Here is a 144179-nt window from a genome sequence, read left to right as displayed (position 1 = left end):
TGCATATAGCCTTGGAAAACGATTAGGGATAGAAATTGGATGAATACAAACCTCTTCATGGATCTTCTTGAGGAATGCAATCTCTTCATGAAGACCCTCAATACGTCTTTCCAGGTCCAGCCTGGCCAGAGTGGCAGCATCGACATCCTACAGAGAGAACATTACCATTTTAAGTTAATTTAATTGGCTTGTATTTATATGAATGTATGCAGAGCCTAAAATTAACAAAAACAACAACAAAAAATCTGTTTTTGCTTATTCTTGTTATGCCTGAGAACATGGTTTTATCAATGCAATCTCAAGAAAATGTGTAACTTTTCATTAAATGGCTAAGTCATATAATCTCATTTACACATTTTAGTACTATTTGCTCATCATCCAATGAGTGTTAGGTGTAGGTGTAGTGTAGTGTAGTGTGATTTATCAGGGTCACTACAGTGGAATGAACCACCAATCACTAATAATAATTCTGACTTCAACTGTATGTCATTTACAGAATCAAATCAAAGCATTGATCTTTTCACATGAGCAGCCTATGTTAACCGTGTTTTCAGTTTCTCAGAGCTCGGATCGCTAGTGCTGTGAGTTTTTGTGAATTTGTTAATGGAGCATTTGTCAATCATCTTCCCAAGTTAGTAATAAGAATAATTTACCAATCTGTGATCAAGATAAATAAAACTTCAATAATTTTACATATGAACTCAAAGAAATACAGACTTAATTCCATCTTACTTTAATGTGATTTACATAAAATAACAAACTGATAAAAAAAAATAAAAATAAAATAACAATAAAAATATCCTCATCATCTTTAATAATAATTATTATCTTCATCATCATGTAAAAAAAAAGTGTTTTTAGCCCTGTGTATTTATATCATGTTAATCCTTTAATTTAAACAAAATATAGAACGCTTACATTTTGGCCATATTCTATGTGTCATTCAAGGTAACTTTCTTAGAAATAATTTCTTAATATTTGACTGAAAAGTAAAGATTATATAAAATACACACAGCTCTGAAAGCAGAAAGGTTGTTTTCAGCTTCTTCTTTCTGGTGGATCTCCTCTTGAAGTCTATGGAAGAAAGAGACATTAGAGCCTTCATAGAATTTAGATGTAGTCATATTGTTTTTATAGAACACACATTATACTATATATAGAATAAATGCCTACAAGTTTTGTACATTTAAAGAGATAGTTCACCTGAAAAAGAAAATTTTGTCGCTATTTACACACCCTTTACTAGTTTTTAAAACCTATTTAAGTTGCTTTCTTCTGTTGAACACAAACAAAGACTATAGAAAACACAAGTCGTGTTACTCGTGTAGTTTTGAATGGGGAAAAGTGTAACGGTCAACATGATGAATGAAGCCCCACCTTCTAGTACAGGAGCCAATCAGCGATCACTATAGACTGACGATCCTCTGTGGGAGGGGCTCGGACCAGCCATGAGTTTCTGCAGATTTTGTGTGATTAGAACGTTTAGAAATGAAACTAAAGACACAGCTGTTGTTCAATTTTATTGGTGATTCCTAATATGAAATTTAATCATTAGCTTGGCAAGCAATTGTGGAGAATTTGATGTTTCCTCATTCAGACAGAATGCCCGAGCATACTGCCCGAGAGGCATTTTAAAGATGGCCGCTGAGTGAAACGACTTGACTTAAAGGGACTTTGACACAAAAATAAGATATTTTTAAAAATGCTGGTACAGTTGCTGTGATACATTGACTTCCAGTAATACCATACTGGGGAGAGTAAATGATGAGAAGATTTTTTGTTATCTACAGAATGACTTAATGGCCAGAAATAGAGCCTCTTCTAATGTCCAAAGTGTCATTGAGATACTCTGACAGCAGCTTACAAGTTGTTATTTCTTCATGCACACATCATTATATTCTCGTATATACAGACTGGAATCACACATAGCTCCGGTTTAATGTAAACGTCCATGGGTCAGCTATGCTGTTAATGTGCCACATATCCAGTTTCATGAATGTAATTGTTGGCAGTCAGATGGTATCTGATATTTTCATCAGAGAGATGAAAGGTATCGTGACATAAATAACACCATGTCGAAATGTTGGCTCTGTGGACTCAAGTAATGGAAAGCTTTAATGCACACTAAAAAATACTGCTGCTTGTTCATACTTAAAATGAGCTGAAAAAAATACAATTCCTCAGTTTTTTGTGTATGTTTTATGTTTAATCAACTTAAACTTGTAAAAACTGTTAAGTTAACTTAATCGATTAGCGTTAGGATGACATGAAGGGATTACATTTTTTACAGAGCACTCTGAAAAGTAGCAGTTCTTCAAACCTGTCTGACTTTCTTTTGTTGAACACAAAATAAGAAATTTTGAAGAATGTTGGAAACTTCCAGCATCATTCAATATAAATAGTTTTTTTGCACTGTAATAAATGCTGGGTTCCACTTAATTCAATTCCTGTTGTCCCAAAACAAATCCTTTAAGTTAAACTGTAATTGAATTGCACAAAAAACAATTAAGACTTTTGCTGATTCTGCTCATCTTAAATAAGTAGTTTGAACAAGCACCAAAAATCAGTTTGAGTGTGGTTAACAGAAAAATTATCCTTGCAAAGTTTAATTGGGCCAATTTAAGTGTGAGTAAATGTGAGTACTTAAATTGTTTTAAGTGAACTATCCATTTAAAGCTCCGAATACCCTCTATTTCAAAGCCACTTTGAATGATGTATCTGCCTAGCAATTGCTTTTTGTGGGATATGAGCAGTTATCTTTATTTAGAGCTGATAATGTGAGGATGTGGTCTCTGTGGGTCCTTTAAGTGCAGTGCACTCATAGAGATAGACACACACTATGTGCGGGTGTTATTTTTAGGGAGCATTCATTCTCTGCAGTGCTGGGGGGTTTACTGAAGATCCTAATATAGCAGTCTAATCTGGGCGTAATGTGACTCGGTTCCTTTTTTGCAAATTGCAACAACACTTGCGGTTACCATATACACCGTGACACAAGCATCCCTTCATTCATGTTGTCTTTAAGTCTCAGGTGGTCCTGACCCCTGTCATTCCTGTGTGGTCTAGAGTTTTTTCTTCTTCAGTGCATATCAATCATACTGTTGTGGGGAGAGGTTAGGAATAGTAAGTAAATATCTAATAAATGTCCTTTACCTCGTTCTCATCAAAATGAAATGCATGAGTTACGAGCACCATCATGACTCTCTGTCTGGAGCTGTGACTTCCTCCAGGCTCCGTGTGTTATATAATAAATGTCACTATAGGACTCCATGAAGTGTACAGTTATGTACTCTCAGAGAAATAAAGCAAATCACTTCAGCACAACAGCTCCACACATACTGTAGCATGCCAGTGGGAAAAAGGTTATTATGAACACAAATAAACATATTCATATCTAACTATGCTATAGCTAACTAACTATACTAATTATACTAAAATAACTAACTAGACTAATTTACAGTTTTTTTTTCACTTAACATTTTTTCACACTCATTTTAAAAGGATAGTGAATACTCCTGAATATTCTGTCATCAGTTATTTATCCCCCACTTGTCTGAGTTCTTTCTTTCTACAGTTGGAGACAAAAGAAGGTACTTTGATAGTTGAAAATGAATAATTCTTGACTTTCATTGTATTTATTTATTTATTTTTTGGAAGTCAATTTTTTTTTTAATTTTCAAATTCAAAATGCTTTAGAACCAATTGAGTGTGACTAAATGGAGAATACATTTGGAGTGAACTCTTTAAGTAGGCCTAAAGCATGCACACAATTTAATCATTTGTTTCCTCATTTCCCCAAATCATGGCCAAACTGTAATAATTCCCTCCCTTGTTGCAATTAAGTAAGTTCGACAGGGCCATGATTTACTAAAATGGTGGAGTACAAAATTCATTTGAGTTCACCCAAAAATAAAAATCATTTATTATTCAAATTAATTATTTATGTGGTTTTAAAGCTTTTTAAAGCTTCTTTCTTTTGTTGAACAAAAAAAAGAAGATATTTTTGAAAAATGTTGTTTGCTGAGACCTAATGTTTTCCAATATAGGAAAAAAAAATACTATAGAGGTCAATTGATTACCAGCATTTTCTAAAATATCTTCTTTTGTGTTCAACAAAGACACTCAAATATGTTTTGAAGTCCAGGGTGAGTGAATTATGGCATAATTAAATGTTTTATATTCCTTCCATTCCTTTAAGTTCTACAGGCATTTGTGGAAAATATTAAATTATGGATACAAAAGAGTAAAATCAAATAACCTCTTATGTTTGTGTTCAGTTATTTCATTTTTAATGAAATGAATATATATATATTTATATATATATATATATATATATATATATATATATATATATATATATATATATATACACACACATACACACACAAAGTGTATACACTGTAACAGAAAATCTGGCTTTCGCACGACTCCTTCATGTTGTCATAACACAAATTAAGTTAACCTAATTATTTTTACAAAACTGAGTAAATTGAACATAAAACAATTAAGTTTTTTCCAAAAAAAGCCACAAGAATTGTGACAATTCAGCTCAGTTCAATTAAGTAGTTTGAACAAGCAGCAACAATATTTTTGTTATGTATAATATTGTATGTTTTTTTAACTTTACACTTTAAAATAGTCCTTAACTCAACTAGTCATGGAACGATAACTGGTTTCAAGGTATACCACGGTTTGGAAAAATCAAGGTTTTAAAAACGTTAAAACTTTCTGTTATACCGTTCCTAAAGTATTTGTACATTTTTTATTTTTTTTACATGTTTTTTACAATTATTTTAGAGCAACAGTAGGAAAGGACCCTTCACATCACAAGCTACTGGTCAGTTCATGATTCAGGAAACATCTGAAAAACAAATCTCTTGAAAAACCAACATCCAGCATGCTGTGAGCTGAACAGTGCAATGGCTTTGCTTTATATCCAATGAAAAGAAATATATCCAAAGACGCCTTTTCAAGTTTAAAAGAAATCTGTGTTTTTAAGACAGCAGAAGTCAATGATTTATTTAAATTATTTAGCCTGACATTTATTGTTTCAAAATATTTTAAATGTTAAAAAATATATACCATGTTCAATGGGGGAAAAGTTGTTTTTTACCAAGACATTTAAAAAGAACATATTTTAGAGCAGTAATTACAATACAGTGATACGTGAAACCGTGATATTTTTCATCCAAGGTTATCATACCATCAGAATCTTATACCGACCCATGCCTAAACTCATTGTTATTTGTCATTTCTTAGTAATTAATTGTGAAATTTAGTACCAACAGAGCCCCTTTTCAAAGCTATCAATCTATTAAAATACCTCTTGAAGTTCTCACCTGAGCTTCAGTTTCTGTAGGTCATCGGCCAGGTTGTCCCTCTCGATCTCCACACGAGATCTCTGATTGGTCAGTGCTTCCACCTGTCTGCGCAACTCTCTCATCTCCTCCTCGTACATCTCTGCGATACGGGTGGGCTCGCGACCCCGCAGACGCTCGATCTCCACTGACAGGGCAGAGTTCTGCTGCTCCAGGAAGCGCACCTTCTCGATGTAGCTGGCGAAGCGGTCATTAAGGTGCTGCAGTTCGGCCTTCTCATTAGTGCGTGTGTTGAGGAAGTCCTGGTTTATGGCATCGGCCAGATTGAAGTCCAGCTTCTCACCAAGGCCAGCGTAGGAACGGACCACCGAGCCCCCTCCGAAAGAGCCGGATGCACGGTGGCTGGAATAATGGGGAGAAGAGGAGCTCTTGGTCACCTCGTAAACTCTAGAGGTCAGTCTTGAGGAGCCAGAGGAACCTGAGGAACCGTGGCCAGCAAAAATGGAGGAGCCCAAACCAGAGCCAAAGGTACGGCGGTAAGAGGACGCCGACTCTGCGGAGGCTGAATATTTCGTGCTCATGATTGTGCCTGTTGGGTTTGTATGCTGTGTGAATGCTGGGTCTTTGAGGGCTGTGTGTAAGAATGAGGGTCAAGCAGAGCAGAAGAGGGGTAATATATATAGAGGGGTAGAGACCACTCCTGTTTGCCCCCACCCACATTTTTTTAATCACTGTTCTCAACACACACACATTGGCACCCACTTCTATCTCTCCCTCTCGCTTTTCTAAACCTTTCTTCCTCAGCTGTCATGAGTTCTGGTTTCCAGCAGCTGGGTGAAGCAACTGGATGAGGCGTGAGGTGGCATAGGTCACGTCATGCCAAACCATGCTGTCACTTCTGCTTACCAGAAAGAGTGCTTGTGGCCCAATAAACACCATATTAGACTGATGAGTTTGTGTGAGTGTTTTAAAATACACAGTATAAGGGTTATATAAATATAAATGTAAATATAAATTATTCGTTTAAAAGTCATTACTTAAGTATTAATTATTAAGTAATTAGTAATTATTGTAATTAAAGCCACTTAATATTTTTAAGTGCATTGTACCAGCTTATGGTTTACTGACAGACTGCGAACATCATCTGCTTTGACCCTCAAAGACTATAATAGTTGTGCCCTTAGATGAGATTGGTTAGGGTTGTCAACATGTCAAGAAAGTACTGCTTTCTATGCTGTGAAAGCAAACCTACTCTGAATGCAGTTGATGAAATAAGACTTATTTTATTAATATTCTTTGCATCCCTTTGTTTATTAGTGCTGGGGAAGCCTTCGGATTTGAAACTGGTGATATGGTAGAACAATCACAACAGACTGGGCAATCTGATTATTCAGACTAGACTTTCAGAAAGGAGGAATTCAGAGAGGATCTTTGAATGTACCATTTGTTGGTACCATTTTGTTGGTACCATTCTGTGGAAAAAAACTGTTGCTGCAATATATATTCTCATCTCATTTAATTTTCGTCTGCTTATCTGGGGCTGGGTCGCGAGGTCAGCAGTCTTAGGAAAGAATCTCAGACTTCCCTCTCCCCAGACACTTCCTCCAGCTCCTACAGGAGTTCCCGAGGCGTTCCCAGGCCAGCCGAGAGACATAGTACCTCCAGAGTGTCCTGGGACTTCCCCAAGGCCTCCTCCCGGTGGGACATACCTGGAACAACTCCCTAGGATGGCGTCCAGGAGGCATCTGAAACAGATGTCCGAGCCACCTTAGCTGACTTCTCTCGATGTGGAGCAGTGGCTCTACTCTGAGCTCCTCCTTGGTATCAGAGCCTCACCCTGCGAAGGAAACTCATTTCAGCCACTTGTATCAGAGATCTTGTCCTTTTAGTCATGACCCAAAACTCATGACCATAGGTGAGAGTAGGAATGTAGATTGACCAGTAAATCAAGACCTTTGCCTTTCGACTCAGCTCCTTATTTACCACACCAGTCCGGTACATCGATCGCATTACTGCTGCCGCTGCACCAATCCGCCTGTCAATCTCACGTTCCATCCTTCCCTCACTCATGAACAAAACCCCAAGATACCTGAACTCCTCCACCTGGGGTAAGGACTTTCCTCCAACCTGGAGATGGCAAACCACCTTTTTCCAAACCATGACCACGGACTTGGAGATGCTGATTCTCATCCCAGCTGTGTCACACTCGGCAGCAAACCACCCCAGAGGATGCTGAAGGTCCATATTTTTATGAAGCCAACAGAACAACATTGTCTGCGAATAACAGAGATGAAATCCTGTGGTCCCTCAACCGGACCCCCTCCAGCCCAAGGCTGTGCTTTGAAATTCCGTCCATAAAAATTCTGAACAGAATTGGTAACAAAGGGCAGACCTGCCAGAGTCCAACATGCACTGGAAACAAGTCTGACTTATTGCCGGCAATGTGAAACAAACTCCTAGTCTGTTCATACAGGGACGAGACAGCCCTTAATAGAGTGCCTCTGACCCCATACTCCCAGAGCACCCTCCACAGAATGCCACGAGGGACACAGTCGAATGCCTTCTCCAAGTCCACAAAACACATGTGGACTGGTTGGACATACTCCTATGTACCCTCAAGCACAATGATGAGGGTATAGAGCTGGTCCACTGTACCATGGCCTCGATGAAAACCAATATATATATTGCGAAACAAAATTAAAAATCATAATAAGAAGAAGAAGAGGAAGCAGATGAAAAATTGCAATCATATAGCATTTATGAGGGAACACAAAGTGCTTTACAGAGACCAATGGACAAGTTGGGTCAGGATGCCATGAGGACACCCCTACTCTTTTCGTATAGGACATCTTGGAATTTCTAATGAGCACAGAGAGTCTGGACCTCGGTTTAATATCTTATCTGAAGGATGGTGCTCTCTGGCAGTATATGGTCCCCACATTAGAGCCCACACAGACCACAGGTTAACTACCCCTAGATGGCCTCAGTTGCACCACTTCAAGCAGCAACCTAGTTTTCCTTGTGGTTTCCCATCCATATATTAACCAGACACAGCCATACTTAACTTAAGTGAGTGACCATGTGAAAGTTGCAGAGAGCTAGCTGCTAACAAATGAATGAAAAAACAAAACAAAACAAACAAAAAAAAACAAAAACAATAATGATATCAACGTGTTTTTAACCTTGTGTGGACGTATTCTATTATTAATTACCCTAATCCTCTAAGACCCTTCTTAATCTATGAAACTGTAAGGTGTGTTTGGTGTGTACTGTTGTCTTGTCTTTTTATTTAGTATTTTAGCCTTGTCTTCCTATTTCCTGTTTTTTCCCATGTGTCATGTTCTCATTGGATGTCTTACAGTCAAGAGAATAGTTCCCATTGGTTGTTTCATGTCATGTGATCCTGATTGATATAAATAACCCTTGTGTTCTCACTGTTCCTGGTCTAGCTTTGTTTTGGTAACCCTGCAGAGGCGAGTTTAGTTGATGTCCATGGTTTGTTTATGGTTTTTGTTTATGCCAAGTCAAGTGTAGTTTAGTTATTGATAGATTGTTAGATTGTGCAAGTATTTTTATCTGAAAAGGTGTGAACCAAATGGTTTATAGCAACTCAAGAGCTTTGACCCAGCCAAAACAATTTGGTAATCTCCAGGTAAACTACTTTGTTATAAAGTATTGCCTCACAGACAGTACTTTGGGTTTAGTTACTTGAAGACTGACAGGTTAACATCACTTCTGAGGAACTGCACAATTCCCTGTCTTCAAAAAAGTCTTCTCCCCATTAGAACATTGGTCAGCTGACTTATTTTATTTTTCATTAGAGCAGGGATGTCCAAACTTTTTTCAAGGTAAATATACCAAACTATATTACATAAAAGTTTCCAAGGGTAATTAGCTTATTTATTTCATAATATTAAAATTAATAAATAAATAAATTTAAAAAACAATACTTTAAATTGTATTAACTAATGCAGTATAACTTTTAAATTATAACTTAATGCAATAAAAACATAAGAGTGAACAATGGAGTTCAATGCTGTATACAAAAGTCAAGCAGAATCTGCCCTTGCCTTGATTTGCTCACCAAACTCTCTGCATTGTCCTCTATCCATCAGGTGACAGTATGTACATTTTTACTAAATCTGATTAATTTACAATATTTATAACTGAAACATTTAATTTTCACATTCAAAACATTCAGCTTTTAACAATAAAACAAACAAACAAAAGATTACATTAGATTTGAAATGACAATATCTAAACCATTCCCATCATTTTTCTCTCTTCTCAGATGGAATGGCAGGCCAAATCAAAGGTCCTAATTTGGGCATCTATTAGACCAATCTAATACCTCTACATTGGAGAGCTACCCAAGAATGGTTTAGCCAAATACAGCAAAATCTAAGTTTGTTTTGTTCACTTTGTATTAAACAAAACTGCACCTGAGTTCTAATGCCTGCTATTAGTTGGACATCTATATACAAGAACGAAAAAAAAGAGTTAATATCCTTACCCTTTACTCACACTTCTGGTTCTAAACTTTTATGAACTTCTTTCTTCTCACAAAACAAGATATTCTGAAGAACGTTTCAATGAAAATACTATGAAAGTCAATGGCTGCTGCTTTCCAACCTTCTTCAGTTAAGTATATCTTCCTTTGTGTTCAATAGAAGAAGAAAAAACTCAAACAGGTTTGGAACAAGTGGAGGGTGAGTAAATGATGACAGAATTTTCATTTTAGAGTGAACTATCATTTTAACAGTAAAGCTAGAACTCAAGAAAGGGACTTTAATTTATAATAAGCTCAATAGATGGTTACATTGAGCACAAACATCAGAAGCTCTAGATTGGTACAGTAATTGTGTCTTATCATGAAGTCTGACCTCTCTTCAATGATGAAAAGAGAGTTTGTCTGAGACTCTGTAATGGCTGGGATGGAATAACATAAACTCTATCTAGAATGTTATATGACAGTGAGTTTATTTCTTTATGTATTTGTATTATGTGACTGTATATGTGACACATAATGTTCACCCCAAAATGAAAATTCAATTGGCATCAGGGTTGCCAAGTCTAAAAGCCTATTGTGCTACTAAGCCGCAGTTTGTTTGTTTTTTTGGCATATCACATCAGTAATATTTATATGGATGCATTAAAATATTTTACTCTACAAAATATATATTTGACTAATGATAAAAAGCGTATTAGGATGTTGAAACAGAAACCAAGCACTGTTGTGTGCTCTAACTCTTGCATCTCCTCCCATACAAAATATTGTACCAATATTTTAGTCATACCACAATATCTTTTCAGACATGGAATATTCTTAATTACCTTGTCTCTTATATTGCACCTGGGAAATCAGATTAATGTAAGTGTGTCATCAGATAAATGCGATCCCAAATAAGATCACTGTCACTCAACCCCCTTCACTCTGGCCCATTCCTCAGGCTGACCATAGTGACCGAGAAGCTGCGATGTTGCTCCACAGCTGCTGCTGTCATGGCTATTAATAATCTTCCCATCTGAACCCCGTCACCAGACTGCTGTCCTGAAGGCCTCCTGGAAAAATAATGGAGACTTCATTGGGCTATCACAAAAAAAAGTTCATTAAGAAGTGTTTATACACAAAACAAAATGGTAAGGATTACATGAGTTAAATCTTTTGTATATCTGTGAATGTAATGTATGAGATCTGTGTTGAAGAGGACACTTTAAATTTCTCAAGGAACTTAAAGAATGCAATTGCTAACATACTAACATGCCCTTATGAGTTCACACCATATTTCTGTGGAGTTTGTAGTTTGCTCTGCAGCACAGAATTTGTGTGCAATGTTATGTTTAGTTTGGTTTCTGGATACAATACGCTAACAATTTGGAAAATTTGATGTTAATCAGGAGCACATCTTCAAATTTGAGATTTTTTTATTTCCTTTGACATTTTGTGCTCACAAATTAGTTGTAAACATTTTTTATACAGTATATGGAATTGTGAAATTACTGGTGAGTTTCACAGACATGTTTTTAAAGAAACTAAATAAAGACATTTTAAAGCAGTAGAAAATAAATTCTGTAAATACCGAAGAAAAATAAGCTTTTAGTTCAGTCAAAAATAAAAATGTAAAAAACAGACATTGACAGACATGGCAAGGAGACAAACATTAACTTTTTTTAGTAGTTTTTGTTCAGCTATAAATGTCAATGACTGCTTTTTTCCCACAACATTCTTCAAAATAAAGAAATTCAAAAAATTTTGAATCACTTGTGTGTTATTTAATAGTGAGGACATTTTGATTTTCTTGAGGGAACCATCCCTTTAAATTAATAGACTTTATTGATAAGCATGTACATTAGTAATGTTCAGGCACATGATGTATAACTAAACAAAACTAAAAATAATAAATTGTTCATGTTCAATCTACTTAAATTAGTTAGATTAACTTAATGGATTTGTGTTGGGACAACACGAATGAATTGTATAGGAACCCCTGATTTTTTACAGTATATATATAATGTTTCATTGTGTAGTTTCAAGAAAATTGCATTTATTTGTTTTTGAGACTTTGAGGTTTTGTAAACTTAAAAATATGTAACCGCTTTTACACTTTTACAGCGTATTAAAGTACAAACTGTCACCACCCTGCTGAAAAAAACAGCTTAAACAGGTTAGTTGGTTTTAGTTGGTCGAGCAGCCTGGTTTTAGAGGGGTTTTGGCCATTTCCAGTCATTTCCAGCCTGGTCTTATCTGCTCAGGCAAGGAGATGACCAGCTAATACCAGCTTGATCAGCCTAGCCAGGCCATGTCCAGCTCTAACAAGGCTGGTCAAGCTGGTTTTAGCTGGTCACCTCCCAGCCCGACCAGCTAGGACCAGGCTGGAAATGGCTGAAAACCAGCCTGAAAAAAAAAAAACAGGCTGGTCAACCAGCTAAAACCAGCCAGCTTATGAGCTGGTTGAAGTTGTTTTTTTTAGCAGGGCAGGAAACTAAATTGGTTAATTTGAGTGGAGTTCTCAAACAGAAATAAAACCGACAGTACACCACAGTATTGTGTCCATCAGAAACTGACTGGCTGACGTGTCTGACCTTTGTCCTGTTCTGTCTTGTAGACCACACCTGTAGATTGAAAATAGAAATAAAGGAATACATGACTATAGAACACATTTGATAGGCCTATAACACACACACTCATGACGTAATATTTGAACAGTTTCACACTTGAGGCTATAACAGTGTAGTCGCTTGAAAAGTCTGCAATTCCCCAACGCCCCTGAATCCTGACATTAATACATTTAACATTAGGGGGGAAATACGTCTCCTAGTGTTGGTCACTTTCAGACCACTTTGAATATATTTTCTTTCATGTACAATTTAAACTTTTTTAAAATCTTGAGTGTTCATTTGACGGATCAAAAACACCAACGATGTCATCTAAGAACCAATTCAAATGATCTTAATTTAACCTGGCTGTTTAGATGCTCCCACAATGCTTCATCAAGAATCTGATAATATAATCTATTTTTGCACTGCAGGCTCAGAAAACTAACCCAATGCGTCAGGTGGAAGACGACGGTTTAAAAATGAAATCTGACAAGGTCAACATTACACGGAGTTTATGTTGCTAGGTAACAACAACAGAAATCCAGCAGTGCGTCACTAATAGCCGTCAAATCAGTTTATTCAAAGGAAATGAATGATATAACATCATACATTACACTTATCAGTTAAGTAACCAAGTTATCTTGGTGACATTGCTTATAATACTGATATTTGTTTTATTCTATAAACATCTATAAACATCTGATGACAAAAAAAAGTCAATTTGTCGGAATACATTTTTTTATTTGTTCAGAAAGAAAGAAAGAAAGAAAGAAAGAAAGAAAGAAAGAAAGAAAGCAAAAGGAAAGTCTTCTAGTTGTCTTGTTATTTTTGTCAATAGCTACTGTATATAATCAAAATTACTATTAAAATAATTGTGAATAAATTTTAAGTATTCATTTGTTTGTATAAAATTAATTTACTGAATCTATTTTGTCTGTTGTATTTTAGATGACGTGCCACAAACACTCTACTCATAGTGTGTAAAGAATATACGCTAGTGTTTAATACAAGAATTGTGAATAATTTCTAATCTTACATTTTGAACTGAACTAAACGGAACACATCTGAACTGATCCGGCATCAGTACAGCCTTACTTGACAAGATGGGGGACTGTTAGTGTAGACAGGGGAATGTGGTGTCTAAATGCCAGGAGATGTGAAACCACAGATGGGCAGGGGGTTGTGGGCAGCGGTGGGAGTTGCCCAGTAGGTCGTCTTTCAAAAACACCCTCTGGACACCATAGCAACCCACCAAACAGACATACACAGATTCCAACAAGGGGAAATGTCATGTAAAGGCAGTAAAGACAGACAGTCTGGAAGATGTAAAGTACGCAAGGGCTCCTGTGTAAAAATGTGCCTAAATTTAGACAAATTCTTACACAGGGACCATTGCGTTTATGTAGAAAACATAAATTTTACTCTATTTAATATACTTAATAAAATTAACTTGAAATATAATTCTTTTTGTAAGGATCATTCCAAAAAATTTTGTAAATTGAATGATTTTTAAATGAATATAGCAGGACTGGGTGTTGTCTTTGTTAGACATTCAATTCACAATTAGAACAAAATCAAATTTCAAACAAATCATTTACTAGAAGAAAAAAAGAAAATAAATATTTTGGAGAGTGAGAAAAATACATTTAAAAAGTGTTGTGGAATGATTCTTACAAAAATAATTATATTTCAAGTTAATTTTTAAGGTATAAAAAAAGTTATAATTCATCACCTTAGAATTATAAGGTTCTATCTGACATTTTTGTCAAAATTTAGTTTTTCAATTTTTCAATTTAATTCAATTCAGTTCAATTCAATTCACCTTTATTTGTATAGCGCTTTTACAATGTAGATTGTGTCAAAGCAGCTTCACATAAGATCATAGTGAATTCAAACAGAGTTATTCACATATTCGTATTAAATGACAACCTATTTACATTATGGGATGTTTTTTTATAAGTTGTTTACATTTTAAGACTTTTTATTTAAAAAAAAACAAATGTTACACACATACTGTTTGCCATGGAATGCAAAAACTTTTAAGCTCAATATCTCAAAATCATTCAGAACGCAGATAGAACCTTATAATTCCAAGGTGAAAAATTATGCAGAAGGTATAATTTATGCAGAACGTGTTCTACTGAAAAAAATTCTACTGCAAACAATTTATATGGGCTGAATTTAAACAAACAATTTAAATTTAGTAATGTTCAAATTAATTTGCTTGTTTAAATTCAGCCCAAATAAATTGCTTCCAACCACTTACCTACGAAAATTAAATGAATCATCTTTGATTTTTTTTTTCAATGTAAGTACATGTTGAATATCTGTGCACTTAAAAATAAAGGTTTCAAAACAATTTTTCTGAGTGAAGATATAAGAACGATTAAGTTTCCGCAAGGAATATTTCAACAAACAGTTCTCACAAAAACATTCCTGTCACAATCATTTTTATGAAGAACCCTTTGTGCATTTGAAATGTTCCACAGGATCTTCATTGAACCATTTAAATGCCAATAATAAGCTAATATTTTAATTATAAGTGAGTTTTTTAAATTCCGAATAAATTAACCACTTAGAAAGATAAATGCATAAAATCAATAGGTACAGTATATTTTAAGCGTAATAGTTGTAAACTTTGACTGATACTGATCCTTATGGAGGGACATTTTGAAGTCTCAGCATACTAATTGTGTAATTTTTATACTTGTAAGTTTTCTACTTATAGTTTACTATTTTTGGACTATAATATGTTCACCCAAGGGACAGTTCACCCAAAACTGAAAATTCTGTCATCATTTGCACATTTGCACACTTGTCACAAACCTGATTGAGTTTCTTTCCTCTGTTGAACACACAATAAGATATTTAGGGAAAGAAAATGCTGAAAACCTGAAGCTATCGACTTCCATGATGTTTGTTTTTATGGTTGACTACTATGGAAGTTAATGGTTACAGGCTTCTAACATTTTTCAAAATATGTGCTCAACAGAAATAAGAAACTCCACACTTCATCCATATTGTCCCAAGACAAATCAATTAAGTTAATTGGTTTTGATCAAGTTAAGTGGAGTGAGCATAAAACAATTAAGTTATTCCAAAAAATGGTTTCAACTCATTCTAAATAAGTAGTCTGAACAAGCAGCAAATATGTATATATATCTATCTATCTATATATATGTACAATGTAACGTTGCCAAAGATTGACTATGTGTTGATGTTAGTATATATACAGTTGAAGTCAGAATTATTAACCCCTCTGAATTATTAGCCCCCCTGTTTATTTTTTTTCCACAATTTCTGTTTAACGGAGAGAAGATTCTTCCAACACATTTCTAAACATAATAGTTTTAATAACTCATTTCTAATCACTGATTTATTTTATCTTTGCCATGATGACAGTAAATAATATTTGACTAGATATTTTTCAAGACACTTCTATACAGCTTAAAGTGACATTTAAAGGCTTAACTAGGTTAATTAGGTTAACTTGGCAGGTTAGGGTAATTAGGCAAGTTATTGTATAATGATGGTTTATTCTGTCGACAGTCGGAAAAATATATAGCTTAAAGGGGCTAATAATTTTGACCTTAAAATGATTTTTAAAAAATTAAAAACTGCTTTTATTCTAGCTGAAATAAAACAAATAAGACTTTCTCCAGAAGAAAAAATATTATCAGACATAGTGTGAAAATGTTCTTGCTCTATTAAACATCATTTGGGAAAAAAGAAGACAAAATTCAAAGGAGGGCTAATAATTCTGACTTCAACTGTATATGGTTAGTATTTATAAGTGTATAGATTTATACTTATTTTTAGCTTTTAACTTCTTTGCACTACTGGTGGACTACACACACTTGAAATTAATAAATACAGAGTTGTCAAACAAATCTATTGTACTTGATCACAAAAAAAATTTACAAAACAAAGTACTTTCTTATTTTATATTAGCACTTCAACTTAATCTTCTTTTCACATAAAGGTAAATATTTAGAAATTATGCAAAAAAATCGTTATAGTTTGATCACTATTTTGTATTGCTGTCTAGTTGCAAAGCCACATTCATAAATTAAGTATTACACTGTGTAGCCTAGCTCCTGCAGGGTGTATGGGAGTAATCCTGCACTGTCAATACCAGTACAGCAGGTGGCCCCACAGATCAATTTAATAGTCATAAGAACCTCCTTGCAAAATGTGACGTGTTTTTGTTTCTGTCTCAAATGGAGGCAGATTATGGTGACGTATAAATGATGACTGTCTCTGACATTGTTTTGTTTTCCATCACAGTGGTTTCCTCTGCCCTACATGAGGTGACATAAAGAAAATTCATGAAGAACACGAAGGAAATTCTCATATGGTCAACTGTCTAAAAGACGTATAAGCTATTTCACATTTAAAAACTACAACAAGCGCCATATAAAGCAACTAGTCATTTCTACTGCACAACATTATCACTATTTGAGAAAAAATAAGTTATACAGTCTATGCAGGTAGGAGTTTTGACATTATATTGTTTGAGGCCTGAAAAGGCTTGCAAACCAGGGGACAGGGTTCGATTATATATAAAACTGAAAATTGCGGCTGAAGTTATGACTCACAATAACTATGGAAGGCCATTAGGGCCAAAACGTTTGCAACAAACGCGTTTACACGTTATTACGTGTTAACACGTAATTTACGCGTTAACACGCAATTACGCGTTAACACGTAGGTATGTGTTAACACGTGATTTACGTGTTAACACGCAATTTACGTGTTAACACGTTTTTTTTAAAACTAATGTCATTTTTAAAGCATTGTCATTTAATAATTTCTCCAACCTGCTCATTTTAAAATGTATAATGTCATTTCACTTACATCACAATAAATGTTTTGCAGTCAATGATCTGTGGTAGATATTTTGTATTATGAAAGGCCAGACATCTTCTGCAATGTTATGTTTGATGGCCGGGGACATTTTAATTCTTGTCATTCAGCTGCTGAGATTTCTTTAAAAAACATGTCCAGTGAAATCAGTATGAGCTTTATTTGACAAGTGTGGGCAAACACAAGAAACGTTTTGTGGTTGTTGTTTTATTCAGGAGCACAGCATACATACAAATTAACACAAAAACACAGAATGACATAAGTGGATATAAAATAAACAATAAAACATTTTGGTTACAAAAATCATAAACAGTAAGGGTTGTGTATATGTATGACCATAAAAATAAACAGGTAACAACTGATCTAATAATAAAGATCTATAGAGATAATGATGTGTAGAGATCTGAAGGTTGGGCAGGTGCACAGCAATAATCCTCTTCGCTGTCCTGACAGTCCGCTGCAGTCTTATGTCTGATTTGGTGGCTGATCCAAACCAGACAGTAATTGAAGTTTTGTCAGATGAAGTGGCGGCAGATTGTGCATTCTCGTACTACATGTAACAGGTCAATAATTACTAAACACATAAATGATTTAATGCAGAGTAACCTATCTTGGTGAGGTTTATGTCTGCAAATAATGCACATATTGTAGAACAAACATTTTATAAAAATACAGTTTTTCTTTATAATTTTGTGTTATACATTTATGCTTGTAATATATATTTATTGTTTACAGAACTTTGGCTTATGTACTTTTGTCTCTGTACTGGAAGCTCCAAATCACCAAGACAAAATATTCTTGTGTGAAAACAATTGAGGTAAGAAAAACCCAAATTATGATTAACTAAATCAAAATGACAAGATAAAAAGCAGAAATTATGATTTAAGAACTCAAAATTATGACTGAATAAATCTGTAAAAATTACATTACAACAATGGGTGGCCACAAAGCACCATCTAAATGTGGAACTTAATTCTCTAAAGAGGATTTTATAAAAAGTAAAAAAAAAAAAAAAAAGGCTCGTTATTTAATCTTTAACTGAGAATTGTGTGAAAATATAGATTTATTTTACATAAAACATGTTATTCAAAAACATTATATTTGAACATGTACATATTTGTAATAGTTATATATAGGCTAAGGGGCAATTTTTTCGATATTAATTTTCTTTTCGGCTTAGTCCCTTTAGTAATTTGGGTTCAAAACAGGTGAATGAACCGCCAACTCATCCAGAACGTTTTCAGTTGTAGTCCAGCACTGGGAAACGTGTACACACACACACACACACACACACACACACACACACGACAATTTAGCCTACCTAATTCATCTGTACGGCATGTCTTTGGACTTGTGGGGGAAACCGGAGCACCCAGAGGAAACCCACACAAACGAGGGGAGAACATGCAAACTCCACACAGAAATACCAACTGACTCAGCCGAGGCTCGAACCAGCAACCTTCTTGCTGTGAGGCGACAGCATACTGCGCCACCGCATCACATTGAAATGCATTTTAAAATACTAACTACATCCATTTTACATGTATCGAAAAACTACAAAATACAGCAGCCACAAATATATCTAAATAAAACACTTTTACAAGAGAGCATTGCATAGTCGGTCAATCTCTTTATCATTAAACTGACTAAGTTAAGTAAACAATGTTTGACAGCAACAGCATTTGAGCAAGTTTAATTCAGCTTCTGTCAACTTATTCACCTCTACATGAGGAGGTATTCATAAACTAGTTTCTTTCAAATATAAATTTCATACAGAAAGTACTGTTTTGAGGAGGTTCGCTGTTAAAGAAAAAAAAAATAGATAAAGAGTTAGACTATATTGCTTCATTGTGTTGTCATCCATTGAGTGGCCAGTAAAATGGACAATCTCTTAACAGTCTTAAATTTTAAAAGTTATATAAATAGGTTACTTAAATGTTTTTATTAATAAATCTAAACTCAAATGTAAATACCATTTTCTGAAAACTACTAAAATATCCAGTTTTAATAATTTCCATAAATCATGTTTTCAAGTGTACTCTTTAAAAGGTTATATATATATATATATATATATATATATATTTTTTTTTTTTTTTTTTTTTTTTTTTGTAAATCAAGGAGCTCGTTTGAAATAAGATGTAACAGACTAAAATTTGGTACAAATATTGAATTAGAATTAAAGAAATGTGGAGAACACACTTCAATCCTCAGCCCAAGAGTGAGGAGTCAGCACAAGGTTAGAGGAGAGAAAAAAAAACAAAAAAAAAAAACTGGAATTTATTTTATGAAATAAGATGTTTATTAGAAATATAGGAACTTTAATAGAAACAAGTTGTCAAGCTGAGGGAGTATAGCCTAACCACAAAGAGAAAGCAGCTAAATTTAGAGGACTAGCAATGCAAAAAATAATAATAAATAAAACAAACAAAACTCAAAGATAGAGGGGAAAAAAAAGAAGAAAAAAACCCCGAACAGGTGAAAAGATATACAAAATAAAAGGCACTTATCCTTTAGTCACACTTGGAAGTAAATCTCAAATCAAGTACACAAAATAATAAATAGTAATGGACATGCAGGCGCAATAATATTAATTTGGCTTTAAGGCTTAATCCAACTACCACAACCACTAGTGACCACAATCACAAATACCAACTAAGAAGTGTTCCTCAACTCACTATAGCTTCAGAAGCCAGTATTTATAGCCAAACCACTCTGACTCAGGCAGGTTCAGCTGGGCAGAGCACAAGGGTGACATTTTTGGAAAAGGTCAAAGGTGGAAAATCAGAGTGGAGCACAATACAATATTCAAGGCTTACACATAAAATTATGTTTTGGCTGTAACAAATACAAAACATAAAACATGACAACCGTAAAAATGGACTCATCCTGTTGTATAGACTGGAGTAGTATTAAATATTTGTGCATTATATATACTGTTTTATGCCACTTTAACATCTTTAGACAGAATTGTAATATATATATATATATATATATATATATATATATATATATATATATATATATATATATATATATATATATATGATTAATTGGTATATGTGTATGTCTTGATATTTATTTGAAATGATATGTTTTATACTATATAATAGAAATTAACAATTTAACAATTTAAATTTCAGTTAAAGATTCAATTTACTATAAAGATTTCATGTTTCATTAGATTAATCATTCACCTCCACCTTGGACCTCCAATTTTGATTTTTATCCAATAATTTCGACTTTTCTAAATCATAATCTTTATTTCTAAAGCATGATTTCCTGGCAGAAACTGGCTTCGATAAATAACTGAACCAGACATTAAACAGCAGCGATACTTGCTGCTTTCGGTTTGTATTTCTTAACGCACTTCCGCGTGCGTTACTCTCCCGTCATGATCTTGGTTGATGAGGTAAGGCCACCGTAAGTGCAGCGTAGTGCTTCGGTCACTGCATCATGAATAATTCAAGTAAAACGTAGCTGTGGTGTCCCGATGACTGTGTCTGTCGTAACAGCTCGTAATCCTTCTCCTAAATATTAATGTGGTGATGCGCGCAATCGTTTTGTTACACAATGGCTACGTCGAGCCTACGCCATCTGGTCCACTTCCTTAAAAGGAGCTCAACATATTTGGCAGCGAGGAATAAGGCAGAGATTGCGCTGAGACAGTTTTTTATTTCAATTTCCGATAGCCTAGCTCTTTACCAGTCATCTAACTGTAAAATAACGTTGGGCTGTATTCATACGAGGATAAAAAAAATCGAGAGAGAAAGAGAGAGAGAGACTAGCGAAAATAATTTAAATGAAATAGTCTACAATAACAAACCGTATGCCTTTTCGGGGGTTGCTGAATAAACTTATAGACCGTCCTTTTTAGTACGAGCTCTTTTAAACCGTCATGAAATGCACATACTGTTCTCTCATCATTTCTTTTTAGCTCTGAAAAACGGATTTCTTGTCAAAATAAAAGTCCCGCATAAACAATAGAAGTAAAGTGATCCTTAAACATAAAGAAATGTAAGATAACTCTTATTAACGCCTGTTACAGTGTTAATTAACACATTAGTGGTAACAAGAACAAACAATGAACAAATGTAACATTAGATAATGCTGGAGTGTACACTACAATAAGGTTCATAATTACACTCACAAATGCTTTGTTAATGGTAATAGTAAATCATATTAATAAATGGTTAACAAGCATGAAAAACATGCAGGTTGAAGCTGAGAATTCCAATACTCTAAAACCTGCATGTTATTCATGCTTGTTCACTACACAAAGACATTTATTTCAGACAGATTCCTCTGGCATCCACAGTTCCTCCTGATGGATGTGGCTCTTCTTCATTTGGTGATTTACCCTGGATAACGTGGCTCTTGATCATCTCAAACAAATACGTTCTGTCTTGGTCACAGATGCACCAGCGAGACGCACACCAACAGTTTATCCTCTTTTTAATTCTGATATGTCACTCATTATGTTGTGTGCATTGCGATATTTTAAGAAAAACTCTGTTACTAAACCTTCACAGTCTGCTCTTACTGCTGGAATCCGCAATCAATAAAGATTGGTCACCAAGGAGATATGAGTCCTCTCGCGCGCGCACACGGTCTCTCTCCTTTCGCTTAAATTACAGTTAGCTTAGTCCATAAACAATCCTTGTATAAAATACATAATTTATCCAGGCCTAAACCGAATATGCAATATTATCCTTGCATAATTATCAAAGCGAAATAAGCTAGGGCTCATTTTATATATAAACTATACATATACATTTTAATGAAATTTTAAGTAATGGAACATTATACGTAAAAAAAAAATTTTATACAGTAGGGTAGGTTACAGGCTAAATAAATGCGCCTCATCAGCTGAACATCGCTGCGGTCACCGCACGCGCTTCTGTGTAATGCTTCATAAAGAACTGATGACAGACACAATCTCAATAAACACTTGACGCTTGCTGTCAACTAGGTAGGTAATTAAGGACATTTGTTGTGACAATAATAGGATCTGTTGTTGTCAAATATGTTTCCTCATATGTTATAATATTTTTGTTGAAAATCTGTAATAGTGTGCCTCAATGCCAGTAAAATAATCAGCCTTGGTATTTAATGTATATTTCCTGCCAGTTTATCGCAGGCAAACTAAATTGTGGTCAGTTTTACTTATTATACTGTGCCTTGACTGGCTATATAGCTCAAAAGCAAAATTGTTGGCTATGTGGAAAAATATAATTCACAATGCAAAACCCTGGCCCTGCAGTTATCTCTCTCTGAAAAAAAAAATCTTATAGCCTATAGCCTACTCTTTTCGGTTTAGAATATGGGACTATGGGATTTTTTTAATACATTATACTATTCTACTCCCTATACTGAACCAACATAACATATATATATATATATATATATATATATATATATATATATATATATATATATATATATATATATATATATATATATATATATATATATATATAGTTTTATAGTTTTAAGGACATTTTAATATTTAAGCATTTTGATTTATTGGCTGCACATTGGGCTCATGAATACCGCACAAACTTGTGGGTAAAAAAATTATAATTTAAGCTTATTATAAATTAGCAGTTGGTCAAATATTACCATAATGACAATAAGTAATTATTAGGCTATTAATACAGCCAGTTATTCCGTTCATGGCTGTGACAACGTCCTGAAAAAATAGCTGGCGAGAATCACATTGGTTTTAACACTGAATAAATTAATAAGCTAATTTATAATAAGCTTAAATAAATTTTTTTTTCATTAGCCACACTTTATTATGTGTGTGTGGTATTTATGACCCAGATGTGTAGCCAATGAAACAAAATGCTTAAACATTAAAATGTAAGGTTTAGAAAATTAAAGTATAGAAAAGTGCAACACCAACAGGTAACAATTTTTCTTTTGAAATAGATAGCCAGTCGAAGCACAGCACATCCCAGTATTATGGAGATATTATTAGCTTATAATAATAATTGTCAGGAATCCTTCTGGACTGTCAGATTTATTCACTGCACCTGCACAGCCCCAATCACCAGAATACTAAATCACCTTCACCTGTTGCTCATCACCCTGCTCGCACTACATAAGCCTGGAACATTCACTCATTCTCTGTCTGATCTATTTGTTAGTACCCAGACTCAGTTCTCTTTGACTTGATAGCTTCTGCCTGCCTGCCTGCCTGCCTGCCTGCCTGCCTGCCTGCCTGCCTGCCCACCAGTTTGCCTGTCATCCCGTCTGTTATTTCGTGCTGTGAATCCTGTACTGTGTTTAACTCCACCGGCATCATCTTGTTTTCAGTTACCACCCAAAGTTAAGTTCTGTTTGTTTTGCTTTCTTTTACGCTGGTGTTGATGATATTTCTGTTCTAAACAACCTCAACATTGTTTAAAGTATCATTAAATATCCATTCTTTGTTAATCTGCCTTTTTGTCTTCTTTCTGAATTGAATTGAATTGAATTGAATTGAAATTGTTTGGACCTAATGTGCATTTTTTTTTTTTTTCCCCCAACAAGCACCATTTTTCATTCTGCAGGCTGTTCGCTCAGGCAGATGGTCAAATATTTGTAACCTAGCCTATTATAAATAAAAAGCAGAGTTATTCTTCAATTAGGTGCTCTATTAGGCACAATCTTAAGAGTATCTTGTAGTGTGCTGTGCCGCAGTTTTCATATCTTCTAGTGTGCGTACGTTTAAGATTTGGGATAATGAAATCGCAGAAGATTCGCCTCGTGTGCGCTGCAACCAGATTTTATTATCGGTTAGGATTTTAAAACTCCTGCAGCAAGTGAGGAGAAAATGAAAGCACCATAATCTTTAAAATAATGAAAAATTAAAAATGTAGCAGACATATGACAGGGGTTTGAGACACAACAATTACAGTAGATTACTAATCAAACCCTTTTCCACACAACAAAAGAAATCATTTCTTGGAAAATTATCTTTTTGAAACATTTGATTTAATATAATTTATATCTTAATTGTAATGTGTGGGTGTTTTTTTTTATTATTATTATTTTTTTTTTGTGTGTGTGTCCGTTATCTACACAATAAACGAGAGAATACCATCTGAAGTGCACAAGTCCGTTATATGCTTCAGCGCCAAAACACTATTTGTTACATTTTATGTGCAATATTTACTGTTTTAGAGAAGTCTGATTTATACTGTTGTGATTATTAATGACATTATCATTCATTGCGCAGGTCTCTTTGAATGAGCCAGGCTTTACAAGCTATTTGCAGCACTGACCTTGTTCCCAGATTACTTCGGAAGAACAAACTTGGTTGGACGATAGAACTCAGAAACTCATTGTGAGAACGGAGATGCTCTGTGCATGCCTATGCAATGCGTTATTTATATTTAATTTGAGAGTCTACATGCTGAATTGTGCCAGTCTGTCAAGATAAAATTACCAACAACATCTTAATATTTTAAAGTAAGTATTAAAGTTTGCATAATAATTGATATATATATATATATATATATATATATATATATATAATATAATATAATATAATATAATATAATATACACACACTATAAGACTTATTATGACTCCAGAAGAATTATTTTTGTTGTATAGGACACTGCGACATAGATAATACTGTGAATTTCCTTTGTTCGTTAAAGATAATGTGGGAAATATTTTTTTAACTTAATTTTGCATTGACTTCAACTGCATGTGTTACCCACTAAAATGCAAAGTTACTTGTCAAATAAATTACCATGGAACATTAATTTGAGTTTAGGTTATTTCATTAGCTTGTTTAAGAAAACTGTGTGCTTGAAAAAATGACATTTTCAGTTAAAGATTTAATAACTCTCTAAAAAAACTTTGTTTTATTAGATTAAACATCTTTAGAGAATTAAGTTCCACATTTAGATGGTTGTTTGACGCCACCTATTGTCATGTCATTTCTACAGATTTATTCAGTCATAATTTTGAGTTATTAAATCATTATTTCGACTTTTTATCTTGTAATTTTGATTTAGTTAATCATAATTTAGTTTTTTCTTAAGGCAGAAAGGAGCTTTGTTATTACATAGTTTTATCGAAACTTGTCAATTATTTATTGTCAATTGTTTTCACACAAGAATATTTTGTCTTGGTGATTTGGAGCTTCCAGTACAGAGACAAAAGTGCATAGTCCAAAGTTCTGTAAACAATAAATATATATTACAAGCATAAATGTATAACACAATTATAAAGAAAAACAGTATTTTTATAAAATGTTTGTTCTACAATATGTGCATTATTTGCAGACATAAACCTCACCAAGATAGGTTACTCTGCATTAAATCATTTGTGTTTAGTAATTATTGACCTGTTACATGTAGTATGAGAATGCACAATCTGCCGCCACTTCATCTGACAAAACTCCAATTACTGTCTGGTTTGGATCAGCCACCAAATCAGACATAAGACTGCAGCGGACTGTCAGGACAGCGGCGAGGATTATTGCTGTGCACCTGCCCAACCTTCAGATCTTTACACATCTTTATCTCTATACATCTTTATTATTAGATCAGTTGTTAACTGTTTATTTTTATGGTCATGCATATACACAACCATTAGTGTTTATGATTTTTGTAACCAAAATGTTTTATTGTTTATTTTATATCCACTTATGTCATTCTGTGTTCTTGTGTTGATTTGTATGTATCCTGTGCTCCAGAAAAAAAAAATACAAAACATTTCTTGTGTTTGCCCACACTTGTCAAATAAAGCTCATACGGATTTCTCTGGACCCATTTTCAAAGAAATCTCAGCAGCTGAATGACAAGAATTAAAATGTCCCCGGCCATCAAACATAACATTGCAGAAGATCTCTGGTCTTTCATAATACAAAATATCTACTACAGATCATTGACTGCAAAACATTTATTGTGATTTAAGTGAAATGACATTATACATTTTAAAATGAGCAGGCTGGAGAAATTATTAAATAATAGTGCTTTAAAAATGACATTAGTTTAAAAAAAACGTGTTAACACGTAAATTGCGTGTTAACACGTAAATCACGTGTTAACACGTACCTACGTGTTAACGCGTAATTGCGTGTTAACGCGTAAATTACGTGTTAACACGTAATAACGTGTAAACGCGTTTGTTGCAGACGTTTTGGCCCTAATGGCCTTCCATAAATAACTGTAAACGTAGGGGTTGTTGTTGTACACTGAAAACAATACAATACAGTTGTTTTTCCTACACTCTCAGAAATAAAGGTAGGCCTACAGGAGCTGTCACTGGGGCAGTACCTTTTCTAAAGATACGTATTTGTCCCTGAAGGGTCCATAATAGTACCCCAAAGGTACTTTTGGGGTACATTTGGGCACTAAAATGCACCTTTGAGGTACAAATATGTATCTTTAGAAAAGGAACTGCCCCAGTGACAGCGCCTGTACCTTTATTTCTGAGTGTATTAAAATTGGGTGCATAATTAACTTTTAAAAAATAAATAAATAAATAATTAAATAATTAAAATATTTTTTTAAAGGCAACCTTAAGTATTCAGTAAAAGGACACAGAAAAATTCATGAAAAATACACAAATTTATAGTAAATACTTTATGTTTTTGAATCATAGTAAGGAATATTAAACTGTATATCATAGTATTTACAACTGCTAGAACATATATATTAACAACAGTGAACTGATCGATTGAAATAAATACTGTAGTCGGTCTAAACTTTACTTTTGAATACTGTAAACTGTGGTATTTTGTAGTATAGTATACAATATATGAAATCGAACCACAAAACCAGTCAGAAGTTGTTGTTTTTTGGCTATTGCTAAAAACACAGGACTGCATGGTTTTGTGGTCCAGGGACACATATACAGTTTATATTAATATAATTGTTTTATTACCTCGACAACTACAGTATACACTGTTAACAATTTCCTGTAGAATCTAGTACTGTCAGCAATTTGCCGGTAAGTTACTGTAAATCAATTACAGCAAAAATATATATATTTACAATATTAGTATATTTACAATATTGTATATCTTTACTATATAATATACAGTAATTTTCATAATGCAATTTTAAAATACATTACTGCATAAATGTCCTACAGTTAAATACAGTTCATATTAATGTTCACTTCGCCAGTAACTTAATGTAACTCCATTACAGCAAAAATAATGTATTTACATTTACAGCACCATTTACCTTGCTATGTGTGTATTTACAATATTGTATATCTTTACTGTAAAATATAAAGTAACTTACACAATTTAATTTTAAAATACATTACTGCATAACTGTCCAATAGTTAAATACAGTTCATATTAAAGTTCACGTTGCCGGTAAATCAATTGCAGTAAAAATGCTGTATTTACATTTTCAACACCATTTACCTTGCTGTGTATGTATTTGAATGTAAAGTTCACAATGCAACTTTAAATACACAGTAATACTGCATAACTGTTCTACAGTAAAATAAAATAGTTCATATTACAGTTAAATACTGTGTAATTTACAATAATAATTAACAGTGTAGAATTACCACAACTGACTAATTTAAACAGGCTACTTTACATGCTTCAAAATTACTGTAGTATAAATTACTATTTGTTCATATAGGCTTCACAGCACATTATATGGTTGCAAATAAATGAACATTTATTTGACATGGATTTGCCTTTCAAGAAAAAGCGTTACCCATCCTTTCCTCAGTGATATGTGATGTCATTTTCTTCCCAGTCTCTTTGTGGAAGGAGGAAATGATGGATAAGAGAAGGATTTCATCAACATCTGCAGTTGCCGAAAATAACAGACACGCACACATTCTTTCATCTCACAGGCAAATAAAGCAGCAGTTTTATGAATAGCATCTAAACCCCTTTTAAATCCTGATGCATGCAAGAAAGTCTCTTCACAAATCCCCTGCCTGGTCCCTCTATGACGTAATTGCGGGTCTCCGTCACATCGGTGAGGGGAAGATCGTGATTCCCGCTCCAGATCCGCACCGGAAATTCTGTCCATTCGTTCACGTCTCCCAGTGTGTGTGTGTGTTTGTGTGTTTATGACTGCCTAAAACGAAAGCCCACAGTTAATTTGTCTTACCTGACGTGTCCATCACTTGTGCTACACGAGCCTTTAGCACAAGCCTGCGGCACCGACAGACAAAATGTGGATTTAAGTTGTTGACGGAGGGCGATAAAACAACGCGCGCCGACTTCACTCCCGTGGAGAGTTAATATGATGCATCCACGAGTATGGAGAGCCCTGTTTTTGATCTCTGTCTTCTGTCAGCTTGGGATGGCAGGCAAATACGGTAGGTGTTAATGTGGAGAGAAGGAAAAAGTCTTATTATCAATGGAATCTGTTGCATTGTGCACGGACTCGGTGTGTTTTTAGGCCTATTACAACGACGGAAGCACATTTACTAGCTATAATATTGCAATGCCTCTAGTCAAAGCAAATGTAAAGCATTATGTGGTGAAAATCTCATTTACTTATATAGTAGGCTAATCATACTGTATATGTAATTCTTTTAAAATCACTTTTTGAGTATATTTTCATATTGTTTTTGGCACATATTGGCTATAATATTCTGAACACTTCATCCTCAAAGCATGCATAAAAAGAGTGTTTTATGCTTCAACTGAGCTGTTTTCATCTGTGTCACGCAACTGGTGGAAATGGACAGCATGTAAACGAGGAGTCGTTGAGTGAAGAGCAGCATTTCAGCACCATGGAGAGGGTCAATGCTCATTTAGTTTATTTTGGAAGCGTCAAGACACTTTATCTTATCGTTACCTGTGTATGAATCACACAATGTATATCATCCAAGCATTATTTGGTTAATAAAAATACTCTACTCTCTCACGTCTCTGCTCCCGACCAATCAAAACGACTCTTCTCAGTATCCTTGGCGACACTGAAGGAGTGACCCATTTGCAAATGTTTCTTGGAATATGTTGTCGTCTGTTAGTCTTAAATATACCGACTATATCATCTTTAGTTTTCAAATAACTGAGTCTGTGGTGCATTTGCACGGTTTGTGGTAGATTTGTTTGTTTATGGGTTTTAGCTATCTTATTTATTCGTGCGTTGTTCACGTTCAGTGTTTACAATGGACATTTATGAATGGTGGAATTCAGCGGTTAGCTGCCCTTAAAATCTGCCATCAAAAAACTGCTTAGTTTTGTGCTGTTTGCTTTTAAATTTTTACACCATAAAAATAAGACATATAGTTATATATGGTTATTTAATTTTATTGTAGTTTTGGTATGTATTTATTCATATTTTGCTTGAGTAGACATTTATTTCACTATAAATTCACATAAGGTCTACAGTCTTTGCACGTAGGAATTTTGTCATTCATTTAAAATAACAATGACAATCTCACATCCCCCACCTTTCAGTTTTTTCCCCTTTAAATCCAATCATATCAGAATTGATATTAATTATTATATTACTATGTTTTGTTTAGGACCTGCAAAGGTTTGCAAATCAGGGGAAAGGGTGTTCGAATATGTATATAATAATATATCTGAATATTGCGGCTGATGTTATGACTCATAATAACTCTAAACCGAGGGGTTGTTGTACACTGAAAAGTAAGCAATATGGTGTTTTTTTCCTTTTAAAATTATGTCTAGCCTATGATTAACTTTACATTTGACTATTTTTCTGTAATTTATGCAGACCCTCAGAATTTTGTGCAAACATTGCTTATGAAGAGCGGCACGGTGGCATTGGTTAGTACAGTCGCCTCACAGCAAGAAGGTCGCTATTTCGAGTCCTGGCTGGGCCAGTTGGCATTTCTGTGTCGAGTTTGCATGTTCTCCCCATGTTCACGTGTGTTTCAAATCATGCGCTATAGGTGAATTGAATAAACTAAATTGGCTGTGGTGTGTTTGTGTATGAATCAAAGTGTATGGATGATTCCCAGTACTGGGTTGCAGCTGGAAGGGCATCCGCTGGATAAGTTGGCAGTTCATTCCACTGTGGTGACCCCTGATGAATAAAGGGGCTAAGCCGAAGGAAAATTAATGAATGAATATTGCTCATGAAACCATGAGTCCAGTTCGAGTGTAATTGCTCTGCATGTGTTAGAGCCTATAATCTCCATCAGTGGTTGTGGTTGTTAATTATGTTTTACATTCAGAGCACTTTTAATCATTAATCCAGTGTGAACAAAACACTCGGAGTGATGATTTTAGTCATTAGTGGAAATGAGAGGATGACATCACATCCTGCTCCATGTATGCACCCAGACTACTGAAAAATAGATGTTACATGCCTGTGGCGACGTTTTTATTTATATAATTTTTTTTTAAATTAGGCTAAATTACTTCTTGCAGGTTTCATGTGATTTTTAATGTGAACTGTCCAGTGAGTTTTGCTATTTATTTTCATAAATTTAATTGAAACTGATAAATGTAACTTTACACTTTAGATTTTTGGGGAAACTTTATTGCTTTATGTTCTATCTACTTAAATTATTTACTTTAACTTAATGGATTTGTGTTGGGACAACACCTATTAATTGTGTGTAACCCTGCATTTTTTACAATGTACAGTAAAATTGCAATATTATTATTAATTATTGTGGCTTAAAGCCGAAGTTTAAGCTTCATTAGCCTTCAGTATAATTCTTCAAATATTCTAGTAGTGTGGTCACAATACTGGAATTTCCAGCTTTGATACAATACCTTGAAACATATCGATATTCAAGAACATTTTTGAGACCATGGGGAACAAATTCCATACCTTTAAAAGTTTGAAAATTAGGGTGGCACTCAATGTTAAAGGGATAGTCCACACAAAGATTAAATAATTACACAATATTTACTCACCATCAGGAGGTTCCAAACCTTAATGAATTAATTTTTTTCATCCATAGCATAGGAACAACAAATACTATGGAAATCAATGGTTACAGGTTTCTAGCTTTCCCAAGAAACCCAAATAAATGACGACAGAATGTTCAGTTTTGAGTGAACTATTCCTTTAACATTATGCTTAATTGCAGTTGAAATACAACCTGCACCTAAATCTTACCGATAGATTTAAAGGAAAAAAAATGTATTTGAAGGTTATTAATAGGGCAGAAGTTTAATAATGTGTCCAAAATGTGTGTAAAAAGAATATCAGTAATCATGTTCAGCATATTTGCAAGTATGTTGGTCAAATCACATATTTCAAAGAGAGGTTTAACATCTGAGCCCATTTTCTTCCACTTAAAGGGGTAGTTTACCCAGAAAGGAAAATGTCTGTAGTATTTCTTTATCTCACTATGAAAGTCAGTGGTTACAGTTGAGCAAATGACAGAATGTTCATGTTTGGGTGAACTCTCCGTTTAACATAATGCTTTATCACTACTGAAATATAACCTACACCTAAATCTCACTGATACATTTAAAGGGAAAACATGTATACATGACATAAGATTGATAATGTGCCCATAATTTGTGTAGAACAAAATGAATGTCAGTGTTCATGTTTAGCATTTTTGCAAGAATGTTTGTCAAATTGCATATTTCAAAGAGAGGTTTAACACACCTGAGCCCATTTTCTTTCCACTTAAATGGGTAGTTCATCCAGAAATGAAAACTTCCATAGTATTTGTTTTTCCCACTATAGAAGCCAGGTTTTCAGCTTTCTTCAAAGTATCTTCTTTTGTGTTTGACAGAAAAAAGAAAGTCAAACAGGTTTAGAACAAGTGAGCAAATCATGCCTAAATTTTCAGTTTTAGATTAACTATCTCTTTAAACCATGATTTATTTTAGTAAAGTGTAATAACCCATGTTTTTATTTTACTTACAGTATTACTTTATTCTTTATAACCAAACATTTACCTTGAATATGTTTTTTTTGTATCTATTTATGTTTGTAGTTAAAAAAGGTCAATTAACAAGAGTGTAAAACATAGTGACCAATCTGTACACATCTCAATTTTGATAAACTTGAGTATGTTGTTTCAAAAATAATGCGTCTAGTAAACTTTGCTCTTGTTTTGCAACTCATTTTCTTGTCACATTCCCACATACAATCCTATTTAGAATGATTTCAACCAAAAAAAAAGAAGAAAAACTCTTTTTAAACAGTCTACATCTGTTTTTAGGCCACTTTACTTCATTCTCTTCAGTTTTATCAGCTTGACGCTTTATCTTTGTTTGTCCTGCTCGGTTCCCCTGACAGCAGTGCTGTTGGCCAGCCTGATGATTCCCACACACACGCACACACACGCACGCTCTCTGGCGGTTATGTTGCTGTTTTATTTGATCAGCTGTGTTCAGCACATGCCCAGAGCTCTCCTGCTCTTTCTATCAGCCCACACAGCAGTTCCGCATCTTAGGGGAAACAAGCTTCTGCAATCATAGGCCATCGCGGATGAATGATTCACGTCATTGATTCACCCTGATTCAATATTGTTCATATGCTCTCGGATTGTGTTTTCAAGCTGTAACTCTTGTACAGGAGTCAAAAAAGTAGGAGAGACAGATTCGTTCATATGCTGAGATGAATGTGCTGGAGAAGGAAAGGTCACGTCGGTTTCTCACATTACAGTAGCTATGTTTATTAAGCATGATTTATATTTGTTTTATGGACATGATTTTTATATGTTCAAGCTACATAATTGAATTTTTGATTAAAGAGCATGATGTTCAAACTACATACACTGTAAAAAGTTATTAGTTACTTAATAAAGCGAGTAAAACAATTGCCTTAAAAGCAACAAGTTGACTTTTTTAATCAAATTTTTATACATATGCTAGTTGTACTCACCTTTTAAAAGTCAACTGATCCCTTTTTACAGTGTCAGACTATTTTAGCATGTCTGTTTTCAAATTATTACTTTAATTATCACAAATTTTACATATTTGGTGCTTTATTAAGTCTATAAAATCTACACTTATAGTCTATATTTAATTTTATTAGACACTAGAATCTGGAAGAGCAGATTTATTTTAGGTATTGTCTTTTTGCTAGATACAGAAAAGCTGGAAAAAACACAAATATAAAGGTGTAAAAAAGTGATTAGTTTACTTTTATTTAAAAAAAGGTGAGTACAATTAGCATAATTAAAAAAATGAAGTCAACTTAACAGTTCCAAGTTACAATGGGTTTACTTACATTATCTTTGTGAAGCCAACGTGTTGCTTTTGAGGCAATTGGTTTACTCGCTGAAGTAACTAATCACTTTTGCAGTGTTAAATTCTTATTTAAATTGAGTTAACAACACAATTCTTACATTTTTTGGAGGGGACTACTTAATTGTTTTATGTTTTTGTAATTTGTAAAAAAAATCATAAATTAACCTAATTCCTTAATGTTGTCCCAACACAAATCAATTGTGTGGAACCCAGCATTTTGCACTGTGCATGAAAAAACTTTTGGGTTCCATGCAGTTCCTTCATATTCTCCCAACACAAGCTGATTAAGTAATTTAATTGTTTTTACAAATTTACTGTAAGTGGACTGAACATAAAACAATTAAGTTTGAAAAAACTCCAGAATTGTGACATTAGCAGCCAAATGTTTAGAATAAGTAAGATGTTTTAATGTTTTATAATGAGCTTATTCTGCATTTATCTAAAAAATACACTCAAAAATGTTTTTTTCTGTTTGTTCAAACTACTTATTTACAATCAGTTGAAACAACTGGAGACTTTTACGTAATGTTAATTGCTTTTTGTTCTATCTTCTTAAATTATTACTTTAACTTAATGGATGTTAGCACGATCGCCTCACAGCAAGAAGGTCCCTAGTTCGAGCCCAGCTGGGTCAGTTGGCATTTTTGTGTGGAGTTTGCATTTTCTCCCCGTGATGGCGTAGGTTTCCTCCGGGTGCTCCGGTTTCCCCCACAGTCCAAAGACATATGGCTTAGGTGAATTGAATAAGCTAAATTGTCCGTAGTGTGTGTGTGTGAACGAGAGTGTTGAGAGTGTATGGGCGTTTCCCAGTAAAAGGTTGTAGCTGGAAGTGCATCCACTGCGTAAAAACATGTGCTGGATAAGTTGGTTCCAACTTTGATATGATACCTTTAAAAATATCGATATTCGATACCAGTTTTAAATACCATGGGAAACTAATTCTACAACATTAAAAGTTTTTAAGTTGAGTAAAAGGCGTAAAAAAATAGCAAAACTATATAATGGTTATACCAGGTACTGTTTGTTAGCAGTCCTTAAGTCCAAAATGCAACAAGTTATAAACAACAACAACAATAAAAACGAAATTTGGAAAATTTCTCATCTTATTTTCTGGTTAAAGCAAAACTGTTCAAATCTTAAAATCATTATTAATTATTTCCTGCTGGTGAGAAGAGAGAGTCCGAAAGCAAAGGCAGTATCGATACTAGCCAAAGGCAATATTGTATCATTGAATTTATTTGAGTATCGATATTTATTGATATCAATATTTTTGATAACACTATGTTCTAATATCATGATCTGCACTCTCAGAAATAAAGGTACGAGAGCTGTCACTGGGGCAGTACCTTTTTAAAAAGTACATATTTGTACCTAAAGAGTCTTTAGTGGGACCTCAAAGGTACATATCAGTACCCAATTGCACCTAAAATGTACCTTTGAGGGACCAATAAGGACTCTTGAGGTACAAATATGTACCTTTTGAAAAGGTACTGCCCCCGTGACAGCACTTGTACCTTAATTTCTGAGAGTGTGCTCAAGAATAAACTTTATTATTATTATTATTATTATTATTATTATTATTATTATTATTATTATTATTGTTGTTGTTGTTGTTGTTGTTGTTGTTGTTGTTGTTGTTGTTATTGTTGTTGTTTTCAGTTATCAGGAAATGTGAAACTGCAGTTGAACAGGTTCTGTTGTATTTTTGATCAAATAAATGCAGCCTTGGTGAGCAGAATTAGCTTATTTTTTAAAACATTGAAAAATCTTACTTATTTCAAACTTTTTATTGGTAGAATAATGTTATTTGTAAGCTTCATTCATAGACAGTACGTGCAGAACAGACAGAACTGAATTTTTGTTTTTCCACAGTTGTCAATGAATGGTATTTTTTCCGGTTATCACCTGCTGTCTTATATGTTCTCTTCTGTTTCTCTTTCTCACAGGCTGTTTGTTTGAGAAGAGATTGTGCTCCAGAGAGCAGTTCTGCTCTGATGGTGAGTGTCACACAGTTCATAGATAAACCAAACCTCGGAAGCTCGAAAAAAAAAAGGCTTTCATCTGTATTTCTTTGCTCTTTATGTGAGTTCCGGATCATTTGCTCAACTCCTCAGCTTTGCTACATCCTGCTAGCGCTACGACACAACAAGGGACACGAAACACAGAGCTAAATAATTTACAAGGCAGGAACTTTCGCTTCGCTCATTTCACATTATTCAACAGATTGTGTCGGTTATGTCGGAGGCGGTTGTTTATGGTTTTTGCAGTAGATCATATATATATATATATATATATATAATATTCAGTTGAAATCAGAATTATTAGCCCCCCTGAACTATTAGCCACCGTGTTTATTTTTTTCCCAATTTCTGTTTAACAGAGAGAAGGTTTTTTTCAGCACATTTCTAAACATAATAGTTTTAATAACTCATTTCTAATCACTGATTTATTTTATCTTTGCCATGATGACAGTAAATAATATTTGACTAGATATTTTTCTAGACACTTCTATACAGCTTAAAGTGACAGTTAAAGGCTTAACTAGGTTAATTAAGTTAACTAGGCAGGTTAGGGGAATTAGGCAAGTTATTGTATAAAGATGGTTTGTTCTGTAGACTGTTGAAAAAATATATAGCTTAAAGTGGCTAATAATTTTGACCTTAAAATGGTGTTTAAAAAATTAAAAACTGCTTTTATTCCAGCTGTAATAAAACTAATAAATCTTTCTCCAGAAGAAAAAAATATTATCAGACATACTGTGAAAATGTCCTTGCTCTGTAAAACATCATTTGAGAAATATTTGAAAAAGAAATGGAAATTCAAAGGAAAGCTAATAATTCTGACTTCAACTGTATTTAGTTTCAAATGAAAGTATTACTTCAGTAATTTTTGCTTGTATTACTATTATAATAATATTAATAATAATAATAATAATAAAAATAAATATTAGAGTGATTTCTGAAGGGTCAAGTGAATCTGAAAACTGGAGTAATGAAGCTGAAAATTCTGGAATTAATGATTAAATTAAATAATAAACTACATTTGAAAAGTTATTTTATAGTGCAAAAACATTTCACAATTGTGCAATTTGTACTGTGTCTATGATGAAATAAATGCAGCCTTGGAGAGCAGGAGAAGCTTATTTTAAAACATTTAAAAATCCTACTGACCCCAAACTTTTGACCGGTAGTATGTATGTATATATATATATATATATATATATATATATATATATATATATATATATATATATATATATATATATATATATATATATATGTATATATATATATACAGTTAAAGTCAGAATTATTAGCCCCCCCTTGAATTTTTTATATTTTTTTAATATTTCTAAAAATGATGTTTCTAGTAATTCCGGGGGGCTTCAACTGTACTTCAACTACTTCAATTCTGACTTCAACTGTATATATACTAACATCAACACATAGTCAATCTTTGGCAACGTTAGTTATGTTAACTCACAGTGCATTAACTAATGTTATCAACATGTTGTCCCAACACAAATTAAGTTAGCTTAATCGTCTTTGCAATTTTAAGCAGATCGAACATAAAATAAATAAGTTGTCCCCAAAAAAAGTAGCTAAATTTAAATAAGTAATTTGAAAAAGCAGCAGTTTTTTGAGTTAAGCACAACTTTGGATTTTAATAATGCATTAGTAAACACTATTTAATTATTACATGATTTACTAGATTATTCACACTTAGTTAATGTTAGTAAATAAATACATTAACTTATGGGCTATTATTCTAAAATGTTACCTAAATGATATTAAAAATGATTATCATACAATTTACCATGATCTACAGACAACATCTGCTAAAATATCATTAAGTCTAGCAGTAGTTAATGATATAGCAGTATATCATTAAAAATGATATAATATATAAATATTGTCATAGATTAAAAATGATTTGATGGCATATTAAGAAAAAACACAGACACAGTGAAGCTCCAATATATGAATTATTTGTGATACTAGTTTATTAGTAATAAACAAACAATCTAGTTAGCATGATCTCTTTTTAATAACAGGTCAGAATAAATACCTAAATTTCATTTTTACATTAACATTTCTGTTACATTATTTTCCTATAATTTGACATTTTAGTTTCACAACAGACATTTTAATAGTGATGAAAATGCTTTCTAAATATAAAAGTGCTCTATACAGTAAAATATCTCATTTAAATGATGTATATACCTATATATAGCCTCTTTTGCTTTAATAAAAGCAGCATATTCTCAATAGTTTCATGGAACCAACAGTCACAAAGCATTGCATGTTAGATTAACCACACAGAAATAGTTAGGAATCCTATTAATAATTATTTTTTAAAAATAATATTTCATTACTAAAGCTCAAAATATAAGAGGTCTTAGACTTGTAAATCCCAAAGTATCTAGCGATTAGAAAATATGAATGTTAATTTTTATATTTTACTGTATAAATGTGTCATGGTGCCACATTTCTTGTTGTATTTCATCTCAATTATCTTAAAATTTTACTTTGGCATCATTTACCTGTCCCATCTGTTATTTAGTACTCCTATCAGGGATTCACCAGTGTGTGTTTGTGTGTGTATCGCCACATCCACAAACCACTATTACTCTGTCACCTGCTCTTCCCTCTCTCCCTCAAGCCCCTCCCACCCCTGCTCCGTGTCCCTATGGTAACAATGACATCATCAAGCCCATGGAAGCGGGTGACGCCCCCACAATCACTGATGAGTCACTGCCGCTGCTTACGCACAAGATCACGTCCAAACACACACTTGCGCACACACACACACACACACTCAAATACCTGCCAATTCAATAGAGCTTCAGAAATACTCTTTAAATTGTGCTCGCAGTGACGGTTATCTGGGTCTCGGTCAAGGCTTTTGAGTATCCTGTTGCATACATTGAGGTGTATAAATAAGCGGTGTGTGTGTGTTTTCAGTGAAAATCAGTTTGCTTGTTGTATAATTTATTTTTCTCTTACATCCTGATACACACAAATGTTGAATACATATGACTGAATGCTGATTATGTACAGAGACATGCTCATGAAACAAAGGAAGAAGGGAAAAAACTGTGCTTCATCTCTGGTGGTGTTCTCTAGAAAAATGGATATACAGTGCTCAGTGTATATAAGTACACCCCTCACAAATCTCTCTTTGAAATTCATATTTTTAATAGGAAGCTATACAAAATTATATTTGTTCATATACAGTTGAATTCAGTATTATAAGCCTCCCTTTGAATTTTTTTTCGCCAATTTATTCAGCATATGTTTTACGCAGCAGATGCCCTTCCAGCTGCAACCCATCACTAGGAAACACCCATACACTCTTGCATTCACATTCACACTCACACATACACTATGGCCAATTTATAAATAAAAAGATGAACACGGGAGGTAGAGAAAGTGTTTTCATCCGTATAAAGATCGGCTATGAAGTTCGTTTCTATCATCAATATTTAAGAGGGCTGGTAAAACGGATATAAAAATCACGACACGGAGAGGTAATTTGATAAAAAAAATAAAAACAATATTATTATGTTAGAGCTTAAATAAACTTTATAACGCAAAAACAACATTACGTACACATAATACAGCTGTTCTGTGTCAGTTATATCAGTTGACTGTTAAAATTCAAAATTTTTAACCCAACTGGTTGAGTTATTAAATAAATAACCCAATAAAGGTTAAAAATAACCCAACAAAGCACCAAATATTTTTTAACTCAACCATTGGGTTAAATAAACAACCCAATATTTTTTAGAGTGTATTATTTTCTATTACTAGTGTTGGAGTTATTTATTTATTTAGGCCTATTTATTCATTTATTTATTTATTTATTTATTTATTCATTTATTTATTTACTTATTAATCTTTTCTCTCTTTCTGATGTATAACATACCATTGAGATCATACATATATATATATATATATATATATATATATATATATATATTCCAGTATATATTCATTCATTCACATCTTGTCGGATTAGTCCCTTTATTATTCCGGGGTTAGCCACAGCGGAATGAACCGCCAACTTATCCAGCACATGTTTTACGCAGCGGATGCCCTTCCAGCTGCAACCCATCTTTAAGAAACATCCATGCACACTCATTCACACTCATACACTACGGACAATTTAGCCTACCCAATTCACCTGTACCGCATGTTTTTAGACTGTGGGGGCACCTGGAGGTAACCCACGCGAATGCAGGGAGAACATGCAAACTCCACACAGAAACGCCAACTTACCGAAGGCTTCTTGCTGTGAGGCGACAGCACTACCTACTGCGCCACTGCGTTGCCCATATATATATTTATGTGTATATGGCAGCACGGTGGCACAGTAGGTAGCACGTTCGCCTCACAGCAAGAAGGTCACTGATTCGAGCCTTGGCTGGGGCGATTCTGTGTGGAGAATGAATATATAAGAATTAATAAATATATGTATACAGTTGAAGTCAGAATTATTAGACCTCTTTTGAATTTTTTTCTCTTTTAAATATTTCCCAAATGATTTTTAACAGAGCAAGGAAATTTTCACAGTATGTCTGATAATACTTTATTTTCCGGAGAAGAAAGTCTTATTTGTTTTATTTTGGCTAGTATAAAAGCAGCTTTTAATTTTTTGAAAACCAAGGTCAAAATTATTAGCTCCCTTAAGCTATATTTTTCCGATAGTCTACAGAACAAACCATCATTATACAATAACTTGCCTAACCCTAACCTGCCTAGTTAACCTAATTAACCTAGTTAAGCCTTTAAATGTCACTTTAAGCTGTATAGAAGTGTCTTGAAAAATATCTAGTGAAATTGTCACCTTGGAATTATAAGGTTCTACCTGCGTTCTGAATGATTTTGAGATATTGAGCTTCAAAGTTTTTGCATTCCATATAGCAAACAGTATGTGTGTAACATTTGTTTTTTTTAAATAAAAAGTCTTAAAATGTACACAACATAAAAAAAAACATCCCATAATGTAAATAAGTTGTCATTTAATAAGAATATGTCAATAACTCAATTTTGACAAAAGTGTTAGATAGAACCTTATAATTTCTATGGTGACGAAATATTATTTACTGTCATCATGACAAAGATAAAATAAATCAGTGAATACAAATGAGTTATTAAAACTATTATATTTAGAAATGTGTTGGAAATAATCTTCTGTCTGCTAAACAGAAATTGGGGGAAAAAATAAACAGAGGGACCAATAATTCAGGGGGCTAATAATTTTGACTTCAACTATATATATATATATATATATATATATATATATATATATATATATATATATATATATATATATATATATATATATATATATATATATATATATGTATATATATAAATGATATTGCAATATTTTATTTTTCTGTGATAAATATTGTGGTATAAATACAGTTTCACAAGATGAATAGCACTATTTGATTCAAGAAAATTCACTATTTGTATTCAGGAAAATAATTGAATAATCACAATGCAAAAAAAGCTTTTCATTTCTAGTCCAAATATCTAAAACAAATAACATCAAGTAAAAATCAAGTTTTTTTGTTAATGCAGATGAAATAAGGCAAAATTAATAGTTTTTCCTTAAAACCAGCTAAATTATCTGCCAGTTTGTAAGTAAGATGGTCTTGTTTTTGCTTTGAAATGTAAATATTTGGACTAGAAACAAAGACAAAAAACTTTCTTTGTAGCATACATTGTATACAGTGATTAATACATGTATATATATATATATATATATATATATATATATATATATGTGTGTGTGTGTGTGTGTATAAGTACTAAGAGTTAACGAATCATTGCACTTACTAAGTCTCACGGTCGAAACTTTTTTTTTTCTCTTGTAATTGATTTCATAAATGATTGAGTGCAGTCCTTCTTTGGTGCTAGTTGTAGTTGTGTTGCGTTTGTTACTGCTATGCGATTCTCTTCCTGAAGTGGTGGCATGGCGTGAGTTTGTCAGTTCTCCTGGGTCACTTCTATTTCATGTATGAAATAATATAGTGTGTATTTCCAATGCCCAGGGCAACTGATCCTTCTCCCCCATAGTCCTCTCACATCTCCATCTGCACTATAAATAGCCGTGAGTCATGTTGGTGAACAGACCTGCTCGGAGATATAGAAAATGGCCGGGTTTACGTTCAGCGCTCATCTGCGTTAAGGGATGGAGGTGTTTTTTTTAAAGCACACAACTGGAGGTTTAGTCAGGGATGAGTCAGTGGGAGATGTGTGGGATGAGAGTCTATAACAGCGTGCGTTGGGTGGGCTGAAGATAAAATGAGTGTTTGTTAGTGTTATGATTGTTAGTGTTTGCTCATCTTTCACTTATGGGATATTTTGTCTGCTTCCTCCTAGTCACACCATATTTTTGCACACGCGGTTCATATTTTTAACATGGTTTGACGTTGATTAGACTGATATTCGTAACTGTTTTCAATGCAAGTTAGCAGAAGATTTGCATTTACTTTTTAATTGATTTATTTCAACAGAGTGCTATGGAAGTATTCTTTTAGAAGAGGTTTCTTTTATATATATTTTATTGTCAGTCTTCTGAATCTGTGTGGTTTGTGTTTTTGTTTGTGTGTGTTATAGACAAGATCTTTGGACAGTGCCGTAGCTCCAGACATGATCAGGTTCAGTATCAGGTCTCTGTTCCTGTTCTTCAGAGACTGCAGCAAGTGCTCAAAGAGTTGATGCTTCAGGGTAAGTGCAAACAAACACACACATGCACGCACACATACACACACATACACGGGGGCAGATTTAGTGATTTTGAGGGCCTAAGAAATTCCCGGCATGAGGCCCAACAGTCCTAATATACAACCTTTTTATTTTTATTTATTTATTTATTTATTTATTTATTTATTTATTTATTTATTTATTTATTTATTTATTTATTTATTTATTTATTTATTATATTTTTATTTTGCCGTCTTTTTCTTATATTTAATTATCTTAATGTAATCTCTATATTTTAAATGATTTGTTTTCTTAAAATGGAATCACAACAAAAATATTAAATAAACTATTTTATTTTTAAGACTACACTACCTGACAAAAGGCTTGTCGTCGATCCCAGTTGTAAGAGCAACAAATAATAACTTGACTTCTAGTTGATCATTTGGAAAAGTGGCAGAAGGTAGATTTAAAACTGCATCTCAATTATCACAAATACAGCAGAAGACCTACTGGAACCCACATGGAGCTAAGATTCTCACAGTGATCAGTCAAGGTTGGTGAAGGAAAATCATGGTTTGGGTTACATTCAGTATGGGGGTGTGCGAGAGATCTGCAGAGTGTATGGCAACATCAACAGCCTGAGGTATCAAGACATTTGTACTGCCCATTACATTACAAACCACAAGAGAGGACGAATTCTTCAGCAGGATAGCGCTCCTTCTCATACTTCAGCCTTCATATCAAAGTTCCTGAAAGCAAAGAAGGTCAAGGTGCTCCAGGATTGGCCAGCGCAGTCAACAGTCATGAACATTATTGAGCATGTCTGGGGTAAGATGAAGGAGGAGGCATTGAAGATGAATCCAAAGACTTTTGTCAGGTATTGTACATCATCTGATTTGACTGCTGGACCGCTCCATGACTGGGATGGGGGACACATTTGCATGAAAAAATATATTTGTTAAACCCTTATAATACAAAATATGATAGAAAACTATGGTGTTTATAATTTATAGAAATGTAAAGGTATTTATTGGGGGCTCCCAGATTTCCTGGGGCCCGCGGTCCCTTACCCTGCTTATTGGTTAAATCCACCCCTGCACAAACACACAAACACACTGTATATTAATTTCCACTACCCTTAAACCCAACCCTTACAGGAAATAATATGCACTTTTACACTTTCAAAATACTTCATTCTGTGTGATTTTTATTAACATTTTCACTCATGGGGACCTTGGTTTTGGTGCCAAAGGTCCAAATGAGACTACTGTATGTGCATTCAGGTTAAGTCCTCACTGGGATATAAAAACTAGTGCACAAACACACACTTGGCCCCACAGCATAGGGAATACCCACGAAATTACATTTTACTCTCCCAGCTGACGTCATGCATCCTGTGACAGTAAATAGTTTGCTTTCTTTTCTATTAACTCACTGGTGATTATATTCATTGGCTTGAGTAAGTGTTTAAATGTAGACGTAAGCTGTATTTATAGAGTTGTGCTTTTTGTCTAGTTCTAAATTGTTATATTTGACTAGTTTCAAACACTTTATGGATTTTTTGGTACATTAAAGAAGAGATTTTGCACTAAAATAAATAAACAAGCAACTAAATAAATAAAGAACTTCAGTTTTAACTTAAAGAATAAAGAATTATGAAAAACAATTCATGCTCTGAATCTTTATATTACTAGTTTTTAGGGTAAATGTACTGTTCTCTGCTTTTATAATTTAGCAGAACGTGTTATGTGCTGTGCAATCTATGTCAAAAGTGATCATTAAGTCTAATATCAAAAGATCATTAAGTGTAATATCAAAATATATTTACATCTAAAATCTTATATATATATTTTTTGCAGAAATAGAATATATATACAGTTGAAGTCAGAATTATTAGCCTGAAAATCATTAGAAATTTTCTTTTCTTTGTTAAATATTTTCTTTTCTTTGTTAAATTAAGCTTCTGATGTTTTAGACATTAAAAAAAATAAATAATAATAATAATAAATCACAGCGACTCATTAAATAAGTCAAAGCTGAATTTATGCACTATATGTGAAGTTCTGATGTGTGAAATCAAAGTAAATTTTATTGACAGTCAGAACTCCGAACAACAAAAAAAAATTGCAAATATAAGTTTAACACACAACATATCACAAAGTAGTGCACACATATCAACAATAAACTAATAAAACACACAGATAGACTGTTGTAGTATACATAATTTGTGTGTGTGTGTGTGTGTGTGTGTGTGTGTGTGTGTGTGTGTGTGTGTGTGTGTGTGTGTGTGTGTGTGTGTGTGTGTGTGTGTGTGTGTTTGTTTTTGTGTGTGAACAGGATTTTCATGGCAGGATGAAATCACGCAGCAGATCATTGCTAAAGAGCTGAGTCGTATTCCTCACACTCGCACACAGAAGAGCCAGAATGCACAGTAAGTACCACAAACACCGCTTTCTGTTTCTCACTCCTCATGCAATTTTAAATACACAACTTCTTTTTTTAAGTGACACTTTTTATTGTTCTAGTCATTTAATTTCTTTGCAATTACAATTATTGGATTCTGGAGTAAAAAAGTGCTCTATATTCAAGTTTTTGTGAGTTGTAAATTGTTATTCATTCAAATGAGCAGGCAGTGGATTGATGAGTCAGGTTTAGCTTGACGGACAGGTCCGATTATTAAGTATTTATTTTTTGAGGTTTGAACATTACTAATCAGTTAATTTCAGCAGAATATTTCATTCATTAATGACTTCCTCAGTCGTACATTCAGTTAAAATGATTACAGTAGCCCTCCTGTAAAATTGTAATTGTTTTTTTCCCCCAAATTATGTTTATCAAAGAGAAGATTTAATGACTGATTTCTTATATCTTTGCCATGATGACAGTAAATACTATTTTACTAGATATTTTTCAAGATACTAGTATTCAGCTTAAAGTGACATTTAGAGGCTTATCTAGGTTAACTAGGTTAATTGGGGAAGTTAGGGTAATTAGGGAAGTTATTGTATATCGATGGTTTGTTCTGTAAACAAGTGAAAAAAAATAGCTTAAGGGGTTAATAATTTTGACCTTAAAATGGTGTTTAAAATATGAAAAGCTGCTTTTATTCTAGCCTAAATAAAACAAATAAGACTTTCTCCAGAAGAAAAAATATTATCAGACATACTGTGAAAAATTCCTTGCTCTGTTAAACATCATCTGGGAAATATTTAAAAAAGAAAAATATACTTCACAGGAATGTTAATAATGACAGATTTCAACAGTAGATATAAATATAGAATTTTTTGCATTTATTGTATAGGAAAGTAACACTTAGAAAGAAGCAAAGTGAGAGAGAGATAGTCAGACGATCCAGGATTTGGTTATTATAATTAGACAAAAATTAAACTGAAATTAGCTTTGTTCTTTTAAATTAATGCGATTTGGGGAAAACAATTGTTACCAAGGAATTCTTTCTCATTGTAATTGCATTTAAAAATGGTTTTAAAAATGATTAATTTACTGAGGATGCACTGACGAAGGCTCTGTGCTGAAACGTCTGTGTTTTGTATCTCCTAAGAATGTGTAATAAAGCTATTTAAAGTATTTATTTAACGAGTGCGGATCATCACCTTCTGAATGATATTACTTTTTGTTTATGATTTATTTAACATTTTTGCATTTTACATTTTACAAACATATCAAACAACTCTTATATAAATAATAATAGACACAATTATAAATACAAAACAAGAATAATAAATAAATACAAATAATAATAAAACAAAACCCAATTACACAAATGCAGGGCAGATGTATTCATTTATGTAACAGTCTCAATTTTATAATTCGAGTAATGAACTGAATGATATTATTATTATTATAATAATAACGCACCAAGATCTAAAAAAACACCAGAGCACAGTGCAGACTTCATTTCTGAAAAAGGATACATTTAAAAATAAATGAGAAACTAAAAAATTATTTCACACATTTGTTCATTTTTGTGAAACATTCTTCAGAATTTCTCTTTTATACAAGGAAAAATAATTAACTTTTTTATACAAATAGAAAGAAAGAAATAAAGAAAGAAAGAAAGAAAGAAAGAAAGAAAGAAAGAAAGAAAGAAAGAAAGAAAGAAAGAAAGAAAGCCGTACAGCTCGGGAACAGCATGAGGATAAGAAAGTGATTTTTTATTTTTCCGAGTGAGTGTTATTGCTTCTGGAAAACTTGATTTCAGGGTTCTGCTCAGACCTTAGATGTTTGATCTCTTCTATTAGATTTAATGTAATTGACTGAATTTTTTAGGCCGCCGCTGCCTGCAGCTAAGAAAGTTTATTCCAGCCCGAACTCTGAATCTGGTCCAGCTCAGAGCTACGTGGATTACATGGTTTTAGACCCGCACCAGTCCTCCCCACTCAGGATGCAAACCCTACCGGTGGACCCATACTCATACCTACAAGTAAAACATTTTATTTTATTATTTTATTATGTTCAGTTATTTTATTTAATTGTGTTTTTGAATGTAAAATAGATTTATGATAAAAATCTTTTTAAACTGTTGCAATTATTTTATAATCTAATCATTTTGTTTTGTTATTTTTCTTGGAAAGTTGCATTAACAAAAATGATAGTGATGATCTTTTCAGACCTTTTTATTTATTTATTATTATAATAATAATAATAATAATAATAATAATAATAATAATAGTATTATTATTATTATTATTATTATTATTATTATTATTATGGGGGAATAACATGAACAAATACTGATTTATGATTAAAAAAATCTTATTGCTTTTTTATTTTATTTGATAATTATTTTATTTTTCTCATGTTGTTTTTTGATAGTAGCATAAAAATGGATATATGATAAAATACAATCTTCTTATTTCATCTCTTTTATTTAATCGATTTCTTTGGAAAGTAGCACAAAAACAGATTTATTATTAAAACATATTTTAGACTATCTAATTATTATTATTATGTTATTTAAAAATTTGTTTGTATTTTTGTAATTTTGGAAAGTTGTAAGAAAAAACAGATTTATGGCTAAGACTAATATTTTATCTAATTCAATAATTGTATTAATTCTTAAATAAATTAATGCAATTTTGTTTGGAAAGTAGCATGAAAACAGATTCATGATTAAAGAAATATTATAGTTTAGACTATTTTATCACTGTTTTATTCAAAAAAGGAATATATATATATATTAAAGTAGCATGAAAGACAGATTTTTGTTACAAAAAAGAACATTCTAAGACTTAGATTTAGAATATTTTATATTAATAATTGAATTTTGTTTTTAAAGATTTTAAGTATTTATTTTTTTGGAAAGTGGCATGATAATCTATCCTTTTTTCTCTCAAAAACACAGTGATTTTAGACTAATATTCCTCATTGTTGTCTACCAGGAGGGCATGACCCACTCTCTCCATCCGCACGCCAGCATGGGATACCAGCGGCCCTCCTCTCGATCTGGATCCCAGCAAAGAGAGCGCGACCGTCAGCTTCTGCAGGACGCCGTCTCCCTCTACCTGTCCTCCGCGCAGCCCTCTTTCCGCCACCGGGGGGCAGCAGCGCTCCCCGCCGCCCCGTACTATGAGGACCTGGATTTCCCTCTGGAGTATGGAGAGGACTACACCCTACAGGAGCAGCGCACCAACAAAAAACCCCCTCAGGACTACAGCTCGCTCGCCGGACTCGATGGTGAGTGGGTCGCTTGAGAAGTCTGTGAGGTTTTCACAGTAAAGAACACTGATATCTACGTGTGCTCTTTTTTGCTTCAAAATTGAATAATAGGTTGCTAATCTTAAGGAAACGCAGGTGTATTTTGAACAGAGATTTCATTACATAGGTTTATCAAGGCAATTTTTTTGTGAAACACTCATACTAGATAAAATCGTAACATTAGAGTTGGTGCTTGTATGGAAATGTGATATATATGATCATGTGTGAACATATGTGTGAAATTATAGCTAATATATATGTACATCTAGTTCCAATGACTAAAAACATACACCTAAACTGGCATTTCTGCAATATTTTTAAATATATGCTGCATATATTTGACAATTTTTATAAGTAAAATCCAAGCATGACATGCCATATATCAGATTCCTTTATGGAGACAACCACAGTCATGGTTAAAATGTCATTTAATTCCATGAAATTCACATTTTCTTAGGTTTGCTTTGTGTAAAAAAAAGTATTTGCTGCATTAAAAATTAAAATCAGATGAACTTTTCATGGAAACAGGCTGGAAATTTCAATCGTGTGTAACTCAAAATATCAATTTCAAACATTGTTAACTAATTTGAACAAGTTTAAGTAACAAAAATGTGTCATCATGTGTTATTGATGATGTGTTTTTGATCAGTTTTTTAAATATATTTACAACATTTCTGACTTGATTTATTTATATATATATATATATATATATATATATATATATATATATATATATATAGTATTTTTATAACCTCTGTTTTTGCTATAACAGTATACTTTGTGTAAAGTGCTTTGAGAATTAATTTTAAAAGCACTATATAAAATAAGTTATAATAATAGTAATAATAAAAATATTAAGAGTTATTTTTGTGTGTTTTATGAACCTGTTTGCTTTTAGATATAATTACCTAATTATTATACCTCAAGATATTTTTATTTGTGAAGTCCAGGCTAATATTACTGTAGCTAAAAAAATAGAGCTTGGTGTTTGTAAAACTACAGTCATGGTTTAAATCTCCTGTAAAAGTGCATTTATTTTACTCTAATTGTTTATTTTAGTTGGTAGTGAGGTGAATGCTGATGTTTTGGCTTTATAAACATTTATATTTTTGTGTCTGTTTGTGTGTTGTAGATGACACTCTTACACAGCTGGGCAGTCTTTTGAAGGGTTTCGGGGTGGATCCACGAGACCTGAGTCCTCAGCAGATAAAAAGACTGACTCTGGTGTTACAGCTGCTACAGAACATGGAGAATGCAGGTATACAGTGGCATTACAAAACACCAGGGTCAGAAATTATGATTATTATTTCTTTATTTATTTTCCATTGAAGGAGCAATGTGTGATTGCTTTTTTGTTTTATTTGCATTACAAACCACCAGCATCAACCTTTTTGAGCTCAGTGTGATTTTTTTTTCCTTATCTTCGTGTTCCTCAGATCAATCCCCAGGGACAGTCTCTGTAAAAGAGGTAGGCACAGTTTGCCATCTAATTATTCAACGAAATGCTAAACGAAACTAAACTATTGCTTTTAAACAGTTATTTTAAATGCACAGTTGAATGAGTCATCTAATTATTTAAATAACACCTGCACTTATCAAAAAGCAGGAACAAATTGTTGTAAAATGGAGTAATTAATTAGCTATACATTATGTTGATGCCTTTTTGTTTTTGCACTTAATGGTTTGTGTTTTCTCTCAACAGACAATTGTTGCAGGCAGTGATAAAGTGACAGAAAATGGAGGCAAATCTCCTTCAACTATTTCGGCTCTGCCCTCTGCACCAACCCACCAGCGGGCCTCGACTCAGCCCCTGTCCACGTCCACACCAGCCCCTGTGACTGTACCCGCGGAGCCCACCCTGTCAGCTAAAGACTTGGATTTAAAAGAGAAAACCGCCAACATCTTAAAAACTGCGAAGGATGGGACGAACACCAGAGAGGAGTATGGCTACATTGTCACTAATCAGAGGTAAAAGTTACAGTCAAGCTCCTCATTTTTATTTATTTTTTTAACATTGATATAACATAATGACATACAATTACATACATACATTTAGAAGATACAAGTACACAAAATCCATTTTTTTCAATTTTTTTACTTTATCATTTTAAAATTTATTTTAATTAAAGACTAAAAAAGCCAAAAACCATTTTTGCACACAAGTATGGTACTTTATTTATTTTAATTATATATATATATATATATATATATATATATATATATATATATATATATATATATATACAGTTGAAGTCTCAATTATTAGCCCCCTTTTTTTCTTTTTAAATATTTCCCAAATTATGTTTAACAGAGCAAGGACATTTTCACAGTATATCTGATAATATTTTTTCTTCTAGTGAAAGTATTATTTGTTTTATTTTGGCTAGAATAAAAGCAAGTTTTAATTTTTTAAAAACCATTTTAAGGTCAAAATTATTAGCCCGCTTTAAACTATTTTTTTTTCGATAGTCTACAGAACAAACCATCATTAAACAATAACTTGCCTAATTACCCTAACCTGCCTAGTTAACCTAATTAACCTAATTAAGCCTTTAAATGTCGTTTTAAGCTGTATAGAAGTGTCTTGAAAAATATCTAGTCAATATATTATATATAATATATATATATAGACCATTTCAATGTGGTCATGTCATTGGCCCATGAACATTTCCTGCTTGTTATCAAACTATTTCATAACCGTATCAAGAGCCTTTTCAATCATACCTAATGTTAAAACAGCTATCATAACATTATTTATCAACTTTTGGCTCTTGTTAGATTCTCGGAAGCTATAGAAATGAAAAATGTAAAACAGGAAATATGTTAGGACCAGTTTTGTTTACATCCCTCAAAATGGTCTAATAGTAATAATAATAATAATAATAATAATAATAATAATAATAATAATAATAATAATAATAATAATAATAATAATAATAACAATAACAACAACAACAATAATAATAATAATAATAATAATAATAATAATAATAATAAATATATATAAAATAATAATAGCTCATAAGTTCCTAAAATATTAAAAAATTTCGATGTTGGACCGTTAAAGAAATAATTAAATAGTTCACCAAAAAATAAAGCATTATTGACCATTTACTCAATCTTGACCAGTCCCAAACCTTCATGAGTTTATTTTTTGTATTGAACACAAAAAAAATAATTTGATAAATGATGGAAACCGGTAGCCATTGATAATCATAGGAAAAAAATATATACTATGGAAGTCAGTGGCTTTTGGTTTCAAACATTCTTTCAAATATCTTCTTTTGTGTTCAACATAAGAAAGTCAAACAGGTTTTGAACATGTGGAGGGGCAGTAAATGATATCAGAATTGTATAAATCTTTTTTTTTTTTGCCTAAAATTTACTGTGTTGGAGTTATAGAAATATGCCCTGATCATTTAGATATATTTGCCCATACTCCACTTTGTAAAATGAACAAGTAAGATAAACACTATTTTGGGTAAGACTTTATTTTGGTGATCCCTATTTCACATTTTGTTGACTAAAAGTTGCATTGCAACTACATGTCAATTAATTATCATTTATTAATATTGGCATTAGTAGATTAGTTATTAGTACATTAGTATTAGTAGACTGTCTGCTTAATATCTGCTCCTTCAATAGACATTTAACTGACTATAAGAAACTTTGCAAGTACATGTCAACTTACACTAACCCTAACCTGACAGTCTACTTATATTCTAATCATAATTATTTAGCATGTAGATACAATGAAACTGAAATTTATCAAAATGCCTTAAAGAGACCATAAAAATAAAGTGATACCCTATTTAGTTGATATGTAAAACAACTTACTTTTTAATAGTAGAAATTTATTTTGCATTGTTATCATTTCCTTCAAAAGTAATAAATCACAACTGTGGGCATGTGTATAGCACAGTGCCATCATGATTATGGAAAACATGATTAAAAATACTTATTAAAAGCAATAGTTTTTCAAATTGTCATTATGAAATCATGGACATTTCTATAGTCACTATACATTGTCTTGTTCTACTTTTTAAAAAAACAAATCAGCAAATTAATGTATAAGCAAGTTTAAGTATAAGCTGCATATTATGGTTTTTATGAAATCATATTATTTTATTTCAAGTTACAACAAAGCAGTAATTTTGTACTAAAATTTATAACAGGAATAAAAAATTTAAAAATAAGAGACCACCCAAGAAGTCTCGTTTTCTTTGGATTTACTGGATTTATTAAGTCAAGATTTGAGTAAAATATTAATATTTGTTTTACTGTATAAAGTTCTGGTGACAGAAATATTTACAGTTGGAACATTTTGTTTTAGTGAATGAAAATTGGGCAGATAAAATTTTTTTTTTCATCAAATATTGATTTCTTAACTCTTCAGAAGCTATTGAAAATCATGTTTTCTAATCATGAGTATAAATACAGTGCTCAGCATAATTGAGTACGCCTCAATTTGAATATGTGTATCCATTTTTCAGTGAATATAGGCAATGTATTTTGTTGCATTTAAACAACACATATTTATTAAACAGATATATTTATTAAAATTATATTTTAGTCACCAAACATATTTAGAAATTGAAAGATAATACAATTAAATTCAAGCAAAATATTAAAAATATATTGTAAAATATACAATATATATATATTTTTTTGCTTCTCTTGATTTTTCATCTTTTTTAAATATGTCTTTAATATTTTTCTATAACATACATTTGGGTGTACTAGTTTTTGGACCGTTATCATACGTTATTTTGTTAGATAAGCTCCAGATTTGGCTTCAGTTCTGACTAATCTAATGCATATGCACAAATATAATATTGTACAGCTTCCTATTAAAAATATGAATTTAAAAGAGAGATTTGTGGTGTACTCGTATATCCTTAAACTATAAATGAGCATTTTCAAGTGGTCTCTTGTAGTCTCTAGAATATCTTGAGAAGTGACATTAAACTTATTCAAGATCATTTTCCCCTTGAGAAGAAAACAGCCTTGTGTGTGCCTAAGATGTGTTTCTGTTAATATGGCTGAATGTTGCTTTTTCATTTAATTTATTTGTGCATCTAAACACTCGTGTGCATTGTACGTCTTTCTGTGTTTTCCCTGCAGTCATTTAAGTCTGTATGACGGGGTGAAACTCTTGGAAACCCTGGCAGAGAAAATCCATCTCTCCACGAGCAGCTTCATCAACATAAGGTAAATTGTGTGTGTGTGTGTGTGTGTGTGTGTTTGCATCTCTGAACGAAGAGACTGATAGATTGGGAAATAACGGCTGAAAATAAAAGCTCTATTGGGCCCCTTTTTATTGTGTGTGTGTGTGTGTGCGTGTGTGTGTGTGTGTGTGTGTTTCTGCGTGCAGTGTGGTGGGTTCGGCCCTGACGTTCAGGATCAGACAAAATGCTCTGAATCTCAGTGCTGAGGATGTGGCCAATAAAGCCGGTGAGTGACATCTCATCTCATTTGGAGGGTTATTTTACATTCAGCTGGATAAGAAAAGACAAACGTACGTGATTAATTGGCTTTACATTTACAGTGGCAGAGAAGAATTTCCTGGAGGGTGAGACAGGATTAAAAATCATCCAGACTGGAGTAGGAGAGGTAAGCTTTCCCTCCTCTCTCAAATTCAAATGAGCTTTATTAGCATGACTTGCTCAGTACTGCCAAAGCATTGTCCAGTACGTGAATAATGATCAGTTATATAATACATATAACAAAGAAAACAAAAACATAGCTATCTGTAAAACATTTAAGTAAACAGATGCATGTATACTTCATACAAAATAAATAAATAAGTAAATACATTTTTCATTAAATAAAATTATAAAATCAACAAATAATTATACAAATAATAAATAAAATAAATTCATACTTAAGATATATTATAATACATATAATAAATAATATATATATATATATATATATAAATGCATGTAATTGACTGTTTATTATAGTAACAAATCATTTTTTATGTTGAATATACTGTATGCTGAATATAAATAAAAAAATAAAAAAATAAAAAAATATAATATAAGTGGGCGATGCAGTGGCACAGTAGGTAGTGCTGTCGCCTCACAGCAAGAAGGTCGCTGGTTCGAGTCTCGGCTGGTTCGAGCATCCGGGTGCTCCGGTTTCCCCCACAGTCCAAAGACATGTGGTACAGGTGAATTGGGTAGGCTAAATTGTCCGTAGTGTATAAGTGTAAATGAGTGTGTATGGATGTTTTCCAGAGATGGGTTGCAGCTGGAAGGGCATCCGCTGCGTAAAACATGTGCTGGATAAGTTGGCGGTTCATTCCGCTGTGGCAACCCCGGATTAATTAAGGGACTAAGCCAAAAAGAAAATAGATGAATGAATTAATATAATATAATATAATATAATATAATATAATATAATATAATATAATATAATATAATATAATATAATATAATATAATATAATATAATATAATATCATAAAATCATATAATTCAATACATTTTTGTAATTATAATAATTACTGTATAATTTGCACAAGAATGGCTTCTTCTGTAGTTTTGTCTACTAGTTGACAGTCCTAGTATGCTGTTGTTGTGATCAATTTTCACGTAAAAAAGGAGCTGTATTTATTTTCAAGTTTGGTAATGCCATAAAACATGGTTTAATTTGTTGTCACTTTGGGAAATATTCAGCTCTATATGTGCTGTTAGTATTGACAATACAGTAGGAGAGTCTCTCTCTCTTACTCTCTGTCTCATTTATTATTTCATGTCGTCAAGTGCAGCAACAGTCACACATTCAGTGTGATCAGCAGGTCTATAGATTAGCGATTATGGGAGCCGGTTGGCATAATGAGCCCCTCTCTCTTGTCAGTCAGCAAGAGAATTGGCCACACAGGTCATTATTCTCCACATAACCACCCTCATCAAGCAAACAGGGAACGTTCTCATTCAAATTCATAGATTCTGTCGTTTTGTCCATCTATTATGTACAGATCACGTAGCGTAGATATAATTTGCGCTTCTCATGAATCACGTTGGCGTTTAATGCCGCGCACTGCACGAGGAGGGCATTTGAAATGAAACGTTTTTTGAAACGGTCACCGTTCAACTTCAACTGTCCCCACTGTACCGTTTCCCCCTGTCTCCGATTCTCCTGCGCGTTTTTTTTGTTTTGTCCCCGCTGTGCCTCATTTCTCTCCCTCACTCATTCTTTCTCTTCTTGTCCCATGCCATTCTCCCCTCTGCCATTCTTCTGGCCCTTCTCTTTTTGTTACCTCTGGCTTTGACCCCTCCCTCGTCCCCTTCTCCCCTCGCTCCCCCACTTTCTTGGGTGGCTTTTGTGCTCTGCGCATATTGAGGCGTTCTGTGCTCCCTCGCCTCGCTCGCCTTTCACTTTGTACAGCTGTTGCAGGCCCTTGAATGCAGAATAATGTCTTTTGTTGCATCCGGCTGCTCATATTTTTAATTATTCTTTCTTGTTGCATTGTAGGCTGTGACACTTTCTTTGCTCTCTGAAGTACACGGTGTGTGAGAGCGCTCGTGTGTGTGTGTGTGTGTGTGTGTGTGTGTGTATTCGCTCTGCCTGTCTTTTATTTTATCATTTTCTCTCTCTGCCTCGGTAATGAGACCTGCCTGCACCTGACCGTTTTTTGTCCGCCTTTTATGGGGGTAAATGCTTTTCTGCTTAGGCTAAGGTTTTGTCTCTCAGTGCTTCTTTCTTTCTCTCTCTCTTTCTCTCTCTGAGTCTTTTTTTCTCCCTCTCTTATTTAATGAATTAAAGTTTTTAACATCCCACGGTGACATACATAGCAATGCCGTTTGGGAATCCCACAGAGTTGGCTCTGAAAGCGCATTAACGAGGAAACGTTATTAAAGGAGTCTTGAAATTTACTCTAGCATATATATATTTGTACTTGATGAATATCTGATTGTTTTATTTATTTATTTATTTTTTTAAATGTTGTAATGTGAGCACTTAATTTCAGGGAAACACACAGCTGAAGTTGTTGTGTCATTAATGATTTGTTTCAATGGTCCTTACAATCAGCAAGAGAACCAAAATGAACAAAGGCACTGATTAAACAAAGAAAACATTTTCACAATAGGATCTAAATGACAAGCTATTTCCTAGAAATACAGTATATGGGTGATATGGTGGCGCAGTGGGTAACGCTGTCGGCTCACAACAAGAAGGTCGCTGGTTCGAGCCCCGGCTAGGCCAGTTGGCGTTTCTACATGGAGTTTGCATGTTCCCATGTTCGTGTGGGTTTCCTTTGGGTGCTCTTGTTTCCCCACCAGTCCAAAGACATGTGGTATATGTGAATTGGGTAAGCTACTGTGACTTGTCTGTAGAGTATGTGTGTATGTCCTGATCCTCCAGGTTGGGGGTTGAGCATTGGGCTAATGACCCACCTCGTAAAAATTAGATGTTACGAAACACCAACATGGTGCGGCAAAATATCAACTTTGATATAAACTGCCCAGGGAGTAAGTAAAGTATGTGCTCATTCTCTTCTGCTCTTTCTCCCATTTAAACACACACAAACACACTTTCTGAGGACTCTCCAATAGCATAATGTATTTTATAATGTAAAAACCATTTACAGGATATGGTCTTACCTTATCCCGACCTAAACCCAACCCTCACAGGACACCTGTTTTTTAAATGTCTAAAGATCTTGTTAGATGTTAGCTATATGCACATAAACTTTTAATTTTCAGCCAGGCAGCCCAGTGGCTTCCGGTCTTTCCATTACAAAATTGTCAAATATAAGATCTGTTTTATTTAAAAACCAGCTATTTTCACTGCCTGATAGATATACGATATGAATTGGGTCTCAGATCGGACAAGAAGCACTGCATTAAATTACATTTCCCCTTCCATGTCTTTAAAATATGACAGTTTATTTTACCCCAGTATTTTCAATGGAATTTCAGCGCTAACCTGTTGCTACTAACGGTGCTAGTGGTTACAACGATCTTTCATCTCATTTTATGCTTGAACAACTAAATGAATGCTTAAGTCTATTTAACTGAAAGTATTGTAATTACATTACAATATCGATGCTGTAAAAACAACCTTGTGAAATTGAAAATAGTCACATTAAGCTGTAGTTGGAATAGTCACATTAAGCTGTGGTTGGCACTGGAAGTTTATCGTTGGCTTTAAAACTCTAGCTCTGCATAGAGCCCATTATGAGAAAACATGACGTTCACATCAGCCACCTTAACATTGTTATTATAGTAATTAAAATTATTGGCATGACATTTTACATTATACCAAAACCAGTACACGCACACACACACGCACACACGTGCACAAACACGCACACACACGCACACACACGCACGCACACACACACACACACACACACACACACACACACACACACACACACACACACACACACACACACACACACAGTCACTATTTTTCAGTACTTTAATATGCTGGATAAATTGGCAGTTCATTCTGCTGTGGTCACCCCTCATTAATAAAGGGACTAAGTCGAAAAGAAAATGAATAAATGAATAATGCAAAAGCTACATGTCAGTTCCCAGTAGTGAGATACTGTAGCAACTGGGCTTTTTCTTGAAGCAGTTAAACTTGTACAGTTGTTTAAATAGACACTGTTGTCAGACATTCTGTAGACTATAAGTAATTTTCCAACTACATGTTAAGTATTAGTAGACTGTCAGCTCAATATCTGCTAATACTATATTTTAAAGGTTCCCAACAGATATTCTGCTGGCAATAAGCAACTTTGCAAGTACATCTCAACATAGACACTCTACTTACACTCTGATAATTCAATGATGAGAGTTATCTGACATGCATAGTTACTCATAGTTAAGGCCAGACGGAATCTGCAGACGTTTTTTTCTATTTCTGCAGAGAATTTTGGTAAAAATCTGCGGATTTTTGGAATTTTGGAAGTATCATAACTAAAACCTTAATATGTGAAATAAAAAATAATACCTTTTTAACTTTTATTTAATGTTTAAAATGCAAATCCAATTAGATCCACTTTATTTGGTAAACAAAGCAAGTCTCTAATATACTGTAATATCTCTACTAAAAGACTCAATAATATCACTGTAATTAATTTAAAAACTGAATAAATATAGATTTACACACATTTACTCAAGTAAATAAAAAGAATTAATTGTGGGCTAAAAATCTGCAGAAAATCTGCAGAATTCTGCGCGCGCAGATTCTGTGTGGGCCTACTCATGGTAATCATACTGTATTGGTCATACTGTATTGCTAAATACTCTGGTTTTAGGTGGGAAATGGTCAAGGTTCATTTGTGTGGTTAGCTTGAATTATGTGGTAGGTTTTCTAGACGAGCTCATGTTTATGAGTTGGGAAGTCACTGTAGTGTCAGGTGTGTTCAGATCACATTGGTTAGAGTGAGATATTATTTTCAACAATGAGATACTCAACAAAATTAGTTTTTAAACCTGCACTTTCACGTTTTTAGTTTACGAAGGTGCTGTAGATTGAATCTTTATGTAAACCATCGTAGGCAACTTGTATTATACTGTGGTATTTTGTACATATGGTTTTATAGATACACACATTGATGTACAGACACATACAGTAGATTTGTTCACCATCTTGGAATGGTTACCTTATCATCTCTCACATCGGTTTTCTTTTTTTTTTACCATTATGCTATTATTAGTTTTGCAAGAGACCGCAATTAGGCAACACGATTTGAATACACAGAATATAGACTGGTTAAAGAGTACCTTTAGGGTGATTACAGTCATGATTTACTACAGGACGTTTTAAATAAGTAAATTAAATAAGAAATGCATGTGCAGTATCTACATGGTAAAAGCATTGTATAAAATGATGTATTGAAAGGGTAATAACTCGTACTAAATGGGACCTAACTAACATGCACATAGTTAAAATAAGCAAAGATTTAAAGACCCAAAAATGAACGTTTAGTTTTTATTTACTCACCCTAAAGCAGTTTCATACACTGTAAAACCCAAAAGTCAACTTTATCAAATGAAATAAGTGTAAACTCAAAATTGACTGAAAGATAATTCTACTCATTTCAAAAGAGTTTTAAACTCAGTGTTAAAGGTAATGAGTTCATTAAATACCTCAGTACTTCAACTTAAATGGAGTAAGTTCACAGTACTCATATAGATTAGTTTTTTTTTAACTCAAATGGTTTGTAGCAGTCAATTTCTTCAAACGGTTTGACTTGCCTTAACTTATTAGGTTTTACAGTACTCAGTTGGTTTGAGTTCTCTTCATTTAATGCGTTTTACTGTACACAAATGCTTCATTTACTCAAATGGATTAAGTTCACAGCACTCATTATGATTAGTCTTTAAACTTAAATGGTTTGTAGCAATCGGTTTCCTCAAATGGTTTGAGTTATCTTGACTTATTGGGTTTTACAGTGTACATTTATACCAGGCTTGTCCAATCCTGTTCCTGGAGATACCTTCCTGCAGAATTCAGCTCCAACTCTGATCAAACACAACTAAACCAGCTTAGTAGTAACTGACGGAGCACTTAGTAATTACAGACTGGTGTGTTTGATCTAGGTTGCAGCTGAACTCTGCAGGAAGGTAGATCTCCAGGAACAGGAATGGGCACTACTGATTGATACATATCCTTTTTCTAAAAATATACTTTGAAAAATGTTAGAAACCTGTAGCAAATGGCTTCCATACTAGGAAAAACAAATACTACAGAAGTCAATAGTTACAGGTTTCCTCCATTTCCTTCATTTCAAAGAAAGTCATACAAACGTTTTTGCATTTTGAGTGAACTATCCCTTTAATACTCTTCAAATCATCAACAGGGTATAATACCCATGTAGTCACCGGCTTCTAAAATATCATCTGTGGATATGGTTATTCCAGATGTGGAGGCTCAGTGTTTGTGTCCTTGCCAAAATGTATTACTTTACAAAACCCCCTTTTTTAAACCCATGGCACTTTCCTTACACCCCATTTGTTGTACCCCCTCCTGCTCCTGTTGCTTTCAGACAGTTTTTTTTTCTCCTTTTACCCTCCTCCTCTCTCTCTCTCTCTCATACACACGGACAACCGACCTATCCCGGGCATCAATAGCACCCCCCACTTCACCCACCATTTCACCATCAGCAACATGTGGAGCTGTCGCTACGCAACCGCGTTTGATGTGACAAGTGGCGGCATTGGTTGAATGGGGCTTAGAAGCAGCGAGGCCTTCATACGGGTCGGACACACAGCTCTCGGAGAGGCACACTCTCTCTTTCCCCTCCCTTTTCTCGTCCTTCCCATTTATTCTCACTCATTTACCTTTGCGCTCCGGCACTACACGCATGCTACTCTTTCCCTACGTTTGGGTCTCTGAAACGTTCACCACGAGGTGTTTCGTATAAGTTCTTTGACTTGGACTTTGAGGAGGCTTGTAAAGCTGAGTTTGAAGACGGTGCTGTTCGCGATCCGGTGGTGCATGTGTGTGTGTGGTGTAAAGAGGTGTTCGGTCTGTGGAGCGCAGGATGAGTGCGGGTGAGTTCTATTTCATCTACTGATGCTGCTGCAGGCCTTTATGATGGAGTTAAATGCTGAGATGAATACTTGAGTATTTTGGTGTTTGTCTGATAGCTATGTTTGACTCTATGATATGTTTTCTGTCTAAATAATAACAAATTTAAAATAAATTATCATACTTGGTATGACTTTTTGTGATAATTAGACTGTCGATATACTGGTGCTATTTATTGTGTGCCCTGATTTGTCAAATTTTATGTAATTAACATTTCTAAAAGTAATTTGTAAACTCTTTTTTTAACAACATATTTTTCTTCTTCACCTGTGGATGTGATTATGGAAAGATTGACGTTTCAGGTTGTTATATAGGTACAGTTATTAATAATAATGTCTTTTTCCTCTTTTGAAACAAAAATATACACTCTTTGAGTTATCATAACAAATAAAATAAATTATGCTGTATTTTAAGCGTTCTGTATATTATATATTATCTACAGTAAATATAAGTAAACTAAATGTCCCATAACCGTTCAAACTTTTACTATCACAAATAATTACTATACAACAATTCGATTTTCTTGACATCACCAAGCTAAGAACGTACTGCAGTTTTTCTTGAGGTTAAAATATAATTATAATAAATAATTTTTAATTGTTATCTAGTATATAAAAGCTTTCGTTACACTTTTTGATTGAAATAGTTATGCTTCAATAAATTTATAATTTCACTGCATCATTCGTCACCTCATACCATAATAAGGGGACTCAAATATAAGCTCAGAGGTAATAAAATAATATCTTTTAATAATCAAAAGAATCTCTTAAGATTAAAAATGACTAGAATTGTAAAAACCACATGCATTTGATCAAAGTTTATATATTTAAACAGTTAAAGTCAGAATTATTAGCCCCCCTTGGATTTTTTTTCTTTTTAAAATATTTCCCAAATGATGTTTAACAGAGCAAGGAAATTTTCACAGTATGTCTAATCATATTTTTTCTTCTGGAGAAAGTCTTATTTGTTTTATTTTGGCTAGAATAAAAGCAGTTTTATTTTTTTAAAACCATTTTAAGGTCAAAATTATTAGCCCCTTTAAGCTATATTGTTTTTCGATAGTCTACAGAACAAACCATCGTTATAAAAAAACTTGCTTAATTCCCCTATCCTGCCTAGTTAACTTAATTAACCTAGTTAAGCCTTTAAATGTCACTTTAAGCTGTATAGAAGTGTCTTAAAGAATATCTAGTCAAATATTATTCACTGTCATCATGGCAAAGATAAAAGAAATCAGTTATTATAAATGAGTTATTAAAACTATTATGATTAGAAATGTGTTAAACAAATCTTCTCTTCGCTAGACAGAAATTGTAGTTAAGCCTGTTTTTGAAGAATTGTGCGCGATCTTGCATAGTGATGTCAGGTGGACTGGTTGCTGTGGTAACAGGGCAGAGCAGACTGGATGAGTGAGATGATGTAATCTGTTTGTAGTCGTTGCAGGTGCTCATGAGTTCATACTATTTCTCTGGGTTTCATTAGTAATTAGAAAAAGGTCGTAAATAAGTTTTATTACAGACTGCTAAACCATCCACTCAGTGACATTATTTTAACTCTGACATAAATCTCATTTAATCCTCTAGTAGTGTTAGATAAACCATTTAAAAAAGATTTATGCTTAAAGACAAACAAATGGTTACATTACTCACTATTATAAATTTTATTTACAATATCACCTACACAAAAACATCTAGTGTGCATGCACACTCACTGAATGCTTCAAAAGAAATTCGTTATAAACTAGGAAATAATGAAAACGGCACACTTTCCACTGTGCAACATGATGGCAGAGAGACGATGGCGGTGATGAGAAATCTGACGAGTCATAGTCTGAACACTTCCATCAGATATCAGCAGAGTCCTGCTGAATTGTGAAATCAATTCACAGCGAGCGAATGGAGCAGAAGACGCATAATGGGACAGACAGACAGACTGATGAAATCTTAGATCACTGCGAGAGAAATGCTCTGTTTCTGACTCGGAGGACACATCTCGGGCCGTGCCTGAATCACCTATTGTGACGCGAGGTGATCTTTGCCCTCGAGATCTTCCAAAACAAACAAGCACACACACACATAAATACAGCCAGCGTGTGTGTTTGTGTGTGTGTGTGTATCTTCTTTTTCTGTGACTTGGGTCAAAGGGCACAGTGGGTGTCAGAGGGGTCATGGGGAACGGTGGAGGGGTCCTGGGACCCTGAATCCTATTTTGCCGCTTCTTGAGGAACAGATGTTTGAATTATGCTTTCTCGGCCAACAGCTTATTGTGATTCAAATGCACATTTTAGTCATACAGACAAGTCTGTACGTGCTGAACTGAGTGTGTTACGTAGGGATGAGCCATATGCTTTGCGATAAACTGGTAAGGCTCCTTTTGATTTATTCGATTAAATCATACAATCTGGAAGAGATTTGATCAGTCCGAGCAGTAAAAAAACGTACTACAGAAGCATGTGTGTGATACAGTTTTGACTGTGTATGAGCCAGTTTACAAACAAAGAGACTTACTGACAGATGTTTACTCAAAATTCACTATTTGAAATAACTAATTAGGTAACACTTTAGTTTAGGTCACAATTCACGGTATTAACAAACCATTAACTAACACTACTAGCTTAATAAATGACTAATTAGCTGTTTATTAATAGTTAATAAGGTGGAAGTTGTGTTTAGGTTTTAGGGATGAAGAATAAGATCATACTTTATAACTACTAATGAACGGGTAATATCTTAATAGTAGGCAGGTAATGAGCCTGTAGTTGATAGCATGAATTGTGACCTAAACTAAAGTGTTATTTTTCTGTAACCAGATGTGGTTTCATATTACAAAATAAGTATGAACTCAAACTATTTTATAGTATCCAGTGCTGCTATAAAGGCTATGCCGATTAGCACTGCATTATAAATATACTTTATTGTTATAAATATATTCAGGAATGCTTGAAGAACACAGATAGACCATTGAGTAGCTCAATCACACGTTTATATTTTTCATGTTTAATCAAAGGGTTAGTTCACCAAAAGTGAATATTTAGTTATTAATTGTGTGTCTTTCCCAACCTCTGAGACCTTCATTCATCTTTTGAACACAAATTAAGATATTTTAGTTCTCTCAGACTGACTCATTCAAAGTCTAGAAGAATAAAACATCGTCCAAACAAAGCGTATGCCTTCAGTTGTTCATTCGGAATATTACCAATGACAAGAATACTTTTGTGCTCACATAAAAAATCAAGGATTTTATTCAACAGTTTCTTCTCCTCAGTGTCAGTATAGGGCCCACTTTCATGAGAGCGATGTAAACATGTACTCTATACTAACACTAGGGAGTAAAAATTGTTGAATAAAGATGTTATTTTTGTTTTATGTGTGCACAAAAGTATTGTTGTAGCTTGCTAATATTCCAGTTGAACCACTGAACCACATGATCTGTTTTGAGGATGTTTTCTAGCACCTTTCAGGAATATTGCCTTCAATAGAGGATAAGGGAGCTCTCAAATTTCAGATTGAAAAATCCCAAATTTGTGCTCTGAAGATGAACAGAGGTCTCAGGGGTTTGGAATGACATGAAGGTGAGTCATTAATAACAGAATTAAAAATGTTTGTGTGAACTAGCCCTTCAAGGGTTTCTATCTCCTTTCTACTTTGCTAGATAGTTGGACGTCTTTACTTCTCTGATGCATATGTGGATTTTCTTTTTAGCACAAGTGCGTCCTCTAGCTTACAATTTGAATGAAACAGATATTAGATTACATATACTACTCTTATTTCTACATACTTTGATCTAAGTTTTTTCTCTCAGTGGACACATATGCATTATAATCATTGATATCATTATTGCAGTAAAAACGTCCATATTTCGCCCATCCCTTACGTCATCCTTACGTCAATATGACCTTATTCCTCCCGCATCGCCCTCTCTCAACTCTTCGGTCCCCCGTAAGCATGCTTTCTCTCCTTGCGATCAGTTGGCTTTTCTCTCGGCCTCCTCATTTTCTCTCAGACCTTGGGGGGCCTTTGTCCTCTTGTCCTAAACCAGCTCATTTTTCCTGCCTGCTCCTGCGCTCCATTCTAAAAGCCTGTCAGTCTTCCTTTCGGGGGCCTCTCTGGAGTAGCAGGTGAGGCGCCCCACACCCCTTATCTCCTCCCCCATTGTCCTGCGGTCCAGTCGCGCACCCTTGCTTCAACACCCCCTCCTTCAATCTCCTATCCAAAACATTCTTCCAGCTTTTCAGGAGGAAAAAGGCCGAGTTTGAGTGGGAACAAGGGGGACAGAATGGAAAACGTGTGAGGAACGGTGAAGGAGAGAGTGGGTGTGAGCAAAGGGGGAAAATGCTTGATGAATTTGGAGAAAGGAGAGAAAAGAAGGGAAAAGCGTCCTGACCTCTTTGTGGTCAGACTGAAGTGCTCTTTCACTCAGTGTTTCTCGTTCGTCAGCTCAGCTCTAACGGCTGCAGATCCCACTTTAGATGGTGGCCCAAAGTCTGTGAATAAAAGCTCAATGTGGGATGAAAATATATAGATATATATTTTTAAAAAACTGTGTGCGAAAAATTAGAGCCAGTGAAAAAATTAGGCTGTTAAAAGTGTGTTTTTTTTTCACATTAAGTGATGTACAATTTTTTTTTTGAAATTTCTGTGGAAAGCTATACATAAACATGTGAAAAGCTTTTGCGAGCATGAAACTGTCTACTAAAATCAAATAATAATGCTTTGATCAACTTCAACAGAGGCATGATATTTCAGTTTTTTACTTGTTTGGAATTATATTTATGTAGAATATTGCAAATATTAATAATATGAATGAGGATTATGTGAATGTTGGAAATATTATTCAATAAATATAGTTATTAATCACAATCAAGCAAATATTTGAATATTTTGAAGGGTCTTTTTTACTATATATTTAAGTAGTTTTTAAGTCTTTCAGGGGCTGTAAGCTATAAATGTAGATTTTAAAGGATTAAAAATATAAAATCTTATGAATTTAACTGTAGATACAATCAATATACTACATTAATACACAATATGAAATGGCAATAATACACTAAATTGAAAACAATATTTTATTCAGAGCTTAAAATGAACAACTAAATTAACTTGATATATATATATTTTTGTTCATAAACCCCTATAACTTTTAAGAATTATCTTCATGCAAAATATGAATGATGACTTGGCTGACATTTATATGAATTGCAGTTTTATGTGTATATTTAAATGTTATATTTAAGTGTAAGTCAGTATAAGTATTTATAAATGCTAGTATTAGTATATTTTGTATAGTTATTAACAACATAATTCAATTAATGCTTAAACTGATGCAGATTTGAAATGATTTCAACACTTTATTTATTTATTGATTGATTTATTTGATTTATTATTATTTAAAGCTTGAGTTTACTTTAAAACAGTAAAAATGGCCTTTTCGGTAAAAGTTTGGTCATGTATTACTCATGTTAATGTGTCATTTACAGTTGAAGTCATAACTATTAGCCCCCCCCCCCCTTTTGAATTGTTTTTCTTTTTTAAAAAATTCCCAAATGATGTTTAACAAAGCAAGGAAAATGTTCACAGTATGTCTGATAATATTTTTTTTCTTCGGGAGAAAGTCATATTTGTTTCATTTTGACTAGAATAAAAGCAGTTTTTAATTTTTTAAAAACCATTTTAAGGTCAAAATTATTAACCCCTTTAAGCTATATTTTATATATTAAGCTATATTAGTCTACAGATCAAACCATTATTATACAATAACTTGCCTAATTACCCTAATCTGCCTAGTTAACCTAATTAACCTAGTTAAGCATTTAAATGTCAATTTAAGCTGTATGGAAGTGTCTTGAAAAATATCTAGTCAAATATTATTTACTGTCATCATAACAAAGATAAGATAAATCAGTTATTAGAAATGAGTTATTAAAACTACTATGTTTACAAATGTGATGAAAAAAATCTTCTCTCCCTTAAACAGAAATTGGGGAAAAAATAAACAGGGGGCTAATAATTTAGGCAAGCTAATAATTCTGACTTCATCTGTATATTTGGTATTCATTTTAGTAACAGTTAGTTGTGTTATTTATATAGATTTAAATGTCTTTTGGTAAAATATTAGTTATTGTAATGCATTCGTTTTTAATTTTAATGATAGGTCCTCTGAAGTGCCTCGAATTTGCAGCGGTGTTTAAATGTGTGACGCAATTTCTGCAAAAACAAAATGAAAGGATGCAATAAATTGAGGACATCCTCCCTCCCAACTTTTTAGCTAGCAGTGTTTAGTTTATATCTCAGCTCTGCCACCTCCTCTCCATTGAGGAGTTCAGGTTAATGTTGTTTTTATTTGTTTTCTTTAAAATGCGAGTGTTTAGGCAAACCCTTAATAACATATAAATGCTTACATTGTATTTCTTGTTGAGGCCGGGACACTTATAGATAATAGAGAGATTTGATTATTTAAAATATCTGATGAGACACTGAAGTGAACTGAGATGTTATAAAAAATCTGCTGATTCATATCGGCAGAAGTAAGAAAATGCAAGTTTTTAACTTTTATATCTTCAAAAGGAAAATGTTGTCTTTGTTTTGGAGCTTATAGATAAACTTAACTTAAATTAACATACTGATACCATAAGCTTAATTATATAATATACATACACATATATACGTAACATATATATATATATATATATACATACAAAATAAATACTTAACACATGTATACATAACACATATATACATACACATACATTACATATATATATATATATATATATATATATATATATATATATATATATATATATATATATATATATATATATATATATATATATATATATATATATATATATATATATATATATATATATATATATAAAATTAACACATAAATGCATACATACACATATATACATACAAATATATAATTAACACATATTTACATACATACATATATATACATACATACACATATATACATTACACATACATAATTATCATTTGTAGTTTTTGCTTATTCAATATAATAAATAAACAGAGAGCATTTGATTGTTTAAAAGATCTGATGAAAAGCTGAAGTAATCAGATATTTAATAAAGAAAACCTGCTGATTCATATCTTATTTGGCATAAGTGAAAAAATAATAACTTTTGAGGTTTTAAATGCTTACATCTTCCAAAAATAAATTGTGTCTCTGTTTTGGAGCTCAAACGTAACCTTAACCTTACACTGATACTAACAATCAAAAACTTGAATTCTGATTTCAAGATTTCTTTACGTAAATCATATATATATATAATTATCTTGTATCATATATATCATTATCTTTGTAGTTGCATATGCAATATAGCAACCATAGTGAAAGAATAAAACCTCTAAATGTGATAACGTATTAAAGAGATGTTTCAGTCAGTGAGCATTATGCGCTAAGGTGCTCTCTCTATCTGACACCTCATATTATTTCCTGTAATAACGTTGGCGTATTGACAATGGCATATTGGCTCTGCTCTCTCTCATTTCCTCTGCTCGCCCTGATGCCTGTGGATTTCATTGAGCATTCTGGTGTTGCCATGACAGTGCCACGGCCTGTCCCCCCCACCGAGGTTCCCAGATGCCATGGCAACACCAGCGGGCAGGGGTTGGATGGAGATTCGTGGGCACATGACACCAACAATCTTTGCATCTCTTCATTTTATTTTCCTCTTATAAGTGGAGAGAGAATGAAAACATACTAGAAGGAGGGATAGAAACTGAAGGAGATGGAGTGATGGAGCTGGCATTGTGTGCATGAGGGGATTTCCTTAATTGTTTACCGGCTGCTAATTATTCAGCGGGGCGGGAGGGTCAGTGACTTCCTCTCATTATTTTGAGGGTGGCGCGTGGCTGTGCGTGTGCATCTGGGTTGCCAGGGCAATTAGTAGTCGATGATGACATGCGACTTGTTTACACAAACACGGAGAGAGACAAAAGAGGGGACGAGAGACGCTGTCCTGTGCCAGAGAGACCACACAAACACTGCTCCGTCGTGACATGCTCATTATTTCACATGCCACTGGTTGTGTAACGGCACACAAAAATGACACTTTCTCGGTTTTCAGTACGTTTTTAGCACGGGAAGGAAGAAGATTCTGCACTTTATAAAATTCTCGGAACAATTTGCAGGAGTAAAAATTCAAGTCAGTTTTTCCACACACAAACTTTTGCAGCTTGTTCAAACTACCTAAAAAATAAGAGATTTTTAAAATTTAAAAATTATTAAGTTTACTTAACTGATTTGTTTTGGGACAACATGAAGGAATTGTGTGGAACCCAGCATTTTTTACAGTGTAATCTTTTATAGAGTACGATTTAAGTTGTCAATATCTTGTCAAAAGTACTTTTTTATCCTAAAACTCCTAAATAAAAAAAGAACAAGGCAAGGAAAAAGCATAGAAAGGTTACAGGAAACAAGACTCAGCAACATGTGTGTGTGATTGTGTGTTTGAGAGATGAATAGTCTAGATAATCAGTTCATGATGAGTTACCAGCTGTGTGTGTGTGTGTGTGTGTGTGTGCGTGTGTGTGTGTGTGTGTGTGTGTGTGTGTGTGTGTGTGTGTGTGTGTGTGTTTGTGTGTGTGTAATCAGGAAGAGAACTGGAACTGGTGTGTGTGAGGTGCATGATGGGATTTGAAGCCCAGTGACAGAATTGTAGTTCTCCAGTGATATGCAACTGCTAGATCACTGGTGATTGACAGTGATATTGGCATATACATTAGTTTTATCTATGCATAATAAACAGATTTGATTTTTCGTAGGTGTTTCAGGCTGTGCTGACCATGTTAATACGCTGAACAAAAGGATTCATTGAATTTACAAATATATTTATGGTAAGTGGTTGCAAACAGTTTTTACAGACAATAGTTAACAAGTTAAATTGAATAATTTTCAACTTAATTAGTTTGTTTAAATTCAGCCTATATACATTGTTTGCAACCACTTACCTAAATAAAATTAGTGAATCCAATTAAATATTTTTTGTTTGCTTGCTGATTAATATTCACTTATTGTTACTAGGTTTATTTGCAGTGATTAGAAAACATTGAAATATTACAATATTCTGTAATATATATTACAAAATTCTAATGTTTAACTTTTTTTGCTCAGTTCATTTATTGAAGCAAATGTGTAAATATTTCAAATGTTTACTTAGGAAATTTGAGTTATCCTTGACATTTAATAATATACAAATACAAATTTAAAAATGATGACAGTAAATTTATTAGATTTTACAACACAAAGAAGTCTTTTTTGTGTAAACTGCAGGAGGACATTTAAATTAATAAAGTTGTATTAAAATAATATTAAAATAACATGCTTTTTTTATTTAACATTTGTTAAATATTGTTTAACAAATTGTGCCTGTGTTTTAAAATAAATTTAGTTTTACATTTTTTAAGGATTAAAAGCTTTATAGAGAGCTCTACTGCCGCTCATTAAATATTATCTCTATTAAAAATCCAAACTATTAGGTTCAATTGCTATTTATTTTTAAATTACTAATAAAAAAGCCTATATTTAATTAAAACAGCAAACTAGGTTTAACTGGTTTCAAGGTTTACCGTAGTTTTTGAAAAGTCAAGGTTTTTATGTATTGTAGAGAAATCAGTGGATTTGAAACTAATAAAGAAAGCAGACGTCATTGATTTATTTGAATTATACTGCCTGACATGTTTACTGGTCCAAAATATTATAAATGTTTCCTAAAATAAAGAAAAAAAGTTGTTTTTAGTGCAAACATGTAACCTGCACTCCCCTAGGGCTAATTATACAATTATTTTAATAATTATCGAATTGTTTTAATAATTAGACATTAGAATTGATATTATTGTGTTATATTAAGAATTAGATATTTTAATTACTACAATTGTTTTAATTTATTTCATTGTCAATCCCCCATACTTTTTTCAGATTTATTTTCAAGCAACGTGATATTAATTGATAGATAGCAGTACTATTAATTTTAAATGTAGTTTTGCATCCAGCATTGATATACATCAAGCATACATTTAATGTAGTCAAATGTAAAGGTTTAATTCACCCAAAAAATACAATTCGGTCATCATTTACTACACTTGTTCCAAGTCTGTTTGAGCTTCATTCTTCTGACCAATGCAAAACAGACTATTGTAAAAACGTACATTCTGTAAAGCACAATGTAGACAACCAAACCATTGTTGGTCATCATTGACTTCCATAGTATTTTTCCCTACACATGATCAATCAATATGTCTGATTGTGATTATTAAAGCAATCTTAAAGAGGCTAAAAATATATACACCACTAACAAGTTAGGTGACATCTAATAAAAAAGACTAAGTGCAAATATTTTGGGAATTGCTATTCACGTAATTGAAATTTTCCAGCAGAATAACACACTTCTTGTGATTATTTGAAAGGAGATGAGCTGTATAATGTTTAGTGAAGATTTATTTATGTAGCTGAAACAGCATGAACTAAACGATTAATCTAGAGATTATCAATTAATTATAATTAACATATATAAAACTAAAAGTTCCAAATGGGGACTGTATTTGATCAATATACATTTATACTGAACTCTAAGACCTGTATCGAAAACTGTCAGTATGAATATGTGTACTTTTACCTTGCCTTCAGTAGTGTCACATGCCGTTTTTATGCATGTTGTTTTTCACAGTCGCAGTCCTCTTTTCTTTGTGTCATCTGATATTGCATGTGTTTTTCTCTCTTTCTTCATAGAGGAGCGAGGGCCGTGGTTTGCCTCAGGCCACACGGATTGGCGAGGGCTCCCGGGGGGTCGTCTTGACAATGGTCGCCATGGCGTGTGTGGGCACGGTGTTGTTAGTTGCGCTGGCGGTTGCCTGTCTCCGTCATCATGCCCGTCAGCTGGCCTCTGGTAAACTGAGTCTAGGACCTGAAGCTGGAGCGGAGACCCACTTTGATTACCAGGTACACTGTAAAACACTTACACAAATAATGAAAGAGTTTGGTACAGAGAGTGTAAGCAGTACAGAATGAGAGGGCAGCAGGAATATTATAGTTAACAACACCTATGGTCATTCATTCATTCATTTTCTTTTTGGCTTAGTCCCTTTATCAATCCGGGGTCGCCACAGCGTAATGAACCGCCAACTTATCCAGCATGTTTTACATCTCTGGGAAACGTCCATACACTCACTCACACTCACACACTACGGACAATTTAGCCTTCCCAATTCACCTGTACCGCATGTCTTTGGACTGTGGGGGAAACCGGAGCACCCAGAGGGAAACCCACGCGAACACAGGGAGAACATGCAAATTCCTCACAGAAACGCCAACTGACCCAGCTGAGGCTCGAACCAGCGACCTTCTTGCTGTGAGGCGACAGCACTACCTACTTTAAAACAAAAATTTTGTTATTGCCAAAACATACGAGTTTAGCTACTTGTCAAGGAAATTTAAATTTTCATTTAGATTAACTTTAAATGAATTCAAACTAAATTAAAAAAATGTAGAGAGGCACCTTTAAACAAGAATAATAATGATAATAACGATAAAATAATGAATTTACTTCTCAAACGTTAATGTAGAAAATAAAAAATAAAAAAGCTAAAATTAGTACCAAAAAATTAATATAATTTAATAAAAAAACGTTTAAAAACTACAAAACGTTTCTCTATACTGAAATATTACAACACAGCAAGATCTCAGTGGAAGATCAATAAACAACTCCACAAACGGCAGCAGCAGCTTTACTTATTACTAATCTGTTTGACTTTATTTCTGTCAGATTCTGCAAAAGTCCATATGGTTATATTTTATATTTTATATATATTTACCTGATTAAGTTATTCACATTTTGAAAAATCAAATAGATGTCATCATTGTGGAGAACAGTGGTTGATCTACCTGGGCTCTATTTGATTTTTAATGTTAGTTTCTTTTCGTTTTCTATGGCAAGTAGAAGGAGAGCAAATAAGATCAGAGAAATTGAACATCTGAATCACTTCAGAGTCACACACATCAAGAATTTGCATATGAGTCTCAACAATGGTGAGATCAGATGTTTTGCTGCACTGCTTACTGGGAGCATCATACAAAACTCATCCTTGGCTGGATAGGATGCACTACAGCAAACAATTCTCATCAATGAGGTGCATACACTAATTCTTGATCTCTGTGTGTTTTGAGAGTTTCAGATATTCATTCGGTTTTATAAGTTGATAAAGGCGACGCGGTGGTGCAGTAGGTAGTGCTGTCGCAAGAAGGTCGCTGGTTCGAGCCTCGGCTGGGTCAGTTGGCATTTCTGTGTGGAGTTTGCATGTTCTCCCCGCGTTCGTGTGGGTTTCCTCCGGGTGCTCCGGTTTCCCCCACAAGTCCAAAGACATGCGGTACAGGTGAATTGGGTAAGCTAAAATTGACCGTAGTGTATGAGTGTATCCTAGTGATGGGTTGCAGCTGGAAGGACGTCTGCTGTGAAAAACATGTGCTGGATAAGTTGGCGGTTCATGCCACTGTGGCGACTCCAGATTAATAAAGGGACTAAGCTGAAAAAAGAATGAATGAATGAATGAAATTGATAAAAGTACCGTTTGAATCCCATTCTCTATAAACACAGCATTGCTTAGGATAAAACATCATTCAAACATACTAGATCAGAATTAATCTTACTAATTTGAGCAGTATCCAAATCACCAATGAATCAATTAACCTTCTCACATTTGCTCTATTTATGTAGTACTTATTATAACACATAATTTGGCAAGCAAAGAGAAACTGACATTAGACAAAAAAGAGCCCAAGAAAGCAACCACTGTTCTTTACAATGGCGACATCTTAAAACAAAGAAAAAAGTTTTAAAACTAAAATGAATTAATTCTTAATAATATCCCATTATGTACTTGCAGAAATAAGGTTAGTAATAAATTCAGCTGCCGTTTGTGGATTTGTTTTTCGATGTTTTGCTGAGATTTTGAGAGATTGAGTGTGTTTATTTTAGCTGATTTAATCTAAGGCTGTGACTGAAGTCAGTTGTAGTTTTTCTCTTTGGTGATTCTGCTTGTTACCGGCATGTGTTCATCATCAGTGCTAAATAATCACTTTACTAATCCCTTTATTATTTCAATAAATTTAACTCTGCTGCTGAGTAACTTTAAAGCTGCGGTCACACTGGACTTTTCTGCCCATACACTTCTATTCACATGCACGCGAATGCGTCAGACTGGAAATGCAAGGTCGTGCGGCGGAAATGCAAGGTCGCATTTCGCTGTGTTGCAAAGTTCAAGCTTTATGAACTCTGACCTGCGAAATCACATCACGTGATTGTGTAAGACCAATCGATGATCAAAACATGACAACTCTGGATAGAAATTTAAAATATGGACCAATCGCTCGCATTTTTTAATGTCCAATCATCTTGTTTAATCTCGCCCCTTTTCGCAGCTCCGTACTACAGAATTTCACACAAACAAACTCTAGTGTTTTACTCAGATTTTACTCATAACTCATTTCAATTTTACTTATAAATTTTACTTTGCTGTGTAGTAGGGTGACATTAAGATACTTATTTTATTGTCCTAAAAAGAAAAATGTTCGATAGCAAATTGTGTATAAAAAACTAAATCAAATACAGAGAGTCTCAAAAATCCTTTTGTAAGAGGAACTACTTTCTTTCTCCATTCATTCACATCTGCAGCTGACGTCAGAACGTCAGAAGCCGTTACTAATTCACCAACATCACTTAAGAGCTAATAATTGAATGATTCTCTAGCATAATGTCTAAAGTGATGACAAAACAGTTGATATTGCTGACATTTTAAGATTATAAACCTGAATGGCATGAAATGCCATCAGTCTACAGAGATTTCCCAGTATTTCTCTGTTGCAATCGGGTTTTCACAATAGTCAACCGTGAAAAAGACAGAGCAAAGCAAACACTACCAGTTTCTGTTATAAATACAGCACTACAAAATACAAAAGAGAGAGATCGACTTAGAATGTCACTTACCTGTTCTGTAATGATTTGTTCAGCTGTAGTTTGAAACTTATGCTGAAAAAATGCAGTTTTTTTCACTCCTAGGACCTATTATTTGGTGTCTGCCAACCGTCACTTTCTTTGGTCTGCTCAAAGAGGCTGATGGTGGCCGTTGCACTGAATCAGATGCTCTGAAATTATAAATATTTTAAAATAGGCACTATCCTTCTAAATAAACTGCACAATTGCAATCTAAACAAATACATTGTTGCCTCAAAAAGCCTCAAAAGTACATTATGTTGTCCAACAGCATTTGTCAAACTGTAGAGTGTCCTCTGCTTGTCGCTGTATGTGGGCGGAGTAATACACAAGAGTGAAGGATGACGATGCGATATAAGTGCTGCTATAAGAATATTGCACGGCTATCAGCCAATCAGATTTAAGAACCACACCGAATTGTTGTATAAATATATACATCTGATTTACATGAAATGTCCAACATCTTACTTCATATCAAAAATTAGATTTTCAGGACACTCAGGTGTAACTGTCATATAATCAGCACTGTCATTGTATTGAAATTCATCTGACATTGGGGCCTTGTGTATTAGTGATGTTGGTAATTATACAATGACAATGACAATTATTGATCTGAGGATGTAATTTGAGATATTAATGTTCTGTCAGTGGTCATGAGGTTTGTCTGTGTGTCTTTCAGGAACTGTGTCGCCAGCACATGGCAGCCAAGTCATCATTCACCCGTCCGGAGCCAGGTGGGCGACGGGGCACCGACACATCACGAGTCAGCAGTGTGTCGTCTCAGTTCAGCGATGGACCTCAGCACAGCCCCAGCTCTCACAGCAGCACCCCGTCCTGGAGCGAAGAGCCCGCGCAGTCCAACATGGACATCTCCACTGGACACATGATATTGGTACAACAAAACTCATTCACACTTCACTTGAACAGGAATTATATTATATTATATTATATTATATTATATTATATTATATTATATTATATTATATTATATTATATTATATTATATTATATTATATTATATTATATTATATTATATTATATTTTATTATATTATATTTTATCATATTATTATATTATATTATATTATATTTTATCATATTATTATATTATATCATATCATATCATATCATATCATATCATATCATATTATATTATATTATATTATTATATTATATTATATTATATTATATTATATTATATTTTATCATATTATTATATTATATTATATTATATTATATTATATTATATTATATTATATTATATTATATCATATTATTATATTATATTATATTATATTATATTATATTATATTATATCATATTATTATATTATATTATATTATATTATATTATATTATATTACATTATATTATATTATAATATATTATATTATTATATTATATTATATTATATTATATTATATTATATTATATTATATTATATTATATTATATTATATTTTATCATATTATTATATTATATTATATTATATTATATTTTATCATATTATTATATTATATATATATTATATATATATATTTTATTCATATTATTATATTATTATTATATTTTATCATATTATTATATATATTATATATTATATATTATATTATATTATATTATATTATTATATTATATATATTATATTATATTATATTATATTATATTATATTATATATTAATTATATTTTATCATATTATTATATTATATTATATTATATTTTATCATATTATTATATTATATTATATTATATTATATTATATTATATTATATTATATTTTATCATATTATTATATTATATTATATTATATTATATATATTATATTATATTATATTATATCTATTATATTATATTATATTATATTATTATATTATATTATATTATATTATATATATTATATTATATTATATTATTATATATATATTTATCATAATTTTATATTATATTATATTATATTATATTATATATTTTATCATATTATTATATTATATTTTATATTAATATTATATTATATTAATTACATTATATTATATTATCATATATTATATTTTAATCATTAATATTATATTATATTATATTATATTATATTATCATATATATTATATTATATTATATTATATTATATTTTATTATATTATATTATATTATATTATATTATATTATATTATATTATATTATATTATATTATATTATATTATATTATATTTTATCATATTATTATATTATATTATATTATATTATATTATATTATATTATATTATATTATATTTTATCATATTATTATATTATATTATATTATATTATATTTTATCATATTATTATATTATATTATATTATATTATATTATATTATATTATATTATATTTTATCATATTATTATATTATATTATATTATATTTTATCATATTATTATATTATATTATATTATATTATATTATATTATATTATATATTATATTATATTATATTATATTATATTATATTATATTATATTATATATTATATTATATTATATTATATTATATTATATTATATTATATTATATTATATTATATTATATTATATTATATTATATTATTCACACTTCATTTAGACAGGAATTTTAATGTTAGGTTGCAGTTCCTGTTTGCAAAAGTCAAGCAACACAAATGTGACATGGTTTTGTGTTTTAACCCTTTGAAATGTCACATCACTTAACATGTTGTAAATCCAGCATCTCTCCACTGCAGCAAACGCCATCGTGACAGCATCCATGGTATCATCGATCTAATAATATAATAGTTATTATAAATTGGTTAAATGATGAAATATGTTCTTACACATATATTCGACAAACTTCCAAAAAACTTTGCCGCCACAGAGATGCATTCTAAATAATCTTCACATTAAAAAACTCATGCAGGGGGGTCAGTGGAAGTATAAATGGAAATACTTTTAAAAACGTTTGCATAATTGAGTCACATCAGGTGGTTTTTCTGGCAAAAAAATATTTTACAAAACTACAATGATTTTTACTTTTTTTTTGCATGTCAGATCACATGTCGTAACGTGAAAAGTTCCACATGACCATTCTTTGTAGATGACGTGATATGTCACTGTAGAAATGGTTAACATTTACAAAGATTGGTTAAAATAATAGATAATTCATCTGCTGTGAAACAAGAAAACCTATCTATATTTTTTGCCATCATTTTTTAAACTTTTTTTATCACCACAACGATATTTTTTTTGTTAACACTCTTTTCACAATATTTTATTCATGAACATAATAATGGAAAAGCCAATTGTCTTCTTTTAGTTACAGTACATTGTCAGCACTGAGGTGCTAAGTTGTGCGTTGAACTGTAATGTGTTTTTTTCATGCACAGTCATTTATTACTTACATAGAGGCTGTACATTTTCACAAATTCCCATGATCACTCTTTGTTGGTATTTATGATCTATTAATCGATTGTAATCAATTGTTAACCGGTCATAATGTAAGACGTGTTTAAAACAGATGCATGTTATAACCAGCATGCCAGGATGTACATATGTCAATCAAAACCCAAGATCCTTACCCTATAGAAATGTTTTTACTGTAAATAAAAGACTACTATGATTGTAAAAAAAAAAAAAAATATATATATATATATATATACTCTTCCATGATATTTGTTTTTTCCCACTCTGGAAGTCAACTAGTACAGCTTTATAAAAAAAAAAAAAAAACAGATTAAATAATTTAAAGGTTTGGAATCAGTGTGTATTTAAAAGATAAATAAATAGGGTTTATTGATTTAAAGAATTATTGACAAACAATCGATTCATCTTTGCCATTCTTACTGGCTTTTCATGATCTGTCAGTGTTATATTTATGTGCATCTGTGTTGTCCAGGCATACATGGAAGACCATTTGAAGAATAAGGACCGTCTCCAGAAGGAATGGGAGGCTCTGTGTTCGTATCAGGCTGAGCCCAGCTCCGTCTCTGTGGCTCAGTGTGAAAGCAACATGGAGAAGAACCGCTATCCTGACTTTGTTCCCTGTACGAGCAACACAACTCTGCTTTCTATTGTTTATGTCCCTGATCTCATCTAATTACAATTTCATTAAAAGTTTTTGCTATTATCGAGCACACATTAGATTAATCCAAAGTGAGAGTAAAGTCAAATTTATTCTCAAGACTAAAGAATGTTGTGCTTTTTGTAACTTTCTGTCAAACAAAGAATCCTGAAATCACATTTAGATTAAGCAGCACTACTCTTTTTAACATTGATAGTTGTAAATGTTTCGTAGGCAGCACATTTTCATTTTAGATTTATTTATAAAGGATTGTGTGATGCAGAAGACTAGTAATTATGCTCAAAATACAGTTTTGAGTCACTGGATTAAACTACATTTTTAAATGTATTCAAATAGACAATAGTTTGAATATTTTGTAAATGAAAAACAATTTCTTAAAGGAATACTTCCTCTATAAAAGTTAATATTTTTGTCATCATTTACTGACCCTTGACTCATTACAAAACAAGTTTGTTTGTTTGTTTTTTTTTGTTTTTTAAAGAATGTTGGAAATTTGTAACCACTGACCTCCATTGTATTTGTTTTTCTTATTTCTTTAAGAAAGTCAATGCTTACCAGTTTACAACACTCTTCAAAATATCTTATTTTGTGTTCAACAAAAGAAAGAAATATAAAGCTGTTTTTTAATCAGTCAAGGATAAGTAAATGACAGAATTTTCAGTGTAAACTATTCCTTTAAATATTTATTACTATTACTATTTATTTATTTCTATATTTATTTTATCACATTAAAATCTTAACAATTGCAAACATCTGAATCATAGTCTGTAAAGGTCTCAGTTGTACATGACAAATGATGTTACATCTAAATATATACAGTTGAAGACAGAATTATTAGCCCCCCTTTGAATTTATTATAATTTTTTTTATATTTCTGAAATGATGTTTAACAGAGCAAGGAAATTTTCACAGTATATCTGATAATATTTTTTCTTCAGGAGAAAGTCTTATTTGTTTTATTTTGGCTAGAATAAAAGCAGTTTTAATTTTTTAAGAACCATTTAAAGGTCATAAAGGTTATAAAGGTCATTTAAAGTAAAATATTATTTACTGTCATTATGACAAAGATAAAATAAATCAGTTATAAATAAATTGAGTTATTAAAACTATTATGTTTAGAAATGTGTTGAAAAAAATCTCTCCTTTAAACAGAATTTGGGGGAAAAAATAAACAGGGGGCTAATAATTTAGGTGGGTTAATAATTATGACTTCAACTGTATATGTATTTTGAAATATTCGGTATATTAAAAAAAACTTACTTTCTATAGATGACCATTCAAGGGTGAAACTGAAAGCAGAGGTGAACCCCTCCAAAGAGGACTACATAAACGCCAGCACCATAGTAAGACACCACAATCTTTATATCATCAAAATAAAAATATATAGCAATATAAGAATATGTAAGTAAAACAGTCAATCTGCTATCTTCAATCTGCTATCTTTACTAATAGATTGATCACGACCCACGTTTACCTGCTTATATTGCAACTCAAGGACCTTTACCACATACTGTCGCAGACTTCTGGCAGGTAAGATGTATATGTTGAAAATGATAGACTTTTAAGATTTAGACATGATATGACAATATTACACTAAATATTCTAAAAAAATGTGTGTAAAAATATATTTAACATTTAAATATATCAAAGTATACTTAAATGTGTTAAAATATTGGAGTTAAATTTGTAAATATTTTGACATTTAAATGGCTAAAACTGGCTGTATATTAAATAATATAATGATAGAACGACTGTTATTAATATGCATGTCATATATTTAAGCTCGTGTTGGTTTATGTGTTAGATGGTATGGGAGAATGGCTGTACTGTGATAGTGATGATGACCGCTTTAGTGGAGGATGGAGAAAAGCAATGTGAACGTTACTGGCCTGATGAAGGATCGTCATTATATAACATCTATGAGGTAAGAAGCATCAGTTTCACCTCATTTTCTGTCAGCTGTGGCTTTCAGTTTTTACATAATTTTTTCCCCTCTATGTCCCAGGTGAATCTTGTGTCTGAACACATCTGGTGTAAAGACTTCTTGGTTCGTAGTTTCTACCTGAAGAACGTGCAGACTCAGGAGACCCGCACTCTGACTCAGTTTCATCTGTTGAGCTGGCCTGCAAACGGCATACCATCGTCCACACGGCCCCTGCTGGACTTCCGCAGGTAATGAAAACCACATGCCAGCTCATGCCATGCTGATCAGATGAGCTCACACACATCTCACACACAGACTGCTGTAGGTCCTCACGAAATAGAGATCAGACCTGTGGCGAAAAATTCGAGAAATCATTTCGGCACCCGATTCTGAGATTTTCAAAATGCAGGTAGAGCTGCATTTTTCTTGAATAGCTGTGCTCTGCTTGCATCCAATTCCTTACAAGTACCTCTTGAACCTAAAACAATCAATAATAAACTTAGGAAATCTTTAAGCGAATTACAAGAGTGTTGATAGTGAGCTGTGCTATCATTAATCTCATGACATAAAAATTGTCTAAAGACTCAACTGAACGCACAAGCACTCTTCCACAGGAGCTTTTGAGTGTACTTTTAAAATGTTCTGCTAATAACTACCCTAGAGTGCCATCTGCTCTTAACAACTAGTCTAGAGCTCCATCTGCTGTTAAAAAACTAGCCTATAGCGCAATCTTCTGTTAAAAACTAGCCTAGAACGCCATGTGCTGTTCAAACTACCCTAGAGTGCCATCTGCTATTAAAAACTAGCCCAGAGCAACATCTACTGTTAAAACTAGCCTAGAAAACCATTTGCTATACAAAACCTAGCCTAGAGTGACATCTGTTGTTAAAACTAGCCTAGAGTGCCATCTGTTCTTAACACCTAGCCTAGAGCACCATCTGCTGGAAAAAAAAACTAGCCTAGAGCTCCATCTGCTGTTAAAAAACAAGCCTAAAGCACCATCTTCTGTTAAAAAATATCCTAGAGTGACATCTGCTGTTAAAACTAGCTTAGATTGCCATCCACTGTTAAAACTAGCCTAGAGTGCTATCTGCTATTAAAAACTAGCTTAGAGCTACAATTGCTGTTAAAAACTAGCCTAGAAAGACAACTGCTATTAAAAACTAGCCTAGAGCAACATCTGCTGTTAAAAAATTGCCTAGATTGCCATCCGCTGTTAAAACTAGCCTAGAGTGACATCTGCTATTAAAACTAGCCAAGAGCGCCATCTGCTGTTAAACCTAGCCCTGAGCGTTATCTGCTATTAAAACTGGCGTAGAGCACTACCTGCTATTAAAACTAGCCTAGAACAACATATGCTTTTAAAAAACTAGCCTAGAGTGCCATCCGCTTTTAAAACTAACCTTGAACGCCATCTGCTGTTAAAACTAGCCAAGATTGCCATTCGCTGTCAAAACTAGCCTAGAGCGCCATCTGCTGTTAAAACTAGCCTAGAACGCATCTGCTGTTAAATCTAGCCTAGCATGCCATCTGCTATTAAAAACTAGCCTAGAGCAACATCTACTTCTAAAAAATAGCCTAGAGCACCATCTGCTGTTAAAACTAGCCTAGAACGCATCTGCTGTTAAATCTAGCCTAGCATGCCATCTGCTATTAAAAACTAGCCTAGAGCAACATCTACTTCTGAAAAATAGCCTAGAGCACCATCTGCTGTTAAAACTAGCCTAGAGCGCCATCTGCTGTTAAAACTAGCCTAGAGCGACATCTGCTGTTAAAACTAGCCTAGAGCGACATCTGCTGTTAAAACTAGCCTAGAGTGCCATCCGCTATTAAACTACTAGCAGATGGCGCTTTAGGCTAGTTTTTTCAACAGCAGATGTTGCTCTAGGCTAGTTTTAATAGCAGATAGTGCTCTACGCCTGTTTTAATAGCAAATAGCGCTCTAGGCTAGTTTTAATTCACCGCTCAAGATTTTTTCCCCACAATATGGAGTTTTCTGCTTCTGACAACTTCAGAAATGTGAATCCAGAACCACAGTGTTACAACAAAACAAAAAGAACATTAGAATATAGTAATGATATCTAATAAATATGCAAGTGGATGAAGTTTCAGAGAAAGAAAGCATCATTTTTTTCTTTTCCTAGAATTTTACCTCACCTGATTATTTATGGATGTAAAACAATGTACTTTTTAAAATGACAAATTCAAGTTTAATCATTAATAAAGTAATAGTACATGGGTCAAAAGTGAGATGCCCCATGTATACCAAAATGATTATTTATACATAGAAATGTTAGTAAATTACAATGAAGGGTCTATTTAAATATTTTTAAATAATGTTTGTGAAGATTACAGATACATTTATGTAACACAAAACAAGACCTGTTTAATTAATTCTGAACTGTACTTATTAATTATAGAAAACAAGTTAGAATACTAAACTACACTATATATCCTATAATTTAACTGTATATATTTTTGTCATCTTTTTTTATATCTGTGACCATGGACCACAAAACTAGTCATAATGGTTTGTTATTTGAAAATATGAAATCTGTTTCCAAAATTCAAAATACTGAAAAAATTGCCTTTAAAGTTGTCCAAAAATTAAGTTTTGATATATTTTAAGTGGAAAATGTACAAAATATCTTGATCATCACTAAGTACTCGAATGATTTTGAGGATAAAGGAAAAATCAGTCATTTTTATTTTTATTTTTGTATAATTCCAAAAATATAAAACAATATATAATGTGCAACAGACTTTTTTTGGTCCAAGGTCTCATTTATAAATACATATTTACTTATATTTTATACATGTTCTGAAAACCATCTTTGATTCCAGAAAGCCCACTTTAAAGTCATTTATTAAATTAGTAAATTATTAGCCGCCCTGTGTGTTTTTTTTTTTTAAGTATTTCCTATATTTTTTTCTTTTGGAGAAAATCTTGTTTGTTTTATTTTGTCTAGAATAAAAGCAGTTTTAATTTTTTAAGCCATTTTAGGGTCAATATTATTAACAGTAATTGGGGAAAAAAATATAGAGGGGCTAATAATTCAGGAGGGCTAATAATTCTGACTTTAACTGTATAAATATATTATTCAATCAGTACAATCAAAATATTTCTTTCTGGCAGTGTAATGTAAAAGAGTTCCAAAAAAAAAAAGTGTTTCATCCACATCAATCTCACCTTCCCTCCCGTCTCCTCACCTTAATACAAGAATCTGCTTCACACTTTTCCACCACACTCAAGTTTTCCAGTGGATGTTTGTTTTCACTTTGAAGTCCAGTTTCCTTGAATGCACTTGCACCGTTTGTTGTCGAAATGCTGCCATGGGCCTTCTCTTTCCCTCCCCGTCTCTCTCTCTTTGTCTGTGTCTGATGGAGATCAGTAGGTCCCTGGACGTAGCACACCTCCCAGTGTCATTTTTGTGATTTGCAGCTAGTAGTCTGGGTCCAGTTGCATAGTCACAAAAATGATCATTGGTAGGTGTGAGTGCAGCAGGAGTGAGGCTTACCGGATCCTCCATCTCCTTCTCTCCTCCTTCCTTCCCTCCAGATCCTCTTGATATCCTCACAGAAGTTTGACTGATCCACAGGGATCTGCTTTATGTAGCTGTATTTGTATTGTATTGTAATTGTATTCCTCTTCTCTTCACCCTCCCTCTTCTGTCCTCCCTTTTTTGCTTTATGCTTTGTTTTTTACAGGAAAGTAAACAAGTGCTACAGAGGACGCTCATGCCCAATCATTGTGCACTGCAGGTGTGTGTTTCGAGCGTTGTTTTATTACCACTTTGACTTCAAACGAATGCCTTAAAATGCATTTTCCTGCTTTAAACAGTAATGGAACTGGTAGAACTGGCACCTACATTCTTATCGATATGGTACTGAACCGCATGGCTAAAGGTAAGTGAAATCGCTATTTTGTTTTATGTATTCACTGTTTTACTTTTGTTTTGTTGGGTTAGTGTCATCCAGTTTTTCTACAGCGTTTAGTTCATAACGTAACACTCTGAACTCATCTGAAGTTTTAATGTGTTAAAAAATAAAGACGAACTCACGCTATGTCATATTTACACACTGCGTCAAAACTTTTGCCTGTCATAAAACATTTTGCATCAGGTAAAAAATTTTTTCTTTTTCACATCTGTTGAAAGTCTTATGAGAAGATTTTTGATAATTCAGAGCAATGTTTTACAAACAAAATATGGAATACAGGCAACATAATGTTTAAGACGACAGAATGTGGTGTATGGTTGAGAACAAAAGCAGCACTTTTGAATTTTGTAGCAACTTTTTTTTCGCAAATGATTAATTAAGTCAAGGCTGACATTATTCATACCCCTGGAAAATTTTTACTTAAACCCAGCAGACACAGGATGTCAACATGACGTCAGATTGATGTTGTACTCCAACATCGTAGAGATGTTACAATTTGTTTGGCATTGAAAATCAGGTTGATGTCAAAATCCAACGTCAGGCTGATGTTAGTGTCCAACTTAAAATCAACCAAATATCAACATCTAATGATGTCACAACTTGACGTTGTGTAGACGTTACCCCTATGACGTCTATCAGACGTTGGATTTTGGTTAACTGACGAATAAATGTCAGTATTTGATGTAAATATGATGTTGATTTTAGATGTTGGCTAGATGTTGGATTTTGGTCACTTTCCAACACAACCTAAAATCAACATTATTTGACATCGTTGTTGGATGTCAAAATAACGCTGTCCTTAGACCCTAACTAGACATTGAATTTTGGTCACCTGACATCACAACCTAAATCTAACCTAATATTAATGTCTTATGACATTGTGTGCCTGCTGGGAAGTTACTTTCAGTCAACCAGTAAGGTTTTTTTTGACACCGGCTTCTCTCAAAAAAAGAATAAGATGATGTACAAAAGGCATCATTGTGGTCAGAATTTGCTAGGGGTATGAATAATTTTGTGCTTTACTGTATATCAGACAGACACATTTTTAGGGTATTAATACAAATAAATGCATAAAAATTTGTAACAATTTTTCGGAATTTTAAAAGGCAGCAGCTACAACATAATTGCACTATGTGCACTAAGCTGCGGTCACACTGGACTTTTCTCCCCATAGACTTCTATTCATATGCACGTGAATGCGTCAGACCGGAAACACAAGCTCATGTGACAAGTTTTGCAGTTCACTGTGTTGCAAAGTTCAAGCTTGGTGAACTCTGACCTTCGAAATCGCATCACTTGACTGTGTGAGACCAATTGAGGATCAAAACATGACCTCTCTGGACAGAAATTTTAAATATGGACCAATCGCTCGCTTTTTTAAATGTCAAATCATCTTGTTTAATCCTGCCCCTTTTCGCAGCTCCGTACTACAGAATTTCACACGCACAGACTCTAGTTTAAGCATTATGCGGCATTATTTAAAAGATGAGCTGTTATAATGCTAGCTGCTAGCCTCAACTAATGCATATATCATTGATTAACAACCTGGGAGATCACGGCATGTCAGTGTTTAAAGATTTATAAGTTTGTATTAAAAATACATTTCCTTGTGGAGAAAATTACTTTCTTTTTTCTTTCTTTTCACATACTAACATACTAACTAAGACCACAAACGATTGACAACACACGCATGAAAATTATCCCAACACATGCAAATGTAGAAACATGATCCAAGTTTAGACAACACATTCATATATAAAACACTAACAAATTGAGAAAACATTTTCATCAGTTTGACATCACGCATGCACAAATTCTCTCAACATATGCAAGTACAGAAACGCACTGGAAATAATTGTGCAAACCACAACAGAAATGTCAGGGGACCCCAAAAACTGACAAAGCCGGCTACGTTCTGTTTAGAGTGAGCAGTGTTGTTTGGAATATATACAAAAAAAAAAAAAAAACTCACCTCTCAGATTTTGGACAATGTATTTTTGTGTGTGATGTCAAATTGCTGAAACTGTTTTCTCAATGTGTTGGTATTTTTTTATATATGCATGTGTTTTCTAGTTGGGCTACTCAACTTTTATTTAGATTAATAATAATAATAATAATAATTATTATTATTATTATAATTCTTTAAATTTATAAAGCGCTTTTCTAGACACTCAAAGCGCTTTTACACATTGAGGGGAATCTCCTCATCCACCACCAGTGTGCAGCATCCACCTGGATGACACAACGGCAGCCATAATGCGCCAGACTGCACATCACACACCAGTTGATTGGTGGAGAGAAGACAGTGTGATAAAGCCAATTATAATATGGGGATGGTTAGGAGGCCATAATGGATCGAGGCCAGTGGGCAAATTTGGCCAGGATGCCGGGGTTAAACCGCTACTCTTTTTTTGATGGACATCCTGGGGTTTTATTCAACCACAGAAAGTCAGGGTTCTCTTTTCCAAAAGACAGCACTTACTGAGCAGTATAAACTATACACTATACTGGGGCGTTAGGACCCACACAGACCGGAGGTTGAGCGCCCTTTGCTGGTTTCACTTCAGCTTCAGTGGGCAACCATGTGAGAGTTACAGAGAGCCAGCTGCCGGTGATGATTAATTGCATGATTTTTTTGTGATTAATCATGGTTAATTGCATTCTTATATGCAAAATACATCAATTAATTCAATCATAGTGTACTGCGCACTTTCATTTGAAAAGTTCTTGTATAGGAAAACAGTGAAATAACACTTAATGCAACTGTGGTGTTCTTTATAGCAGTATTCCCTTATTAACGGTTAAAAATATTTTCTAAATCTTAACTTAAACATTAAATGTAATCAAATTAAATCTAAAACTAAAGCTATTTGCCACCATCATTTAATGATGATTAGGAGATTATTACATTAGTGGTTCTCAGTTCCTGTCCTTGCACCAAACTGTTCACACATAACCAGCTTGATGGATTTTACAGCATGGTCTTCTTTACTCCTGACTAATCTGAGCACAGGAAATCTTTACTTCACGTGTGCATGTGTGCAACGTCCCATCATTGCATGCAGCGGATGCATCATAATATTCTGGGTTCACCACAAAAGCAAAATTAAGTAGTCATGTGAGTAGATCACATACTATCAATGCAAACACACAAAAATTTAGCTAATTTCCACCGGGTGGCATTAATAACGTGGAATGTGTTCCGCATTTGCTACGTTCTCACGGAATTCACCCCACATCTTTCACACCAGTTCAACTCTTGCCTAAATTGAAAAACATTCTGCGAGTAAACTAGAGAGTGACGTGGTGGGCATTTAAGGACATTACAAATGTTCTCATTGGTTCAGAGACATGATGATGCCCAACCCAAGCCAGTGTTTACCCCACCCCTCCTGACACATTGTCTGTGTGTATTCTACCCCTTACCCCTACCCCTCGTTTTGTGCGTTCACGTGAAGGGGTAGAGGTGTCCTAATTCTCTTTAGTTTGAAGGTGTAGGGCTAAAGGAAATGGCTAGATACCACTTGAAACTGAATTTTTTTTCAATGCCACATCGAAACCTAGGGGTATGTCTAATGTGAAACATCGCGATGGACGATGGCATCGTCATAGTAAACAACGGTGAATTTAATTATTTATGATTTCATAACGAATTCATTATTTGTGGCCTACCGTTTCAACTGCCTGACCTGCATGGTCTTTGTTTTACCCATAACAAATCATAAATAAATAAAGTGAAATTAAACACAAATTACCACCTACAATTACTTTTTCCACCGGACTCTGGCATGAATAGGCAGAGTGATCTGTGCCGTTGTAATGGCGTCAACAATTTTGGTTGGTAAAAAAGGGGCACAACCAACAGCAACCAACCAAAAGTATCTGAGGTTTTCACAAAAATTACTAAGTACAAGCATGAAAGCGACAGACTGAAGCAGTGAACTGATGCAGTGACACGTTAACTGATAGATTCGTAGTTTGATAGAGACAAGATTAATTAAATATCATGTTTAACAACTTTATTGAGATGCAATCCAGCGGTACATCCTTGATAAACTGTCTGATGTGCACTGCCCTCTGTGGTTTTGTGCTCAAAGCACCCACTGACTGCCTGGACCTTAGACGTGCGCGTATGCTGCAGCGCATGCCTGTGTGTGTGGTCACATGATGTGCGTTTTCATCGGTATAGTGTGGACGGAGATTGTTTTAGAAATGCTAGGTGAAACGCTAGTGTGGACGTGGATCCTTTTTATTCTAAAATGCCATTTTAAACTAAGAAGTTTTAGTGTAAACAGGGCCTGAGTGTGTATTTTCCGAGAGCGGGCTGCTGCTGCGACGGGGGCGGGGCAGAGGATCGCGATGCCGGCTCAGTATCATGATGTCTATCTGCCATCGGCGATAGACGATGGCATCGTCTATCAACCCAACCCTACTACAACAGCAGTGTGGCTGCACACGGAAGTAAAGAGATCCACAAATTAGTATATATATATATTTAGTTTGTCATTATTACGAATTTTTACAACAAACAAGCATACGTTTCAGTACTTTTATAACCGCGCTCATGCTTTAAAAAAATTATCTAAAAAACTAAATTTGGCTATCTATAATAATAATAATAATAATAATAATAATAATAATAATAATAATAACTGTTGTTATAGTAGTCCCACAACATACTTTCACATCTGACACTCGATGACACTTGAATACCCTGTCAGAAAAGTCTAGTGGCTGGGAATGAGCTTTTTACATATGACATATGATGACAAGTGCAGGTGTTGTAGGGCTGTCCAATTTCTTAGGAGTAAACTTTGAAGCCCTTCCCCTTCACACTCTGTTTCAAGGGCCAACAGGAAGGGGAAGGGTACAAAAGTAGAATTGGGATTGGGCCTAACTAATTCATTACTGCCTAGTTTTCTTAACTTGCAGCACCTTTGAGCTCTCTCATCCACCATACTCCAAATCTCAACTGTTGCGTTCTTGTTTCTGTGCAGCATTTATGCTCTGTTTTGCTTGATTTGAATTGAGATTGATTTTGTCTGTTTTAGGAGTTAAAGAGATTGACATTGCTGCCACATTGGAGCACATTCGTGACCAGAGACCAAGTATGGTGCGCACTAAGGTACATTCTACATCCTTTTTTAGGTCATTTCAGAATACTATGTGCATATTTGTGAGTATTTAGGCACTAAATGAGTTGATGCTTTGTTCAGGACCAGTTTGAGTTCGCCCTGACCGCCGTGGCAGAAGAAGTGAATGCCATCCTGAAAGCCCTTCCTCAGTGAACCACATCCAAACTGTGTCCCTCAAACATCACCTCCCTCTTTCCGTGCACCTCATTCACTTTCAGAGGCCAGAAATGAATATTGTAATACTACGAAAGCTGTCTGTATGCTGGAAACACTTGACAGGGGCCAAATTCTTCAGTCCTATTTGAGTTTCAGGGAGAAACAGTAGTTTAAAGTGGCCTAATTTCTGAACACTGACAGTATAATGTTGTCTTTTTTATGAATATATATAAATATATACATGATGTTTGATGTTGAAAATGGAGAGTCTCTACATTCTGTTGTTCTTAATATGCTTTCTTTATGGCCAAAAATGCAATTTATGTATGAAATGTAGAAAAAGACCCACCATGCCTCATGCAGTCAAACATGAGAGCATTTATGCAGTCACATCTGAACCCAGGAGTGGTTTGTTTTGGTGGAATGTTCCTAAAAGGTATCTGTAATTCCTGTTAAATCTCTCACAAACATCCAGTGCTTTAACATCTTTACTGTCTAGTGCAGCCTTTATGTCCTGTGATCACTGTATATAATTCACAGAGAGTTCTGTTTGTCTATTCCTGTAACAGATATTTAGAAAATTATATAAAAAAAGGAGAGAGAAATATATGATTATAATTTTTAAATGGTTCTGAATTAAACGTGAATCTGTGTAGCAGCACTGCTTGATGTGTGTGGTGTTTCTCTTTCATTAGAACACTCATTTTAAGGCATATGATGGAGTATTAATAGAAATATTCATTATTTTTGGTAGCATTTGGAAATATTAGTCTTCACATTTGAAATACAATAAAATTAGCATCTTTGAATGTCATATCAAACCTACACTTGCATTTATATATTTTTGAGACATTCATAATGTTACAAAATATTTAAATTAATAAAAAAATGAAAGCTTTTAGGTTAAGAGTAACATTTATAACTTGGTAAAGTAGAAAGAAAGAAAAGAAAAATAATGATTGCTTTAACATACTTCTATCATGTTTTAACATGATTCAAGCATATTGCTTATATGGTTAGCATGCTGTAAGCATGAATTAGCATGTTGCTAAAATGTTTAATATGTGAGAATTAATTGCCATGCTACTACAGTTACATCATTTAAATGTTAACATGTTTAGAATCACTAGCATGTTGTTAGCACGTTTCTAGTATGTTTAAACTCGAGCTAGCATGCATTAACATGTTGCTAACCTGTCTATCATGTTGCTAGCATCATTTAACATAATGCTAGCATGTATCTAGTACCTAATATATTAATGTTTCTAACATGTCAGCATAAGTTGGTACTAACATGTTTTTAAATGTTAATATTTTAATATTCACATGCTGCTAGCACATTTCTAGTATGTCTATTACAATTAACTTGTAGTATATTGTTAGCATGTTACAAAATATATATAAAATATGCTAGCATGTTGTTAACACATCTAGCATGTTTGAGTTAATGTTTAATATGTACCTGTATAACATATATTTTCATTTTTAGATGATTTAACATCACTAGCATGTCTTTGGAACGTTTCTAGCATATTTAACGTATACTTGTTAGCATGTTGCTATTTTATAAACACTAGCTAGCATTAATTAACATGTCTAGTAGACATGTCTAGTAGTGTTTTAACATGATTAGCATGATTTAACACAATGCTAGCATGTTCCTAGCATCTAATATATTAATGTTTTCAACATGTTAGCAAAAGTTGGTTCTAACATGTTTTTAAATGCTAACATTTTCGCATGTTGCTAGCACATACAGTATAGTATGTCTAATACAATTAACTTGTAGTTTATTGTTAGCATGTTGCAAAAAATATAAAGAAAGTAAGCTAGCATGTTGTTAACACATCTAGCATGTTTATTGTGTTAATATGTTTCTAATTTGTTTAATATGTGAGAATGAATTGGCATGTTAGTAGTAACATATATTAACATTTTTACGTTTTGACATCATTAGCATGTTTTGGCACATTTTCTAGCATATTTAATATTTACAGTATTTGTTAGCATGTTGATATTTTTAACACTAGCTAGCATGCATTAACTTGCTAACATGTCTGACATGTTTAACATGCAGCTAGCATCTTTTACCACAATACTAGAATGTTTCTAGCATCTAACATGTTAATGTTTCTAACATGTTAGCATAAGTTGGTACAAACTTTTAAATGTTAACATTTTAATATTCACATGTTGCTAGCACATATAGTATGTCTAATACAAATAACTTGTAGTATACTGTTAGCATGTTGCAAAATATATAAAGAAAATACGCTAGCATGCTGTTAACGCGTCTAGGATGTTTATGGAGTTAATATGTTTGTAATATGTTTAATATGCGAGAATGAATTGACATGCTAGTACAGTAACATTTATACAGTAAACATTTTTACGTTTAAACATCACTAGCATGTTTTTGGCACGTTTCAAGCATATTTAATATATACTTGTTAGCATGTTTATATTTTAAAACACTAGCTAGCATGAATTAACTTGTTGCTAACATGTCTAGCATATTTTGACATGTTTAACATGCTGCTAGCATCTTTTAACAAAGCTAGCATGTTTCTACTGTAGCATCTAACATGTTCATGTTTCTAACATGTTACCCTAAGCTGATATGTTACTAACATATTTTAAAATGTTAACATGTAAATATTAACATGTTGCTAGCACATAGTTTGTCTAATACAATTAACTTGTATATTGTTAGCATGTTGCTAAATGTTTTTTTTATTATGCTAGCATGGTGTTAACCCATCTAACATGTTTATCATGTTAATGTTTCTAATATGTTAAATGAATGAATTGGCAAGTTAGTATATATAGATAACTTGTTAGCATGCTGATATTTTTAAACACTAGCTAGAATGAATTAACTCGTTGCCACCATGTCTAGCATGTTTTAAAATGTTTAGCATGCTGCTAGCATCTTTTAACACAATGTTAGCATGTTTCTAGCATCTAACGTATTAATGTTTCCAACATCTTAGCATAAGTTGCTATGTACAGTAACTAACATTTTGAAATGTTAACGTTTTAATTTTAACATGTTGCTAGCACATTTATAGTATGTCTACAATTTACTTGTAGTATATTGTTAGCATGTTGCATTATATTTTTTTAATTATGCTAGCTTCTAACATTTTTATCATGTTAATATGTTTCTAATATGTTTAATATGTAATAATGAATTGGCATATTGGTACAGTAACATTTTACACATGTTAACATCACTAGCATGTTTTGGCACATTTCTATTTAATATTGTTAGCATGTTGATTTTTTTAAAATCACTTACTAGCATGAATTAACTTGTTGCTAACATGCCTAGCATGTTTTAACATGTTGAAAATTCTGCTGGCATCTTTTAACACAGTGTTAGCATGTTTCTAGCATCTAATGTGTTAATGTTTCTAACATGTTAACATTTTAATATGAACACGTTGCTAGCACATAGTATGTCTAATACAATTAACGTATATTGTTAGCATGCTGCAAAATATTTTTTAAATGATGCTAGCATGTACTCAACTTGTTAGCATGTTGATATTTTTAAACACTAGCTAGCATGAATTAACATGTTTAGCAGTCTTCTAGCATCTTTTAACACAGTGTTAGCATGTTGATATGTTACTAGTTAAGGGTTAACAGGGTTACCATTATTAACATATGTTGCTTACACATTTCTAGTATGTCTAATACAATTGGCAAGTAGTATGTTTCTAACATTTACAAACAAATATGCTAGCATGTTAAAACATCCAACATGTTTATCATGCTGCTAGCATGTTTTTAACAATTTGGATGTTTTGGTTGGCACATTTGTAGCATGAATTAGCAAGTTAATATTTCTAATGCAGCACAATGTTAGCATGTTCTAGGCTAGTTGCTAGGCTTTGCTTGAACTTGATGGATGCAGGTTAATTAAATACACTGTAAGAGGTTTTGACACTCAATGAAAGGTTTTCACTCAATGAGGAGGTTTTATGAAAACTCCTAAGTTTGATAAAAATAACTTGACAGAAAATTCTGAAGGTGTAACCCTACGTGGTTACAGCTTGAGAGCTTTAGAGATGAGAAGAATTGCAGCAGATTAAAAGTGTGTTACCTTTATAAAGCCAATATAAGCGTTTCTTCAACAACAAATCAGTATATTAGAATAAATTATGAGACATCATGTGACACTGAAGACTGGAGTAATGGTCACAGGAATAATTGATTTTAAAATATAATAAAAATATATTAAATTCTAATACAACTCCTTTCAAAACAAAAACGTTTAATTAAAACACAAAAAACCTTCACAAATAAATAAGAAACCTTTATCACAACTTACTGAGGTCAATCAATTCTCAAATGCAGCATTTCAAGTGCAACTATACATTCATCACAGGCTTGAATCATTCATTATCAAAAATGGTGATGAAAAATCCAGTCCTTAAGACACTTGAATGTTTAAACACATCTGATCAGTGCAGGTCATAAATTAACGTCTATATAAAAAGTAATCCAGTGTTCCCCCCCACCAAGACTGACCACACATTCATACACAGACACACATACATAGCACATACATTATTGACCTTTATGTAGTGTTGCCTGGTTTTTTTGTTTCCAAATAAAACTTTGAAAAGGGTCTGAGCAGCGGGTGTGCCAGGCAGAAACACAGAGAGAGACAGAAAGACAGAGCTGAGCACCGGGAAACACGTCACCTGTTGAGGGTAAACGGATGAATCTAGGATTAGTGTTGCTTTACAATGGCCTGTGTTGTGTTCGCTTTATTAAAAGTACACAGATTGATGAACTGAGGACTGTTTGTTACTCGAGTCTACTAATAGTATTTTAACCACTTGATATTGACTATTTGTTCAAACTAATTATTTTAAATGAGTTAAAACAACTTAATTATTAATTCTTTGGGACAACCTAATTGTTTTATGTTTAATCCACTTAAATTTGTAAAAATGAAATGAAATTAATTGAATTAATTAATTAATTAATTTAATTAATTCATTTTTGTAGGGACAACATTGTGTGGAACCCAGCATTTTTTACAGTGTACAGTAGAAGCAGCAAAATCCAACAAACAAAGAATGCTTATTCATTGTAAATGGGGAGAAGAAGTAAACACTTTGGTTACATTCTAAAAAAGGGATTTTCATACTCATAGTTAACCCTGGGTCATTGTTCCAAAACTAAGTTTCTTTTATCTTCTTATCACAAAAGAAAAACGTGGAAAGCAGCAGCCATTGTCTACCATAGTGTTGTTTGTTCATTCTGTGAATGTCAATGTCAAGTTTAGATCTTTCTTTTTAACTCTTTATTTATTTTTTTTACACAATACCAGCATTTTGGATTCCTGAAAACAGACAGGTTTTGGAAATGATACAGTTGCCAACTCTGTATAAACTGTTAATATGTAGTTTTGTGTAAATTGTTATGTTATACATGTGATTTTTGTGTTCAGTCTGTGTTTAACAAAGTAACATCAACTACCGGCCTAAAAATTAAATTGATAAAAACAGACGAGTTCAGCAGAACAATATAAAATCGATCAACAACCTCTGAGCTCACAACAAGTATGTCATTAAACATTGCTTGTTGTTTCTATATCAACTTTCTTATATAGTGAAAAAATAACTGGAGTTAGTACCTCACTCTGGAACCAGAATGATGTGACCTGTTTACATCTAGCGGATCTAGTGTTACTCATCTTCTGTATTGCAGAATGCTACCAAATTCGCTTTCCTGAACGAATTAAATACTCGAGATTTTCCACAAAAACATGCCATGTGCACTATTTCAGCTACTGTACCAAGTGTGGAAATATGAGTCATGTGATTAGTTAAGAGTTGCTATTAAATTACAGTGCATCCAGAAAGTATTTACAGTGCATGACTTTTTCCCCATTTTTACCATCCCTATAGTAAAGCATGGTGATGCAGCATCATGTAGTGGGGATGTTTTTCAGTGACAGAAACTGGGAGGTCCAGATCACTCTGTGAAGATTAATGCAGCAATGTTCGGGCATCTGATTAATCCCAAACCTGCACCAGAGCACTCTGGACCTCAGACTGAGCTAATGTTAATCTTTCAAGAAGACAAATATTCTAAGCACATAGCAAAGCTAACAAAACATTGACTACAGGAAAACTTTATGAATGTCCCTGAGTGGCCCAGCCAGAGCCCAGACCTGAACCTGGTTAAACGTCTCTGAAGTGCTAAAGTGAAAAAAAAGCACAGACACTACTTAAAAAGTACTGCAAAAAAAAAAAAAAAATAGAATAAGGCTAGGTGTGCCAATCTAGAAGACTCGAGGCTGTAATTGGTAGCAAAAAGTTTCAACAAAGTATTGAACAAAAGCTGTGAACACTTATCTACATGTGATCATTTTGTTAATCCAATTTGAGATACGGCTGTAACATAACCAAATGTGGAAAATGTGAAGTACTGTGAATACTTTCCAAATGCACTGTACAAGTGTGAAACAATCCATTACTGGTTGTTAATACTTGTGGGTTTAGAATGACAATAATGACCTGGGGTTAAGTGCAGTAAGAAAAACCCTGAAGTCATGAACAGATCTGCAGAGAAATCTACACTACTTTTTTTTTTTTTTACCTCTGGGGGTAAGAGGAGTCACAGCCACAGATCAGCCTGTGGAGGCCTGGAAGTCAGACTCTGTAACGGCAGGGAGAATAAATCAGGTAAAAAAAGACAGGCTCAGGAAAAACAAAATAAGAAACATAATAAATGCACAGGAGGTTTACAAATGCAATGCAAAATGCAATGAGTGTATTTATGTGCCACAACTGACCAATTTTAATTTCCGTGCAAACTATGGACTCCACCCTCTTCCCACCCCTTTTTGTAAACTGTTAGCAAAGATGGTGCCTTCTGTTTTTTTCTGTGCTTGAACAATGAAGTGATCTTACACAGAAGTCTTACACAGAACCCCAGCTTCAGAAGAGGCAACAGCAACATAAAATGGTTTAATATATGAAGGGAATTTCCCAGGAGTGAGGAAAAACTATTTTCACTGGACTGCTTTACCTCAGGCAAACCAAAGCTGGACTCACATCAAAATTGCATTTGCATTTGGTAATTTGTTTATATTTCTTGTTTGTTTATAATAATGCTTGGTTAATAATAACAAATGCCAGTGAGGGACGAGCTGTGCACCAGCTCATTAGAATTTAAAGAGATATAAAGCGAAACAGCTTGCTGTGGAATGGGGTGCTTTTGACAGGGTAAAAAGGCTGTTTATTTGCACTATCATTAAGAAATTTAAACAAAGTAAGTTTTAAAGACCATAATCACACACACACACACACACACACACACACACACACACACACACACACACACACACACACACACACACACACACACACACACACACACACACACACACACACACACACACACACACACACACACACACACACACACACACATACTGTATATGCCCTCCATGTATTGAATCATATCATATATAATCATATCAATTTGTAAAATGGTCATCCAAAAATAATTAAAGGCATAAAGGTTTGTAAATGGCAGCTGTCAGTAATTAATAGACAAAATAACTGCAAAAAAAGTTAATTAATATAAAAATATGTAATATTGGCACAACAAAAATTCTCCTAAAATAAAGTAAAAATTAATAAATGAACTCTCTTGAAAGTGATTCATTTTTACATTTTATTGTTCCTCATGTTAGAAACAACATCATGTTAACAATGGTTGAAACAGCATTTATTAACAAGTCTGTCACTGAAATACCACTTTCTGAGCATTGAATTTGCCCTAGGATATTTCTGTTTTGAGCCAAGAATGTGCATTTTTGCAAGACACACAAAATAGCTTTAATTATTATTCACATGGAATCACATTCAAACTTCTTGTGCTTCATTTAGTGTTTTAAAGCATAACACTTATCGACATTCTGAGTGGTTATAGCCAAAGCCGACAGTTCTTACTTAACAAATGTGCTTCTTTGGCTAGCATGAGAAATTCAGCCTTGGCAACAATAACCATGCATTCATATCCTAAACAAAAAAGCACAAAAATGCTGAATAATTCTGACATATGATGCATATAAATCTAAAAATGAGAGTTTCTCTCAGTCAATTATTTGCCACATTCTCAAAAACTGAGATAATTGGATCTACATTTCCATACATGTCCTACTATCAGAGTCATCATTAGTCATTGTGATCCATCATAGGAGCGCTAATCACTAAACATTAGCTCTCAGAGACAGATTATCTTGAAGTCTTTGTGCATCTAAAAATAATTACCTTCACATTCAACAGATACCTCTGCGGAAATGAGCACAGTAAAAACAATCAAATGAGAACCAGAGAATCATCATCCTACAAACAACATCAAACCTACTGTATGGGAACACTGATAAATGGTGCATTGCTGGATAAATGAATGCAGAGTTCATTGGGAATAGAATTATGGTATTATTACATATACAGGCATGAGAAGAATATTTTTTGAAAATTATTTCTCCTTTAGTGGTCCAAAAAAAGGGCATACAGAATTAAAACAAGGATGAGTAAATAATGATTAATTTTTTTTTATTCTGTCATTTGCTCAGCCACGACAGAGAACATTTTTGAAGAATACTGGAAACCTGTAACCATTGATTTCCATAGTATTAATTTTTTTCATACTGGGATGTCAATGGTTACCAGTTTACAATAATCTACAAAATAGAGAGAGAGAGAGAGAGAGAGAGGGAGGGAGAGAGAGAGAGAGAGAGAGAGAGAGAGAGAGAGAGAGAGAGAGAGAGAGAGAGAGAGAGAGAGAGAGAGAGAGAGAGAGAGAGAGAGAGAGAGAGAGAGAGAGAGAGAGAATACAAGGTTTGGATCCACTTGAAAATTTGTTTATATTTAGATGTATTTATTTATTTTTGGTGAACCATTCCCTTAAATTTTTTTGGTTATCCTGACTGGGGTTGCTAAGGCCTCTGTTAAAAGGAAAATTCACCAAAAAATGAATATGAACTAACCATTTACCTACTCTCATGTGGTTTCAAACTTTAATGAGTTTCCTTTTTCCGTTGAACACAAAAGAAGATATTTTGAAGAAAGCTGAAAACCTGCAACCATTGACTTACATATTAGGAAAAACAAATACTATGGAAGTTGATGGTTACAGGTTTCTGACTTTCTTCAAAATATCTTCTTTTGTGTTCAACAGAAACTTTAGGTGAACGATTCATTTAATAGTTACTGGTTTAGGGCTCCTTCACACTAAATGAATTTTTCCTTATGAAAATTTTCTGAATTCCTCTGATTAGTCTAGGGCAAAGTCAGGGCTGAACACACCGGTTTTAACCAGGTGGAAGACAACATTTATCACATGTGCATTGTTCAAAGGCTGTTTAGAAGAAATCATCAACACAGGCATACATGCTTTTGCAGTAGGGGTAAAGTTTGTTAAGTATTTTTATTTAAGGTTGTAAAGTATTAATTATTAAAGTTACTTTTTTATAAGAGCTTATGCAAGTGATTTCAGCTCATCAACCATTTTGCAAACAAACATCAACATCTTGCCTTGCCTACTTTTCATAGCGATTGGTTGTCGCCCTGCATTTGCATAAATTAGAGAAATGCACAACATTTCTGATGCTCTCGGCTGCTTTCAACGCTTTCTTTGTGCTGCTTTTAATCCCATGATGCACTATATGAGCATTTACTCTAACCTTCCATATGAATGACTTGAAAATGCTTACAAAGTGCCAGTGGAAATGTGCGGTAATGGTCACACATAAAAAGAAAAACGCAATCTGTGTGAACAGGCCCTTAAACTGCAGCAACTTAGTAGCTATTTCTTTATATTAACCCTGGCTCATTCTGAAAATGTACCCCTATATACATTTCTGGAGAGCACCAAATATGTCCCAGGATGTACGTTTTTTTTGCAGTTTTTGTTTTCGCGAATCCACCAGAGGCCGCTGTGTATGCTTTTTCAAATCTCAAATTTCTCTCACGAGTGCCACTCACACCTGCTTTTCTCACGTAATGCACCAGATGCCACTGTTGACAGAATGAATGACTGACTGATTGACTGAACCACCCTATTCCTTCCCAGCCCACCCACGTCTCTAAACCCAACCGACAGTTTTAAAAAGCAATCCAGAAAAAGAAAAGCCCTCTCTTGATTTTTACCACATTTTCAGATTTTACCACATCCTCACACTGTTGTTTACTTGTTTATTTTACTTCGTGGCTTATGTTTTTGTTTTACCAGCTTTCTGAAACCGTTCTTCACCAGACTCCTCTCTGCATATCAAGTCTTCCGACATACAGGGTGAGCCACTGGACAAACTTGTAACAGCGGGAAAGCCGTCCATACGGAAGCGGTCAACTGGTAAGCGTGAAAAGGAATACCACCCCGTTAGCATTTGTTTTAAAGACAAAATGCAGCCATATGTACTTCTGGCCGCATAATTCACGATCTCCAGAAATGTATATAGGGCTACGTTGTCAGAATGAGCCTATGTTGCTTTATATTCATCAGAGAATTAATGCAAGTACACGATTTATTGCTTTGGGAGTAAAAAGTCATACTCATTGATGAATTTAAAAACTTAATAAATGATTTGAGACATTATGCTAACTTTCGCCATGTTGCTAACCGTATCCCTGCTTTCCAATATCCCAATATCGCCCCCTTCAAGAACATGTCAGACAGCCTGATGCCAGAAGATTCACAGGCCTCAACTGTTTCTGTGTGGCCTAAAAGAAACCTGACTGTTTTTAACTGTTTGCAGAGTCAAGGCCGGCAAATGACATCCCAAGACACCAATTTCAGTGACATCTGTCAGGTTGCAGGATATTTTATGCTTGCCTCTCTAAACTTTAGCATAAAGTACCTTAAAATGTCCTGTCTTTGTGGAAAATAAACACAATTTGGCACTTATTGCACATATCTCAAGGCAAAAAATATCTAAATTCAGCACAGTCCTCCTTGCGCAATGGCACAAGAGACTGAACTCAAAGCACAATCCAAAACCCCAATAATAATTTTGAAAAAGGGTGGAAACATAGAGTTAGCACTGCTACTTGCACACACAAATATGATTAATCTCCATATTTCTCCTAACAGACAACACACTGACACTTCCTCCGCTTTTTCACTACATTAGCCCCATTGGCTGCCATTTTATCATTCTCCCTGTCCTGCACAATAACACCTTCTGAACCTTTAGCCAGACCCTGTTCTGTTAGTCTGTCCTCAGGAGACGAAGGAGTGTTTTGATCTGAATCATCCGTTTCCTCTCTCATGAATTGGTTTATTTGAACGCCACCCGTCCCGTCACCTGATTTCCCCCCTCTCCCTCCCCCGGCACCTGAGATCATGTCCTCTGCCTGCTGCTGTGCCTCCATCTCCGACAAGCTGTAGGCCAGCGCCATCTGCAGGTCTTCATCTTCCTCATCTTCATTGGCATTGCGGGAGTGGTAGAACGGGGCGGCGCTGTAGGAGCGCAAGGCTGGGTTTGGAGAGCTGTGATTGGTGGGGCGGAGCAGTGGCTGATGGGACTGTCTGGGAGGCTCACTGGACTGTTCTCTGCGACTCAGTTCCAGAGCTAAAGCCATCTCGTCCTCCACACCTGGACACACAAATACAGCTGAACATCAGGTAATGTCTATCAGTCCTACACTGATAAAAATCATTCTGCTATGGAGTAAATACTACTTAAAGAAACTAAACGATTTCTACATTATATAATTTAGTTCCGACAGGAACAAAACAGTAACAATTTTATATTCATAGTCAATGCAAGTTTGTATAAATTAAAAAAAGTTTAAAATCAGTACTTTATCATAAACTGGCAGCAGAAAATGGCATATTTTTGTGTTAGGAAAGGCCACTGTTGGCCTTTTATTCTTATATAATAAATTACTCGTGCCTCAGAAGATGAAGACGAAACATAATAAATGTGCAGTAGCTTTCAGTGGTGCTATGCTCTTTTGGAGCGCAGCAACTCAGGCCCCGTTTACACTAATACGTTTTAGTTTTAAAACAGCGTTTTAGAATGAAAACGATCCACGTCCACACTGGTGTTTCATCTAACGTTTCAGATCTTTGTCCACACTACACCGCTGAAAATGCACATCATGTGACCACACACACACCCTGGCATGCGCTGCACGTATGAGCACACCTCCCTGGGTGAGAGCAGTGCAGGTCGGACAGTTTATCAAGGAACTTTTGCTGAATTTCATCTCACTATTTTTGTTAAACATAATCTTAATTTCTTTTCTCTATCTAATGGTTATTTGAATCTATTAATTGTTCTCAGGTAACGTGTTTTGGCTGAGCGCAAAGATAAGTTAATATTTTAATTAATGAAACCACGAACACTGATTCTGCACATTTTACTGCTTGCCTTTATTTCCTATATTGTGTAAACTTATTGTATGTTATACTTCTTGTAATGGCCATTATTGATTATTAAAACTGATATTCAGCAAAAAAAAACTGAGTATCTTTTGAATTTTCGAAAAAAATGAAAGGAGGCAGTAATGTTATAGGCTCCATTTTGTTATAAATATGTAAACAGTGAAGATGACGGTCATATAAATATGTAGTAACATGATGCCCCAACATTTTTAGTGTCTGTTAAGTTGTTAATATCTAAATGTAAATAGGCAGTTCCTTATATCATGTTTTCATTTTATTGCTAAGATAGTGAAACAGTGTAGCCAGTGTGATGTGAATGAGGTTATAAAGTATATTGCGTTTACCCAACGTATCCTCGGGAGTTTGTTTTCCATATCAAACTTCCGAAGTTTGAACTTATAAGGAAAGGGTGCAAGACTGAACTTTGTGCACTTAATATTGATGAAAAAGCCCCAATCAGATGTTTTCAGATTTCTCCATTTTCCCCCATCCACACTAACATGGAGCAGCAGTGTTTTAAAATGAGAACGGCCTCTTCAGCGTTTCCAAAATGCTCTGTTTTCAGGACTCGAAAACTCTGGTGTGGTGTGGACGGAAGGCATAACTGTAGCAAAACTTACAGTATGCATTTTAAAACTAAAACGTATTAGTGTAAACGGGGTCTCAATACAGTTCTAGAGGTAATAATGACAAACCACTCTGATGACTTTGACTTTGAAATGACCAAAACAACATTTCAGATATTGCACAATGAGGTCGGTAGGCTGGATTGTCCATTAATGTCATCTACTCACCCCCATTTTTTTTTCACATGATCTGTTAAAATAAACATGACTTTTTGGTGTACATTGTGGAGTTTGTTCAGTAAATGTGTTTCCATAATAGTTAATCTACATTTTTTCTTATTGGACAAAGTTTAATCCAAGTCGTATGTATTAAAAAAAACAACTGCACATCTTGGTGTTTCCATTAAGCATTTTTTTTAAATGCAATTCTCCAAAATGTGCATTAAAAAAGATGTAGATTGAGGTCTCTACATTCTGTTAGGTATACTATTATCTCATTTGTGTCAGTATGATATTATATTCCAAAAATATATCTGCTTAAACTTCAACAGATGTTTTGATCAAAACATTGAGCAAAAGTACATTGAATAAAATTTACAAAGAGAGTAAAATATACTTGAAGGTTGAAGAAAAAAGTAAATAATAAATTAAGAGTTTAGATGCAAAAACCTCTAAGTGCCATCTGAAATTTTGATCTAAAATTTGCATTTTTCTCAGGATGTGTGTTTAGTTTCAGTAATTTTACTCTTATGGCAAAGGATGGGTTATTTTCATTGACTTTAGAGATGAAATAACTGAATATAAACATAGGAGGCTGAGAAAAACGCACATTTTAAAGGAAAATTTCAGACAGCACTTAGAAGTTTTTGATTCTAAACTCTTCATTTATTATTTACTTTCTTTCAACCTTCAAGTACATTTTACTCTCCTTTTGTAAGTTATTCAATGTTCAATAGCACGTTTTTAAAGGTTTTTGCATCAGAACTCTTCAAATAATAATAAATAATTTTCAAATGACAAAACAAAAAATGACTCAACAGTGCTATTTTTCATAGGTAAGCAACTGTTTTTCTTTTTTCTCAGAATGACTTTATTAAATATTTTGGTCTCTTATTCTTACCAAGACTACATTTATTTGATTATAAATAGAGTAAAGTAGTAAGCATGATTTTTTGGTGAAATATTATTTTGTAATCTAAGAGTGGGCTGTGTATTAGAACTGCAAGCACATCGCCTTTTTTAGGTTTTAGTTATAAAGTTGGAGCTGATAAAATCTGTTTTTATTACCCACAGCAGCATGCACATTAAGTATAGAGATTGCCTTGGACTATATTATTAAATTATAGCCAAAAAATGAATTACCATTGATGAGGACACTTTTCAGAACCCCGTCCTCCTCAACCTCTGTTCTCTCCTGGCCATTTTCTCTGACCCTGAGGGAAGAAGTGCAGTGTTTATCAAATAATTGGAAATATATAAACAAACCTGAATTCCTCTGACCTTCTGTAAAAGTACTGACAAAGTATAATATATGGAAATGTATCAAGCATCTTTTATACTTTATATTTTATGTATTCTGCATTATTTGAGTTAACAGTTATCAGTTATTCAGTTTATTTATTTCAAGTAAATGATTTTAGTAAAAATGTCAAACTCTCATGATTTACTCATCCTCAGAAAACAAATTAAATTGTTTAATCAAATCTAAGAGGTTTCTGTCCATCCATTTAAAAATATTCACCCAAAACTCAAAATAAACAGTATAAACATGAAGAGATAAAAAAAAAAATCACTGAAGAGTCATATAGCTTTCTAAAACAAACATATTTAATTAATTAATTTATTTATTTATTTTTACATACGAATGCTAATCAGTGAACAATGTTTACAAAATATTTACTTGATAAACAAGAACCAACAAGATTCATTCTTGCATTGTTTTTGAATGAAAGTCAATGAGTAATGAAAGAATGAGTCAATGATCACAGATTTTTCCTATTGGGGTGAACTAAACTTTGAAATGATATTTACAAATATAAAATATTATCAAATCAGTAAAAACAAAACAAACATACTTTTTTGTAGTAAGACGTTTTCCATTAACAACACGAGTGGAAGTAGAAACGGACTTGAAGTTTGCCCCTCCCATGCTGCCCATCCCACCCAATGAAGACGAGAAGGAGGTGAAGTCAGCTGATGATTAAAACAAAAACAAATGCTGCTCTTCAGGAATTTAAAATACAATTGTCATCATTTATAGCTACACTCATACAGTATCAACAACATACCATGGTCAAAATCAATGTTAAAATTTATTCTGGAAGGAAATAAAGCATATGCTGTGTGTATAAACAAATAGAGCATGAAACCATTTTTTAAAAACCAACCATTTGCTGAGGGAAAGGAGAAGAAGCGATTAGGCCCAAGTCTGGAGGAGCTGTGAAAACCACTGTGCATTCCACCAAATGGGAAATCATCTAGAAGAAAAATATGTAGAGGGTTAAAGAGGGCATGGTAAGGGAGAATCATAAGCCTGTTTACAACAACTGGAAACTCTATAACAGAGAAAACACACTCAGTTAGAGAAGCAAGATTCAAGATCAGCATATCTACAGATCACTACTAGCTTGTAACAAACAACTGTGATGTTTTTGCTAAAAACTTCACAGGAAAGGCAGACTTTGCAATTCCATAATTTACTTTTTTAAGCCTAGTTCACACAACATGACTATAAACATTGGCAGATTGCTGTGCCCTTCAGATATTATGACTTGATTTTGTGTCTTTCCATGTGGTGTTCACACTATTTGACACTACGGAATTTGATCCACAAGAGGAGGGTCTCACACTACAAGATATGACAACAACTTTGTCACTGAACATCTCAGTCCAGCCCTCTAACCACAGCCAGTGAAATAAAATAAACATGAATTAAATTGAATTTAAATGTTAAGGGGCGAAGCCGTCAGAAAGAGTAGATCACTATTGGCTGCTGTGTGCTGATGACATCACTGACACACAGCGTTTGAAATCTCTCTGAAAGCGTTCAAGGGAGCATTTGAAAGCATAGTCAAACAGCTGATCTGTCAGCGGAACGATCGCTTATATATCTGCACTGTTCAGCTGATAAATGTAGGTTTCATATACTCTCGTTACTAGGGCTGTAACGATACGCGATTTGAAACCGAAATCACGACACTCAGATCCAAGATCCTGTGTCGCGGTGTGATAAGGGAGAATCGCGACACACCCCATGAGTACCTTTCCAATCACGTGACGCCTGCCTGCAAAAGTTGAGCTAGTTGAAGAAGAATGTGACGAAACATGGCAACCAACCCAGAGATTGCGGACCCTCCCTCCTCATTTAAGTCAGCAGTATGGCAACATTTCGCCAACCTGGTGGAGATAAAGGAAGGCAATCGGGTAGTCGACAAGACCCACACAATTTGCCGTAAGTGCTTTTATTAAGACGCAACACAACCAACATGCAGATGCATATCCTACGGCACCATCCAGAAATCAATTTATCTTCAGCACAGAAAACAACCCAGCAGCAGCCTACACTACCCAGTTTCTTTCAAGCAATATTTCCAGCTAATTCAGATCGAGCACAGAAAATTACAAATGAAATTGCAATTTTTATGGCACTAAATATGCAACCATTTTCGGTTGTTGATATCGAGGGGTTCAAGTATTTAGTGTGCTCGAGGCCCATTATGTATTACCAAGCCGGGCGCATTTCTCGCAAAATGTGCTACAAAAACTTGAAGAGAAAACGAAGGCTAAAGTGAAGGAAGGGATGAGTACTGCTGAATCCATTACAATCACCACAGATCAGCTATGTGACCATAACCGCACACAATATCACAGGCAATTGGCAAATAGATTAGATTAGATTGAACTTTATTGTCATTACACATGTACAAGAACAAGGCAACGAAATGCAAGAAAATAGCAAAAATAGCAAATCACGTTCTCCAAAAATGCCCGGTGTTTGAGAGCCATACAAGCAATCATTTATCGGGAATACTTAAAGAGGCTGTGAGAGATTGGAAGATCAGCAGATCAAACGTCCCCGTTCCCGCGACAACAGACAACGCCAGAAACATTGCCAATTCTGTCGAAGCGGCCAGATTTTCACCGCATATACGATGCTTTGCTCACACTGTTAATCTTGCTGCGCAGAGAGGGATGGGCGTTCACCAGATGTCCCGACTCCACGGCAGAGTGAGGAAAGTTGTCACGTTTTTTCACCGCAGCACAACAGCTGCAGCTGTGTTGAAGGAAAAACAGGTGATGCTACAGCTGCCCTTACACAAGCTGGTCCAGGATGTGGCCACTAGGTGGAACTCTAGCCACGACATGCTCGAGTGCTACCTTGAGCAGCAGGCTGCATTTTTCTCTGCATTAACAGACAAGAGTGTCAAGAAGAACATTAAATATATCGTTACTCTGTCTAATGATGATGTTAAACTCGCTGAGGACATGGTCCAGGTTCTTAAACTTTTGAAAACTGTGACAACCCTCATGAGCACTGAGCAGATTCCAACTATTTCAATGATCTTGCCATTGAAACACAGAATCCTGGCCTCCATGAAGCACAGTGGCTCTGACTCAACAGTAGTGAAAGACATCAAAGCTGCTATTGCACATGACTTCGAGGACAGATACGCTGATACGGATAGGGCACTAATTCAGTTTCTTTATATGCGCACTGCACTTGACCGCCATTTCAAATCCCTACCTTTTCTTGATGAGACCACCCATGACACAATCTTCAAGAGTCTGACTGAGAGAATTCTGAACGATTGTTCACAGACTGTTCAGGTATTTGATTGTTTTAATATTAACATAATTAAATAAATGTAATTTAAATATTAAATTATAAAATATAATAAAAAATATAAAAACTTGATTAAATAAAGGGCTGTGTATATCACCTATTTATTTAAAGTCAGTATTTAAATATAGTCAGATAATAATAATGCTTAACTTTATTAAATTAGCTTCATTCATCCTGGATTTCATATCCTTCATTGTATCTAACATTATGCTGCAACTATGTTATGGCTTTGGTCTTACAGGCCCAAACTCCCAGGGATGAGACAGAGAAGCAATCAGAGATAGCCTCCAGCAGCAGTGACTGTCCTCCTCCAGCCAAAAGAGCACCAATGGCGGAACTGTTTGGAGACATCTTTTCAATTGAACAGGCATCATCATCATCATCCAAGTCTTTGTCTAAAGTGGTGAATGAGGAGGTGCAGCATTACAGAGCAGTGCAGAGCCTCTCAGTGGACTCAAATTCACTTGTGTGGTGGGAAGACAACCAGAACCAGTTCCCCCATTTAGCCAAGTTGGCTAAAAGTTATCTTGGAATCCCAGCCACATCTGTCCCCAGTGAGAGAGTATTTTTTACTGCAGGTGACATTATGTTTCCACCCAAAAATGCGAATGAACTTTATGCGCAAAACTGGATTATCGCATTAAAGACGTGCGAATTAAGCAGCGTTTCCATCCAACGAGTCAAAGCGAACAAAATCGTCACTTCCTGATTATCTGGCACCAAATATCAACAGTAAAAACTGAATTTACTGCGGTAGGAGAAGCTGCATCAATCTTTTCTTCATCTAATAAATGACTTGCGCCTCAGAAGGCAATCCTGACACGCTGTGAACGCGCAGTGGCATTTGAAGGTGTCAGACGCGGAGCACAGACGCTCTTGATTCTGGAGGTCATTAATATAATAACACTATTACTTAAACGGTAACAACATTTCAGATGTTTTACAATGTGCTCAACCTGCTGGTTTGTCCATTTATGCACATTTTCATCATCACATGATCTCTTATAACAAAAGCACATGACCTTTTTTAATGTGCATACTGAAATTTGTGCGGTGAAAGTGTTTCCATCGTAGTTTATGCGCATCTTTTCTTATCTAATAAAAAGTTTATCCAACTCAGTTATGCGCATAAGTTTTTAATGCGCATTTTCAAAATTTTTGCGCATCATGGCATTTCCATCAACGATTTTTTATGTGCATATCCAAAATGCGCATAAAAATAGATGGATGGAAACATAGCTATTGTTACAGCACAGAGAGCAAGCCTCTCACCAGACAATGTTGACATGATGATGTTTCTGAAGAAGAATTTTTAACTCCCTTAAATCAAACGAGTTTGTTTTTTTTTAAGAGAAATAAGTTGTTTATTTGTTTAATGTTACTTGATTTGTGGTTTAAAGCACAGGCAGTAAGTCTCAGTTACCTTAGTGTGAAACAGTAGCCATTTAATTTACTTTGTAAATGTAAGAGAACTTAATGGAAAAAGAATTTTCAACATGCTCGAATCATCTCCACAATGGAGTTTAGTTCTGTTTGTTTTTGTTACAAAGAAAACAGAAGTGTTATAGCTTTGGCTATTTCTTTATTTTATATATGGCTATTTATATTGTTAATAATTTGCATAGTTAATCTTGTTCTTTGGTGTTCAGTTTATAAAGATTTTTCAAATGTTATTTAACAAAAAATATAATTTTAAAAATCTTATTTTTTTCTCCCACCCCCCATGAAAAAAAATCGTGATACGAACCGAATCATGGGTCAAAAATCATCATATGAACCAAATCGTGGGTTTGGTGTATCGTTACAGCCCTACTCGTTACCTTGCAAACCCAGGGTGAAGCGAGTGCATCGATGAGCATTCTGGCCAATCACAGACATTTCTGTTGAGGTCCTGAACACCAGAGCTGCATTCCAATCCAATTCCAATTTTTTTATGCCCTTCACTAGCTAACTTCCCTCCATTTCTCTCAAAATTAAGGGGTCAAGGGCATGTTCATGTAAGCTTCCCTCATTCACTTGATGAAGTAAAACACACTTTATAATGGTGGCGGGGATTCCCAGGAGGCTTTCTAAAAGTGGTGTGGAACACAGCCAATGTCCATTCAGCCCATGTCTCTCTCATTGGCTTATCACTACAACTGAAACTCACATGTGGTCAAATTGGCCGACTGTTATGGAATATTTAGCATGCTAGATATTTTCATCTGCAAAGGTGTCGGTGATGATTTAAAGAGCCTCTTTGATGCATTGTTCAGTAGTTCACATGTAAAGACTGCTGAGCGCCAACCTCCCACTGATTTTCCAATGATCACAGCCTGATCTGCTGGTGAAATTGTTAACCTGCGAATCATGCTTAAAATCCTGTAGCGTAAACTGTAGTAAAAACTAATTTTTGCATCCTAAAATGATTGATTCAATATGTTTTTCGTGAAAAATATTGCTAATATTTGTGAAATTCTTGCATTGTTTTACTGTGAAAATATACACAGTTGTAAAGAACCATTGGTTTCTGTAATCTACAGTATATAAAGGAAATACTAAGAAAAGCAATGAGAGAAACATAAGTGTTTTTCCCTTTGTTTACTACAAGGCCAACTATATTTTATGTGGTACTAGAAGACTCTAAATGATCCAAAATAAACAAAGCTTTGTTGAAAAATCTCCTCTACTTTAACAAAACCACTAGCATTTGAAAAATCACACTAAAATACATTTACTATTAGTATATGTGCAAAAGCATTCATTCACTGTGTCAAACAATTCCAACAACCTTATTCTAATTTCCACAGTTTTTGGTAGATTGTATCAAAGACCATAGAATACACAAGACATGTCACTCATGTAGTTTTCAAAGGTAAAGTGTGTAACGGTCATTGAGGCAAATGAAGCCCTGCCTACTAGTACAGAAGCCAATCATCGATCCCTAAAAACTGACGTTGCTCCCGGGGAAAAGCTCAGACAAGGCGTCTGCTATTACTACACTTTATGTGGTCACAAACACACTGGAATCTCAGCTAATACTTGCTTCACAGACATAAGAAATATAACCAAAAGCTGGAAATCTACACTTTTAAATGAACTAAGTGCACTTGACTTTTTTTTGTTTTGTAATCTGTATGAAATTAACACGAGTTGCAGTCTGTCCTGTCAAATCACATGACAGCAATTACTCAAACGCCCACAAACTTGTAAACAACTTTGACTTTGATTGTATTCATCATCTGAATCTGTGTTTACCTATGGATAATCCATAGACCTTTTCATTCCCATCATGATTTTTAAGGGATTACAGTCTCCACTTTTTTAGTATATACCTGTGTGTCCCAGCCTGAGAACCTACCGAAAAAGTCAGCGAATGGGTCCTGCCCTCCGAAGAACTCTCGAAACACCTCATCTGGACTGCGGAATGTGAAGGTGAATCCTGGGAAGTCATCAGGAAATGAACCTGAGCCTGTAAAACAAAATAAAAGTCCTCACGAATGACAGACCCACAAAGCAATTTTGCTTAGAAGATCGAAACATGTATGGTTTCGGGTTAAAACAAGGCAACATTTGCGTTGAGGGTGAAAATATAGTACACATTTAACAATAATCCAAAAATAGACTAGTCCTCAAATAGACAGATTAGACAGACTTCTCGCATGTTGTCATTCAGTCCTGTCAATTTGGTAACTATAGTCTACTTTTGGACACATACTGCCCAGTTAGCCTTGTTTTAGCCAAGAGGTCTATTAGACTTCTTTAAAACACACACAAAACATGTTTGTATTTGACAAATAAGACTGTGAAGTTCTTCTCACCAGAACTTGGCATGTCTGATCTACCATATCTGTTGTAAGCGTCTCGTTTGCTCTCTGGGAAAGAAAAAAACAAACCAAAAAAACAAGTGAAATTCAACACCCAAAGTAACCTAATTCCTTAGGCTACTTAGTTAATGAACTTGCTGTGGAGGTAAAAGTATCATCTTCTTACTGTCTGAAAGAACTTCGTAGGCCTCTGCTATCTCCTTGAATTTTTTCTCTGCCTCCTCCTTGTTGTCTGGATTTTTGTCGGGGTGCCACTGCAGAGCCAGTTTTCTGTACCTGTATACACACACATAAACAAACTGATAAGTAAACTTTGCCTGACTGGCATCTCAAGATTGTGATGAAGTGATGTTTAGGATCAGGGGCCATTAACACGCAATTCATTCTTGCATTCATCTATTCTGTTTGATTTTCTATACGAGTCAAAATATGGTTAATAGATTTCATAAAGCATCCTGTGTAAACTTAAACATTTTATATTTCCTGGTCACTTTGATCTGTGTAATTAAGTTAAAAAAATGAGAAGACAATTAACACTTTCAGGTCAAAATTATTGGAAAATTTAAGAAAACATTTAATAATTTGTGATCCATATTAGCAAGTAACACCCATAGTTAAGGTATAAACTCCTTAAAAACAATGTAACCTAATTTAGACTACCATTCAAAAGTTTTAGGGTTTGTAACTTGATAAATGTTTTAAAAACTACAAATTATCGAGTTTGTTGGCCCCAAATAATTCTTGGAAATTTATGTTTAGATTTATTTAGCTTCCTGTCCCCTGATGAGGGGCTTTGAGCTCTGATGTACCCCCTAGCAGCTTAATATAGGCTGATTACGAAGGGCAAAGTACCTGGAATGAAGGTGGCAACTTTGGAGTGGTGGAGGGATATTGGAACAGCTGAGAACGAGGTAAGCAGCTGCATAAATACTCTGGCTGTTGATTGAAATATTAGACGGGCTCACTCCTCCCTAACTTATGTTTAGGAACTTCATTTTAAGTAGCATATTAGAATGATGTCTGACAGACTTTTGCTGAAAACCCAGCTTAAAGCCTAAGTGAAATCAAAATTTACAACGTGTATTTTGCTAGCTCGCATTATTGTTCTTATGTGAACAATTAATCTGTGCAAGTTAGTCCACTTAAGAAAAAAAAAGTTTTGGTAATCTTCAACAGAAGGTTAAAGATGGTACTAAAGGGAGAATAATGAACCTGTTTGGAATAACTGGAAACTTTATTACAGATGCTATGTGGGAATGTGGGATTCTGTTTCAGTTGAAAGTACATCGACATACTAAAAATAAGTCTCAGCAACTTCTGCTTCACTCTAACTGTACATTTTTAAATATATTACAATTTAAATGTTTCTACATATTCAAGCAGAAAACATCAAAATAATAATAGTAATTCGACTTATTATAGTATTTTACTGTAGTTTTGATTAGGGAAAGACTTCTTTCTTGAAGTCAGCGTGAAATCAAAATGTATATTTAATCCGTGCATGTTAAACCACTGGGGAAAAAAAATATTATTTTGGTAATCTTCAATCAAATTCAGACCAATTTTTTTCTGTTTTGAAGTGGCGGTCCTTCTGTTGATGTCAGTTTGAGGATTACCATATCAATAGCAACTGCATATTAATATCCCTAACCATGCCCCTCTTACCATTAATTTGCACAGAGCCATAAGTATGATATTTATATATAGATATATATCTATAGCCTTGAGTTTGCTATAAGGGAGTGATTGGAAGCACATCAACATACTGAAACAAAAGTCTCAGCAATTCCCGATTCACACAATCTTTCAAGGTCCTATGACATTAAAATAAAGTTTGTAGGTGTTAGTATCAGTATTGTTAGTTTTTAGGATATCTATAAGCTAGTGCGCACCAAAACAGTGACAAAATTCACATTTAGGAGATATAAAATTGCTATAAACTTGTGGTTCATTACTTCCGCCTAAATGGATCAATGGTTTTATTCACGTCACCTCATGCTTCCAACCCAGGCTCATTCTGAAAACGTACCCCTATATACATTTCTGGAGAGTGCCAAATACATCCCAGGAGCTACGTTTTCTTGCAGCTTTTTGTTTTAAAAAATCCACCAGAGGCCGCTGTGTTTGCATTTTCAGATCTCAAATTTCTCTCGCGAGTGCTATTCACGCCTGCTGTTCACACATAAATTCCCCAGAGGCCGCTATATAGACTGACTATCAACTGACAAGGGTGCTTTCACACTAGCAGTTTTGGTCCGTACCAAGCGGCAACCTCCCGCTCTCTCTCGGGAAGCCAATACGGAAGTAACTAAAACTGCAATTCATCAAAATTCCGCTAGTCCTGACTCCATAATAGAGCAAATTGCAATTGAGCCCACTGTTAGAATGGCCAACTTTACAGCAGAAAAAAAGGTGTTTACAGCCTGGTACAAAGAACGATTTTGGTTCTTATAGCTATTATTACCCTCCATGACAACTGTGAGGGGGGTGAATTTTTTTATAACTCATCCATTTCCTTTATATTAGGTTATATTAAGTTTGCATAATTAAGGGCGTGGCCACTTGAGTGACAGCTAGGTCTCGCTGGTCGCCGTCACTTCACCTCAGCTGAATCCGGCAAATTAGCCACTGATCTCGGCATATTCATCGTATTTTTGTTCTGTTTTATGTGGCTTTACACAGTCAGCTGCCTTTTGGACTTATTTCTTACAATTATCAGATGATATGGGATGCTGTGTGCACTTAATTGTGCTCACAAACCATTCACGTGGCCTCGTTTCCCATGTGAGTAAAGTTATATACTTGTATACCATCTCCATAAATGTATTTGTTTTATTTAAGATCATTTATCATTAATATTTTTCTTTAGACCCGTAAAGCACTCCAGAATGTGACAGATTGGTTAGCTGTAGGCTCTAGAACAGTCATCTGAAGCGTTATCATGCAGAGTTATGCTGGAGTTCATCAATAGTCTTGCATTTACTAACACACACTATATTTGAAGTGTTTGGAAGTAATTCGCGTTTTCCTCCTGTAGAAAAACGTCATACGAACAATGCTTAGTGGCTAACTGTATTACTACAGTGTTTTTAAAAGTCTAAACACTTTATTGATATAGTATAAAGCCAAGCACATGTGGTCAGAACACAAACGAGTCGCAGGTAATAGAGTATTAAGTGTTTCTCCCAAAGTAAAGTCTGTCTGCCAGGTCTAAGCAAAGTGCCAGCAGGTGTCTGTAGCTCCGCTCACTCTCCGCCTCTTTGCCCTTGTTTGGTATCCTATCGTGGGTGCGATGACGCGCGAACAAAATGGCGACGGTTGGCCGTGCCTACTTGTAACTTCTTTTGCAGTGTTCAGAAACCTATGGGTGACGTCACAGATACTACATCCATATATTTTACAGTCTATGGTCCGCACCTGGGTTCGTTTGACGTCAGAGTTCGACATGTTTAGCTAGTGTTAACGTGTCTTCTGAACTTGGGTGCGCACCCATGAACTGTACCTGAGTCCACCTGAAAGAGGTGGTCTGGGGCATGGTTCATGCAAACTCTGGTCCATTTCACTTCTGGTATGAATGCAATCGTACCCAGTAATGGTAGTGAACCACCAACAGTACAACAAACTATCGTTTTAATAACGTTCATTCATGTGTATATGTGTGTCTGTGTATCACGTACTATACCTTGTTGACAAGCGGGACTGACCCAGGGCAATCACAGTGATAATGTCTACTTGTCTTCTCTAAAAACAGCTTCTGCAGACATTGCGTTATGTTCTGAACGTTTATAATACTTTTGCGAGTCGCTCTCTGTATGTCCAAAACCAAAAGATTCAGTAAAAGCAGAATGACAGCGATGTTCATACGTCTTTCCATTTGCTTTCGTGTCCATGACCTAGCAACAGCTGTACACACAACAGCAGCTCGATGACGCAAGTGTACCAGGGTTCAGAAGAAAAAAAGTGTGACAGTGTGAACACAAACCAACTGAGAAGGTGACAAGGGGGGACAATCGAACTTGGGTACAGTCCAGGCAATTGAACCAAGTGTGAAAGCACCCTGAATGACTGACTCACTGACCAATCAACTGAACCACCCACCTCCCTCTCTAAACTCAACCAATAGTGTTTTCAAAAGCACCGATTGACCTGCCCACCCACTTCTCTATACCCAACTGACTGTTTTCAAAAGCAATGCAGAAAAAGAAAAGCCCTCGCCTGATTTTACCACATTCTCACCCTGTTATTTACTTGTTTATTTCATTTTTTGGCTTCTGTTTTTGTCTTACTTGCTTTCTGGAACCATTCATCACAGGACTTGAACCCTGTCATAATGGTCAACTCCTCTCTGCGTCTCAAGTCCACTGATGTACATGGTGAGCTAACTGGACAAACTGGTAACAGCGGGAAAGCTGTCCATATGGAGGATTAGTGGTCAGCTGGTAAGTGTGAAAAGGAACGGCGTCATAGCACCCCGTAGCGTTCATTTTAAAAATGAAATGCAGCCATACTTACTTCCGGCTACATACATCTTCAGAAATGTATATAGGGCTACGTTTTCAGAATGAGCCTATGTTGCATGCTTCAGTTTCTCATCAAATTGTGACCAACCAAATGCATTTGATCCGTTGAGTCCAACCACTCTCACTGAAAGAGTGGTTAGAAAAAAACAAAAACAACATTGGCTGTTGTAAAAAAAAAAGGGGGGTGGGGGGGCTGTCCCACCCTCTCTCCAGGTTTGGGTTAAGATTTTGTCAAACATTGAATAAAAATTCACTTTTCAAAGCACTTTACGGTACCTTTAAAATTTAAACAGTAATGTCTTGGTAAAGTCTAGATGGGATTCGCGGCCGGCCTGAAGTGCAATGTCTGTATCAGTATATATACTGCATCAGTATAGCAGCATTTTTATGACACTGTATAACAATAATTCATATTTTTACAGTACTGTGACGATTGGGTTTAGGGTTGGGGTGAGGGCAGGCATTAAATATACTATTTAATGTGTAATTTAATAGATAGCATAAATAATACTTGGTACAACTACTGTTTTTACATTATTGTGATAGTTGGGTTTAGAGTTGGGGTGGGGGTAGACATTAATAAAATACAATAAATTGGAAATTTGATAAAGAATATAAATAATTCTCGTTAACTTCCGGCCTCAACCATATCCGATCTAACAAAAACCTAATGTCTTCCACTGTTGATGACATCTTTTTTTAAAAGTAAACAATAACAAATCTAGAAGACTTAATGACAAGTGTTCACTTGCATCTGTCTGAGACAAATATAGTAACATTCAGCAGAAACAATGCCAAAGGCCATCATCTCATACTGCAGGGCACTCATAAGAAAAAGGCAGTTTCGACTTACGCTTTCTTGATGTCATCTGGAGAAGCACTTCGTGACACTCCCAGAACATCATAATAATCCACCATTGCGCTCTTCAGCTTACTTCAGCACCTGTTACTCACATGTAGAAATAATAGAGTAATGACCTCATCCTTAAATCCTTAAAATGTGTCAAGAGGTGTTTCAGAAACCTTTTTGATTTTCAGACCTGTTGCTTTATGTCAGTTATAGTCACATTCTCACAATCAGGGATCTGTGTTCATTCAGAAATATCGCCATGGCAACATACAGTACATAAGGTTTTGCATATGGTTTGGTAAAACTACAATTGTTTACCCCAACTATGTTTTGACCTAGAAAAGAGATTAATTAGAAATTCAAAAATGATGTTTTTAGTAAGGGGAGTGCTTTAAGGCCTTAAAAATATATTATTGTATTCAATTATTACATTTTTAGCCAATTATTTTTCTAAGAATTATAAACACATTGGGCCCTGTCATACACCCTGCACAATAAGGCACAAGACGTGTTTCCACGACGTGTTGCTATTTTCAGATCAACGCAACCTTAATTTTCCTGTTTTCCGCCACGTTGTTTATATAGCAAATCCATTTGCGCCACTTTGTGGACTGATGGGTGTTCCAGGCTAGTAAAAAGATGTGTTAAGGCGCATTGTTGGTGCGTTGCTATTTTAAGGAACTAAAACAGACTGTTCAATAGACCAGCTGAAAGCAAGTCTAAAGTCCAGAGCAGAGCACATTAGTTGTGCGCCTCGCTTACACATTGCTTAAAACACACAGGATGTACAGCAATATACAAATATCTTTACAAATCTTTGCGCTTAACAAACTAAATTAATTATGTAGGCTAATGGATGTCTGTGCGTAACATGTTTACTTCAGGTTTCCTTACCCACGAAAAAGAGAAAGTGAAAGTTAAGGCCAATTGAAGGAGACTCATTCTTTATCCTCAGAACTGACTCTTGAAGGGATTGGGAGATGAGACTCTGATTGGTTTATTCTCAAACACACCCATAACTCATTAAGAAAATAAGCTCAATCCTGTTAGACCATGTGCTGCAGTGCAGAGAGTATTTTTCTGTCCTAAAAATAGCGAAAGTGGATTCGGACACGCCCTTAATGATTTTGCGCCCTGCGTTTTATACTTTGCGCCTAGATCATTAAAATAGAGCCTATTAAGTGTTTCCTTCAAAATATATTATCATATGTTTAATTAATAAATTTTTTGGTCAATTATTTTTCTAACAATTCTACACATTTTAAAGTCCCCCCACTGATTGTAATTTCGGTGACCGTCAGACCCCCCTCCACTGAGCGTCAGCAGTCCGTGTAGGGGGGCCCCCGTGCTACGCCACTGTCAAAGACCTACCCCTCACTAACAAAGGTCTAGAACTTGTCCTATTCATGAGCTCATTTGTCAACAGATTGCTATTTTTTTAATGTTATACGATGTAATAAATTTGTATTTTTAAAATAGGTTTTGTATATTTTTGTATATATTATTGTATTATTTTTTATTCTAAATCCTTAGGCAATGTTCTTGGTACATCAAAAAGTGTGGTTATGATGCGCATCCAGCAAGCTAATCCAGTAAAAAAGGGCTTAAAATGCAGTATTTAAACCTCATAAGTGAATAGAAAATTAGGCAAATAACTGCAAAAAGGTCCACTTTTTGAAAAAAAAAAAAAGAAAAAAGAACCACACCTTTCACCAGGCTGGCAACGGGCCTGAGCACAGATAATTTTTTGTGTGGTTAAAGTTTGTGTGTGGTTTACAAGTAGTTTTAAACTACAAAAAAAAAGATCATTAACTTTTACTTAACAAAAATGTTAAGTGTAGTAATAACGTGTACATTAAGCAATCTTCTAACAAATCCACTCAGTAATAAATTGACAATCAGATACATTAATGTTGTTTTAGTTCAAACATATTGAGTCAAGTTGAGTTTTTCTTTGTGTCCATACTAACTCAAAATGCCAAGATAGTATAAAGACTTTGTATGCATGATAATAGTGAAGTAAAGTGTGAATTAAATCTATTTAAAGCCATAACATTTAGTTTATTTCATGTTCTCCTATTCAGATCCCAATGCAGTGTTATGAATGAGAGCAACTCTATGAACTGTTGCTGATGATAACAGTTATTACAAGCTGTTGGACTTAGATAAATTGACTGAATATAGATTGGTATTCCCCTGGAGTGTGGCCTGGCCATGCCTGGAACTTTCTGGAAACCGGACACAATGTGCTGTTATTTCAAGGCAAGCCCAAAGTTGAAAAACGATTTAAGTGGGCCATATGGCCACTGACAGCTGCTGTTGCTGAAACGCGTGACCATCACAGACACACACACACAACTGCGTATAAATACAGAATTTTACAAATACAGCAGTCCTGAGGGCCGCCCCGTTATAATAACTTTTACCTTTTTTAGAAGTATATCCAGCCAGGAGGAGCTGAGCCTCTGTGGTATGAAGCCGGGGAGCGACAGTCCGTCCGACTCCCAAGACGCGGATCACAGGATTTGACGCTCTGGTAACGTGCGCGTAAAACGGCAACGGAATTCCGTCAGAATCACCCGTTTACCGACGGCACTGCGGGCTTCATTGCGTTGGCGTGTAACTGAACCTCAACTTCTATATGTGTATGTCCTTCGCTCTAGGCTGTGAATGCGGTGCGTCACGATCAGCTGAGCTGCAGTCAGTCTGAAAACAGAGGCAGTCTAGAACATGCCCGTGTTTGTGTACGTCACTCTCGAGCCACGCCCACTAATGCCAGACTGAGCTATCTTCAGAAGCGCAAGGAACTACTACTACAGTCAGTCTTTTGATAGCTATTTTTTTACAGTCTATGATTGATAGGTGTTGAGTTTTCCGTATTTTAGATGACACAGACCAGTAAATGATTATAGGCTACTCTTGTGGGGGACCTCCATGACGATGAAAATAATAAAAAGCATCTGTACGTACGTGGTTTCTTGTATACAGAAACAGAGGCCTACATAATTGTTACATAACTCAATAGTATGCCTACTGCTAACTTTACTCATTTATTTGACAATTTATATTATTCGTTTTATTTAAACGTTTATTTTTATTTAGTGTTTGTCTGGTTTTATTAATTTATTTAAAGCAAACTGGATTATTTTAATATTTAATCCTTTGATTTTTTTATTTTATTTTATAATTTAATTATCCGATTTCAGATTTTTTTAATGTGTTTATTTGTTGTTTATACCACTGTGTATTTACCTCAATAACCATCTTTTATTTATTAATTTCATTATTCATTATGATTTATTGTTAGTAGTAGCAGTAGTATTAATGTTGTTGTTGTTATTATTATTATTATTATTATTATTATTATTATTGTTGTTGTTGTTGTTGTTGTTGTTGTTGTTGTTGTTGTTGTTGTGTTTTTTCTAAAAACATGGAACCCCGTTTTTTTTTCAATAAACATGGGATCCTAGGCCCTTTTTTGAAACCCTTGGATTAAACAAGGGTATCGTGTCCTATTACACTTCAAATAACAAATGATAAATTTAAAAAAAGTCATAAAAGCAGGAACATCCCAAAAATGTTGAAAATTACTTAAAAAATGGACAATTAAACAATTAAATAAAACATTTAAATCACTCATTAATAAAGAAAAAAAGTCAGAGCATGGAAACTGAATTTAGAAATGTTTAATCCTCCGGTAGAGTCGTAGCATTTCAGATTCTCAGAATAAAAGAGTCAGTTTAAAGGGTAAACAGAAATTGTTTAATTTTTTTGTCCTGTTCCTGGAACCTTTCACAGCAAAGCAAAGGCAAATTTCCTCCAGCAGAGGGCGCTACAAGACACACTGGTTGGTTTCATCAGAGGAGGACAGTGAAGCTAACGTTATTTCTTTTACAATTACCAAACCTGTTTTAAATCAAATATGATGGAATATAGTTTGTAGATTGTTGGAAACCTGTAGCCATTGACATCCTTATTTTTTTAACTATGGATGTCAGCAGCTTATGGATTTCATTCATTTGTTAATTTTCCTTCGGCTTAGTCCCTTTTTTAATTAAGGGTCGCAACAGCGGAATGAACCGCCAACGTATCCAGCATATTTTTTTACACAGTGAATGCCCTTCCAGCTGCAACCCACTGGGAAACATCCAAACGTCTTCACACACTTACACTAGGGACAATTTAGCTTACCTTTTCTTGTGTTACCCTTATTCTTTTAAACATTACATTTTATGCTAACAACAACATGCATTGTTGTATTAGATTTTGAAAACGTATTTAAGAAAATTAAGAGCAAAACATAAGTAAATTCATACAAGTGAAAATAACTTAAGTTAAACAGCATAATTCCATTGGGTTGTTTCTTCATTACAGGGGTGTTCTCTAATGCAGATAGCTTCTATTGATCATCAAGGGTCTTCAAAGAAAAAGGCATTCAAGGTTTCCATGGAGTGGTCGACGCTTTTGGAATGTCACTCCAGCAGAGGGCGCTGTCGCCCTAGAACTGACGGACTCAAACCAGCGACCTTCTTGCTGTGAGTGCTACCACTGAACCATGTCGCCTATGAAATTAATTTTACAGCAATATTGTATGAAAATTTTTAATTCTATTAAATTGCCATACACTGATAACCATGCTAATGATGAAAAATTTATAAGTGTGCAAAGGAGTGAATATGTGACAAAAACTGTATGAATAAACACAAAATGTGTGTAAATGTGGGCTGACTGATATAAATATACAACATACATAATTATGTTACCATTTTAAGAATAATTTCATGTACACATGCTTGTTTTATATCTTTTATGTAACAGCAACAGTACATAAGCATGAGCCTAAATATGTTATATTTTACATTATGTTAAGTTTTTAAACAAAACACAAATAAAGACAAGATCACTGAAAGTGGAGACGAAGATATCTTTTTCATATACAACAATATATTGCATTATTCTGAATAATAACTCTCAAGACCCCCTGCTTTCACTCATTTTGAATAAGTTGCCAATTGGAGGCTCACTTTGAACGGATTGTTTAAATAAATGATTTTTTTAATTGGAGACTCACTTTGAATGTATCCTTTAAATCAGTATTTAACTGAAAACTCTGAACAGATTAATTGAAAGGGTGAGTCGTTAACTGGAGACTTATTTTGTATATACAAATATTGTCTGCATGTTTTTCCATTTTTCCATTGCTAGTAGGCCCACACGGAATCTGCGAGCGCAGAAATCCGCAGATTTTTAGCCCATCATTGAGTCTCTTTATTAACTTGTGTGAATGTGTGTACATTTACATTTATTCAGCTTTTAGATTAAATTCACTAATATTATTGTGATATAATAATAGTAATATTAAAATGTTCATGATTTATTTACAATAGTTTGTAAAGTCATATTTTTAGTCTGCCTTTTAGTAGATATATTATATGAGAGACTTGCTTTGTTTACCAAATAAGTGGATTTGCATTAAAAAAACATATAATTTTTTAATTTCATATATTACGTTTTTAGTCATAATACTCAATCTGCAAAAATCCGCAGATTTTTAACAAAGTTCTCAGAGGAAATAGCAAAAAATGTCCGCAGATTCTGTCTGGCCCTACTAATGAGAAACAGCTTATTGCAGTTATTACAGCAGATTCCCATCTACCACACTCAGGTTTTTGCAATCACATGATCGTGTTCTAAAAGAGGACTCAAGGTTTTTGAAACAAATACTGAGCGCATCAAAAAACTCCTCCACCTACACTTCCAGGTAAGGTTATGCAATACAGTCATGACTGTACTATACACAGTGTGTTTTGCATTAAACTACTCTACAAACCTGGAGTTCATTAGTACATACAGTAGATCTACAGTACAGTACTATAATCACTATAGTCTTCTATGTAAAGCTGCTTTGACACAATCTACATGGTAAAAGCGCTATATAAATAAAGATGAACAGTACAGCATTTACATACAATGTGTCTAATTACTTTCAGGGGGTCATGGAGTTGGAGGCCAGTCAAGTCGAACATGAAATTGTCTATGCTGAGGCTGGCTTCAACTGGCGAAAAGATGTCTCCGTGGGAGAAACATAATAGACCAAAGGGCCACAGTCACTGTGCCGGGTGATAGAAGATATCAGGTGTGATGTGGATGAGAACATGTGGCCAACTGCAGAAGATCGGGCAGAATAGAAGATTACTTTGTTTTATTTTTTATTATAATTGCGGTGCCTTTTCTGTTTGTATATCTTGCAGTAATGTCCTTTTGCAAATAAAGTCTGTACTGGAGCAATTCTGTGTTTTATTTTATTGTTTTACATAAACTGAACATTTTATAAAGCTCCTCTGAGATGGTCATTCATTTTTTGTTTGGAATTTCTGCCGCAAGAGAAACAAATGCATGCATTTACTAAACCCAACAAAACAAAAATGTAGAGAGGCTTCAAATAGGGCAGACCTGACACATAAAATAATGCAAATTCTGTCATTTCAGCTGATGATAGTGTTTTTATTGTCAATGTGTTATGATTGACTTAATGTTCCTGTTGGAAGAGAACATGTGTTAGTGTTTTGAAGAATTATTTGATTTTGAAACATGTTTGTAGTGTTTTGTTAGACAGTGTATTGTGTTAGTTTATTACTGTATTTTGAACATCAGTTTTGGGGTTTAGTTTACAATGTGTGATTTTAAGCATGGAATTAACAGTTTTGCCAATTGTGTGTCCTAAAGTGTGTTGGTGCATTAAGAGTTTAGGAAACTTGTTAATTGTATTGAAAAAAATGTCATAGCAATTGTAAAAAAACTGTAAACCTGAAAGTGTACCGTGTTTAAAGCTAAAACAAAAGAGAGAGAGAGAGAGAGAGAGAGAGAGAGAGAGAGAGAGAGATGACTCATTTGAATCATCATTTGTCATTTGAATGATTTGTGATTTATTCAAATTTTAAGCTGTTTCATCATGAGCGGTTCTGAGCTTGCGATCCCATGGCATCTGTTGTTGCCAGGCCACTATCAGATGTACTGGACGTGGAAATCACTGCTTTAACTTTTTTTTTTTTCAATAGTTTGAGCTAAATGCACCTTCAATGAGCTTGTGCTTGTGGCACAGCCAATGTTCGAATTAGATCAACTTTTGCCACTGTGTTGATTTAGACCAGATGTGCACAAACTCGGTCCTGGAGGGTTGGTGTCCTATAATCAAACACACCTTAGCTACCTAATCACCCCTGATTAAGAACATACATGTCAATCCTCCCGTTTTTCCCAGGATTCTGAAGTATTTTACAAATCTGTCCCGCTATCATCCCGTAAATGTATTTTCCCATATTTCTCCTATTTTTTCAGTCTTTCTATGAAGGGTGGCACTAAACATTAAAGAGCCGATCCTCCCTATACTTAACCAATACCGCCGAACCACCAGGGGAGGCCCCTTGCTCTAAATGGGAATCTGTTCTGTGCTTTCATTTTATTTAAGCATAAATCACTGAATTAAATATAAAAATGGCGGGATTCCCTTCTTTTCCATTAGAGGAGCTGTTGCCCCTCATATTGTTATACCCTTGCATCCTCATACAGTTCATGTAGAGATGCGCAACTGTCAGACGTGCTCCATATTGATAAATAGACACTGTTTCTCAAAAGGATTCTGTACACGTGATTTTATAGAGCGAAAGTGGACACTCTGTGTTTTGGGTGCGTTGGGGGGTCTTATCCCAAGATTGACCGGTATGGTTTACTGAATTTATGCAGTTGCTTTTACTTGGGGTTATGGTTAAGGATAGAGCAATATGCTGGACCTTAACTGCATTGTTTTAAAAAACACTGTCTTGATTTCCCAGGAATGGGTTGCCACAGGAAGGGCATCAGCTGCGTTAAAACATATGCTGGGTAAGTTGGCGGTTCATTCCGCTGTGGCGACCCCTGATTAATAAAGGAACTAAGCCGAAAAGAAAATGAATCAATTAATAAACACTGTCTTAATAAGCCATGATGGGTGCTTCCTTTCCATTTTGCATGCAGTCGACCAATCACAACAGACTGGGTTATCGAACCAATCACTGCAGATTATTCATTCTTTCATTTTCCTTCGGCTTAGTCCCTTTATTCATTAGGGGTTGCCACAGCAGAATGAACCGGCAACTTATCCAGCACATGTTTTACACAGTGGATGCTCTTCCAGCTGCAACCCAGTACTGGGAAACATCCAGACACTCTCATTCATACACATACACTACAGCCAATTTAGTTTATTCAATTCACCTATACTGCATGTCTTTGGACTGTGGGGGAAACCGGAGCACCCGGAAGAAACCATGCAAACATGCAAACTCCACATAGAAATGCAGACTGACCCAGCCAGGACTAGAACCATGAACCTTCTTACTGTGTGGCCTCACCACAGATTAGTATCAAAGAAAGCAGGGGTTTGGAAAATTAATCGCTGATCAAATCATAAGGCATATTATAAAACAATAGTCAGCTCAAACCAAACCCTGCTATGGCATCTCTGAGTGGATGATTTCTCCAGTTTAGTGTTGTGTAATATGACACAGTGACAATGAGGACTCAAAAACCTTAAATCCAGCATAGAGGGGTTCAGTGAACGTGGTGTTGAATGTGTGTAAGAGTGTGAGTGTGTGTATGTCAGAGACGCTGTAGAAGGACAGAATTCCGCCTGGCCAGTCCACAAAGACACCTATTCTATTAGATTGTAGTAGATGAGTTGGTATGTTTTTGCTTATGTTATTGTGCCATACAACAAAAACCTCACCAGTGCAAAACAGACACCACGATTTTTCACTGTTTCCAAAATTGCACATAGTCCCTTCTTTCCTGCTGATCCCCTTATAGGCCACTGCTATACGGGCCCAAATTTCCCATTCAACTTCCCAGTAACAGATTCCAGTCAGACTTTCTCTACACAGAACCTGCTCGTGTTTCTCAAATCTCTCTGGATGATTAGGATATGGCTGATGATCTTTCACATATGTGACCTTTCTGTTCCCCTTGGAGAGAATGAGTTGTGTGTGTGCCGTATTTGGATCCAGAGTGAGATCACAAGCATCTGAAAGTAAAAAGATAAGTAAAAAAATTTATTTATCTGATTTGTAAACATTTATGTACAGTACTCATGCATGATTGTGTCAGTAAGGACCCACATTTTCGTAGTCCTGGTTTGATTCTGAATGACTCTCCATGATCCAAACTAAAAATACAGAGAAAAATAATTGTAAGTAGTTAAAAATTTATGTATTTACATACATACTCACCCAGTCTTGTTTATTAACACATTTATAGCGTTCTGTGCTACTTATATATCGAATATATACACTCACTGGCCACTTTATTAGGTACACCTGTCCAACTGCTCGTTAACACAAATTTCTAATCAGCCATTCACATGGCAGCAACTCAATGCATTTAGACATGTAGACATGGTCAAGGTGATCTGCTGCAGTTCAAACCAAGCATCAGAATAGAGAATAAAAGTGATTTAAGTGACTTTTAACATAGCATGGTAGTTGGTGCCAGATGGGCTGGTCTGAGTATTTCAGAAACTGCTGATAGACTGGGATTTTAACGTACAACTACGGTTTACAGATAATGGTACAAAAAAGGGGAAATATCCAGTGAATGGCAGTTCTGTGGGCACAAATGCCTTGTTGATGCAAGAAGTCAAAGTAGAATGGCCAGACTGGTTACAGCTGATAGAAAGGCAACAGTAACTCAAATAACCACTTGCTACACCCGAGGTATGCAGAAGAACATCTCTGAACACACAACATGTCCAACCTTGAGGCCAGGTGCCACTCCTGTCAGCTAAGAACAGGAAACTCAAGCTACAATTCGCACAGGCTTACCAAAATTTGACAATAGAAGATTGGAAAAATTTTGCCTGGTCTGATGAGTCTCGATTTCTGCTGCCACATTCGGATGGTAGGGTAAGAATTTGGTGTCAACAACATGAAAGCATGGATCTATCCTGCCTTGTATTAACGATTCAGCCTGGTGGTGGTGGTGTAATGGTGTGGGGGATTTTTTCTTGCCACACTTTGGGCCCATTAGTACCAATTGAGCATTGTGTCAATGCCACAGCCTACTTGAGTATTGTTGCTGACCATGTTTATTCCCTTATGACCACAGTGTACCCATCTTCTACAGTAGGAATATGCTCCATGTCATAAAGCGCGATTCATCTCAGACTGGTTTCTTGAACATGACAATGAGTTGACTGTACTCAAATGGCCTCCACAGTCACCAGATCTCAATCCAATAGATCACGTTTGGAATGTGATGGAATGGGAGATTTGCATCATGGATGTGCAGCCGACAAATCTGCAGCAACTGTGTGATACTATCATGTCAATATGGAGCAAAATCTCTGAGGAATATTTCCAGTACCTTGTTGAATCTATGCCACGAAGGATTAAGGCAGTTCTGAAGGCAAAAGGGGGTCCGACCTGGTACTAGTAAGGTATACCCAATAAAGTACCCAGTGAGTGTATAGTAGGTTCCAATATGGATTTAAGAAGAAAATATAATTTTACTTTAGTTTGGGTTGTGGCTAATGCTGCAAAAGTCTGATTTATTGACTTGCACTCAGCTTACTTGAGTATCTGCAGCTTGTAGTTTGGATTGTTCAGTTTGTCACTGAGTAGCAGCACTCCGGACTGTCCTGGGTGATTGTAGCTTAGATCCAGCTCTCTGAGGTGTGATGGATTTAAATTGAGAGCTAAAGACATATAACTACAGCCATCCTCTGTTAACATGCACCCGGACAACCTACAGACACACACCAAGAGACAGATCATCTCCAGGCAAACATTAGCAACCAGACAACCTATTAACATACATAAACAGATAATTTACAGATACACATTAATGGCCTGTTTCCACTGAGTGGTACAGTACTGGTCGGTATGGGTCACCTTTATCAGGCTTGCATTTCCACCGCCTAAAGGGTACTAATGGTGTACGACAGAAAGTTTCAGTCAATGTCATTGTAGCTCAAGGAAATGTCAAAGTAAAGCTGTATGGGTCGTTTACATATCATAGAAGCACAAAACAGAGGCTTTATCATCTTTATACACATAAATACTTGTGTATAAATGTTCATTACTCATCTTCATGCAGATCAATGATTGTGCAAAATAGCCTACTGTAACGTCTGCGATTACATAAAATAAATGCCACATATATGAACAGCTCCTTACAGTCTCTGATATGTTACCAATTACAGAAAAACTACACACAGCAGACATTTTGGCCTTATTTGGTTTCAAAAACAACACGCAACACGCAGTGCAAACCTCTGTATCTTTAATCTTCACCAGCACATGTAACCTCTTGTTAGAAAGTAATTCTGCCATTCTGAGTTCATAACCAAAAGGTGATGATAATAGTTAAACATGACTGTTTGTTCATGTTTTAGGTTGCTGAAAGAATCAATTAATTGCTCCTTTGTTTTTCCGGCTTCTCCTTTGTTTTTTCATGCATCACTCTAGCGTTTGTGCATTTATTATAGGATCGTATGTCAGAAGCACTTCAATAATCACGCACACATTATTATCATCAGCTCAAGAAGTTTGTTATTTCAAATATAGATGCGCTGTGAGCTCTCTCCAGAAAGTGAAACCACTTGCGCTTTAGACGGCATTATGAACATCAACGGGCACAGGGTAGATTCTGCTCTTCATTTTGGCTTTGTGGCTGTTCATCATTGTTTAAGCTCTGGTCGACCATGGCTCTGTATATATGTATATATTATTACAGTGTAATGTCTCGTATTTAAAAATGGTGCTTCCTTTGTTTTCATTCTCCTGGCTTGTGTACGAGCTAATGACGTATCTCTGTAAATCAATAGTGTTCAGCTGCACATCTTGCTCCGCCTTTTGGTACCCTTTTGTTGTGCTGAGTACCACAAAAAGTGGTACGGTATGGTAAGGTTCACTTTTTGGTACCTTTTGACAGTGGAAACGGCCATAAAAGTGTACCGTACCATACTACTCAGTGGAAACGGGCCATAAGTGATCATCTATTTGCATGGGTCGGTTTTTGCATGGGTAGAATACTTTTTGTCACAGATGTTTCTGTCATCCAACACTGAAGATGAAGAAAAAACCTTTTTAACTATGGCAAAATTAGGAACTTGTTCACTCATAGCCATACCTCAGTATCTCTATTTTACAGTTTGGACTCTTCAGTCCATCAGAAAGAAGCTTGACTCCTGAATCCTGCAGGTCATTGTTACTCAGGTCCAGCTCTCTCAAGACACAGTTTGAGGACTTTAGAGCTGATGCCACAATTTCACAGGACTGATCAGAGAGACTACAGCCAGAGAGACTGAAAGAAAATAACAGGGCTTGAGAATTAAATAAATAAGATGATTGTATCTTAGTCTTTTACACAAACAATTACCCCTTTAGGTTTATTCATGACACAAAAACTGAAACTAATTCAGAAGAGACTGTATAAAAGCTGATTAAACACTCACATAGCTTTTGTGCAGTTGCTCACAGCTGGTAGTAGTCTTCTTCTCCCCTCAGCTGACGTGTTGTATCTCTTGAGGTCCAGCTCATCCAGCACCTCATCTGACATCTGAAGCATGTAGGCAACTGCTGAGCAGTGAGCAGGAGAGAGTTTCTTCTCTGAGTGTTTGTCTGATTTAACAAATTCTTGAATCTCTCTGGACAAAGTTTGGTCTTTCACTTCCAGTAGACAGAGGAACAGGTTGATGGATCTTTCAGTGGAAAGTTCAAGTCCATCTTTGAGCCTCTCTTTAATGTACTGTGTGGTCCTCCCGATGCTTTCTGCACTTTCCTCTCTGTGTGTCAGTAGATCCTGCAAGAGTTTCTGATTAGACTCCATTGAGATGCCCAGCAGGAAGCGCAGGAACAGATCCAGCTGTCCATTTACTCTCTCAAGGGCTTCATCAACTGCAACTTTAAGCAAACTTTGTATTGAAGCAAAATTTTTCAGCCCCGTCATAATTGTGTTCACATGAAAGTTAAATGCATGAAAAGCAGCAAGAAACTCCTGGACACTCAGATGAATGAAGCTGTACACTTTCTTCTCATAAATCACTGATTCCTCCTTAAAAATCTCAGTGCAAATCCCAGAATACACTGAGGCATCAGTGATATTTATGCTGCTCTCAATCAAGTCCTCCTCATAGAACATTATATTGCCCTTCAACAACTGTTTGAAAGCCACTTCAGCAAGTTTGACAATCACTTCTCTGTTAGACTGCAGGAGTTTCTCTGGATCCCTCCCCTCATACTTCTGGTTTTTGATATTGATCTGAATCAGCAGGAAGTGGATGTACATTTCAGTGAGAGTTTGAGGGATTTCTGTACTCAGATCATCTTTTAGGAGCTTCTGAAGCACAGTTGATGAGATCCAGCAGAATACAGGTATGTGGCACATGATATGGAGGCTTCTTGCTCTTCTGATGTGCGAGATGATTCTGTTGGCCTGTTGCTCATCGCTGATTCTCTTCCTGAAATATTCCTCCTTCTGAGGCTCATTGAATCCCTGAATTTCTGTCAGGCGGTTGATGTATATGGATGGGATCTGACTGGCTGCTGCTGGTCTGGAGGTGATCCAGATGAGAGAAGAAGGAAGCAAATCTCCTTTTATTAGATTCGACATCAACACATCCACTGATGAAGTCTCAGTCACATCAGAAGCCTTCTCAATGTCTGTAAATCTCAGTGTAATTCTGCTTTCATCCAGACCATCAAAGATGAACACAAGTTTACACTCTTCATAAATCCTGGAGTCCAGATCATGAAGATCTGGATGAAAGTCCAGCAGAAGTCTGTGAAAACTGTACTGATGGTCTCGAATTAAGTTAAGCTCTCGAAATGTAAACACAAACATGAAATCTACATCCTGGTTAGATTTTCCCTCAACCCAATCCAGAATGAGCTTCTGCACAGAGACGGTTTTTCCAATTCCTGCGATGCCTTTAGTAAGAACCGTCTTGATATGTTTTTTCTCTTCAGATTCTGATTGAGGTGAGGCCTTAAAGATGTCTTGGCAGTATATTGGAGTGTCTTGCGAGTGTTGTGTTCTGGCTGTTTTTTCCATCTGTAAAACCTCATGCTCTTCATTCACCCCTTCACTCTCTCCTTCTATGATGTAGAGTTGTGTGTAGATCCTGTTTAGGAGGGTTTGAGTGTTTTTTTCTTTGATTCCCTCAAATAGTCTCTCATACTTATTCTTCATGCTGATTTTGTGCTGGTCTTTGACTGTCTGCAGTTCTGTCTTAACTGCAAATGTTCTTGTCAATGCTTCAGTGTTGTTCTTTCCAACGTAGGCTTTCATTCTATAGAAGCAGCACCATAAAAAGTTCTAAAATTGCATACAGACTTATTAAAATCAGCAATGTCATTTGTAATTGATGCCAACTCAATTGTTTGTTTGTTCAATTCAGTTGATATATTGCTCTGAGTAAATAGTCTACATTAATTCCATGCAGGCCTGGTGTGGGCCAGCCCATTTGGGCTCAGAGCAGGCTGTGAGTGCATGGCCATTGAGAGTTTGATCAAAGTCTAAATTTTGGCCCTGCATGGACAGCCTTCACCTTGACTTAGCATGGCCAACAAAAGAGGGCTACTAACAGCTGCCCAACATTTTTAGATTTAGATTTTAGATTTTTTAGATTTTGGAAATTCCTTTGTCTGGACTTACCTTTCCAGAATATTCTTGAAAGCTTGTGACTTTTTTTACAGCACACCTTGATTTTTGAACTGTTTTGGGTATGACACATTGAACTGTATGCTTGCAACATACTGAATTTCTTATTTTATTGTTTTGTTTGTGAGAATAACTTTCCTACTACAGTTCATTTTGTGTAATTCTTTTAACACTTACAAATATCTCACACAACTAAATCTGACCTGTTTTACACTTTGTAACCTGCTGTTGAGGCTGAACTCCAGATAGCAGAACTTCATTGAATTAGCATTGAATCAACAGTCAGAAGGTTGATATTCTAACATTGATATTGTCATCAGCTTTAGACCCTAAAATAATATTTTTGTCAATGATAATAACAGATTCAAAAACAGATAAATTGATGAAGTCAATGAGAATAAGTTAAGTGAAAAACTGAGTGTTACTGAGAACTGATGACAAACATTTACTTTTTTTAAAAAAAACTTTAGACTACAGTTTTAAATGTATGAATTAGGTTTTATTTTACTTGGATATCCAAACACATGATTAAAAAGAAGAGTATTAAATGTCTTACTAGAAAGTGAGTTTACATTTTTATGTGCAAGTAAATATATTTCCAGGTATTGTAAAGCATGTTTTGCCTTCAGATTGCTTAAAGAGCCCATATTATGGGTTTTTGAAAATGCCCTTCCATGTAGTGTGTCACACAGCTCTAAGTGAAGTGAAATATCCAGCTAAGGCTTAAATCTGTAAGTGTACAGTGTTTAAAACTATTGATTCATCTATAAAAGAGTCGACTCATAGTGCTTCAAACGAGTCGTCTTGATAACGAGTCATTAGGTGTTTCGTGATGACGCAGCTACGAAACACAAGTAGTTGGGCGCGCAAACCCAGGAGATTTGAAACCTGCGGCCCCGCCCACTAACAGAAAAAAAAGTCTCACACACACACACAGACAGACACCGGTCGAATGAAGTCACGCTGTGCAGATGGATATTATGGACAGTCTAATCAAAGATGAAACATCAGCAATATAGCCCAGCCTTGAGCAGTTCTGAGTGCTTCTGAAAACTATATGCTTTCAAAGAAGACTTCTTCAGTTTTTTAAAGGAAGTATCAGTAAAGACTGTCAGAACATGGATCAGTGGATCATGAATCAGTTTCTACCCCCATTTCACCAGTGTAAGTACGTGCGATTAAAATTATGTATTTAGTTGTGTTTTGTTACTTGTAACCGCGTGTGCTGTATCAGGTTAACTCTTTATATTTTCATATCGCGTGTAAAGCCACGTTGAAAACGTGACGCGTGCCGCTTTGATTACGGATCGTCAGCTGTTTACACGCATGCAACGGTCAAGTTTCAAAATATTTCAGCTCAGGTTCGAGGTGAGGTGTCTAAATTGCACCCAGCAAGCTGAACTAGCGCTCTAGGCGTGTGTGTCGTGTCCTTGGGTAGGAGTAATGTGTCTGTGTGTGTGTGTGTGTGTGTGTGTGTGTGCGTGTGTGTGTGTAACGCACGGGTATTCGCGGATATAACTGAGCGCCGCGCCCTCTCTATTCAGCCGCTTCTCTATGGACGCGCCGGCCCTGTGTGTGTGTGTGTCTCCTCGTGTGTGTAACGCACGGGTATTCGCGGATATAACTGAGCGCCGCGCCCTCTCTATTCAGCCGCTTCTCTATGGACGCGCAGGCCCTGTGTGTGTGTGTGTGTGTGTGTGTGTGCGTGTGTGTGTGTGTGTGTGTGTGTGCGTGTGTGTGTGTGTGTGTGTGAAAAGAGCAAGAAGACTGTGACAGCCTAGATCTCCTCGCCAGTTCTTGGACTTTTTGCTCAATAAAATAGTTCGTCGTCAGTATTTTCTAGTCCATCGTCTGTGTTTACATTCACCCACTGGCAGCCAAAATCCACTATGAAGCGTGTATGCACTGTGACTACTTTTATATTGTAGATTAGCAGCTGAGCATTTCACTCTGTCTCACGCTGAAGCCTTGTCCGTGTCGACCAATCGCAGCAGGCTGTCATCGGTCCAATCAGCGCAGATTAGCTTCGCGCTGAGGAGGGGTTTGGGAACAAATGAATCGCTGAACAATTCATATGGGAGTCGCTGGGATAATTAGGTAAAAATAAATGCAGATTATAAGACCATCAAAGTGTTTTTTGACCTTGCATGCATATTAGACTTTTGTTGGAGACCCTTACAACCTAAATATGACCCTATTTCATGTATAATATGGGCTCTTTAATGTAAGTTTTATATTTACAAATTTTATTACCTTTATTCAAAATGCTCAGTTCGGCCTGTGTGAACACTGAAGGACTCACCTTTGAGGTCTGCATCCTTCAAAGAATGGGGCCTCTAAAATGAGACACAGCTAATGTGTGTAGTGAGGGCTTCCTGTGGGCTAGGTGTGGGCTACCCATGTGGGGCCAGAATTTAGGGGTCAACGGTTTGCCAGTGAGCAAATGGTTTGTTTGCAGGGTGATTATTCAGCTCAGATTTACTACATGAAATTGACTATTAAATGTCTATATCAAGCTGCACGGTGGTGCTGTGGGTAGCACGTTCGCCTCACTGCAAGAAGGTCGCTAGTTCGAGCGTTGGTATTCTCTGTGTTCGCGTCGGTTAACATGTGGTATAGGTGAATTGGGTAAGCTAAATTGTCCGTAGTGTATGTGTGTGAATGAGTGTGTATGGGTGTTTTCCAGTGATGGGTTGCAGCTGGGAGTGCATCCGCTGCGTAAAACATATGCTGGATAAGTTGGCGGTTCATTCCTCTGTGGCAACCCCAGATTAATAAAGGGACTAAGCTGAAAATAAAATAAATGAATGTCTATACCAGGGGTGTCCAAACTCAGTCCTGGAGGGTTGGTGTCCTGCTGAGTTTAGCTCCAATTTGCTTCAACACACCTGCCAGGAAGTTTCAAGTACATCTAGTAGGAGCTTGATTAGCTGGTTCAGGTGTGTTTGATTAGGGTTGGAGCTAAACTCTCCAGGACACGGGTCCTCCAGAACCGAGTTAGGACATTCCTGGTCTATAGACTACTCACCGAGGGTCAGATGTCAATGGACCTCCAAGGTTAATGGGTTGATCCATAGACCTGTCACTCTTTATAGACACACTGTTGTGTTCAGGAGACTCTGATCTCTTACCCAAGCTCCTGCAAACACAACAAAAGATAAGCAAAATAGCATGTTTTGACCTTCAGTTATTTGAATATCATAAATTTAGTTTTATTAATTTAGCAGACCCTATTTTTCATTACTCAGTTACACTACAATAAATTGGCTATTAAATGTTTGCTTACCAAGAGTCTGAGGTCACTGGTCCTCTGAAGTAGATGGGTTTATCCATAGATCTGTCACTCTTTATAGACACACTGCTGGGTTCTGGAGAATCTGATCTTGGACTCTTCCTCCTGATAGCAAAATAGCATTTTAGAGCATTTTTTACTCTAGTCTAGTCAACTTGAATCTTAGATTTACCTTTTTTAGTTTACCAGACACTTTTATCCAAACACACTTACAACTTAAAATTCACTTAAATTCATCAAGGTAGGTGTGTAGTGTTGTGACAGAACTAGAACCTGGCTAGTTGTGTTTCCAGGGGTGAACAATTTAATGGTGTACATCTGACAGCACATGGTGGTGGAATAACTTGCAGTTCTCTTCATTGAAAAACAAAGGAATTTCACACTCTCAGCTAAAACTCAAGCCTGAAGACACAACTGGTATGAATACTGACAACTTCTTCAATTATGTCAATGTATAATATACACTTTGAAGTTATAACATATCAGTATTGTTTCGATTGGTAACTAATTTTTAGGGTAATTTGTTACAGTACTGATTGATGCTAAGTTTGATTAGTGTACTTGAAATTTGTTAATATTGTAACTCAATGTGAAGGCATGAAATTCACTTCCGAGATTAGATTTTACTCTAATTTAGTTAACTTCCATTAGTCTGTCATTGTTTGATTTAAGATATAAAATGCATAGTTTAATAATACATTTAATTATATTGATGTGTATTTGTTTTCCCTTCAATATATTTAGCTTGAAAGGTTATAAACCTCTCACCGCCAATGTTATGTTTCTTCTATCATTAAATCTTGCATTTCCACTGCAAACAAAAGTAACAAAGTAGACAGCAAACATGAGTTGTCCTGCTGCATTGTTCAGACCTTGAAAGCCTTTCTAATGTGTAGAGAGAAATGAAAGTAAAACCTGGAATACTCGACAGTCCATACTAACCGAGGATCAGAGGTCACTTGTCCAGTCAGGTAAATGGGTTTATCCATAGATCTGTCACTCTTCATAGACACACTGCTGGGTTCTGGAGATTCTGATCTCTGACTGTTAACACTGACAAAAGAGAAGCAAAATAGCATTGTAGAGCACCAGTTAGAGCAGTCAGCTAATTTGAATGAACCTTACATTTGCATTTATTCATTTAGAAGACCTATTTACCCAAACATGAATAAATGAATCTATAAATAAAGAACACAAGATGCATTTTAAAAAAGCAGTATAATGAAAAAAAAATCCAAGATGGTTCAGAGAAATAAAAAGGCAGCAATGAAATTGTTTAAATTGCTCAGCTTAAATCAATGTTGATGCACATGTTGCAAATTGTGTAGTACATTTACTGTTATTTTACTGAGTGTTAAATCGATAATTATCTAAGATTAATTAAAAAAATGTCTAAACAAACTGCGGGTCATTGGTCACTGGTCCTCTGAAGTAAATCGGTTTATCCATGGATCTGTCACTCTTCATAGACACACTGCTGGGTTCTGGAGACTCTGGTATCGAACTCTGCCTCCTGTTAATATTAAAACAAATTGAAGCAAAATAGAGCACCAGTTCAGTTAACTCGAGTTAATATTATATTTCCTTTTTCATTTAGCATACAATTTATCCTAACAAAATAAAATGGAAAATACAATAAGACATTCATTCTACAGAAGCAGCGACATAAAAATTGCAAGATTGTTTACAGAATCATATAAGCAGTAAAGCCATTAATTTATCAGTTCAAGATAATTCTTCTTTGATTCACTTCAGTTTCAAGTATTTTACTGTTATTTTACAGCATTATTTAGTTGAGATGCACTACATTAAATTGGCTAATACTGTAAGTGTCTATACAAACCGAGGATCATGTTTTACTGGTCCTCTGAAGTAAATGGGTTTATCCATGGATCTGTCACTCTTCATGGACACACAACTGGCTTCTGGAGATTCTGATCTCTCACTCTGCCTCCTGTTAACACATACAAAATAGAAGAAAAATTGCATTTTTAAAGTACCAGTTATAACAGTCAGCTAACTTATATGAATCTTAGATTTCCATTTATTAATTTAGCAGACACTTTATCATAAAATGAAGAACACAAGACATCCATTTTACAAAAGAAGTGACATAAAAGTACCAAAATTGTTTCAATTTTGAATCACAAAAGGTAAAAACACCATTCATGTATCAGTTCAAGACAATTCTTCTTTGATTCACTTCAGTTAATACTGTATGCAGCCCATTTTGAAGTATTTTAGTCTTTTTTTACTGTGTTAAATCATTATTTAGTTGAGATGCACTACTTTCAATTGGCTAATACTGTAAGTGTCTATACTAACCGAGGGTCATGTTTTACTGGTCCTTTGAGGTAAATGGGTTTATCCATGGATCTGTCACTCTTCATAGACACATTACTGGGTTCTGGAGACTCTGATCTCTGACACTTCCTCTTAACACTGACAAAAAAGAAGGAAAATAGCATTTTTAGAGTACTGGTTACATTAGTCTGCTAACTTGAATTAGCCTTAAATTTACATTAATTAACTTAGCTGCCTTTTATCCAAATGCAACTTTAAATGAACAATAAATTTATTCTGTAGAGGAAACAACATGACATGTTTAGAAATTGTGTACAGCATTATAGTGTGATTAAATTGACCAATTCCTGAAGACACCCAAAGGTAAAGGAACTTGGACTTTTTCAGGTGAAAGAAATGGTGAAATAAAATAAAAACTAGGGATAAACCAAGTTTAGGCCGAATCAACATAATATGTTTACTGAGGTGTCACATAATCATTGAGTGGGAAAGGAAGAGTTGTTTTCTGTTCACAGGGGAAAAAACAGACAGGCTTACTGGCATGTACTTGGATGTGGATGTACTTATCCCTTACTTAAATACTGTAGGAAAAGCACCAGAGAGTGTTAGTAATCTGAGTGAGTGCAAAAACAACTGAAGGAGAAATAGTTTGAATGAGATGAGATGGAGCATTGTCAAGTGGACAATAGTAGGATGAGTATGACTGGAAAGAATTAATTTGGAGACCCCTGCCTCTGAGAGCAGAGAGAGTTGTGTTGTGGTGTTGAGAACTGTATGCTGATGGCTGTTGTTTTTATAAATGAAGAATGTTATTGTCAGTTGATATAAATCAAAAAGGAGAGAGGGGTGGCTGATAAACACTTTTTAAAATTTGCACCAGTATGGACCAACGCTTGTAAATTGATAGCCAAGTGTCTGGATGAGAGGGGACAGACTTTATCTAGACAAGGTTGAGTGGAAAGAATGAAGCAGAGAATATTTTGTAACACTTTAGGGGCCGTTTACACAAAAATTTAAATTTTATGCATTTTGTTTACATGAAAATGGCATTTTGAAAACTGGTTTCAAGGTGTACATTTTTACTCTATTATCCACTTACTCTTTAATTGATGGCAACTAAGTAGTGGGATGAAGAGAAGATTAATTCCTAGTGGACATAGTAGGAGTAAACATAAGCTACATTAAAAAAAATGACATAGAGGTATATGTGCTGTGTCACTATCACATGACTGTGATGGAGTCCAGACCTTCAGTCTGGAGGTCTGGCTATGTGAGATTAGGAGTGTTACCAACACCATGGCGTGATCATGAGCATTGAATCTTGATATACAGTATATTTGATTAATATGATATATTTAATACTATTATACTTCATTACATTTAAATGTCAAGTATGTCCACAGCTTTAAACTTTTCTTGAAAACTGGAATGGGATCAGCTGTGTAAGTAGGTTTGGGAAGAGCATCCCATTGGATTAAAACTGTGACAGTGAACCAAATTAGACTTCTGACCTGTCCTATAAGCCACTCAGGATATCTGCCAAATGCAAAAATGCCTAGTGGTCCTACCTTGGTCCAGAGGTCATTGTTACATCGTTGAATGTATAACTCTATCCTCATCAGTCTATCATCAGGCTATCAGTCATCAGTCAATGTATGGCTCTATCAGTCATCTGCTGGTCTTCACAATACTGGGTTCTGGAGACTCTAATATCTTCCTCCTGCAGAGCAAAAACAAAACATAAGTAAAACCCATTTATTTTTTGACTTTTCTCTAGTTTGTCAATTTGTTGCCAAAGCAATTCCTGGTTTAATGTGAAGCGCAAATGAACCGTATATTTACTTTGAGGTTTACATTTAGCAGACCCTTAATACCAAATCCCTAAATATCCAAAGTGATAGTAACACTGAAGATGCAATACACAGCCCCAAAACTGTTTAAAGTACATATTGTAAGCATTTTGAGCATTTGTAATACATATTGAGCATTTGTAAAAATACTGTATTTCTAAAGATAAATCCTGTGCTTGCAGAACAGCTTTTTATTTATAAACTGAATAATGGTAAAAGTTGGGATGATCAACCCAATAGTGAGGAATAATGAAAAGTACAATTTGGGAATGTCATTGTGTGCACTACTTTAAAGGTTGAGGAGTATTGTTTTTCATCAGCATTTATTGAGCTTCCTGCACAACATTTACACATTTAGCCAGTGTTTGCTGTAGCATTTTGTAAGCAGTAGCATTACCGCAGATCTATTCAACTGCTATGGGCACATGTAAACTTAGCATTGCATATGAGAACATGTTAAAGTGAAATATGGATTTGAGCTTTTATACATATTTAACCAAGGTCTACATTGTGTATTTATTTTCCTGGGTGATATTTAATTAGTTGTCTTGAGTGTGTACAAGGCTGATTTTAGCTACATGCATGCTAACATTTAACACTCTAAACAGCTTTTCATTCATACAAACAGACCTTAAATATTATGTCAATAGCACCAATGACATACATTATAATATTGTTTGCTCAAGTGGTTATGTTTATAGTATCGTTTTTTCTAACAGCATTTTGAGTAGTGTCCATTTTTTGTGTCCCCTGCTGTGTTAGAGGGTAACATAATTACAGTTGGTTTTATGTGTAGCAGCATGTCTTAAAATATTGGAGAAGCAAGTCCGTGTTGCCACAGCTGTAGCTGATCTATTCCATCAAGGCCAAATATAGTATCAACATCACCATGCCAATCTTTCAAAGTGTTGTCATGACAGAAATCCAAAAATAGCTAGTGTGTCAGTTCGGATCAGACACCATTGCTGAATCATTAGATTCATTTTCTTTTTCACAGAGACTCATTTAGAGGCAGAGTTCTTTCTTTCCTTTTCCCCAAAAAGTGCAGAAAGATACTTTAGAGAGATTTTAGAGCCATCTTATATGTGAACAAACAGTTTAAACGTTTTCTACTGTTTTATAAAGCTCCACTGCAGTTCAAATGTTTCAATCTAATGGCACATTTTGGGTTTCTTAATTTGTTTGAGTACAGAGTACTGTACTAATTATTTTCCACATTTGTCTTGTACAAATATGTTGTTTTGTTTCATAATTATGGTGTATACTTTGTCATTTACGCCAAAAGAATGGAAGTGAAATGTGACAAATTGCTAGCTGCATATTGTAACATTATTTGACCTGATCTAATGAAACATGTACAAAACAAATTCAAATGTTATTAAAATATATTAATATTCAAATAAAATAAACTCACAAAACAGAATAGGTTTAATAATAACAACCCAGGTAGCAAAGAATTCTGGCCCAGATTTGTTATAAAGCTGGCACAGCAGGCATTCATTCAGCACAGGCATACAGCATGTGGGCCAAACATTGCCTGGGTTTGGCAGAGGTGGCACCGTCTTTAAGGCGGCACACAAGATTTGGGCCAAATGTAAAATATAGTATTTGGCCCAGATGTTAAAAATTGATATGTGGGCCACGTAAGTTTGGCCTGTCTTGACCCACATTTAAAATACATTAATATAATTTTTGAGTAAAGAAAAGTTCTACCAATCAGGTCGCTTTGAGAAAAAGCACGCCCATAGTGTGCCTTAAGCGCAATGCTTCATGGGTTTATCAGTTTCATTGCAGTCGTGACACACCAACATATCTGGCCCAGTTCAGGCCCAGTTATGAGTTATTAACTTGGCTGAGACTTGGCCCAGATATAGTCATTAGTATGGAAGCCAGACTTAGTTCAGTCATGTATCGTAATTCACTTCGGCATGTGGGCCAAGCAAAACCTGATTGTGTGGGCCAGAGCTGGACCAGAGAAATTTTGCTATGTGGGAAGTTGAGTGCACTACAAATTAATGAAATACAGAAAGCAATTATATAATACTTATTCATTTTCATTTAATATTCAGCTTTTACAAACTTGCCACAGCATGCGAAGTATGCATGTGAATGTGTTAAGAACAGTGTGAAGGAACTTGAAAACAAAACAAATAGAAATACTGTTCAATGTGTAATAATGTGATTTATGTATTTGTTGAAAATACTTAAATCATACAGTAACATTTTTTCTCTTCTTTTTGTACACTATAGAGTGTTCACTTTAATACAGTATTCAACACTGCTGCTTTGCTGCTGAATTTGCCATGCTTTAACGACAATTAAAAGCAACATTGCTTTTGTTTAGGAACGTCATGACAACCGTGCATGACAGTTCGTCGTGTTTGTGCAACAAAATCAACAAACAATAGAAATGCCCTTTTTAGTAAATTTGGTCAAACTTGAAATATAATAACGCAGAGTGTTAACAAAACTCATTCTATATCACAACTTATTATGTTAACACGAATTAGGGAAATGTCTTACCGTAAAAATAAAATATCCAGTGTTAACGGTCTCAAAGCGTCTCAGAATGACGTCTGTCTGTCAGTTTAGTTTTACTTTCGTTTCTGCGTTATGCTCTGTCACGGGTGTAAACAGACTGCAGCACAGGCGTGGCAAGTCATTTTAGCGTTGAGTAAACCCAGTGCTACTTTTCAGTTACATTTTATTTTTAATATTTAAATCTAAAAAATATCTTACCACCGTGGCAATAACGATTGGAGAGCTTTTTAAATCTAACTATAGGAACATTTAATTAGAGACCTATCTTATTCAGTACTTTTTATAGGAATAATACATTTATAGAGCTCTTCAGTTTAATCTTTAATAGTCATTTGACTCCAATGACTTAAAAAATATTTTTAATTACAGAACACATTAACTGAATTTTTACAAGTAAGAATTGCAGTTAGAAACTCTTAAATGGGCTGCATGGCAAATGTTTTTACTCCATCAAAGGTAAGGTTTATGTGACTATTTTCCAGTGCTTTTTGTCCAGTGGAACCGACTTTATATAGTAATGTTTCATATCTCAATCAATCAGTGAAGATTGATTGACAAAACTTAAATGTGGCAATTTTATATTGGATTGACAGTTCACTGGAGTTAACCTGGTTTATTAAAAATTAAAAGTCCTCCTGCATATAGAGTAGCCCATTGAATTGCCTAGCTGTAATCTTAATATAGAACCCAGTTGCTGTATCACTGAGAATTTTAAAAGACTTGCTGCCAGACAGCAAAATAATAATAATACATTTAGATAAATTACATATATTATTAATTTCAACGTATTAAAAACCCACATAGCAAAATTTCTCTGGCCCAGCTCTGGTCCACACAATCAGGTTTTGCTTGACCCACATGCCGCAGTGAGTTACAGTACATGACTGGACCAAATTTGGCTTCCATACAAGGGCCAAACATTGACCATATCTGGGTCAAGTCTCAGCCAAGTTAATAACTCATAACTGGGCAAGATAGGGTGGTGTGTTACGATTGCAATGAAATGTGGGCATGCTTTTTCGCAAAGCGACCTGATTGGTAGAATTTTTTTCTTTACTCAAAAGTTATTTTAATGTATTTTAAATGTGGGTCAAGACAGGCCAAACTTACGTGGGCCACATATCAAGTTTTAACATCTGGGCCAAATACTATATTTTACATCTTGTGTGTGCATTAAAGACAGTGCCACCTCTGCCAAACCGGGGCCATGTTTGGCCCATATGCTGTATGTCAGTGCCGGATGAATGCCTGCTGTGCCAGCTTTATGCCAAATCTTCATAAATGTGTGTGTGACTTATTATGGACTAATTTGTAGCCCTTGTGCTTTATGCCATTTTATTTTCTAACTCTCTTTTTTTAAGGGATACTGATAATATTGCACACTTGTTTGTAGTGTGCAACAATGACTTATAACATTGAGAACATTGAAAACTCATTTTTCTAAGTAATACGAATAAAAGTAAATGCAGTGATTTTGACTGATATGCTAATATTGGGCAAGCCTTGTGATGTCATACTAGGGACAGCATATTTTTAGACTCTGCTTCTGATTTTAGAGGATTATAAAATGCATTGCTGGTTAATTTCCAGTGGACACGCATCACTGTTCAAACTCCATGTAATAATTATTTTAGCATTGTAAGTCCTCTTACACTTGGCAAATAATCATAAATGAGAAAAAAGTTCCCCCCAGTGACACTTTATTCAAATAAAGACTGCAATAAGGGAATTGAAAAAAAATCTGTCTCATGATTTACTTTCTGCTTTTACTTATACTATTTCCTTAATCTGTAATCCATAGGGTTTTCCCCAACTAAAGCTTCCTAATTGACTAATAGTCATTCATTCAAGCCATTAGTGGTCTAATCACATGTTTTATGATATTATTGCAATTATGGGAATAAAATGTTTGGAGTTTTATTCAAAAATAATGACATAATAAGTGTTATTAGCCAATTAAGCACATACCTAAAATGAGCCACAGTGGCAAATGTTGGAATTTCTGAAAAATATCATGTTTTAATGTATTATTACAACATCTAACAGTAACAGATACATACAGTGCAAATGAACTTGCAAACTCAATAACTTAATTTTATTTATTCATTTATTTATGGATTCATAATACTGTAAATTCATGCACATAAATAGAAAATAAACAGTAACATTAAAATTTAAGATGAACAAAACAATTCATGTCTCCGTTGTTTCTCACAGTGTTTAATCTGACACAATGACACTGAGGAATCATAAACCTTAAATCCAGCATAGAGTGGTTCTGTAAATGTGGTTTTGAATGTGTGTAAATGTGTGAGTGTATATATGTCAGAGACACTGTAGAAGGACAGAATGCCAGCCGACCAGTCCAAATATACTCCTACCCTTTTAGAAGGTGAAGGAGAAGAAATGTATATGCTCTTATTATTGTGCCAGACGTTGAATCCATCTCCAATGCAGAAAACACTCCAGGAGTGCTCAGTGTATCCAAACCAAGAGTCACTTCCACCTTTTCTGTTGATTCCTTTATATGTCACTCCAACATGACCCCATCCGCTCCATTCAGCCTCCCAGTAACAGCGTTCAGTCAGACTCTCTCTACACAGAACCTGCACATTGCTCTCAAATCTCTCTGGATGATCTGGATACGGCTGCTTGGCTTCGACACATGTCACTTTCCTGTTGTCCTCAGAGAGAATGAGACGAGCATGTGCCGTGTTTGGATCCAGCGTGAGATCATAGGCATCTGAACATAGAAAAAGACCTGTGAACTACAGAAAGTACGGTTTTACAGCTCTTTGAATGTGAGTGAGTAAAAGCATACATTTCCTTAGTCCTGGTGTTATTCTTAAAT

The 144179-nt window shown here is 34.6% G+C and overlaps 5 protein-coding genes and 1 long non-coding RNA gene across 8 annotated transcripts in view; 2 read left to right on the top strand and 4 right to left on the bottom strand.

The window, feature by feature from the left end:
- desma (desmin a) overlaps positions 1 to 5980 on the bottom strand; it is a 14455-nt gene extending 8475 nt beyond the window's left edge. The window contains exons 1-3 of the mRNA XM_056464702.1: positions 5340 to 5980; positions 1014 to 1074; positions 52 to 147 (exon numbers count right to left, since the gene is read on the bottom strand). Coding sequence (XP_056320677.1) covers positions 52 to 147; positions 1014 to 1074; positions 5340 to 5899 — 717 coding nt within the window. The 5' untranslated portion in view covers positions 5900 to 5980. The remainder of the gene's footprint in view (positions 1 to 51; positions 148 to 1013; positions 1075 to 5339) is intronic.
- Positions 5981 to 28283: 22303 nt separating this feature from the next.
- ptprna (protein tyrosine phosphatase receptor type Na) lies at positions 28284 to 90286 on the top strand. Its single transcript, XM_056465350.1, has 23 exons — positions 28284 to 28583; positions 35361 to 35411; positions 42048 to 42158; positions 44472 to 44565; positions 46422 to 46575; positions 47534 to 47828; positions 48982 to 49107; positions 49286 to 49317; positions 49552 to 49817; positions 52974 to 53060; positions 53224 to 53303; positions 53398 to 53462; positions 71162 to 71371; positions 75097 to 75309; positions 78294 to 78441; positions 79749 to 79822; positions 79932 to 80009; positions 80284 to 80403; positions 80485 to 80651; positions 84112 to 84165; positions 84245 to 84309; positions 89394 to 89467; positions 89559 to 90286. The coding sequence occupies exons 1-23, from the start codon at positions 28508 to 28510 to the stop codon at positions 89628 to 89630; spliced, it is 2712 nt and encodes a 903-aa protein (XP_056321325.1). The 5' UTR covers positions 28284 to 28507; the 3' UTR covers positions 89631 to 90286.
- A 3612-nt stretch (positions 90287 to 93898) lies between these two features.
- Positions 93899 to 119162, bottom strand: dnajb2 (DnaJ heat shock protein family (Hsp40) member B2). 2 transcript variants are annotated; one of them, XM_056464701.1, is made up of 11 exons: positions 119074 to 119162; positions 116651 to 116740; positions 111444 to 111553; positions 111272 to 111325; positions 110812 to 110922; positions 105016 to 105105; positions 104704 to 104821; positions 103991 to 104061; positions 101008 to 101268; positions 96258 to 96317; positions 93899 to 94348 (listed from the first exon to the last, which is right to left on the bottom strand). In XM_056464701.1, the coding sequence occupies exons 2-10, from the start codon at positions 116713 to 116715 to the stop codon at positions 96289 to 96291; spliced, it is 909 nt and encodes a 302-aa protein (XP_056320676.1). In that variant the 5' UTR covers positions 116716 to 116740; positions 119074 to 119162; the 3' UTR covers positions 93899 to 94348; positions 96258 to 96288. The 2 variants fall into 2 exon arrangements, with proteins under 2 accessions (XP_056320676.1, XP_056320675.1); XM_056464700.1 differs by lacking the exons at positions 93899 to 94348; positions 96258 to 96317 and having other exon boundaries at positions 97327 to 101268.
- Positions 119163 to 119369: 207 nt separating this feature from the next.
- Positions 119370 to 122726, top strand: LOC130234487 (uncharacterized). 2 transcript variants are annotated; one of them, XR_008838323.1, is made up of 4 exons: positions 119370 to 119465; positions 121022 to 121182; positions 122313 to 122408; positions 122638 to 122726. It is a non-coding gene; the product is annotated as an uncharacterized LOC130234487 (long non-coding RNA). The 2 variants fall into 2 exon arrangements; XR_008838322.1 differs by having other exon boundaries at positions 119370 to 119609.
- Positions 122727 to 122821: 95 nt separating this feature from the next.
- Positions 122822 to 135743, bottom strand: LOC130234485 (protein NLRC3-like). The gene is made up of 8 exons (XM_056464699.1): positions 135576 to 135743; positions 134628 to 134738; positions 134370 to 134480; positions 129135 to 130970; positions 128810 to 128983; positions 127250 to 127423; positions 125800 to 125846; positions 122822 to 125705 (listed from the first exon to the last, which is right to left on the bottom strand). The coding sequence occupies exons 1-8, from the start codon at positions 135710 to 135712 to the stop codon at positions 125170 to 125172; spliced, it is 3126 nt and encodes a 1041-aa protein (XP_056320674.1). The 5' UTR covers positions 135713 to 135743; the 3' UTR covers positions 122822 to 125169.
- Positions 135744 to 143417: 7674 nt separating this feature from the next.
- The window catches only part of LOC130235399 (protein NLRC3-like), a 14405-nt gene continuing 13643 nt past the window's right edge, over positions 143418 to 144179 (bottom strand). Inside the window, exons 12-13 of the mRNA XM_056465974.1 lie at positions 144150 to 144179; positions 143418 to 144071 (exon numbers count right to left, since the gene is read on the bottom strand). The exon at positions 144150 to 144179 is cut by the window's right edge and continues 17 nt beyond it. Of these exons, the coding sequence (XP_056321949.1) occupies positions 143503 to 144071; positions 144150 to 144179 (599 nt within the window). The 3' untranslated portion in view covers positions 143418 to 143502. The remainder of the gene's footprint in view (positions 144072 to 144149) is intronic.

The sequence above is a fragment of the Danio aesculapii genome, chromosome 9, assembly GCF_903798145.1.
Source record: "Danio aesculapii chromosome 9, fDanAes4.1, whole genome shotgun sequence".
In the NCBI taxonomy this organism is placed as follows: domain Eukaryota; kingdom Metazoa; phylum Chordata; class Actinopteri; order Cypriniformes; family Danionidae; genus Danio; species Danio aesculapii.
The sequence above is the reverse complement of the archived record's forward strand: the minus strand, read 5'-3'. Positions and strand labels throughout refer to the sequence as shown.

Excerpts from the sequence above, each read along its gene's own strand:
- ptprna (XM_056465350.1), top strand. The coding sequence starts at position 28,508 with ATGATGCATCCACGAGTATGGAGAGCCCTGTTTTTGATCTCTGTCTTC. Across the intron at positions 28,584-35,360 it reads TGGGATGGCAGGCAAATACG|GCTGTTTGTTTGAGAAGAGA; the intron begins GTAGGTGTTAAT and ends TCTTTCTCACAG. Across the intron at positions 47,829-48,981 it reads CTCGCTCGCCGGACTCGATG|ATGACACTCTTACACAGCTG; the intron begins GTGAGTGGGTCG and ends TGTGTGTTGTAG.
- dnajb2 (XM_056464700.1), bottom strand. The coding sequence starts at position 116,715 with ATGGTGGATTATTATGATGTTCTGGGAGTGTCACGAAGTGCTTCTCCA. Across the intron at positions 104,822-105,015 it reads CTCCTTTCCCTCAGCAAATG|CTGACTTCACCTCCTTCTCG; the intron begins GTTGGTTTTTAA and ends TTTAATCATCAG. Across the intron at positions 101,269-103,990 it reads GAAAAGTGTCCTCATCAATG|GTGTGGAGGACGAGATGGCT; the intron begins GTAATTCATTTT and ends TTGTGTGTCCAG.
- LOC130234485 (XM_056464699.1), bottom strand. The coding sequence starts at position 135,712 with ATGCTATTTTGCTTCTCTTTTGTCAGTGTTAACAGTCAGAGATCAGAA. Across the intron at positions 127,424-128,809 it reads TGTAAAATAGAGATACTGAG|GTTGTCCGGGTGCATGTTAA; the intron begins GTATGGCTATGA and ends GTGTGTCTGTAG. Across the intron at positions 125,847-127,249 it reads TACAAGCTGCAGATACTCAA|TTTGGATCATGGAGAGTCAT; the intron begins GTAAGCTGAGTG and ends CTGTATTTTTAG.